General features: G+C 39.1%; 4 protein-coding genes, 2 long non-coding RNA genes and 1 pseudogene across 6 annotated transcripts; 2 read left to right on the top strand and 5 right to left on the bottom strand.

Annotated features, from left to right (window-relative positions):
* Positions 1–44,989: 44,989 nt before the first annotated feature.
* On the top strand, positions 44,990–49,916 carry LOC143855749 (protein FAR1-RELATED SEQUENCE 5-like). Its single transcript, XM_077365822.1, has 2 exons — positions 44,990–45,133; positions 48,675–49,916. The coding sequence occupies exons 1-2, from the start codon at positions 44,990–44,992 to the stop codon at positions 49,914–49,916; spliced, it is 1,386 nt and encodes a 461-aa protein (XP_077221937.1).
* A 2,823-nt stretch (positions 49,917–52,739) lies between these two features.
* On the bottom strand, positions 52,740–53,949 carry LOC143855669 (uncharacterized). Its single transcript, XR_013238032.1, has 2 exons — positions 53,449–53,949; positions 52,740–53,322 (listed from the first exon to the last, which is right to left on the bottom strand). It is a non-coding gene; the product is annotated as an uncharacterized LOC143855669 (long non-coding RNA).
* Positions 53,950–66,076: 12,127 nt separating this feature from the next.
* LOC143855748 (protein FAR1-RELATED SEQUENCE 5-like) lies at positions 66,077–67,194 on the top strand. The gene is made up of 2 exons (XM_077365821.1): positions 66,077–66,873; positions 67,011–67,194. The coding sequence occupies exons 1-2, from the start codon at positions 66,077–66,079 to the stop codon at positions 67,192–67,194; spliced, it is 981 nt and encodes a 326-aa protein (XP_077221936.1).
* Positions 67,195–70,636: 3,442 nt separating this feature from the next.
* LOC143856755 (uncharacterized) lies at positions 70,637–88,094 on the bottom strand. Its single transcript, XR_013238338.1, has 3 exons — positions 87,981–88,094; positions 71,071–71,222; positions 70,637–70,991 (listed from the first exon to the last, which is right to left on the bottom strand). It is a non-coding gene; the product is annotated as an uncharacterized LOC143856755 (long non-coding RNA).
* A 1,228-nt stretch (positions 88,095–89,322) lies between these two features.
* On the bottom strand, positions 89,323–90,447 carry LOC143856500 (uncharacterized; annotated as a pseudogene).
* LOC143856499 (RNA-directed DNA polymerase (reverse transcriptase)) lies at positions 89,323–93,107 on the bottom strand. Its single transcript, XM_077366739.1, has one exon. The coding sequence runs from the start codon at positions 93,026–93,028 to the stop codon at positions 90,731–90,733; it is 2,298 nt and encodes a 765-aa protein (XP_077222854.1). The 5' UTR covers positions 93,029–93,107; the 3' UTR covers positions 89,323–90,730.
* A 16,110-nt stretch (positions 93,108–109,217) lies between these two features.
* Positions 109,218–128,491, bottom strand: LOC143856121 (putative glucose-6-phosphate 1-epimerase). Its single transcript, XM_077366201.1, has 9 exons — positions 128,288–128,491; positions 126,584–126,658; positions 123,301–123,357; positions 123,024–123,184; positions 122,702–122,842; positions 116,127–116,229; positions 115,950–116,049; positions 114,810–115,052; positions 109,218–109,502 (listed from the first exon to the last, which is right to left on the bottom strand). The coding sequence occupies exons 1-8, from the start codon at positions 128,378–128,380 to the stop codon at positions 114,841–114,843; spliced, it is 942 nt and encodes a 313-aa protein (XP_077222316.1). The 5' UTR covers positions 128,381–128,491; the 3' UTR covers positions 109,218–109,502; positions 114,810–114,840.
* Positions 128,492–144,179: the final 15,688 nt, after the last annotated feature.

Raw genomic sequence — 144,179 nt, 5'->3', positions numbered from 1 at the left:
GAAGAAGATAGTAATGACGCTACTCCTCTTTAGAAATGGTGCCTGATAGGAAAGCATCAACGCCTTCTAGAAGAAATGCAGAGTGATAAGAGTCTCTTCAAGAAGATGAATGAAGCTTTTGATGCTTGGTTAGCGGAATGTGAACAGAAGAAGAAGTTGGTTGAGCAAATTTCAATGCCATGCAGTGGCAGCCAAGTGCATTCTAACTTTATCAGGGAAACCCCTGAGATTGTTTTTCGCGATCCCAAGGTTGTGAGAGGCAAAGGTCGCCCGAAAAAGGCATCACGGCATAAATCTCCTTTAGAGGAGTCTCAAACCCAGCGCAAGAGGAAGAAGTGTGGAATTTGTAGTCGTTTGGGCCATTACCAGACAACGTGTAAAAAGCAAAAGGAGGTTTGGATTACTGCTAACGTTTTCCATTTTTTCCCTTAAATATTTATTGTTCACGGGATTTAACATGTAATACCTTTGTTGGTTTCAGGGATTTAACAACGTGTAAAAAGACGTAGAGGAAGACGAAGAGGCACAGGAAGAAGAAGAAGAAGAGGATCTGAATATAGATTGAACAATAATATGGAGGTAATGATTTTTTTTCCTTCTCATGTAATGGCAGTTTTGACTAACTTATCAGTTGTGTGGGCTATATTTGGTATGCACATTTACAGTTATGCACATATTCTATCATTTTCATTGAATAATTTCTACTTCACATGAAATGGTTTATTTGTTTCAGTTGCAACGGCCAGATGATGATCCTTTATTCTTGTTCATCCAGGGCATTTGAAGTTCCAAACAGATTGTGTGCATTCTGCGAATTGTTTTGGGCTTACAATCTCTTGCACGACCTTCTGTAGTTGAAGACTATTTGAAGACTACTATTTTTTTGAAGACTATTTCAGTTCCTATTAGAAGACTACAATTTTTTTGAAGACAGTTTGAAGAACATTGAAATCAGACAATGACTTTATTTTGCCGAGACTTTCCTTTTATTCTTAAAGTGGAAAATGTTTATGGATTCAACTTTATATTATGGCAATGTTATTGAGTGTTATTGTAGACACCCACATTTTGCTTTACTTTAACCAACAATAACCTAATATATGTTTTAGGTCATTAATATCTTGATCTGACTTTACGGATCATCAATCGGGACAAAATAAGATAGGGTCACTTCATAGCCCGAACCCTGATTCCATTCCGAGACCCGATTTCCGTAAATCGTTAGATCAATGGCAGATCTTGACCTGGGTCTAACCATCCAAAACCACCTAACCTCTCCTCTCATCCTAACCATCCAAACCTCACCTAACCTCACCTAACCTCTCCTCTCATCCTAACCATCCAAACCTCACCTAACCTCACCTAACCTCACCTAACCACCTAACCTCACCTAACCTTACCTAACCTCACCTAACCTCACCTAACCTCCTATCCCATTCTCCTATAAATACCCTCTCATCCCACCATCCAAGAAAAAAAAGAAAAAAGAACCCCTCTCTTAGAAAATTCATCCCTCTCCCTCATCTCTTCAAGGGTTCGGCCATCCTTGCCGGATCGGGTGATTTTATACGTTGGGTGATATATATCAAAAGCAGTCATTATCAAGCAAGGAATCATCTTCAAGGGATTAACATCAAAGAAAAATCAAACACAAAGTGGGTTTCCAAAGAGGTAGGCATTTATTTCAATTCTATGTAGGGTCTGTTTTCATGCATATCTTTTACTTTAAAAGAAAAACCATGTTAGGAAGCATGTAGGGTCCGTTTTCCCCCTGGTTAGCCTCTGGTTAGACCCTGGTTGCACCCAGGTTCGCTGCTGGTTGCACCCAGGTTCGATGCTGGTTGCACCCTGGTTCCCTACTGATTCGCACCCTGGTTCCCTGCTGGTTGCACCCTGGTTCCCTACTGGTTCGCACCCTGGTTCGATATTGGTTCGCACCCTGGTTCCCTGCTGGTTCGCACTCTGGTTAGACCCTGGTTGCACCCAGGTTCGCTGCTGGTTGCACCCAGGTTCCCTCCTGGTTGCACCCTGGTTCCCCTGCTGGTTCGCACCCTGGTTCCCTGCTGGTTCGCACCCAGGTTCGCTGCTGGTTGCACCCAGGTTCCCTGCTGGTTGCACCCTGGTTCCCCTGCTGGTTCGCACCCTGGTTCCCTGCTGGTTCGCACCCTGGTGCACCCTGGTCCGCACCCTGGTTTGTACCCTGCTTCCTCCTAGTTAGACCATGGCTAGTCTCGGGTTTGCTCCTAACTTAGACCCGACTCACTTGACCCTAACCATTAACCCAATCCAACCAAGTAATATCCCAACACAATCCGAGTCGCATGTCTGAATCCATTTGGCCGAATCTCATAAGCCCGCCCACTTTGAATTCCGAAAATTCAAACCCTTGATGATTCCTATATGCTCAATTCTTTGATGCAAATTCCCAATTCCAAAATCCCATTGCTAGATCAATGTTTCTGAATCTCAAGTCCAATGCTCAAATGCAAACCCGATTCCAGATACAAATACCAATTCTGTCTTCCAAAATCCAAGCAACCTCGCCAGTGGAACTACGTGTGGCTTGATCCCCATCACGGGGTACGTAGGCAATTTGGCACTCCCAAGTTCAGTCGCACCTTTCTCTATCTTTCCCATTCCCTCACACTATTCATCATCTCGATTCATCTCGTGTCTCTCGGAACCATTGGATTATGGTTTCCGTCGTAAGAACCCTTAGAGCCCAATTTAGGAACAATGGTGTCGTGTCGTGTTGTGTCCTAAGTTTTAGGGAGTCCTAGAGTTAGGAGTCCAGCCTCATCACGGACGCTTGCTATGTATAGCAACCGTGCCATAGGTCAAGTTACACTAGTCATCCAGTTTTTCCCTAGGACAAGCCTAGTAAACTAGGATGTAGGCTAACCTGCATTAGTCTAAGGGACAACTTGCATTTAGATAGGATCATATAGCATCTTCGATGAAATCCTAAGATAATAAAATCCTCAACTTGAATTAAATAACTTCTCTTAAAACTGTTGAAACAGTCAATCCCGTCTAGATCGGTGTCCTAGTTGAGTTAGGCATATGTAGCTTAGCTTAAATGCACCGAACTATGTCGACTCTGATCCCAGTGAGGCTTGGGTACGTAGGCAGCTTGGATGTCTGACGGCATACCACCCGCGAGTCGGCACCATAACAAATTGTGGTGTTTTGGATATTAATTTTCTTGTAAATGCTTAATCAAATCATTTAGGGCTTTCCATGAAATTAGAATTCTATGAGAATTTTCACTTAGATTGAACCCAGACAAATTAATAAATCAAGATACACATTTAGGATTCCCATTGAAATTAGATTTTAGGATGCATGTCACTTAGTTCGCACATTAACATAGAGTTGAATGAGCCATTTAAAATAAATTTAAAAGAGTTAGCTTTTGGAATCGAAGACCGATTATCGGACAGGAATGGTGCATGTGGTGGATAACTCCCCATACCTTCCATTCTCGTAACCAGGTAGCGAGTCTAGATTTCTGGTTAATTATGGGTCCTAGATCCCACATCTAGGTGGCGACTCTGTCAGTCTCTTTCGTGTGGAATTCGGATTGCCTTAGTAATCCCAAGTTCACATAAAAGACGAATTACAATCAACAATTAAAAGCACACGCCAATCGCGTGGGTACGAGAGACCAAGAGAGAAGGCGCGGCGGCTCGCGCCCCGTCCCTCTCGCGGGATCGGGTACCACAGTTATGCTCTGTTTTTTAGTGTTGTGCTTGCAACTCCTTTGATTTCAATCTTTGGCATGCTGTAATTGTTCGCTTGTCCCTATGTACAAGTTGTTTACTTTGAAATTATAGGGAATTTATTTGAAATGTCATTGTTTGGACTTGTGTACAGGTTTTTGTATGAGAATGAGACAATCAAGTGATCGGAAGAGTAAATATATCTGTCGCTTTTCAAAAAAAAATTTGGCACAGGTCATTGTAGGTCATTGTTCTCAGGGAATCTTTGTGCTCGAATTGTGCATTCATCTTGTTGTGAATCTATGTGCACTTAATGAATGCACAATCCAGGCATTCATCTCTGTGCACTTGATTGCCACTTGTGCATTCATCTTATTGTGATGCTTTTGTTCAGGGCAAAGGTTACATCATATCAAATTTAATTTTTGCTTGGCTGAATATGAAAAGACATCTGAAAGTGCTAGCACATCTTAGAGCTAACACCTTGTGATCAGTTAGGAATGGGTGCCAAGTCCAGAATTTCACATTTTTTTTGTTTACTGTTAATGTGATTGGCATGTCGCCAGTAAATTTATACTAGTGAGTTTCTATCAACTGGAGAGCCATCACAGATTTACTACAAAGTTTGGGAGCAAGCTCAGAGCAGAAATTCCATAACTTACAGCTGAACAAATTACAAAATTACAAATTCTGAAGCTAAATCGAATTCTGAAGCTAAATCAACGTGTACTTATAGCATCCAAGCCACTCATAGTTATCCCTTTTAATGTTTACTAACTAATCCCAACCTTTAAACAAGCATTCAAAAAGAACAAGAAAAGACTAAAATCAAAGCAAGCTAACGTCTCTTTAAACATAATTCAAAAGAAATAAACATTCAGTGCCAGATACATGCAGAAGATGCTCCAAATATGCATTCAGTGCCAGATACACTTCTACTCTCACTTAGTACCACGAAGGAAAAAGAAAAAAAAGAAGAAAATCCCTATTACCACACAAACTTTAGACATGAAATTTTCATTCTTCAGCATCATAACATCATTCTTAAGTTCGTTATTGTGGTCTTTAAGCATGGAATTTTCATTCTTCAGCATCATAACATCATTCTTAAGTTTGTTGATGCGGTCTCTAAGCATGGAATTTTCATTCTTCATCATCGTTACATCATTCTCAAGTACGCTGATGCGGTCTTCCATCGTCCTCACTTCGCATCTGTTTTGAAAACTCGACTCCCAGCCTAAGTCGTTCCCGTCAAACTGAAGGTCAGCCCAGAGGAAATATTCGCACTTGTTGGCCTGCATGTTATAGACGTTGTTTAGAATTTCAACAACTTACCAAAAAACTTATCAAAACAATGAAAATCTCATGTGTAACTCAACTAGGTATCCAGCACATCCGAAGTATGGCCGGCCTTTGTTATTGTTTTTGTTGGTTTGTGTAATTCTTCAAACTGCTGGCAAATTACAAAGACAGTTTCTGGCTGTTTTGTTGTACGCCATGTGAGATACCACTAGTGTTGGTTGAGGATGCCATGCTTTATGCTTCTGTAATTAAACAAAAAAGATTTCAGAGAGTAAATGAAGAATAATTTAAGCATAAAGCAACAGAAAACCAAACAAAAGAAAAACACGAGGATTCACAGAGTAAATGACTTAACTCTGTTTTTTCCTCCCCTTTTACTCCCCTTCCTAGAATCACAGATAAATCCTAGATAGAACCCCAATTGATGTAATTTCAATTTTTTTTCTCCAGCTACTTCATTTTTCAGTGTTGTAAATGGCTTTTGATGAAGAGGTTGTACAAGAAGCATTGAGACATCACCTACCACACTTCAGATGGGTTTTCACCATCCCTTGAAATCTCTTCCACAATCCAAGCTAGCAAATTAAAGGAAGCCAAACACATACCAATAACAAAAAGAGAAGTATAATCCATTAATCCTAAGGTGTTTGACATAAATAAGTGTGTTTAAGAGGCCAGAACGCAGTCCTGAAAACCTTCTTTCCTCAATGGCTACGAAAAAACACTGTAAAAAAACAGAGATAAGTCAAATTTTTACTTGTTATGGTCTTACATAAAACAGAAACAATCAGGAAACCCTAGTTCCTTTACATAAAAAATCTGAAAATGGATCAAATGCCCATAAAAAATCAAAAGCCCATCCTATTACAATGAACTTCATCAGTCAACAGCCCATCAAGAAAGAAAAAACAAACCCCAAACCCTAGTTTCTTAACATAACAAATCATTACTTTGAAACCCTAGTTGCAGATTTTTCTCCATTCTAAAATAACTGAGATATTTCTTTGTTCGAAACTAGGGTCTCTGAATTGGAAACCCTAGTTTCAAACAAAAAAAAAACCCACATCTCTTGTTTTCTTAGGGAGAAAAAATTCATTGCCTTGTAAATCAAAAGCCCATAAAAAGTAAAAAAACAAACCCCATAACAAACAGTCAACAGCCCATGAAAAATAAAAAAAGAAACCCCAAACCCTAGTTTCTTAATATAACAAATCATTGCTTTGAAACCCTAGTTTTGGATTTTTCTCCATTGTAAAAGATGTGGGTTTTCTTGGTTCGAAACTAGGGTTTCGAAACAAAAACAGCAGCTACACAAGGAAAAAAAATAAAACCATCTAGCAAAAACCAAAACAGCAGCTACAAAACCCTAGTTTCTAAACAACATAGAAACCCATCTTGAAATCCATGGATTGAAAAATAAAACTAGGGTTTCGAACCAAAAAAAGCTACAGATCTTTCACTCTATATGAGAAAAGTTAAAAAAATGAAGAAATCTGATTCAATCTGAGAGAGATCTGCTTCGAGAGAAATCTGCTTCAAAAGGAAAAAAATGAAGAAATCTGAGAGAGATCTTGAAAGAGGAGAGAGTTAGAGAGAAAGTACCTGTTTTGATCTTCAAACACGAATGAGGAACGAGGGAGAGAAGCCAAAACCCAAGCCGAAACCCTAGATTTATTTTTTTAGCGCTGAAATGGGTTTTGGGGTTTTTTTTACCGCTGGAATGTACGAGGGTATTTTTAGCGCTGGAATGTTTTAAAATAACATACGTCTTGGATCATTCACTTACGATCCAACGGCTTATAATATGGGAGGACTATGAGAAAACGGTTTCTACACACGTGTAGATAAGTTATCTACACACTAGCTTAAAATACAGTGGAGGCTCACATTGTTTGGGTGATCCAAACCATTCATTTGATTGGCCCTCACATAGATAGGGTGTCGACATACATAGGATCATCCTAACCCTTCGAACCGTGGAGGGAAAAAATGGACAGATTTGTGAAGGTTTATACACGTCCATTTTACCTCCACAAATCGTAGGGTTGGGAAGATCCTATGGAGCTGATTTTTTATGGACACCCTATCTATGTGAGGGCCAATCAAATGAATGGTTTGGATCACCCAAACAATATGCCCTCCACTGTATTTTAAGCTAGTGTGTAGATAACTTGTCTACATGTGTGTAGAAACCGTTCTCTCTCTCTCTCTCTATATATATATACATATATATATATATATATATATATATATATATATATATAGAGAGAGAGAGAGAGAGAGAGCGTACTCGGTCGAGTAGATAAGCTTATCTACTCGGTCGGCTAAAAACAGTGGTGGGCCATATTTTTTGGGTGATCCAAACCATTCATTTGAAAGGTTTTTACCTAGATAGGGTGTCCACAAAAAATCAGCCCCATAGGATCATCCTAACCCATCCAACAGTGGAGGGAAAAATGGGCAGATTTGTGGACAAACTGTGTCTGTCCATTTTTCCCTTCACATTTGCATGGGTTAGGATGATCCTGTGGATCTGATTTTTTGTGGACACCCTATGTAGGTAAGGGCCTTTCAAATGAATGGTTTGGATCACCCAAACAATGTGGCCCCCCACTGTTTTTAGCTCGGCTGAGTAGATAAGCTTATGTACTCGACCGAGTACGATCACTTTTCCGATATATATATATATATATATATATATATATATATATATATATATATATATGAGAAATTATATGGTGGCGGACTGTCAAATCCATTGTAGGTGGTACGATGGAAGTACCATGACAGTCGGGGACCATATAAACTCTCTCTCTCTCTCTCCATATGTATATATATTATTATATACTATATAGCAGAAGAGAGAAGGAGAGCATTATTTGAATTTCTCCCAAAATTCTAATAGAATTACACATCACTTTTTTTTTACTTTTTTAACAAAGTGTGGACCCCGATCCGAGAGAGGCGGGGGGACGAGCCCCCAGAAAGTCTCTAGATCATCCACGTGAAGGAGAGCTCCACCAAGGAACCCTAGAAAGAGTGCCCCTCACAGCATGAGTGGCGATGTAAAGTGAGATGCCTCTCGATTTGGGGACTAACCCGGATTCAAGACGCACCTTAAACAAAGAAAGAGTCAACATCTAAAGAAGTAGGCCATGGATCCCAGGCTGTGCTCTGTCGCAACAGATAACCAGAGATACAAAAGGTCCGTGCCTGATGACGAATGGGGAAGGGGTTAGGCGCCCCCAATTCGCCCAAGTGCAAGCACCTGGTCTCTTATGCCATTTATTATCAACCTTGAAGAGCTTTGGGCGAAAATCATGTGAAATGGGAACGAATATCCCCGGGATAACGTTTAGCTAATCATGCATGTCTTGGAGAGGAATAATAAACACACACAAAAGAAATGAAAGGCATGCCACCTAAGAATAGCTAGGTTATGAGTGTCATGCCTAATTGGTGTCTAAGTTCTGATGGGCAAACACATGCATGCTAAAGCTAAAGGTATATGGTCTTTACATGAAAGTAAGAAAACACAACAAAACACGCAGCACGACTTGACTCCACACACAACATAACAGGACAAACCCTAAGACTATAATACGATACTTGACTCAGACCAAGATGGCCATCCATCCCGGCTGCTCTACGTATCCCGGCCTCGGGAAGAATCAAAGTCAGCGTAGTTCGACGGCCTATTTTAAATTACGATGCCTAACCCTCTAGGACCGCTATCCTAGACTCGACTAGTTTTTAAAGCTTCTTGCTATTACTTAAGTTTAAGTGAATTGTAATTTTTAGGACTCCCTATATGCCCTAGCTACTACAAGTTTTTTTAGCCTTAAACTAATGCAGGTGGGCCCTACACCCTAAGTGTGACTAGGCTGTGCGTCCTAAGAAAAACCCTGGGCTATCTAAGCTCGTTCTAGTTTAGCCATCGGATCGACTAAGTGTCTAGTCGACCACGACTCGAGGCTTCCTAACTCTAGGGACACTCATACGACCAGACACAACATATCAACACAATCATGACAGACTCTCTAAGACACCCCAAATGCCTAGGACAGACTTCTAACTCTATGGGAAGATCTTTTGAAAATGGTTTGCAAGGTTATTTTGAAGAATTTTTGTATTTTGGGAAGGTTTGAGAGGTTTTGAAGCTTATGGAAGTTTTTGAAGTTGTGACTGAACTCAGGATGCCAGTTGCAAGCCTGAGCTGCGTACATACCCCTCAGCTAGGGCTCAAGTCATTCGTAGTTCAGACTTTTTCTAAACTACGAAGCCTAGGAACATGCAAAGACTGACTCTGAAAGATGGAAGGACGAGATCCTAAACTCTATGAAGGTTGGACAGACTTCTGACTCTATAAAGAGTAGGACAGATTCTTAAACTCTATAGAGGTAGGACAAACTCCTAACTCTATGAGGGTAGGACATACTCCTAAACTCTAGGATGGTAGGATGGACTCCTAAACTCTATAGAGGGTAGGACAGACTCCTAAACTCCATAGGGGATAGGGCAGACTCCTAAACTCTATAAGGGCAGGACAGAATCCCACAACTTTATGAAGGTAGGAGAGAATCCCACGACTCTATGAAGGTAGGACAGAATCTCACGACTCTATGAAGGTAGGGCGGAATCCCACGACTCTATTAAGGTAGGACCGAATCCCACGACTCTAAGAGGGTAGGACCGACTCCTAACTCTCCCTAAAGAGGAATAGACCCCTGAACCTGTGAAGGCTCGGATACAGGGAGGGAACGGGTTGGCTCAGGAAGCATCCTGTCATAGCCCAACCCGAGGGGAAGCCCCTAAGATTAATGAATAAGCCCTAAACTGATAGGAATCCGGGAACTGTAATAAATCTCGACCTAAACCAAAGGACATTTTGGAAAGAGAGGAAATAGAGTTATAACAAAAATTATGAGCCTTATCCTATGCCACCCATGGCTCCAAATAGGCACAATATTAATAACAATCGACAGAAAGGGTGAACTCAGAATCGATAATCAAATATCAAAGTCCTTTGCAAATATGCATTTGCCTTTCTAACATAGACACACTGACTTACAAAAATCGATACAGACCAAGAACCAAAGCTTAATTGATTTGTTTATGCAAGAAATATGATTTTATGAACATGTAGACACCCAATTAGTCTCGCTTCTGGTTGTCTAAGGAACAACCCCAGAGAATGATGACTTTTTACCAATTGCCATGGGTCATCCAACCAACTAGAATAATAATGAACCAAACAATTTCAACTGATTAATCGCGCAGAAAACTCCTTAGACAATCAAGTGAATTACCATCTATTCAAAGAATATCATGCTCAATTAGTCAAACAGGGCAGTACTATCTTGCTAGCTGTAAAGAGAAATGGGAATTACAAAGAGAAAAAAAAACGAAGACGCATTCGATCATACACATATTAATCATGGTGAGACTAGTCTACCTGAACAAGCAAATGAATATTGGAGTTTTACATATAACAAACCATGAATGCATTAAAATCATTTCCTACAAAACACATCAAAGAATCCCTACTTACTAACGGGAAAAGGCAGACACACAGGGCCTACATTGCTAAGGAAATATTGATTTGACTGGGATCAATCTCATTGAATGCATTAACCATCTGTCACGAGTCATGAATTTATTTATTTATTTATTTCACTCAGAATTTATGAAACAAGGTACAGGAAAATGGTTTAGCACGACTCAGACATGGCCTAGAGGTGTAGGGTGGAGATTGAGTGATGGAAAAAGGAAGGGGAAAAAATGGCAAAGATCGGATTTTTCTAGAATATTCTCCCTCTTCTTTGGCATCTTCCATTTAAGCCATGGCTATGTTAAAAATGACAGGCACTTATGCGGCCAGGATCAAGTACTAAAGGTTTAGGAACAATTCAAGGTCCAAGATGATGCCATTTGTCCTTGGAATCTTTGTAGATTTTGGAAGCAAATTTCAAGGCAAGGGAAATGTCCAATTTGGTTGCCTTTGTAGAGAATGGCAACGATTTAGATGGTTGCGATTAACTGCAATCTCCATGTGATCGAAAAAACGGGCGAGATCGGGTCTCCAAATATCCTGAAATCTTTGCAATGATATGGAATAAGATTGGGTGGTTGAGATCAATTTCGATCAAAAGAATGGACGAGATGATGCCTCCAAATCTCCTAGAATCTTGTAAAAGATTTTTCAAATATTTTGAATGTAAATATCGAAAAACGCAGTTTTCAGGAGATTTTGAAGTCCGATTTCGATAATTCTTTCGCCATTAAAATCGTTGATTTTTTCTCTTTCATTTAAGCCCAATGTTGCCATAGAAATATTATTTTTAGAATTTTTGACCAATGCGAGCCGTCGGTTTTTAACAGGGAATCATTTTTCCAACCGTTGATCAAATTGACGATTCGATTGATCAAACCAACTTAATCAATTTTAGATGAATGATCCTAACCTTTGAAATATGAATTTTGACAACAATTAAAGTACTGAAAGCACTGTTGTTGATAATTTGGTTAAATTATTTCGACGGCTCTCGTTCACCCACATTAATCCGTGATTTTTCACTGGGTTTTTGCTCAATTAAGTGACACAATGTTTAATCTGAATTTGAGATTAACCTTGATCGATCATATTTTGACTAAATGATCACAAATTCTTAGTAAGGAAAGACACCGAGGTTAAGATCTGCCCTTGATCTAACGATTTACGGAAATCGGGTCTCGGAATGGAATCAGGTCTCGGGCTGTGAAGTGACCCTAGCTTATTTTGTCCCGATTGATGATCCGTAAAGTCAGATCGAGATATTAATGACCTAAAACATATAAATCCATGATAGCCTCTCACATGGATTTAACACACTAAATTCACCAATCAGGGTATTTTTCAATTTTTCGGATCTAATCATCTCACCAGGTACATCTCTTTATCATTTTGGTTTTTAGAAAATTTGAGGATGCATACTTTACCAATGAAATTCCACGGATCAATATATTAGGTTATTGTTGGTTAAAGTATAGCAAAATGAGGGTGTCTACAGTGGGCTCTTGGGAAAATGAGAAGACGGTTTGGGAATGGTTGAAAAATGGTTTTGAAGAAGGGGTTTGATAGTGGCTGTGGAAGGGGAGGTGGAAAATAACCAGAGTTTGGCCGGGTTCCGACCGGAATCTCGTCGGAGAAGACAAAGATGGGTTAGGGTTTGGTGATTCTCTCCTCTGCTCTCTTTTTCTCTCTGTTTATAGGTGAAGATGGGGGTAGCTGTGGTGGGAAGAAGAAGAAGGTGGACGGTGGTTTCTCCTCTCCCTCTCTCCCTGTTATTTTCTCGAATGAAAATGAGACCTCCCCTCTTTTCTCTCTCGTTGCAGCTAACGAGGGTGAGAAAAGAAATTAGGGCTTCCCTCCCCTCTCTTTGCTATATATAGGTAGGTTTTTGGGGGGAATGATATTGGCACACTAATATCTTATAAGCGCACCAAAACCCACCCTTGATGAGCGCACGAATTTGGCTCATTCCTTTTCCCAGGGACAACCCTCTTTTGGTTTATTTTCACTGTTTTTTTCTCTGCCCAAGACACCCCCAACTTAACTAATTCGACCCTCTTCTGCACTATTTTTCGAAATAACTCCCATTACCCGGGTAAATTCTGTTGGATTTCGACGAAACTTTCACGGGGCCTACTTACGGTCTCGAGCTATCCAAGATTTAACCCCGGAGCCTTAAGCTGCTAATTTATAGGTTATTATTATTTATTTTTTTTTTCTTTTCTCGAGGACTTATCCGGGTCTAGTTGCTCAGGGATTTTCCAATTTTTTTTTGTTTTATTTTTAGGGCTTGGTCAAAATGGGGTGTCTACAGATGCCCCTCTTTGACAGAGTGTGCTTGTCGCACAAATGCTAAAGCTGAATAGACAACACATTTTGACTGGCCCAAGGTTTCGAACAAAAGGGATGGAAGAGGATAACAAGATGGGGCGGCGAGATAGGTTCTCATTTGATTACTCAAGAAAGAAATGATAAGATGAGCTGACGAGACGGCTTCTCGTAAAGAGAACCGAGATGGTGAAACAGGCTCTCGAAGGGACGGCGAGACAAATTCTCGATGGGATGGCGAGACAGAATCTCAAGGGAATAATGAGAGAAACTTTCAAAAGGATAGTGAGACAGACTCACAATGGAATGGGGAGACAGAATCTTAATTGAATGGTGAGATATACTCTCAACTGAAAGGACGAGACAGACTCTCGATGGAATGATGAGACAGACTCTCGATGGAATGGGGAGACTGAATCTCAATGCATTGGTGAGACAGATTCTCACAAAAGGATAGTGAGACAGACTCTCAATTGAGGAACGAGACAGACTCTCGATGAGATAATAAGACAGGCTCTCAAAAGGATAGTGAGACAGACTCTCAAAAGATACTTTTTTGTAAGACAGTCTCTCACAGATTGCACAATGGAATGATTAGACAGTCTCTAATTAAGCCACTCAGGGTTTTAGAGGATTACAGAGTGGAATGATCAGACCATAAACGTGATCAAGCCATTCCAGGATCTGAGAAGCCGGCCTCTTGACAGGTCAACAAAGCGGAATGATTAGACAATTATCATGATCAAACCAATCTAGGATCTGAGAAAATGACTTCTTAACAGATCAACAAAACCGAATGACTAGACCATCATCATGATCGAGCCATTCCAGGATCTGAGGGCCTCTTGGCAGATCAACAAAGCAGAATGATTAGACAATTATCATGATCAAACGACTCTAGGATCTGAGAAGACGGCCTCTTGACAGATCAACAAAGCAGAATGATTAGACAATTATCGTGATCAAACCACTCTAGGATTTGAGAAGACGGCCTCTTAACAGATCAACAAAGCGGGATGATTAGACAATTATCATGATCAAACCACTTTAGGATCTGAGAAGACGGACTCTTGACAGATCAACAAAGAAAAATGATTAGACAATCATCATGATCATTCCTAATTTGAAAATTCGACTTGGAAAACGCGTTCAAGTTTCTCAAACCTTGAATTGCTAAGACTGCTATCTCAACTATCATCGCATGCTAGGTATCTTTTATGGCCTGACTTTCATCAGGACATAAAAGATGCCCCTAGTATAATTTCGCTTCCAATACAGGAGTCTTAAACTCGAACAGATTCAAGCTTTCTTTCACGAAATTTGGGTTACAAAGATTTTTGACGGTACAAGAGACTACTTCTCACTAAAATGTCTGATACTTTTATGCCAATAGTAGGGATTTCGGGCCTCAAAGGCCTTCAAATGCACAAGAGACTGATTCTGTCTGAAACACCTTCAATTTTCTGCCAGCTGTCAGAATTTCAGGTTACAATGGTTTTCAACTTCCCAACAGACTGATTCTTCTTGATACACCTTCAACCTTCTGCCTGTTGCAGGAATTTCAAATGGGCCTGAGAGCTTGCCGCGCTTCTAGACCACGTATAGGTCATTTCGTCTTCTAGAAATGCGACTTCATTTCTAGTACCTGTTACCCCAGCCTTTGAAGGGATACTGGACCCAACAGGTCATTCGGGACACACCTGACTTGACTGAGTACATGACTTTGACTTGACAAAGAATGACCTTGACTACTGCTTGACAAAGGACTCTTGGGAGTATACAACCGAGTTACGAAACTGACTTTCTAGAAGGACTGAATCTGCTTCTTAATTTGATAATTGTTTTAAGATGGCACAGCTTACTACTCTTAGAATTCAATGAATACCGTGTTTTAAGGTGATTCTGCCTCTTTTCGGTATTTAGTCATGGTTATTATATCCTTTGGATTACTCGGTTTTAACCCCTAGCTTAGAAATGATATCATAGGAAGCTTTGCTGGCACTATTCAGACCTTGGAAGTGATGTCAATACAGATATGAAATTCTCTCTGGCTTATGAAATTTAGTCCTTCGTGAGAAGTCACTGCCTTGACCAGATTGCCCTTTTGGGTTTTCAATCTGGCGGACCGTCTGCCTTAATTTTTGCCTGGACTGCCTGCGCTTGCAGATTTTCCATCCAGCAGGCTCTGCACCCTAATTTTTGCCTAAACCGCCATTTCGGGTTTTCAGCTTAGCGGGTGAATGACCCTAACTTTTGCCTAGACCGCCCTTTCAGGTTTTCAGTCTAGCGGGTCTAAGACTCCATTATTCTTTTTTCTTTTTTCTGTTTCTCCACAAACGTTCGCCTTATCACACCAGGAGGACTTCTAGGTGGGTTAGGATTTGAAAAAAATGGATTAGGGTGTTTGCATTGACTGGACCGAATCTGGACCCCCTTCCAGATAGCCTACGTACCTCCAAAGAGTGAGGATCAAGCCCGCGTAGTTCGTCCATTGGGGACTCTGGGTTGAGATTGTTTTGATTTTACTTCTTCTCTCCTCCATAGATTTGAAGGATTTGCTTTCTTTTCTTTTTCTTTTCTTTCTTTTCAACAGCTTTGAAAGATTTGACCGAACCCGACTTTGTCAGGTTGCCTACGTACCCTGTGGAAAGGGATCAGGTCATGGAGTAGGTCAGGTCTTGTATCTTTTATGACGCAAGTCATAAAAGATGCCCCTGGCGAGGGTGACAAAGAAATTTTGATTTTACTTATTTGCTCAAAGGATTTGCGAACGGTCTTTGACTTCTTTTTTCATTTGGATTTTTGGTTTTGAAGCTCAGATAGTTCAAGGACGGCCTCCCGGTGTCTTAGGCATAATACTTTTTAAGTTGATCAAGGTTTGTAGGTTCTGTTAGCTTTTCACCATTTTGATCAAGGAGTCTGACGGCTTTTCCAGGCAGGACTTCATCGACAATGTAAGGACCTGATCAGTTTGGTCTGAACTTCCCTCGGGGATCATAGACGGTGCCCTGTAGGATTTTAAAACTAGGTCTCCCTTCTGGAGATCTCTAATCCTCACCTTCTTGTTAAAGGCTTTCTCAATTCGACGCTGATACCCTTCGGCAGCATGACGGCTTTATAAGGTGATCCCCACAACTCAACATAAGGGTAAATGAATAGAAACTCAGTAATGTAGGACTTTCAGCAAGGATACTTGCACTCAAATAATGATGGCAAGATAAGCACACAATCGGTAAGCGGAATATGGTCACCACGGAGATATAATCACATGAAGGACTGACCATGAATGACGACGCTTGGTCATGGGTTGGATTTGCGACCAAAAGATATATCATGGCTACAGACATCAGACAAGCCATCGACCAGATTTAAGACACAACAAAAGAATGGATATACAATCAAAAGGGCAACAAGTAGACTGTGGCCATGAGAGTGACAAGTACAGGCCACCCGTCAGGTGAATCTAAAAGAATGTAAATATAATTGATTAAACCAGGAATCCCCCACTAGAAATGGGTCCTAATCTAATCAACCGACAGAATCATATACACACAAAAGATATGTACAATCCGAGGATGAGAAGATAGATTATGGTTTCAACAATGGCAAGGGAAATGCCACCAACCAAATCAAGAGAATGTAGGTAGGATGAATTAGACCAGGAATACCCACTGAAAATGGGTCATAATCTAGACAATCAGCTCAACCAATGGTGTAGGTACAAGAAGGTAATTACAAATCGACTCAGCAAATAAGTTATGTACAAAGGAATGACACAACTGTACACTCGAGAGACAAGAGGCAGACCATGGTCAGAATAACAATAGAGGAAAATTACTGACCAGATCCGAAGGCTGGGGAATGAAATAATGTGGCTAATGGATAGACTAGAAAACTTCATTGATAGACAAGCCCTGGTCTAACAGCTAGCAAGGAATGATTAGATTCATAAATTTTAAATGAAACGGATAACGAGGAATCGAGAAATGGATCATGGTCATAAAAGGTGGTGAACAAGAACCATCGGCCTGATCCAAGACTGAAATAGTGAACAAACTCTAATCGGTGATAATAGATCAGAAAATCTCTGTAGAAAGCAGGCCCCGATTTGACAGCCAGCAGAACGGATATAAATCCGAGGTACAGGAATAATCACGTGATAAAGATGACAATGTAGACTGCGATCTGGATGATGACCAAGCAAGAGCAAGAGTTATCGACCGGGTCTGAAAGAATGGTATGACTGAAATAGATAAAGAAACCTTATTCGAAAGGATAAGCCATAATCTAAGAATAATACACTATACACACATATATATACATATATATATACACCCTAACCAGGGGCACCAGCCCTAATCTAATCTAACGGAGTCGAGAAAGTCTCGACTTAAGACAGACTGATGAGTGTACTAAGACCGTATTGTAGCCATATAAAATAAGCTACCCTAGTCTACAAGTGGGACAAAGCTCCTAACTCTAGGCTTCACATGTGTAGGCAACACATGTTCGTCCTATATGAGTATATATATATAGTGTCTTAGCAAGGGTTCCCTAATTTTGGTTCTAAAGGGAGCAACTAATATATATATACATAATATAATGAAATAAAAGTAGGGCCCAGGCATATCTGCATGGTACTATGCTTATGACCATACCCTTGATATATAACGCCAGCACACCCAGCATTATAAAGAGTATGTTCATCGCTCATCGGCCGCTGTAGAACACCAGCACACCCAGTGTCTACGGCTGCAGCTCCGGCGCATAGCTCGGAAATAGATACAACGGTTCCCTCAAGGTCATAATTGCCCATCTGGTACGCGTCATATCTATTCCCTGGGGCCAATAATGAAAATAATGAAAGAAATAAAGAGTTAGTAAAAATGACATTTTTAAAGAGTTAGGCAATGTTTCAAGAACTCCCCAGCAGAGTCGCCAGCCTGTGGACCCCGATCCGAGGACGGCGAGGGAACGGGTCCCCAACACCCTCTGGAACTCCACAACGTGAAGGAGAGCTCTATCAGGGAACTCTCGAAACTGTTGCCACCCTCACAGCATAGCATGAGTGGCGATATAAAAAGAAAGAGATACATCCTGATCCGGAGCCAGGGCTCGAAACCAAGATATATCTAAAAATAACTCAGAGTCGCCATCCATGGATGCGCCATGGAACCAAAACAAATGCTCTGTTTGCAATGGATAACCAGAGATACAAAAGGTCCGTGCCTGATGACGAATGGAGAAGGTCTGAAGAGCGCCCCCAATTCGCCAGAGTGCGAACACTTGGTCTCTTATGCCATTTATTATTAACCTCGAAGAGTTTTGGGCAAAAATCATGCGAAATGGGAACAATCCTCAGGAGTCGTCTACCTAAGCATGCATTTCTTGAGGATAAAGATAATAAGCACCCATAAAATAAAATGAAAGATATGTTGCCTAAGCATAGCTAGGTTATGAGTGACATGCCTAAAGGGTGTCTAAGTTCTGATGTGCAAACACATGCAAGCTATAGCTAAAGGTATAGGATCAGTACAAGAAAGTAAGAAAACACATCAAAAGAAATACAATAATTACACAACAAATCCTAAGACTCTAAATGATTAGTCCGATTTCTCAGATGGTCTGGTATTCATCCAAAGAAGCCTACGTATCCCCGCCTCCACGAGAATCAAGGCAACGTAGTTCTTCGCACCTACTCTAAGCTATGATGCCTAAGACACCTAGACCTCTATCCTAGACTCGATCTAAAAGACCGGACTAGTTATTAAAGTTTCTTGTACGATTATTTAAATTCCAGTGGATTGTGGATTTTAGGACACCCTATATGCCCTAACTAAATGCAGGTTAGCCCTAAGCTAATGCAGGTTAGCCCTAAGCTAATGCAGGTGGTTCCTACAACCTATGTGTAACTAGGCTGTATTTCCTAAGGAAAACAATGGGATCATTAGCGCATTCTAGACCTAGTCATCAGTCGGCGATGTGAATCGCCAACTGACCGGACGGAGGCGCTCCTATAACTCTAGGACAAACCCCTAACTCTAAAACAAGCACACAACAAACAGACAACAAATCAAAGACAATACTAAAACTCTAAAACTCTCTATCTAAGACAAAGTCCTAACTCTAGAGGAAGAATTTTTTCGAAAACAATGTTTTGGAAGATTTTTGGTATTTTTAAAAGGGTTAAATGATTTATTTACAAAGGTTTGGCTGGACCTGGGATGAGAATCCCAAGCTGCACTACGTACCTCGTGTAAGAGGATCAAGCCAACGTAGTTCGAAACGAACTTTCCTAATATGCTATAAACTCAACACTTTAGATTTTTTTTTAAAGATTTTCGATGTTTTCAAATGTTTTTGATGTGTTTTTATATTTTTGGTGATTAAAAGTGTGTTAACACCCTTTCAGCTAAAGGGGATCCGATAGAAGAGCCTCCTTACCCACCATATCGCGGTAGAGTAATTTAGAGGGAAACGGGATCCCTAAAGCCTAAGGGGAAAAAAATCAAAAATAGGGGGGACTAAAATCCCAAAGAAAAGAACAATCTCGAAGAGACGAAAACAAAACTAACGAGCCCTAATCAATCTCCAAAAGAGACGATATCTAATCTGCGAGGGAAAATTCTAAACAAATGAGAGATGAAGAGCTTCCAACCCTAAGGGTAGACTTCTAAACAAAAGGGACAGACAAAAACCCTATAAGAAGAATTACTAAACAATCAGTCACTGAGGAACGTGCAAAGAATAGTCCCGGAAAGAAAGGAAACTCCTCAAACCCTGTGAACACCCTAAGATGGGAAAAATGATAGGAAGGGCAAGGGGTTGGCTCAAGAAATATTCCGTCATCGCCTTTTTACCCCCTCTGAAATGCCGAGACCGAAACTCTAAACCATCTGAATTCAAAGGTCAAGCTTCACCCCTGTGCTAGCAGGATTATACTTTGAGTCCAAAATTGCGGGAAGGTGGGAACTAAATATCACGATAGCATTATCCAGACAGGCATGCTAAGAACAACCAAATCAGGACAAACTGAAGCTCAAAGCCAAACCACGCCACAGCTCTTTGAATACAAAACCCAAGACCCAAAAATTCAAAGCGAGATCGGAGCTCCTACACATCATTCGGTCTAAAATCGAGATGAATAAAAAAGAATTACGAAAATAAACAAGGTTTTGGATCAAATATAAAAATGCACAATAATCTGTTTTGCATTTGCTAAGGAGAACAGAAGAAGCCATGCGAGCCTAGGTAAATTCCCACACTGATGTCCATCAAGGCTCCAACCAAATATCAATTCACCTCTTCTAATCACATTATACCCATTAATCCCGATTACTGTAGGCTTTTACAAGATTTTAAACAATAAAAACCAATAGAAAGGTACATTCATGGCAAACACGATGCTATTCATTAGGGTTGCAACTCGGGTCGGGCGGGTCAGGTTTTGGAGAACCCAACCCTACCCGAGAAATATCTCGGGTCAGGTCGGGTTGGGTTTTTTTTTCGGAAAACCCACGATTCCCAAACCCGGCCCTACCCATGATAAATCTCGGGTCGGTTCGGGTTTTTTCACGTTGACGCAAATTTTTAAGGAAAATTCTTGTTTGGCAAGGCAACTCAACTCATAGAAGCAGAAATTACACTCACATTACACTTGAATCAAACAATGATGTAATTACACTCACATCACACTTGAATCAAACAATGCTGTAATCAAACAATGTTGTAATTACAATCAAACAATGCTGAATCAAACACTTGAATCAACTCAACTCATAGAAGCAGAAATTACACTCACATACAGTAACAATGGGTGCGTGGGTTTTCACTTTTAACTTTGGGATAATTACATTTACACCCCCTCTAGTTTCTGACACATCCACTTCTACCCCTATAGTTTAAAACGTGACAAATACACCCCTGTAGTTTCAATTTGTTTAAGGTTTGCCCCCTCAGCTGAAGGTTCGTCCATAGATTGAAGGGTTAGGATGATCCGATGGAGCTGATTTTTTGGGCACACCATATCTATGTCAGGACCCATCAAATGAACGCTTTGGATCATCCAAATAATGTGGGCCCCTACCCGAATCCAAACACTACCAAAAAATCATTCAAATAATGTGGGCCCACATTGTTTGGATGATCCAAAGCGTTCATTTGATGGGTCCTGACATAGATAGGGTGTGCCCAAAAAATCAGCTCCATCGAATCATCCTAACCCTTCAATCTATGGACGAACCTTCAGCTGAGGGGGCCTACCTTAAACAAATTGAAACTACAAGGGTGTATTTGTCACGTTTTAAACTATAGGGGTGGAAGTGGATGTGTCAGAAACTAGAGGGGGTGTAAATGTAATTATCCCTTTAACTTTTAACTAACAATAGAAAAAAATGTACATACTATAACTTATGTAACTCGGGTCGGGTCGGGTCGGGCCCCTTCAAACCCGGCTCAACCCGGGATTCATGCGGGCTTTTTAATGCTGAACCCGGCTTGACCCGAAACCCATGAAACCTGAACCCGACCCAAGCTATTTTCGGGTCGGGTCGATGCGGGTCGGGTAAAACCCGGCTCGAGTTGCAGCCCTACTATTCATATCAATATATCAATGTCAAACTCGCCATTTTCAGATGACTATACTTGACCCACTTCACCTCTTATACCAATTCATGAACAAGCTCAACCAAGCTCAAGAAAATCCATTCTAATGACCACATGACAGAGAGAGACTAAGGGTAATTACAAGACATAAAGCCAAATCACATGAACCAAAATAGAAAAAAGCACAAAGGATCAGATAAGACATGTTAACTATGGATACCACCAGCCCAGTGAAAGAAATTAGACCCAAATAATGCAGATAACAGAGGACAAGTATGCTATTATCAAGCATCATTCGGTTCATCATCCTTGGAACCGAATGATGCTAATAACAATTCCTACAGGCACCTTTATTTTGGTGACTACACCACACTCATCTCATTTGTCATTATTGATGAAAGGAAAAATGAAAGACTAGCAACCATTTCCAGCTCTAAACATTACTCACTATGAAAGAAATAGATTGATTTCACGAAAATTTTAGATCTTTAAACTAAAAATGCTATAATCTAAGGATAGAACATTACCTGCTTGGAGCGAAATTGCTGAAATTTGGCGGAGATTGCCGGTAGCTGGAAATTTACAGCAACAGACCTGATTTGGATCTTGAAATGGCGAGAGGTAGACGATGGTGCCGGAGATGAGAATGGACGTTGGAGACGGGTTGGGTGGGGAATTTGATATGGGTTTCCTATTGGAGCTAAAGGATAATGGGTTTGGGTTGTGATGGTTGTAGAGGGATTTTGGGAGCGGTGGTGATGAGGTTGGGGACGGATTCCGGTCGGAGTTGGTGATGGTGAAGAGGGATGTGATCGGTTGAAGATGGGGTGAAAATGGAAGAAGGAGATGGTGATGGTGGCTCAACTCTTCCTTTTCTTTGCTTCTATTTTCCTCTCCTCTGTAGCTTTCCAACGAAAATGGGGATATGGTTTTGAGTGAAATTCATGTTGGGAATGGAGATGAGAGCTAAAACGATGAGGGATGAAATGGGTTTTTGATGTGGGTTTGGGTCGGTGGTTTAGGTTGGGGGTGGCTGAGGGTGGTGGTCGATGGGATAGAGGTGATGGGGATTTAGGAAAAGAGGGTTGCTGAGATGTGGTGGTGTAGGTTTTTCGAAATGGGTTTCAAAGATCGAAAATAAATTTAGAGAGGGGTTTTTGGAAATGGGTTTGTAGTGAAGGTGGTGGTGGTGATGAAAGAGGTGGTGGCTGCGACGGGAATGGGTTTTGGAGGTGGGTTTGATGGGGGTTGCAAGCCCGGTTGGAGGTGGTGGTGGGATTCGGCCGGAGCTCCGGCAGGAGTGAGGTAGGAGGTGGGGAAAAAGAAGAAGAAGAAGAAGAAAAAGAACAACATGGAGGTGGAAGAAGGGTGGCGATGGTGACAGACCGGATTTAATGGAGTTGGCCGGCGAAAATGGGTTGGGATTTAAAGATGAGGTGGTTTTCGATGAAGATGAGGGGAGTGCTTGGTGAGATGAAGGCTTGGGTTTGGGAGATGTGGGTTTCAATAGGGGTTGGGGAAGATGGTGGAGATTAAGGTGGTGGATGGTGGAGGAGATCGGTGATGACCGGCCGGAGATGGCGGTTTCCTCTCTCTTTCTCTCTCTGCAAGACTCTCTCTCTGCAATTTCTCAAGCGAGAAGAGAAATCCACCTCTAGTATTTCGAAAATGGGGGGTTTTGGTGGCTGGCCGGAGGATTTGAGGGGCGGAGATCCAGCGGATCTGCCGGAGAAGAAGGCAAACCCTTCTCTCCCTCTCTTGCGGCTGCCGCAATCTGCTCCCCCCTCTCTAAACCCTAGTCGATGGTTTTTTTTTATATGGAAAATAGAATCTTTGCCCCCTTTTCTTCCAAGACAGCCCCCCTTAGTGTAATTATGAGCATTCTCCTGCACAATAAAGGGGGTGGTCCAAGTAGAAAATGGGGCAAAGATTCTCCTCTTTCTACATTATCCTAACCCTCTAATTTGATCTAATGGCCCTTACTCAATGCTTGTAGAGTAAGCAATGGAAATTTCCAAGAATGCCCTCTTGTACATGGGAAATCACATATTTCACCCCCCCTCCCTCTGAACTTGCGCTACGACACTGTCGAGGCTTGCTCACTAGGCGAATCAGCTCAGATCTTGACGAAATTTCACAAGGACCTTTGTGGGACCCTAAGCTAGCCTAAGGTACGATTTGGGATCCTAAAACACTGATTTGAAAAAGTTAAGCACAAAACATGGAGGTGCAGGGTACGGTCAAAATGGGGTGTCTACATCCCTGTACCTCTCTGTCATCTTGCTAATGATGGCCTTGATGTTCTTGTTTACATCTTCGACGGCTCCATTCGTCTGAGGCCTGTATGGTGAGGACTTGTGATGCTTGATCTTGAATTCCTCACATAGGTGTACCACTTCTTTCTTAAAATGCGATTCATTGTCTGAGATCAGCTCATGCGGTACCCCATAACTGCAGATGATGTTCGTCCGAATGAATTTAGCAACTGAGGCTGAAGTCAACGATGCGAAGGATGCGGCTTCGATCCACTTAGTGAAGTAATCAATGGCCACGAAGATGTACTCATGCCCACTTGAGGATCTTAGAAACACCTTTCCAATAATATCAATTCCCCAGACTGAAAAGGGCCACGGCGAAGTCAGAGAATGCAATTCAGAAGGAGGCACATGAATGAGATTGGCATAAACCTGACATTTATGACACTTCTTCACGAATGCAAAGCAGTCGGCTTCCATGGTTGGCCAATAGTATCCGAGTCTCAGGATCTTCCTCGACAGCATCTTCCCGTTCATGTGCCGCCCACAGACTCCTTCATGTGTCTGCTCTATGAGATTAGCTGCTCGATCTTCATCTGCACAAAAAGCTGGATTCCATCAAATGACCTCCTGAAGAGCTCATTGCCACAGATAACGAAGTTAGCCGCCAACTTCTGGATAGACCTCCGTTCTTTTCCCGATGCCTCAGGGGGGTGCCCTTGGCCTGAAATGAGAAACTTTATGTCAGTGTACCAGGGCTTTCCATCCAGGGCTTTCCATCTGGACATCTGGCTGCTATCTCTATGGCGTTTACATGTGCTGGAGTCCATTGTAACCGCACTGCTAGAGGCTGAACTTCCATTGATGCAGAGATATCTAACATTGAGGCTAGTGTATCCAAAGCGTCTGCGAAATGATTTCTCGTCCTCGACAGATGAGTAAACGTAACATTCTTGAATCTCCTAACCAAAGAATCCAGATACATGTTATACGGGATCAATCTATCTGCTTTAGTTTTCCATTGACCATTACTCTGACAAATGATCAAGATTGAATCCCCGAAAACATCTATCTCTTGAATATGCAAAGCCAATGCTGCTTCGAGACCAGCAATGCACGCCTCATATTCGGCCTCATTGTTGGTACACTTGAACTGCAATTTGATGGATACGAGGATGTACTCTTTCTTCAGAGATATCAACACTGCCCCAACCCCTTGACCTCGGTTATTCACAGCACCATCGAAATACATCAACCATCTGGTGTTTTGGACCTCATCTTCTACAGCCATGATCTCTTCGTCAGGAAAATCTACCGTCAGAACTGCATTCTCATCTATAGGCGCATTAACCAACTGCTCAGCTATCACATGCCCTTTAACTGATTTCTGGGTCACATAGGCAATATCGAATTCAGACAATAGTAGCAACCATCTGGATGTTCTACTAGTGAGGGCGGGCTTCTCGAACAAGTGCTTCAACGGATCCATCCTTGAGAGTAAGAGAACTTTACTCGATAACAGGTAGTGCCTGAGCCTCTGAGTTGCCCAAACCAATGCCAGACAAGTCTTTTCTAAGATAGAATACTTTATCTCGTACTCTAGCATCTTCTTGCTGATGTAGTAGATATGCTTTTCTTTCTTCGACTCAGGGTCTTGTTGGGCTAACATGCAACCCATAGCTGTGTCAGTGACAGATAGGTATAGCAACAGTGGCTGGTCCGGAATAACTGGTGACAAGACAGGAGGCAAAGCTAGACACTGCTTTACTTTCTCAAATGCTTCCTGACACTCATCATTCCACTTCTTCGGAGAATTTTTCTTTAGCAGCTTGAAGATGGGTTCACATGTCGTCATCAACTGATTTATGAACCTTCTTAGGTACTGAACCTTTCACAGGAAACCACGGATATGCTTTTCGGTCCTCGGGGGCTCCATCTCTTGGATTGCTTTGATCTTTTGAGGATCTACCTCGATCCCTCTTTCGCCAACCATGAACCCCAACAACTTTCCTGAAGTGACCCCAAATACACACTTGCTCGGGTTCAAGCGAAGCTTATACTTCCGGATCCTTTCAAAAAACTTCCTCAGGACTACGACATGCTCTGGTCGAGTCTTAGATTTTACAATCATGTCATCGACGTAAACTTCGACCTCTTTGTGAATCATGTCATGCAACAAGGTGGTAGCCGCCCTCTGATAGGTTGCCCCAGCATTCTTCAACCCAAATGACATCACTCTGTAGCAATACGTTCCCCAGGGAGTGGTGAACGCAGTTTTTATCATGTCCTCAGGGGCCATCTTGATCTGATTATATCCGGAAAATCCATCCATAAAGGATAATAAAGCATGACCAGCTGTATTATCCACCAAGAGATCAATGTTCAGCAAAGGAAAGTCATCCTTGGGACTCTCCTTGTTCAAATCTCTGAAATCTACGCACATTCTGACTTTTCCGTCCTTCTTGGGCACCGGTACTATGCTAGCCAGCCGTTCTGAATATTCAACCAATTGAATGAAACCAACATCTAATAGCTTTTTTGACTTCATCATGGACTTTTATCTCCCATTCTGGTTTTAATTTTCGAAGTTTTTGCTTTTTGGGCTTAGCACCTGTGATTAGGGGAAGACGATGCTGGACGATGTCTTCGCTTAATCCCGGCATGTCATCATAGGACCAAGCAAAAACTTCTTTGTATTCCTTAAGCAAAGTGATTAATTCTTCACGCTCCTCCGGGGATAACGTTTTGCCAATCCGTATTTCCCGGATTAAGGTTTCATCACCTATGTTAACGGTTTCAATTTCTTCTTCAAGTGGTTTAGCTCAGCACTGCTCCTCCTGAGTAATCATGTATTTGATCTCAGGGGGAGTTTCGTCGGCATCCTCATAAGAGGGGGAGTCTTGGTCAGTGTAATTAGTTTTATCAATTTGAGAAGCAGAAATAGAGATAGGAAGATATTGAAACGAATCCTTTATTTCATTCATAGAATCAAGAATTACATCGTTGATCAATTGGCCCACAGCAGGCTCTACAGTATGCTTAAAAGAAATGTTTGTATCGTCAACTGAAATGTTGACACCTGACTCAACTGGACTATTTATAGACTTTTTGGTAAATTCTATAACGGACTCATCTTCATAGACAACATCTATACCGGAGGACTCGTCTTCACCAGGAATGTATAAGCTTCCTAAGGTACCTGCATCCAAAGAATTGTTAGAAATAACAGACTTTATATTTGACTCAGAAACAGACACATACTTAGAAACTTTAGACTCTTTTGGAGGAACATGACCATACTGAAGAACTATTTGAGGAATGACCTGAGAGGTTCAGTTATCAAGGGGTACCTCAGCTGGGGTAATTCGGCCCTTAGGGTTCAGGATGCGCGTATCTTCTCCGATCATGGCAATGACCGGTGCCTCAACCTCGAAGAGGGAGACCAGAAGCTGCGGCTCTAAGTTCTCAGCCTAGTCAGATTCCTGCTTTTCAACTGCAGCAATCTGCCCATAGAAGTACTCATCTGGTAATTCCTCAGTGAAGAAAATTTCAAGAACTAGTAGCTCTTTCCCAGACTCATCAAACCACGGCTCGGGGAAACCATAGAACGGGCAATCAGCTCCTTCCCTCTTGTACTTACCATTCATCATCAAACTGAACGGTCCCATAGGTAGCTCTAGGCCTTGACGACGCAGCTCTACCCACTTCAGCATGTACTGTTTCCTTTCCCTGATCACTTTTCTGGTAGGTTCATATCCTAGCCCAAACAGATTATTCGCAACCTTCAGCTCTCGCCACTCAGTTAAACCTTGCAGATTTCTCCCCAGACCAGTTCCAGGAATATACCCGTATCGGCGCATTATTCGTGCTACCTGCGCATTTGCGCTGGACAGAAACAAAATTTCCTCATTCATAGCTTCTTCCATAGTAATGGTCGAAACTCAAGTGAAAACCTAGTCAGACTGACATCTCTGGTGCTTGAACCGATCTGCTCCTGGGATATCTGTCCAACCTCTGGTTCTGGATCCCCTCTAACTGTGATAATTCTGTTATTCTTGATGAACTTGAGTTTCTAATGGACAGTGGAAGGAACAACTCCGACCCTATGAAGCCAAGGTCGGCCGAGGAGGAGAAAGAAGGAGGTTTTGATATCTAGAACTTGAAATTCTATGTCAAACATTTCACCTCCTATCTCAATTTCGGTGACCAAAGTTCCAATGACATCCCTTCTGGTTCCATGGTAAGCTAGTATCCCCTGCTCTGATGGAATAAAGTCATCTGGCCCAAACCCCAAGGCAGTAGCGGTGCTCAAAGGACACACGTTCAGCGCTGACCATTTGTCAACCAAAACCTCTGGAATCTTCTTCTTGTTGCACAACACGGTAATTCGGAGAGATTTTGTATGATTCTTACCTCTGGAGTCAAATCTTCATCGGAAAAAGATACGGTCATAGCTGATCTAGCCATAAATACAAGTCCAACCAGCTCATCAGGGGTTATATCAACAGACACCTGCGTTGCATTCAATTTACGCAGTATAACCTGACGGTGCTTAGGAGATGACATTAGCAGACCCCAGATGAAAACATTAGCCTGAGCCTTCCTAAGCTGCTTTAACAGAATATCTTCATCTTCATCGGACTCAACCTCTGATTCTGGTTTTCAACAGCTCTGGCAATTTCGGCAGGATTGTCTGCTCTCAGCTCGGGAGGCTTAAAGACACGTCCACCACGGGTGACATGGCGAACCTCATCACAGGGATCGTTCAAAAGCAGCAAGTCTTCCACTTTAAGCTTAAGGACATATGGTACTTAGTTTTTCTCTTCTTCCTCCTCGTATCTGAGGACATAAGGACATTCGGAGGATTCCCCAACTTCTTTCTTAGAGGACAAGACATAAGGCTTCTCGCATTCAACTTTCTCATCATCGGAATCCCATCTCAAGATGTACGGCTCTTCAAAAATAACGGCACATATACGGGAATGATCCAGGACAACTTCTTCAGTAAGAATAGCATAGACATTTGGAGGAGGCATAGCATGCGTTGGTAATGGATTTCTGGTGACATTAGGAAGAGCTTCCACCGCGATTTCTTTTGCCTCAATCTTATTCTGGATCTTATGCTTTAGTGCCAAACATCTGTTAGTCAAATGCCCAACACTCTGGTGATATTCGCAGTACTGATCTTTTCTCCAATATTTCGGGAGAGGATTTGGAACTTCCCAGGGTTCTAGCAGAGTGATCTTCTTGTCCCTCAACAGCTTTCTGAGAGCTACAGATAGGGAATATGGTAAAGGAGTGAACTGTCTGGGCTCGTTCCTCTCCGGACGACCTCCTTCGGAACCTTCTTTCTTAACTGGACGAGCAGTATTCACATTGTTAACTTCCTTCGGAGGTGCCATAGGCCTTTTTCCCTCTCTGACATCTGAGGAGGAGGTCCTAGTTCTCAGGCCGCCCTTAGCCAATATATCTTCGATTCTCGTCCCGGTCTTGATCAGGTGATCAAAGTCATTGAAATACTGGATTGACATATGAGGAAATAAAAAGGGGAAAGATTCTTGACAGCAATTTTGATAAGATCTTCATCAGGCAACTTGTTGGTCATTTGCTCTGCCTTTCTCCTCCATCGCCGAATGAAGGAAGTAAATGTCTCATTAGGTCCTTGCTTCACCGATTTTTGGTCCCTTTTTGTCACGTCAATCCCCTCTTCCATGGAGAATTGTTGGACAAATTTGTTAGCTACACTTTCAAGGGTCCTGATTTCTTCTGGTTTCATATGCAGAAACCACTTCTTGGCTGTCCCAGTCAAAGTTCTAGGGAACACTAGAGCAATTTGCTCTAGGGATAAACTGTGCTGTTGCAACAGAGGAAGGACTGACTTGAGATGGCTACGAGGGCACCCCATTCCGTCGTATTTGTCAAAGTCTGGCATTTTGAACTTGGGTGGAAGTACAACCCTTGGAGCATCATAAATTCAGACATATCCAACTTTTTGGGACCTTGGCACTTCATGGTTTCCATATCCCGGGTCAGCTTCTCAATTTGGTCAGCTAATCCTTTTGCTTTATCAAGATTTCCCAAGTTAGGAAGACAGTTCTCTTCTGCGTATTGGTCCTCATCAAAGTCTTCGAAGTCAGGCAATACAGCTGGCCTGGGAGAAACAAGAGGGACGGAAGGTATAACTGGAGGCTGCTGATGGGCAGGCTCTTTAGAGGTAGAATGACAGTCATTTTCAAGAGGGCTATATCATCCTTCATGGCACTCAGCTGAAGAAGAATAGCCTTCTTCATCTCATTCATATCAGGACTATTTTTTCCGGTCTCTTCCATTGATTCAAATGTAAGTTGAATTGGTGAAAGTATTTCTGGAAGACCAAGGAGAAGCGGTGCAGGAGAAGTAAAGGATTCTGGGGAAGAAGAATGTCTACTCAGCCTGGAATCTGAAGACTGACGGGACCAAACCGGTTTTGAATTGACTTTCTTGGGAGCGATGGTGTTCAATTAAGACTCCTGAATGGAAGTTAATAAGTTAGATTGCACATTTGATAATTGAGATGTGATACTTCACTCAAATTCAAGACAAGAGAAATAGAAAAGAACACATTTTCATTGATCACTAATCAAACAGCAGTTACGATTGATAAAACATGTCACTTTTAATTACAAGTAAATGAAACCAAGTGAGCATAATGAAACTTGAAATTAAAATGACAATTGTATGAAAATGGTCTTCAATGCTCCATGATCCGAGCTCTCTTTCCTGCAGGCTCTTCTGGTAACTCCTTCCTTTGGACTTTAGATGATAGAGCAAATCTTTTATCGGTAACCTTGTTTCTCCAACCAGCTACAATAGACTTTATGAGACCGGGAGTAAGCTTTTCGTAAGGAGGAGGGGTTACAAATTCGGGAGGACATGGATTTCCCGTGATCTGGTAAAGCAAAAGAGTGGGTGCATAAAAGGTTGACTTTTTCAAACCCATAAGATACACAAATGGATGCGGGTAGGTACTAGTGATAACTTGTAAGCATGAATGACTCACCCAGTGAAATTGATCCTTCTCCATGTGCTGCAACCAATTATGCCACTCATCAATGGATTGGGGTTTATTGGCCATTGGTTGCCATGAAATGTGATCCTTGAGGGTGTACTGAAGGGAGATCCGTGGCCGAAGGATGGTAAGTTTTTCACAAAGCCACAAATAGAGCAGTTTGACACACCCATGGAAATTATCCTTAACCTCTCGCCGAGCAATAAGATCTAGCCCAGAGAAGGTTTCTGCTAGCATGATAGGGATAAATTTGATCAACCATATGGGAAGGATACGACTGGTGACACTGAATTTTGTTCATCAATGATCAAGGATGATCAATATATCAGAAAGGTAGACCACGGCCACAAAATGACAGAAGTAGGTCATAGACTGGATCTCAAATCTGATGATGGACATTGACAACTGTATGATCAAGAGGATCGATAATGATAGATCATGGTCACAGAGATAGCGGACAAACCATCAACCATATCTAAGACAGAGCAGGGGAATAAGCAAAATCTAGCCTAATGAGTAATACATTTACACAGCCTGAATCTATGACACATAAAAAAGAATGGGTACACAGTCGAAGGGTAATATACATATATGGCAAGGATCTATGTACCCAACATGAATGAACTCACGATCAAAGGGCAATGAACAGACCGTAGCCATGAGAGTGACGAGTATAGACCACTAATCAGGTGACTCTAAAAGAATGCACATATGATTGATTAAACCAGGAATCCCTCATTAGAAATGGGGGTTCTAATCTAACCAACAGACAAAACAGAATATACACACGAGATTCGTACAATCTGAAGACAAAATGACAGATATAGTCCCAACAACGGTAAAAGAAATACTATCGACTGCATCGAAGGAATGTAAATAGAATGAATCAGACCTGTAATACCTACTGCAAAAGGGGTCCTGATCTGAACGACCGACTCGACAAATAGGATATGTACAAGAAGATGGCAAAGCTGTACATCGACTCAGCAAGTAAGACATGTACAATAGAACAACAGAACTGTACACTCAAGAAGACACCCATGATCAGGATAATGAGCAAGGGAAATTACTAACCGGGTTGAAGACTGGAGAATTAAACTATGTAGCTGATAGTTAGACCAGAAAATTCCACTGACAGACAGGCCCCTGGTCTAATAGGCTAGCACAAAGAGCAATCAGGATCACAGAGTTTGAACGAAGTGGACAATAAGAAATCAAGGACTGGACCATGGCCATGAAAGGTGACTGTAGACACCCCATTTTGACCGTACCCTAAACCTTCCAAGTTTGAGCAAAACCCTATCAAACCAATGCTTTAGGATCCCAAACTTCACCCTAAGCTAACTTAGGGTCCCAGCTAGGTCCCTGCAAAATTTTGTCAAAATCCGAGCCCATTTACCTAGCGAACGAGTCAAGCAATGTCGTGGTGCAAATTCGCAGAAGGGGGGTGCATTTATCCTGAATGGGGCCGAATATGGGCCGAAAAAGACAAAAATGGCGGGCGCGCTATGTCAACTTTCCACGCGCCCATCAGATAGGAGTGCCAATATCCGCGACCTATATTTGATATAAATATCAAATTTGTTCTCATTTAAAAAAAAAAAGAAGAAAAGGAAGAAAAATTCGCAGAGAGAGAACGAGAGAGATTTTCCCCCAAATCCAAAACCCATTTTTCTTTTCTGATCGTGATTTTCCTCCTCCGATCATTTTCCGATCGTCTTCTCTGAGCGAATTTTGCCAGAACTTCGGCCAAACTCCGACGAACTTCCGGTCAGCCTTAGTACTCTTTCATCTCCTCTGATCATTCCGATTGCCATTTTTCGGCAAACTCTAGCTCCGGCCAACCTCAGTCAAAGCTCAAGCTCTTTTTCTCTTTCTTAGAAATCAGATCTACAAGGAGCAGCAGAGAGAGAGTATAGATCTGAGATTTCGAAGCCTTATTCGTTTTTTTCTTCTTCTCCGGTGATGTTTTTCCGGTCGATCATCTGCGAGACTCCGATCAAAACTCCGATCTTCTTCTCCGTCCAGCCATCCTCACCTCGCACATCTTTTATCTCCTTTCCAGTGGATCTTTTCTTCTCCGGCTAACTAATGGATTCCGGCAAGCTTACCTGTGCTCCGGCTGATAGCCGGCTAGCATAATCTTCCTGATTGCTTTGCTAATTTTCTTTGTCCTCTCATAAGAAGACCTAAGTATTTCCGTTTTCCTAGTTTCAAAATCTCATTTATGCACTTGATTTTGCATAGTTGTCTCTTTTGTGTCTGATTTCCTCTTTAAATAATCATCCAATTTTTGAGCTTTAAACTCAAGCCATAACCTTAAGTCAAGTTGTTTTAGTTCAGATCCGTTTGTCTTTGATCAATGAGAAGATCAGATCTGAGAATTCGTGAGTTAAACCTAGCAGATCTCGTCTAAATCATTTGTTTTCACAAATTAATTTGATTCAAGTTTCGTAGCAAGATTATGTTTGTGGAATTTAGATCGAATAGGGGAATTCATTTTAAACAGTAGTAAATCAAAAGAGCTGGAGAGGAGGGAAAAAGACTCAAGAATTCTTCAAAATAATCTTGAGGAAATAGGTATGTTTATTTGATTCATTTATTTTATAATTTTAGTCTGTATTTATGAGATTTTCTGAGAATAGTAGATAGTATTTGAACTTCTAATTCTCATCAGGTGTTGTTAATGCATTCTATGAATTTGCTCTGAATTTTTGTGGTTTTTTACACTTGTGTTTGAACGATTGGGCATGTGTCTTGTGGATGTTGCTCAAATTTCGCAGTATTGTCTTTACTCTTAAAAAATAATGTTAGTTTATGTGCATTTGCTTTGTGTTGGATCTCCGGTCTTATTTAGTGTAGAAAAGTTGCTGATTGTACAGATGTATATACTCTATAGTTTTGATTTTTGCTTGATTTAAAGTGTATAGTTACTGCTAATACAGAAGTAAACAGCTACTCTCAGAAATGACCTCCTTATTACATTCGATTTTGGATTTAGTATTCCCATAAAGTCAGGGCAATATATATGTAATGAACACCATCAGTTGCAGCCATGATTTTTAGTTTGTGATTCACCTCAACTGTATTGAGGTCAGAATCCACCTTTATGTCCTGCTAATTTGTATTGCTAAATATCTCATTTACCTCAAAAATTTCCTCATTTAGAGAACCCTCCATTGTGTTTCTATCATCAGCTATCACTTTTATGGTGATATTGGACCTTATTTTCATAAGAGAATACTACCCATTGCTCTCTTACCAGTGCACTATGATTGAATTAATTTTGATAAACATAGGTGAAATCAGACCTGTATCATCTTGAGGTCTAAGTCTATATGAATTTATTAAGCCCCTTTTTGGAATCAGTCACTTGTGTATTGAAAATTTTATTTTGCATTACCTTCTATCATTTTTCCTTTAAGTAGGCCTTGGTAAATGATTTATATTTAAATACTTGGGTTTTATTTTAATAAAGTCCATAACTTATATATGCCCTGTTGCTTTGATCCTATAAATTGTCTCATTTTTTTAATTTGGTTCATAAATTAGCTTTTACTTTGTTATATCTTGATAATAATACTACTCTACTTTCTGTATTAAACCAGTCTCACTGCTTTCATTTGTGCACCCAAAAATGAAAGAGGTCATCCTCCATTATTATGTTCTGCACTTATCAAGTACCAAAATCTGATTGTCATCTCAAATTTCATAACTTTCATAAGTCTAAAAGCACCTTTTAATCCTATGTTTAGTTTAAGGAAAGTCATGGAATGAAGTAACTCAATGGTATGAATATTTGCATTTAGCTATTGATGTCAATACCACCATGTTTAATAGTTATTTGGATTTGGTAACTTTCTCATCTCCATTAACCTATTTTCATTCTCTCAAATTTGCATGGCACTCCATTTGATCTGCACATTGTACTTTAAATTCAGCATTATGCTCTTCTTAATCTTACAATTTATGTATTTAATTTCTCAGGTGTATACTTTTGTTAGCCTGAATAACTGACCCTTTGTTTTGACATCTTTCATTTCCAATATTTCATTTCTCCATAGTCCACTTTGAATATATATATATATATATATATATATATATATATATATATATATATAGAAAAAAGGGCGGGCCTCGGCCATAATCTTGGAAAAGAAAAAAAGAAAGAAAGAAGGAATGTTCTTGGCCATCTTAGACAAATAAAGGTTAGGTGCAGTTGCTATAATAGAGCTTCAAGACTGCCTTTCATCGTTTATTGGATTCAATTCTGTGTTTGTCATCACCATTCGTGGATTCCTCCGGGTTTTGTATCGAGTTTTGGGATTATGTCGATTTTGATTCTTCATTGCAAGGGCGATGAAGGCGCTAGCCCAAGCCCATCATTAGGGGACTTGCTTAGTCCAAGTAGCACTCCCTTCTTTTACTTAAAAGACTTGTCCAGTCTTTATGGTGTGTATCCCCTAGACATTAGAAACCCATTCATTGCAAGGGCAATGAAAGAGTTCTCTAGAGCCCTCTCAGGGAGACAGGCTATGTCTTAGGCAGAGAAAGTTGTATCTTTTAGAGACAAGCTTTGTCTCATTAGTGAGTCCATCCTTAGGTGTCATGCCATGTCTCGTCAGCACCTCTCTTGGAGCCCACCTCTGTGTCTAGGAGACTTGCATAGTCTCACTAAAACCGTTCTTTATCTCATTTTCTTTTAGGAGACAGGCTTTGTCTCATTAGCACCTCCTTCTTAGAATCCTATTTTCAGAGTCAGTCCTTAGCATAGGAATCTCTCCTTAGTTAGAGAGTCAGTCCTTCAGAGTCAGTCCTTCAGTTTCCAGAGTCAGTTTTATCATCATAGGGGTTAGATTTCTTTCCAACCTCTTATCAAATCATGTGTTTTTATCCACTCTTGTAAGGTATAGGATGCTGTCCAACCCTTGCAGAGCTGTGATTCTGTCTTTTTCCCCCACAAAACATAGGATGCTGTCCAACCTTTGCGGGATATTCAGGAGTCTGTCCTCCTCTTATGATGATAGGATTCTGTCCTCTTGTATCAAAAACATCAAAAACATCTGAAAAACCAAAAAATCTCAAAAATCTTGAGTCATTAGGAGTAGCTAGGAAGATCTGTTTCGAACTACGTTGGCTTGATCCCTTTCAACAGGGTACGTAGTGCAGCTTGGGATCCATATCCCAAGTCCAGCCAAACCTTTAAAAATAAACATTTCAAATCTTCCAAAAATATAAAAATTCTTCAAAACCTTTTCAAAAAGATCTTCCTCTAGAGTTAGGAGTCTGTCCTAGATATTTAGGGTGTTTTAGAGCTAGGAGTTTGTCCTGATTTGTTGATATGGTGTGTCCTGTCGTGTGAGTGTCCCTAGAGTTAGGAGGCCTCAAGTCGATCGGTTAGACATTCAGTCGAACTGATGGCTAGACTAGGAAGCATATGGTCAGCCCATGGTTTTGCTTAGGTTGCACAGCCTAGTTACACATAAGATGTAGGGCCCACCTGCATTAGCTTAAGGCTAATCAACTTGCAATAGTTAGGGCATACATAGAGTCCTAAAAATTATAATTCACATGAACTTAAGCAATTGTACAAAAAGCTTTAAAAATCAGTCAAGTCTAGTGGATGGAGTCTAGGATAGCGGTTCTAGATGGTTAGGGATCATAGTTAGAATAGGTCATCGAACTATGTTGACTCCGATTCTTCTCGAGGCCGGGATACGTAGAGCAGCTGGGAGGGACGGCCATCTTGGTCCAAGTCAAGTCGCATTAGAGTTTTAGGACTCATCTTGTCCAGTCATGTATAGAATTAAATTGTGTTGTGTGTTTTGCTGTGTTTTCTTACTTTCATGTACAGATCCTATACTTTTAGCTGTAGCATGCATGTGTTTTCACACCAGAACTTAGACACCAATTATGTATGACATTCATAACCTAGCTACTTTTAGGTGACACTTATTTTATTTCTTTTTAAGCGTGTTCATTAATCGTCTCCGAGACATGCATGATTAAGTGGACGTCTTCTCGGAGATATTCGTTCACATTTCATATGACTTTCGCCCAAAACTCTTCAAAATTATTAAATAAATGGCATAAGAGACCAGGTGTTAGCACTTGGGCAGATGAGGTGCTCTTCGGACCTTCCAAATTCGTAACCAGGCACGAACCTTCTTTTTATATCTCTGGTTATCCATTGCAACAGAGCATAGTATGAGATCCTTGGCCCACTTCCTTGGATGGCGACTCTTCTTTGTTTAAGGTACGCCTCGAATCTGGGCTAGTCCCCGAATCGAGAGGTATCTCACCTTATATCGCCACTCATGCTGTGAGAGGCACATTCTTTCGAGAGTTCCTTGGTAGAGCTCTCCATTCATGTGGATGATCCTGAGACTCGCGTGTGGGGGCTCGTCCCCCGCCCCTCTCTCGGATCGAGGGTCCACAGTGACGAACAAAAACCATTGGCCAAACCCTCAACTGAAAGAGTGAACAAGCTCTAACTGATGATAATAGATCAGGAAATCTCACAGACATAAACCCAAGACACTGGAATAATCATATGATAAAAGGTCGCAGGGTAGATCATGATCCAGGTGACGACCAAGTAAGAGTAATGGTCATCGATCTGGTCTGAAGGAATGGCATGACTGAAATAGATACAGAAACCTAATCTAAGAGACAAGTCCTAATCTGAGAATAGAAATAATACATGCACGTACATATATACATACATACCCTAACCAGGGGCACCAGCCCTAACCTGATCTAGCGGAGCCAAGAAAGTCTCGACTCAGGAGTGTCTGTGAGTGTACTAGACAGCGCGCGGGTAACCACGGTGTGACCTACCCTTCTACACTACATGGGTAGACTGACTTCTATCTTAGGCTCAGATATGCCTGTCGCACATGTTCCTCCTATATGAGTACATATATATAGTATCCTAGCAAAGGTTCCCTAATTTTGGTTCTAAATAGGGCAACTAATATATATATATATATATATATATACACAATATCTTGAAATGAAAGTAGGGCCCAGGCATATCTGCAGGGTACAATGCTTATGACCATACCCTTGATGTATAACGCCAGCACACCCAGCATTATACAGAGTATGTTCATTGCTCATCGGCTGCTGTAGAACACCAGCACACCCAGTGTCTACGGCTGCAGCTCCGGCGCATAGCTTGGAAATAGATACAACGGTTCCCTCAAGGTCATAATTTCCCATCTGGTACGCGTCATATCTATTCCCTAGGGCCAATAATGAAAATAATGAAAGAAATAAAGAATATGACAATGTATGATGTGCAGTGTGTGAATCCCTGGTTTTATTTACGCACCTACTTGGTGCCCCTGGATTCCTAACGATGAAGTTCCCATTTAACTTGATTTTGGTCCAAATTTCTTCAAAATTACTAAATATTGCATTTTTATAGAGTTAGGCAATGTTTCAAGATTTCCTCAGCAGACTTGCCAGCCTGTGGACCCCGATCCGAGAGAGGCGGAGGGATGAGCCCCCAGAAAGTCTCTAGATCATCCACGTGAAGGAGAACTCCACCAAGGAACCCTCGAAAGAGTGCCCCTCACAGCATGAGTGGCGATGTAAAGTGAGACGCCTCTCGATTCAGGGACTAGCCCGGATCCGAGACGCACCTTAAACAAAGAAAGAGTCGTCATCCAAGGAAGTAGGCCCTGGATCCCATGATGTGCTCTGTCGCAACAGATAACCAGAGATACAAAAGGTCCGTGCCTGATGATGAATGGGGAAGGGGTTAGGCGCCCCCAATTCGCCCAAGTGCAAGTACCTGGTCTCTTATGCCATTTATTATCAACCTTGAAGATCTTTGGGCGAAAATCATATGAAATGGGAACGAATATCCCCGAGATAACGTCTAGCTAATCATGCATGTCTCGGAGAAGAATAATAAACACACAAAAGAAATGAAAGGCATGCCACCTAAGAATAGCTAGGTTATGAGTGTCATGCCTAATTGGTGTCTAAGTTCTGATGGGCAAACACATGCATGCTAAAGCTAAAGGTATAGGGTCTGTACATGAAAGTAAGAAAACACAACAAAACACGCAGCACGACTTGACTCCACAACAACATAACAGGACAAACCCTAAGACTCTAATACGATACTGTGGTACCCGATCCCGCGAGAGGGGTGGGGCGCGAGCCGCCGCGCTCTCTCTCTTGGTCTCTCGTATCCACGCGATTGGCGTGTGCATTTTAATATTGATTTAAATTCATCTTTCCTGTGAACTTGGGATCACTAAGGCAATCTGAATTCCACACGAAAGAGACTGACAGAGTCGCCACCTAGATATGGGATCTAGGACCCATAATTAACCAGAAATCTAGACTCGCTACCTGGTTACGAGAATGGAAGGTATGGGGAGTTATCCACCACATGCACCATTCCTGCCCGATAATCGGTCTTCGATTCCAAAAGCTAACTCTTTTAAATTTATTTTAAATGGCTCATTCAACTCTATGTTAAAGTGCGAACTAAGTGACATGCATCCTAACATCTAATTTCAATGTGAATCCTAAATGTGTATCTTGATTTATTAATTTGTCTGGATTCAATCGAAGTGAAAGTTCTCATAAAATTCTAATTTCATGGAAAGTCCTAAGTGATTTGATTAAGCATTTACAAGAAAATTAATATACAAAACACCACAATTTGTTGTGGTGCCGACTCGCGGGTGGTATGCCGTCAGACATCCAAGCTGCCTACGTACCCAAGCCTCACTGGGATCAGAGTCGACGTAGTTCGGTGCACCTAAGCTAAGCTACATATGCCTAACTCAACTAGGACACCGATCTAGACGGGATTGACTGTTTCAACAGTTTTAAGAGAAGTTATTTAATTCAAGTTGAGGATTTTATTATCTTAGGATTTCATCGAAGATGCTATATGATCCTATCTAAATGCAAGTTGTCCCTTAGACTAATGCAGGTTAGCCTACATCCTAGTTTACTAGGCTTGTCCTAGGGAAAAACTGGATGACTAGTGTAACTTGACCTATGGCACGGTTGCTATACATAGCAAGCGTCCGTGATGAGGCTGGACTCCTAACTCTAGGACTCCCTAAAACTTAGGACACAACACGACACGACACCATTGTTCCTAAATTGGGCTCTAAGGGTTCTTACGACGGAAACCATAATCCAATGGTTCCGAGAGACACGAGATGAATCGAGATGATGAATAGTGTGAGGGAATGGGAAAGATAGAGAAAGGTGCGACTGAACTTGGGAGTGCCAAATTGCCTACGTACCCCGTGATGGGGATCAAGCCACACGTAGTTCCACTGGGGAGGTTACTTGGATTTTGGAAAACAGAATTGGTATTTGGATCAGGAATCGGGTTTGTATTTGAGCATTGGACTTGAGATTCAGAAACATTGATTTAGCAATGGGATTTTGGAATTGGGAATTTGCATCAAAGAATTGAGCATATAGGAATCATCAAGGGTTTGAATTTTGGGAATTCAAAATGGGCGGGCTTATGAGATTCGGCCAAATGGATTCAGACATGCGACTCAGATTGTGTTGGGATATGACTTGGTTAGGCAAAAGGGAGGAAGTTCTATTAGGTGTAAACGGGCATTAGTAGAATAGGGGAATGACTCGGTTGTGACATGGAAGGCCGCCACTTGGTCGAATGCGACTCGGTTGCATTGGGATGGGTTGATTAAGGAATTGGATTGAGTCAACTAAGGGGAGAGTCCAATCGGTTAAAGAGGTTGAGCATACTCGACTAGAGAGTTGGGTCAACTCGACTAGGGAGGTTGGCTAGAGTTGACTCAGTTGAGCTGGGTTGGGATCCCACTTGGTTGGATTGTATTGGGGCGATTTGACTTAAGCTGCAGGTGGCCTGGCTGGGTTAGATTTAATGTAACCAGATTTATGGATAAATGGTGTGCCTCAGTGAGTGGACAAAGGTATGGCTTGGGTTGATGTGACTCGGTTATAGGGTTTAAGGCTTATGGGTATGGGGTTTAGTGAGTTGGGTCTAAGTTAGGAGCAAACCCGAGACTAGCCATGGTCTAACCAGGAGGAAGCAGGGTACAAACCAGGGTGCGGACCAGGGTGCACCAGGGTGCGAACCAGCAGGGAACCAGGGTGCGAACCAGCAGGGGAACCAGGGTGCAACCAGCAGGGAACCTGGGTGCAACCAGCAGCGAACCTGGGTGCAACCAGGGTCTAACCAGAGTGCGAACCAGCAGGGAACCATGGTGCGAACCAGTATCGAACCTGGGTGCAACCAGCAACGAACCTGGGTGCAACCAGGGTCTAACCAGAGGCTAACCGGGGGGAACCAGGGTGTGAACCAGGGTACGAACCAGAGTACAACCAGGGGCTGGCCAGGGTGCGAACCAGGGTGCGAATTAGTAGGGAACCAGAGTGCGAACCAGCAGGGAACCAGGGTGCGAACCAGCAGGGAACCAGGGTGCAACCAGTATCGAACCTGGGTGCAACCAGCAGCGAACCTGGGTGCAACCAGGAGCTAACCAGAGGCTAACCAGGGGGAACCAGGGTGTGAACCATTAGGGAAAAATAAAAATGAAGATCAGATGGGTTAAGAGAAGAGGGAAACATGTATAACTTCAAAGTCTACCATCAAGAAGAATATGAGTAAAGATTGATCCTAGATGCTTCCTAACATGGTTTTTCTTTTAAAGTAAAAGATATGCATGAAAACAGACCCTACATAAAATTGAAATAAATGCCTACCTCTTTGAAAACCCACTTTGTGTTTGATTTTTCTTTGATGTTAATTCCTTGAAGATGATTCCTTGCTTGATAATGACCGCTTTTGATATATATCACCCAACGTATAAAATCACCCGATCCGGCAAGGATGGCCGAACCCTTGAAGAGATGAGGGAGAGGGATGAATTTTCTAAGAGAGGGGTTCTTTTTTTTTCTTCTCTTCTTCCTTTTCCTTGGATGGTGGGATGAGAGGGTATTTATAGGAGAATGGGATAGGAGGTTAGGTGAGGTTAGGTGAGGTTAGGTAAGGTTAGGTGAGGTTAGGTGGTTAGGTGAGGTTAGGTGAGGTTAGGTGAGGTTTGGATGGTTAGGATGAGAGGAGAGGTTAGGTGAGGTTAGGTGAGGTTTGGATGGTTAGGATGAGAGGAGAGGTTAGGTGATTTTGGATGGTTAGACCCAGGTCAAGATCTGCCATTGATCTAACGATTTACGGAAATCGGGTCTCGGAATGGAATCAGGGTCCGGGCTATGAAGTGACCCTAGCTTATTTTGTCCCGATTGATGATCCGTAAAGTCAGATCAAGATATTAATGACCTAAAACATATAAATCAATGATGGAGGGGGTTCTCACATGGATTTAACACACTAAATTCACCAATCAGGGTATTTTTCAATTTTTCGGATCTAATCATCTCACCAGGTACATCTCTTTATCATTTTGTTTTTTTCAAAAAATTTGAGGATGCATACTTTACCAATGAAATTCTACGGATCAATATATTAGGTTATTGTTGGTTAAAGTAAGGCAAAATGTGGGTGTCTACAGATACTTGACTCGGACCAAGATGGCCATCCATCCCGGCTGCTCTACGTATCCTGGCCTCGGGAAGAATCAGAGTCAACGTAGTTCGACGGCCTATGCTAAACTACAATGCCTAACCCTCTAGGACCGCTATCCTAGACTCGATCAACTAGACTCGACTAGTTTTTAAAGCTTCTTGCTATTACTTAAGTTCAAGTGAATTGTAATTTTTACGACTCCCTATATGCCCTAGCTACTATAAGTTGTTTTAACCTTAAACTAATGCAGGTGGTCCCTACACCCTAAGTGTGACTAGGTTGTGGTTCTTAAGGAAAATCCTGGGCTATCTAAGCGCGTTCTAGTCTAGCCATCAAATCGACTAAGTGTCTAGCCGACCACGACTCGAGGCCTCCTAACACTAGGGACACTCACACGACTAGACACAGCATATCAACACAATCATGACAGACTCTCTAAGACACCCCAAATGCCTAGGACAGACTCCTAACTCTATGGGAAGATATTTTGAAAATGGTTTGCAAGGTTATTTTGAAGAATTTTTGTATTTTGGGAAGGTTTGAGAGGTTTTCAAGCTTATAGAAGTTTTTGAAGTTGTGACTGAACTCAGGATGCCAACTGCAAGCCTGAGCTGCCTACGTACCCCTCAGCTAGGGCTCAAGCCATCCGTAGTTCAGACTTTTTCTAAACTACGAAGCCTAGGAACATGCAAAGACTAACTCTGAAAGATGGAAGGACGAGATCCTAAACTCTATGAAGGTTTGACAGATTCCTAACTCTATAAAGAGTAGGACAAATTCCTAAACTCTATAGAGGTAGGACAAACTCCTAACTCTATGAGGGTAGGACAGACTTCAAAACTCTAGGATGGTAGGATGGACTCCTAAACTCTATAGAGGGTAGGACAGACTCCTAAACTCTATAGGGGATAGGGCAGACTCCTAAACTCTATAAGGGCAGGACAGAATCGCACAACTCTACGAAGGTAGGAGAGAATCCCACGACTCTATGAAGGTAGGACAGAATCCCACGACTCTATGAAGGTAGGACGGAATCCCACGACTCTATTAAGGTAGGACCGAATCCCACGACTCTAAGAGGGTAGGACCAACTCCTAACTCTCCCTAAAGAGGAATAGACCCCTGAACCTGTGAAGGCTCTGATACATGGAGGGAAGAGGTTGGCTCAGGAAGCATCCCGTCATAGCCCAACACGAGGGGAAGCCCCTAAGATTAATGAATAAGCCCTAAACTGATAGGAATCTGGGAACTGTAATAAATCTCGACCTAAACCAAAGGACATTTTGGAAAGAGAGGAAATGGAGTTATAGCAAAAATTCTGAGCTTATCCTATGCCACCCATGGCTCCAAATAGGCACAATATGAATAACAATCAACAGAAAGGGTGAACTCAGAATCAATAATCAAATATCATAGTCCTTTGCAAATATGCATTTGCCTTTCTAACATAGACACACAGACTTACAAAAATCGATACAGACCAAGAACCAAAGCTTAATTGATTTGTTTATGCAAGAAATATGATTTTATGAACATGTAGACACCCAATTAGTCTCGCTTCTGGTTGTCTAAGGAACAACCCCAGAGAATGATGACTTTTTACCAATTGCCATGGGTCATCCAACCAACTAGAATAATAATGAACCAAACAATTTCAACTGATTAATCGCGCAGAAAACTCCTTAGACAATCAAGTGAATTACCATCTATTCAAAGAATATCATGCTCAATTAGTCAAACAGGGCAGTACTATCTTGCTAGCTGTAAAGAGAAATGGGAATTACAAAGAGAAAAAAAAACGAAGATGCATTCGGTCATACACATATTAATCATGGTGAGACTAGTCTAACTGAACAAGCAAATGAATATTGGAGTTTTACACATAACAAACCATGATTGCATTAACATCATTTCCTACAAAACACATCAAAGAATCCCTACTTACTAACGGGAAAAGGGCAGACACACAGGGCCTACATTGCTAAGGAAATATTGATTTGACTGGGATCAATCTCATTGAACGCATTAACCATCTGTCACGAGTCATGAATTTATTTATTTATTTATTTCACTCAGAATTTATAAAACAAGGTACGGGAAAAAGGTTTAGCACGACTCAGACATGGCTAAAGAGTTCAAGAATTAAAGCGTAAGCCTTGTACTAACTCATCAAAGCTTAGGTGAAACTCATTAGTAAAACAAACAAAACATCATCACTACACAACAAGGCATATAAAGATCATTCCAAAAATCAGGTATAATAAGGAGAATTAGAAGAAATTACCTTCTTCCTTGGATATTGAGCATGAACCAAGTGATGTGGGATGATGATCGAAGCCGCGGGATTGCCGGAATTTCAGAGATTATCAGAGCTCATGACGACAAAATTTGCACACCTCTTCTACTTCATTCCTTCCTACTAGCAACCATAATTCCAAAAGTGAACAAAACCAACCCCCAACAATAAGATCAAACCAATTCTTCTTCTTTTTCTTTATAACCTTAAAACCCAAAAAAAAAATCCCTTTCTTCTCTATGGTTCAAACTCTACATCCACTCAACTAATTTTGCAGCCCTCTTTTAATGGGTTTTGGAAATAAAAAAAAGTTAAAAGAAATGGAAGGTGGAGATGGTTGCGGATTGCAGAGGAGAAAAGGAACGAAGTGGGTTTTGGAATGGGGTGAGAGATTTGGGTTTAATGGGGGTTATGTTGCAAATTTGAGATGGGTTTATCAGATTGGGGATTCGGCTAAGGAGATGGTGAGGATGGTCGGCAAAATGGTGGAAGGTTTAGGGCTGCCATGAATGAAGAAGAAGAAAATGGTGGTCGGAGTAATGATGCCGGATTCCGGCGAGGTTGCCGGAGAAGGAGACCGGAGCACCCTCTCTCTCTCTCTCTCTCTCTCTCTCTCTCTCTCTCTCTGTTTTCTCTTGCTAATGAGAAAACCCCCTCTTTTTTTTTCTTGGGGATGAGGGAGAAGATGGTGGAATGGAAGAAGGCCGGCCGGATTCTGGTGATAACCGCAAGAGAAGATGAATGGTTTGGGTTTCGAAATGGGTTTTTGAGATGGGTTTGGGTAGAAAAAGATGATGGTGGATGTGGGCTCTTGGAAAAATGAGAAGAGGGTTTGGGGATGGCTGAAAATGGTTTTGAAGAAGGGGTTTGATAGTGGCTGTGGAAGGGGAGTGGAAAATAATCGGAGCTTGGCCGGGTTCCGACCGGAATCTCGTCGGAAAAGACAAAGATGGGTTAGGGTTTGGTGATTCTCTCCTCTGCTCTCTTTTTCTCTCTGTTTATAGGTGAAGATGGGGCTAGCTGTGGTGGGAAGAAGAAGAAGGTGGACGGTGGTTTCTCCTCTCCCTCTCTCCCTGTTATTTTCTCGAATGAAAATGAGACCTCCCCTCTTTTCTCTCTCGTTGCAGCTAACGAGGGTGAGAAAAGAAATTAGGGCTTCTCTCCCCTCTCTTTGCTATATATAGGTAGGTTTTTGGGGGGAATGATATTGGCACACCAATATCCTATAAGCACACCAAAACTCACCCTCGATGAGCGCATGAATTTGGCTCCTTCCTTTTCCCAGGGAGCCCTCTTTTTGTTTATTTTCACTATTTTTTTCTCTGCCCAGGACACCTCCGACTTAACTAATCCGACCCTCTTATGCACTATTTTTCGAAATAACTCCCATTACCAGGGTAAATTCTGTCGGATTTTGACGAAACTTTCGCAGGGCCTACTTACGGTCTCGAGCTATCCAAGATTTAACCCCGGAGCCTTAAGGTGCTAATTTATAGGTTATTATTATTTATTTATTTTTTTCTTTTCTCGAGGACTTATCCAGGTCCAGCTGCTCAGGGATTTTCCATTTTTTTTTAGGGCTTGGTCAAAATAGGGTGTCTACACAAAGGCACCCATTAAAGCCACATAATTTCAATCTTACCCCTCCTTTATGTTTTTGTAATAAAAAAAGTGGACAAAGTTAACATAGTGACGTTTTTTCTTTACAAAATTACTGATTGGGTACGTATGTTACATAATACTACGGATTTTTATGAACATATTACATAATACTACGGATTCAGGACGCCTTTCAAAATATTGACGAATTTCGGGCACCTTATGAGGAACAACATATTATGGAAACCTCTATAGATTGGAGGGTTAGGATCAGCCTATGGAAATGATTTTACGGGCACAACCTAATTCTGTTGTGTTCCATCACATGGACGGTTTGGATCAACCTATGATGTGGTTCATACAGTTCTTTGTTGGCTCGTGCATCGCACAGGGTTTTTTACTAGTATATACTATATAACAGAAGAGAAAAGGAGAGAATTATTTGAATTTCTCCCAGAATTCTATGAGAATTACATATCACTTTTTTTTACTTTTTTAACAAAGGTACCCATTAAAGCCACATAATTTCAATCCCACCCCCCTCCTTTATGCTTTTGTAATAAAAAAAGTGGACAAAGTCAACATAGTGACGTTTTTTCTTTGCAAAATTACGGATTTGGTACATATGTTACATAATACTACGGATTTTTATGAACATATTACATAATACTACGGATTCAGGACGCCTTTCAAAATATTGACGAATTCCGGGCACGTTAAGAGGAACAACATATTATGAAAACTTCTATAGATTGGTGGGCTAGGATCAGCCTATGGAAATGATTTTACGGGCACAACCTATTTCTATTGTGTTACATCAGATGGACGCTTTGGATCAACCTATGATGTGGTCTGTACAGTTCTTTGTCGGCCCGTGTATCGCACGGGGTTTTTTACTAGTGTGTGTGTGTGTGGGTATATATATATATATATATATAAGTTTCTACACACAAGTGTAGATAAGTTATCTACATACTAGCTTAAAATACAGTGGAGGCCCACATTGTTTGGGTGATCCAAACCATTCATTTGCTTGGCCCTCACATAGATAGGGTGTCCACAAAAAATCAGCGCCATAGGATCATCCTAACCCTTCGAACATTGGGGGCAAAAAATGGACAAATTTGTGAACGTTTATACACGTCCATTTTACCTCTAGAAATCGTAGATATGGGATGATCCTATGGAGCTGATTATTTGTGGACACCCTATCTATGTGAGGGCCAATCAAATGAATGGTTTGGATCACCCAAACAATATGCCCTCCACTGTATTTTAAGCTAGTGTGTAGATAACTTATCTACACACAAGTAGAAACCATTTTCTCATATATATATATATATATATAGAGAGAGGTAAAAGATTAGACGGTTGAGCGTACGTAGGTGAGGTGCGGTAGAGTTTTAAAATGTGTTTTGATTGGATGAGATTTGGGGCCCACGCAATAGTCGCACGTTTGAAGAAAACAAAAAAACCCACCTTCGTCGACAGAAGCTGTCTAGAAAGAAAAACAAAAACCCAAAACCCTACTCCTTCGTGCGATTTTGCCGCCTCCTTCTCCGGGCGCCAACTCCTTCTACGAAGGGCGCCACGTTCGTACACCTCACAGGTATGTTTTTCCTTTTTTTTTTGGATTATAGCTATTCTAGGGTTTACCTTTTCTTCCACAGATTGTTAGGGTTTCTTTTTTGTTTTCCTAGGGTGTCGTTTGATGCCATCGAGGGTTTCTTTTTTTGCTTATTTGTGGATGTATTTCCATCTTTTTTTGAGTTTTTATGAAAACCTGATTTTATGAAGAAAATTTTCATAAAATCAGATTAGAAATTTGTACCTCCATCTTTTCTTTCTGTGGAATGAAAATTTTCATAAAATCGGTGTGATGTTATAGTTTTATTTAGGATGAAATCAGTGTAATGGGTTTTTCCCTCTATGAGTGGTTTCTGTGTGCCACTTTCCATGAGGATCGTATAAAAAAAAACTTCCTGATCTACCATCATACTAATCCAATGGTCAGATCTTCATGCATCTGATATAATATATTCTACCACTGTGGAATGAAGAAATCTGTATTTTGTTTTGTTGAAAGTGGTTCATTTCAACATCCGTATTTAGGATGAAATCAGTGTGATGTTATTTTGTTGATTTGGCACTAGGATGAAATCGTTTCAAAATCTGTTGTTGTGAGGTTTATTTTGTTGATTTTGTTTCTTTTCAAAGTCTGTATTTCGAGTTTGTGACATCCTATTTATCATTTTTTCAAACTGTTATGGGTTTTTCAATAATTTTTCAAAGATTCTTGTATGGATATATGGATTTAGGGTTCTTCCATTTGATTCTTTAAATATGGATTTATGGTTTTTCATGTTGTTCTTGAATGATATATTTCTCAAATTTCCATGTTTTTAGGTACCTAAAATGGATCCAATTTCTTCGCAACCAAGTGAGGTATCTATTGAGCGAGGTGATGGTAGACCCTGTTTGGTTGACGATGCTTTGTCGCAAGCATGCGGCCTAGCTATTGAAGAAGTTGATGCTCATGGTTTACTTATGGTTGATGATGGTGTAAATCTGGATGAAGATCATCTTGAATGGGCAGAGACAGATGTGAATGACATAGATGAGGTTGGCAGTGGTACATTTAGTACACCCAAAAAGGTTGATGGTGAGAAGGGTGTTGTGAATACGCCTTTTGTGGGACAGGCGTTTGATAGATGGGAATCTACCTATCATTTTTACAATGCTTATGGACTGGCCACTGGCTTTGGGATGCGGAAGTCCAGTACATCCTCTTCGATGAAGACAAATGAGATCATATCGAGGGCGTTTGTATGTGACAGAGAGGGGCTGAAAAGGGAAAGGGATAAGGGCAAGATAGATAATGGCAAGGAAATGAGGGAGCGTCGCATTGTGCGACTAAATTGTAAAGCTAGGACGATCATCAAACATAGAGATGAGAAGTGGATAGTGAAATTTTTTGAAGACATCCATTCTCATGAGCTGACCTCCCTACTGAAAACCAAAATGCTTCGTTCCCATAACCGATTTCATAAGAGTAAAGGTACTAAGGCTTTGATAGATTGTCTCAATGAGACACAAATGCCTAAATCTAAGATCGCAAAGGCCATTAATTCGACCCACGATGGAGTAATAGGTGGGCTCTCAACAAATCAAGTTATTGCCCATTTGAGAGCAAAAAGGAAAAACAATTTGGGGCAAGAAGCAGTCTTAGTGGCCAACCATCTGCAAAAGAAACGATCGGAAGACCCAAACTTCTTTTTCTCGATGGAGTTAGAGATGGATGGGACCTTTCGATCCATGTTCTGGGTTGACGCTAGGGCGAGGGATGCGTACATGACATTCAACGATGTCATTATTTTTTATGGTACCTATAAAACAAATAGACTCTCTCTGCCATTTGCATCGTTTACAGGATTGAACCACCACAAACAGTCAACCCTTTTCGGATCTACACTGCTAGCCGACAAGACGGATGAGACATTTTGTTGGGTATTTGAGCAGTGGTTGACGTACATGCATGGTAGAGCTCCGGGTGTAATAATTACTGTTATGGACTTGGCTATGAAAAATGCAATTAAAAGAGTTTTTCCAGATACACACCATAAGTTTTGCGAGTGGCACATATGTTAGCATCTAGTTGAGAAAGTTGTAGAAATGCGGGATACCGATAGTTATTTTTACCGTGATTATAATCGGTGTTTTCATTCGAAAAAAATAAAGGAGTGTGAGGACAAATGGCAAGATTTGGTGGTCAAATATGAAATTTGTGGGAATGAATGGTTGTCTAGGATGTGGCAGCAACGAGAGCATTGGATGTGGGCATATTGGAGAACCACTTTCACTGCAGGCATGAAATCAAGTCAGCGCAGCGAAAGCATGAATTCCTTCTTCGACGGATATGTGAACAACAACACCGGGTTACATAAGTTCTTGAAAGCTTATGACAGGGCACTTGTTCAACGCCGTAAAACCGAAGCCGAAGAAGATTTCAAGTCCAAATATTTGATTCCTAAGATGCAAACGAATAGCCCATTGGAAGAAGAGGCCCGTAAATTCTATACGCTTATTATCTTTAACAAATTTCAGGATGAGTTGAAGGGTAGTAACAACTGTTGGTATGATCAGTTGAGAAGTGAAGGTATAGTGGAAGAGTATTCTGTAGGTCTTAGAAGTGATCAGAAGAGTAGATGGTGCAGGGTACAATATGACGATTCTGACGGAGTGACCGCGAGATGTGAGTGTGCTATGTTTGAGATGGAAGGGATATTATGTCAACATATCCTTCGTATTTTTTACCTTAAGCAATTGAGAATGGTCCCTAAGCGTTACATGTTAAGGAGGTGGTTTATTGAGGCTAGATATCGAGAGGGGGGTGTATTACCTACAAGCACACAAGAGAGTAATGGCATGAATCCCTTTAAGAGGTGGTGCCTAATCTCAACATGGCAACGACTTCTAGATGGACCAGGTAAGAGGGATGATGTAATGAAAAGGATGGAAGATTTTTGCAGTGCACTTTGGGCTGAAGAAGAAGTAAGGAAGAAAGATGAGTTGGTGGAAAGTGAGTTACCAGTCATTGGTAGCCAAGTCCAGTCTAACATTTGTGTCAGTCAAATGCCTGAAATGACTATTCGAGACCCCCCAGTTGCGAAGACGAAGGACCGACCGAAAAATGCTACGCGTTTGAAATCTAACATAGAGACCTCTGGAACCCAACCAAAGAAGAGAACGTGCAAATCCTATGGGGAACAAGGACATTATCGTTGACTTGTAAAAAGAACTCCAAGGTCTGTACATGTTGCTTTTTTAAGTTATAAGTTTCTTAAACTAGTCATTAATAATAATTTGTTCTTGTGTTTGGTAATAGAAACATAAATGAAAGCGGTCAGGGAAAGAAGATGGAGAGGAGGAAGAGAAGGAGGAGGTGGAGGAGTAGACGCCGAGTAGGTTATTATGTATTTCTTTTATTTCAAGTTCTTATGTGTTTTTTTCCCTCACATTATTCATGATAACTTTGCATAAAAGCTAAAACACTGTTTGATGACATTATTCTTGGTTTCTTTTCAGGATTGGAGTAAATAAATATTCAGGTATTTTCAGTGATGTTGGGCTGCCAGAAGTGTTCATAGATTTTTGTGACAAAATACTTTCATCTCTACTCCAAACATGTGTATTGAAACAGGTTCACTATGTATGTGCTTCTATGTTATTCTAGAAAAGGGGTGCAGAAATCATCTCCCTTAATTCATTTAAACAGGTGTATTGAAAACAGGTTCACGATGTATTGAAACAGGTTCAGTATGTACTGAAAACAGGTTCACAATGTATTGAAACAGGTACACTATGTTTGTTCAAATTAGCAAGCTCCCATTTGTTCATATCAGCAAGGCCCTGTTTGAGAGCAATAATTTTTCATATAAGCAAGGTTCACTGTGATTGTATTCAAACAGGTTCACTGTCAATACATGTCACTGTGATTGTATTCAAACATGTTCCCTGTCAATTAGGTGTTGAGAATCCTAAATGGTGTGGCCTTAGTGCATTTTAAATTTTGCACTATCATCAGATCTAAAGCGTGCTTAGGAAATTTAAGCCTTGAAAGTTTTTCATCTAATAAAGGGTTAGTCTGAGAGGACTGTGTGTTGAAAAGTGACTCTCGTATGTAACAAAAGGCGCTGTCTCGCATTCAAGACTTGAAGACTCAAATTTGTCAGCAAATGTTGTATGAGCTTAGGAAAAAATAAAGTAGTTTTATGGGATGTATCAAATTGTGCAACTCATATACCCTTCCAGATTCAGTAAAGACTAATATGCAAGGCTTTTCATTTGGTCTCAAGTTTCACCATATCCTCAAAAGCTCTCGACATTTCCTCACCAAGTAAGCCCCATTTTCCTTTTTAAGTATCATAATTGAGGCTGAGGTAAATTAAAGGGAAATATGTTTTGGAGATGACTTGCAATAAAGCCGAAAGAGAAGAAGGCAACATTCTAGTGTGAAAAAAACACAGACTATGAGGTCCCTTTCCAAAAAAAAAAAATTCCAAATGATTACAAAAAGGTCATTGGTTTTAAAACTTTAAATCCCAATTCAGAAAGCTACATCAAGGAAGTTCGGACAAAAGCAGCCTTCAATGCCCATGAACTTTTTTTTTGTGGAGAAAATGCCCACGAACTATATGTGGCACATAAAAGAGTTGTCATAGCATGTGGATTCTATTCACCCTCTTTTTCTTACTTGGCATATGCCTCTCTAAAAGAGTAGTCATAAATACAGTAGAGGAGGCTGTCCAAATAAAAAAAGAGGCAAATATGTACTTCTCTCTCTGCATTCTTGAATAATTGGCCCCCACTTTATTTGTCCCAGCAATTTCATCTGTTCTCTTCGGAATTTCCTATTTGCAGACCAAATCACAAGCATCTAGATTCAACAAAGAACAGCATAAACAAATCACAAGCATCAAGAGATGAGGACATGACCATATGATATAAAAGAGCTTATAAAACCATCTACCTAATAGGGTTCAATATGTCTACAACACTCAAAATATACAAGTCTCTTCAAATTTCTTTAATTTCCACCAACCACATCACTTACTGAACAAGAAAACTAAGAACAAAACACCTATGACTCCTAAAACTTTAAGCATGCTAATCTCATTCTTTAGCATGGTGTTTTCCTTCTCCAATGATATGATGCGATCTTGAAACATCCTATTATCCTTCTCCAACTCCCTGATGCGGACTTCAAACATCATATTCTCCTTCTCCAATGCTATGATGCGGTCTTTAAACATCCTATTCTCCTTCTCCAACGCTAGAAATTCGACAAGTTATAAAGAATAGGACTACACAACAATTATTTATTGTTTACTTACTTTCAGTCCCGCACAACTGTAGTAAGGGCGTCCTTGGTTACCGTTTTTGTTACTTTGGGTAATTCTACAAACTACGGGCACCTGACAGGAACAGTTCTGGAAGTTTGATCCAACGCTACCAGATGAGTTAGTTGAGGAAGCCATTACTTACTTTCTCTGAGCTGCAAAAGAAAAAACACACAATACATTCATAAGCAATATAAAACCTAACAGCAGGTTTAGGTAATAAACCTACACAAAATCAGTAGCAGAAAACCCCAAATTAGTGAACAAAAAGGGAGTAAAACCTTGATTATGATGGTCTCTTGTGAAAAGAAAATCCTAAATCCCAGTCTTTAATCCACGCAAAATCAGTACCAACAAGCCTAAATCAATGAACAAAAAGAGTAAGAAAAGCTAGATTTTTAGGGTCTCTTGAGTAAATAAAACCCTCTTGTTACTGATTTAGTTTTTTTTTTAATTTCTTCATTCCACAACAAATCAATGGGCATTAAACCCTAACCAATCAGTGGGCATTAAAACCAAATATCACAAAAACCGTAGAGGGCATTAAACCCAAATCAATAAGGTTTTTTTTTCTTCATTCCACATAAACCGTAGAGGGAAAAACCCAAAACATTGATTTCATCTTAAATACATAATGAAGAACAAGGATTTTTTAACTCCAAACACTGATTTCATCCTAAATATAGACTTTGAAAAGAAATAAAATAAACAAAATAAACATGAAAACAACACAGAAGAGAAACCCTAGAAACAAAAGAAACAAAAGCAACCAAAAAAAGACAAAGATACATCCACAAATAAGCGAAAAAATAAACCCTATATGGCATCAAATGAAACCCTAGAAAAAAAATAAACCCTTTGCAATCTGTGGAAGAAAAACAAAAACCCTAGAATAGGTATAATCCAAAAAAAAAGCGAAAAAAGAAACCCTACTCCTTAGCTAGAAATACATCCACAAATAAGCGAAAAAAGAAACCCTCGATGGCATCAAACGACACCCTAGGAAAAAAAAAAGAAACCCTAATAATCAGTGGAAGAAAAGGTAAACCCTAGAATAGCTATAATCCAAAAAAAAAAGGAAAAACATACCTGTGAGGTGTACGAACGTGGTGCCCTTCGTAGAAGGAGGTGGCGCCCGGAGAAGGAGGCGGCGGCGGCCCGGAGAAGGAGGCGGCAAAATCGCACGAAGGAGTAGGTTTTTGGGTTTTTGTTTTTCTTTCTAGACAGCTTCTGTCGACGAAGGTGGGTATTTTTGTTTTCTTCAAACATGCGACTATTGCGTGGGCCTCAAATCTCATCCAATCAAAACACATTTTAAAACTCTACCGCACCTCACCTACGTATGTTCGACCGTCTAATCTTTTACCTCACATATATATATATATATATATATATATATATATATATATATATATATATATATATACACACTAGTGGGACACTCCGTGCATCGCACGGGGAGTGGGAAAACATTATATTTAGCTTCTCATGATAGACAATAGAGAAACTACATGTTACGGAAACCTTATAGATCGGAGGGTTGCGATCATCTCATCGAAATGATTTTGGGGGCACAACCTATTTGCATCGCGGCCCATCAAATGGACGGCTTGGATCATCCTATGGCGTTGACCGTAAACTTAATTTGAAAAATCTGGGTGGGGCCTACAATTTGGCCTTAATGTTTATGCACGACCCACACCATAGGATGATCGAAACCATTCGTTTGATGGGCCACAATGTAAATAGGTCGTGCCCCAAAAATCATTTCCATTGGATGATTACAACTCTCCAATCTATAGAGGTTTTCGTAATATGCAGCTTTTCTTTAGATCGGAGGGCTATGATTATCAAATGGAGGGTTTGGATCATGGGGTGGTACGTACAATTCATTTTGAAAATTACAGGTGGGCCCTACCTAGTTCAAAGATTTGAAGAAATTAATATTTGGGCCCACCAACTGTGGGGGATAGACCATTTCAAAGATTTGAAGAGATTAATTTTTGGGCCCATCAAAAAGATTTTGGAAAATATGGGAGGGTTTGACCGACCCGTAAGGGTCCGGGTGACACGGATCAGGTCAAAATGATCGGGGAAAATTTACGAGTCACGAATCTTGGACCCGTACTCAGCCCAAGAACTGTACAGACCACATCACAGGTTGATCCAAACCGTCCATATGATGGAACACAACATTAACAGGTTGTGCCCCAGAAATCATTTCCATACGCTGATCCTAGCCGTCCAATCTATAGAGGTTTCCATAATATGTTGTTCCTCTTACATCGGGCAGTTAAGATCACCCTATAGATTTTTTATTACAAAAGCATAAAGAAGGGGGGTAAGATTGAAATTATGTGGCTTTCATGGTGCCTTTGTTAAAAACCATAAAGGAGGGGGTAGGATTGAAATTATGTGGCTTTAACATGTGCCTTTGTTAGAAAGCATAAAGGAGGGGGTAGGATTGTAAATATGTGGGTTGAATGGGTGCTTTGGTTAAAAAAAGTAAAAAAAAGTGATGTGTAATTCCCACAGATTTTTGGGAGAAATTGAAATAATTCCCTTAGTTTTCATTCCTCTATATATATATACTAGTGGGACACACTGCGCGATGCACGGGGAATGGGAAAACATTCTATTTTGATTCTCATGATAGACAATAGAGAAACTGAATATTATGGAAAAACCTTATAGATCGGAGGGTTGCGATCATCCCATCGAAATGATTTTGGGGGCACAACCTATTTGCGTCGCGGCCCATCAAATGGACGGCTTGGATCATCCTATGGCGTTGACCGCAAACTTCATTTGAAAAATCTAGGTGGGGCCTACAATTTGGCCTTAATGTTAATGCACGACCCACACTATAAGATGATCGAAACCATTAATTTGATGGGCCAGAATGTAAATAGGTCGTGCCCCAAAAATCATTTCCATTGGATGATCACAACTCTCCAATCTATAGAGGTTTCTGTAATATGTAGTTTTTCTTTAGATCGGAGGGCTATGATTATCAAATGGAGGGTTTCGATCATGGGGCGGTGCGTACAATGCACTTTGAAAAATACAGGTGGGGCCTACCTCGTTCAAAGATTTGAAGAAATTATTTTTTGGGCCCACCAACTGTGGGGCATAGACCAGTGCAAAGATTTGAAGAAATTAATTTCTGGGCCCATCAAAAGGATCTTGAAAAATATGGGAGGGTTTGACCCAACCCGTAAGGGTCCGAATGACACGAGCCAGGTCAAAATGACTCGGGAAAATTTGCAGGTCACGAATCTTGGACCCGTACTTGGCCCAAGAACAGTACGGACCACATCACAGGTTGATCCAAACCGTCCATGTGATGGAACTCAACATCACCACAAAAAATGTGGGACCCATGTGTTTGGCCCTCAAGCTCATATAAGCTATATGAGCTTCAAGCTCACAATCATTTTCCTCTCTCTCTCTCTCTCTCTCTCTATAAATATATATATATATATATATATATATATATATACTGGTGGGACACCCCGTGCGATGCACGGGGAGTGGGAAAACATTATATTTAGCTTCTCATGATAGACAATAGAGAAACTGCATACTACGGAAACCTTATAGATGGGAGGGTTTCGATCATCCCATCGAAATGATTTTGGGGGCACAACTGTTTGCGTCACGGCCCATTAAATGGACGGTTTGGATCATCCTATGGCATTGACCGCAAACTTAATTTGAAAAATCTGGTGGGGCCTACAATTTGGCCTTAATGTTAATGCACGACCCACACCATAGGATGATCGAAACCATTCATTTGATGGGCCACAATGTAAATAGGTTGTGCCCCAAAAATCATTTCCATTGGATGATCACAACTCTCTAATCTATAGAGGTTTCCGTAACATGCAGTTTTTCTTTAGATCAGAGGGCTATGATTATCAAATGGAGGGTTTGGATCATGGGGCGGTGCGTACAATTCATTTTGAAAAATACAGGTGGGGCCTACCTTGTTCAAAAGATTTGAAGAAATTAATATTTGGGCCCACCAACTGTGGGGGATAGATCAGTTCAAAGATTTGAAGAAATTAATTTTTGGGCCCATCAAAAAGATTTTGAAAAATATGGGAGGGTTTGACCCGACCCGTAAGTGTCCGGGTGACACAGGCTAGGTCAAAATGACCCAGGAAAATTTACAGGTCACGAATCTTGGACCGGTACCCGGCCCAAGAACTGTACAGACCACATCATAGGTTGATCCAAACCGTCCATGTGATGGAACACAACATCAACAGGTTGTGCCCCAAAAATCATTTCCATACGCTGATCCTAGCTGTCCAATATATAGAGGTTTCCATAATATGTTGTTCCTCTTACATCAGATGGTTAAGATCACCCTATAGATTTTTTATTACAAAAGCATAAAGGAGGGGGGTAAGATTGAAATTATGTGGCTTTCATGGGTGCCTTTGTTAAAAAGCATAAAGGAAGGGGTAGGATTGAAATTATGTGGCTTTAATGGGTGCCTTTGTTAGAAAGCATAAAGGAGGGGGTAGGATTGAAAATATGTGGGTTGAATGGGTGACTTTGTTAAAAAAAAGTCAAAAAAAGTGATATGTAATTCTCACAGATTTTTCGGAGAAATTCAAATAATTCCCTTACTTTCCATTCGATGCACGGGGAGTGGGAAAACATTATATTTAGCTTCTCATGATAGACAATAGAGAAACTGCATATTACGGAAACCTTATAGATCGGAGGGTTGCGATCATCCCATCGAAATGATTTTGGGGGCACAACCTATTTGCGTCGCGGCCCATCAAATGGACGGCTTGGATCATCCTATGGCGTTGACCGCAAACTTAATTTGAAAAATCTGGGTGGGGCCTACAATTTGGCCTTAATGTTAATGCACGACCCACACCATAGGATGATCGAAACCATTCATTTGATGGGCCACAATGTAAATAGGTCGTGCCCCAAAAATCATTTCCATTGGATGATCACAACTCTCCAATCTATAGAGGTTTCCGTAATATGCAATTTTTCTTTAGATCGGAGGGCTATGATTATCAAATGGAGGGTTTGGATCATGGGGTGGTGCGTACAATTCATTTTGAAAAATACAGGTGGGGCCTACCTCGTTCAAAGATTTGAAGAAATTAATATTTGGGCCCACCAACTGTGGGGGATAGACCAGTTCAAAGATTTGAAGAGATTAATTTTTGGGCTCATCAAAAAGATTTTGAAAAATATGGGAGAGTTTGACCGACCCGTAAGGGTCCGGGTGACACGGGCCAGGTCAAAATGACCGGGGAAAATTTACGGGTCACGAATCTTGGACCCATACCCGGCCCAAGAACTGTGCGGACCACATCACAGGTTGATCCAAACTGTCCACATGATGGAACACAACATCAACAGGTTGTGCCCCAGAAATCATTTCCATACGCTGATCCTAGCCGTCCAATCTATAGAGGTTTCCATAATATGTTGTTCCTCTTACATCGGACGATTAAGATCACCCTACAGATTTTTTATTACAAAAGCATAAAGGAGGGGGGTAAGATTTAAATTATGTGGCTTTCATGGGTGCCTTTGTTAAAAAGCATAAAGGAGGGGGTAGGATTGAAATTAAGTGGCTTTAATGGGTGCCTTTGTTAGAAAGCATAAACGAGGGGTAGGATTGTAAATATGTGGGTTGAATGGGTGCTTTTGTTAAAAAAAGTCAAAAAAAGTGATGTGTAATTCCCGCATATTTTTGGGAGAAATTGAAATAATTTCCTTAGTTTCCATTCCTCTATATATATACTAGTAAAAAACCTCATGCGATGCACGGGCCGACAAAGAACTGTACGGACCACATCATAGGTCGATCCAAACCGTCCATGTGATGGAACACAACATAAATAGGTTGTGCCCCAAAAATCATTTCCATAGGCTGATCCTAGCCCTCCAATCTATAGAGGTTTCCATAATTCCTCTTAAATCGGATGGTTAAGATCACCCTATAGATTTTTTTATTAAAAAACCATAAATGAGGGGAGTAAGATTGAAATTATGTTGTTTTAATGGGTGCCTTTGTTAAAAAGCATAAAGGAGGGGGTAGGATTGAAAGTATGTGAGTTGAATGGGTTTTAATGGGTGCATTTGTTAAAAAAAGTCAAAAAAAAGTGATGGGTAATTCTCATAGAATTTTCAAAAAATTCAAAAAATTATCTTCTTTTCTCTTCTGCTATATATATATATATATATATATATATATATATATATATATATATATATATATATATATATATATTGTGGTACCCTGTCCCGCGAGAGGGGTGGGGCGAGAGCCGCCGCGCTCTCTCTCTTGGTCTCCCGTACCCACGCGATTGGCGTGTGCATTTAATTATTGATTTGAATTCGTCTTTCATGTGAACTTGGGATCACTAAGGCAATCCGAATTCCACACGAAAGAGACTGACAGAGTCGCCACCTAGATGTGGGATCTAGGACCCGAAATTAACCAGAAATCTAGACTCGCTACCTGGTTACGAGAATGGAAGGTATGGGGAGTTATCCGCCACATGCACCATTCCTGCCCAATAATCGGTCTTCGATTCCAAAAGCTAACTCTTTTAAATTTATTTTAAATGGCTCATTCAACTCTATGTTAATGTGCGAACTAAGTGACATGCATCCTATGATCTAATTTCAATGTGAATCCTAAATGTGTATCTTGATTTATTAATTTGTCTGGATTCAATCTAAGTGAAAGTTCTCCTAGAATTCTAATTTCATGGAAAGCCCTAAATGATTTGATTAAGCATTTACAAGAAAATTAATATACAAAACACCACAATTTGTTGTGGTGCCGACTCGCGGATGGTATGCCATCAGACATCCAAGCTGCCTACGTACCCAAGCCTCACTGGGATCAGAGTCGACGTAGTTCGGTGCACCTAAGCTAAGCTACTTATGCCTAACTCAACTAGGACACCGATCTAGACTGGATTGACTGTTTCAACAGTTTTAAGAGAAGTTATTTAATTCAAGTTGAGGATTTTATTATCCTAGGATAAGATGTTATATGATTCTTATCTAAATGCAAGTTGTCCCTTAGACTAATGCAGGTTAGCCTACATCCTAGTTTACTAGGCTTGTCCTAGGGAAAGAGTGGATGACTAGTGTAACTAGACCTATGGTACGGTTGCTATACATAGCAAGCGTCCGTGATGAGGCTGGACTCCTGACTCTAGGACTCCCTAAACCTAAGACTCCTTAAAACATAGGACACGACATGACACCAGTGTTCTTAAATTGGGCTCTAATGGCTCTTATGACGGAAACCGTAATCCAACGGTTCCGAGAGACACGAGATGAATCGATTTCAGTTCTTGGAGTTAATGAATTTTAGATTTTGAGGATTTTCAGTTTTTGGACATTTAAGGAATACCAACGGTTCTAGGGTTCGCCAATTTCGGCCCAGAATGGCATCCAAGGGAGGGAATCGTGCTCTCTTTCCTTGTACAATTTAGTACTTAGGTTATTGCATCTTATTGCCTGGCAAATCTTAGGATTTCCGTGGACAGTAACCTCGGAGCCAACAACATGCTATAGCTTAAATATCTAAATTGTCAAAGATCGGTTGCAATTGGGATACGATTATGGATGCACTGGCCATTTTTCCAGGGAAATCTAAAGATCCTAAAATTTATGTTTCAATGGATTAAGGAGTGAACATGTGACAGATTTTAAGGTTCTTTGGAAATTTTCACAATGATTTTTTAATTAATTTCGAATTTTCAATGGATTTTATCAATTTTAAGCATATGAGTGATTTTACAAGTGAAACTGTTGCAAACAAATTCGAAATGAGTTGAAACTTCTACAGAAGCAATATATGATGAGATGTAGCTTACTGGAAGATTTTTACAGATTTTTACATTAAACTCATATTTAATTTGGATTTAACAATTAATTGACCAGATTGCAAAAATAACACAGAAACTACTAGAAATAGAAATCTAAATTCCATGAAATTTCTACAGTAGTAAGATATAAGTGAAAATAGCATGATGTGAGATTTTCATGAAATTAGAAAACTATTTACTATCAGTTTCGGATTTTTTAATTTTCAGACCAGATTATGAATTAACACTACAGCTCATATGAAATAAGATCCAAATCACTTGAAAATTTTACAGAAGTAAGAAACATAGAATTTAAGACTACTGTAAAAATTTGGAGAATTTTATCTGTGATTTGACGTCAGTAACAATTCTCCCAAAATCTGATAATTTTCAAAGAATGCATAAAATAATATACCAAACAAAATCCAAAATTCTCACAAATTCATGGTAGAATGTATCATTATCATATTATTTTCTCACGAAATTCCATTATTTTTGGAATCTGTTTAGTATATCTTTTAGCTTTCTTCGTTAAAAATCATGCAAAAATCCGAAAATATACCTAATAATTCTGAAAAATTCCGAGAACAGTGTACCTACTTGTGATGAGTTCCTCGCCGAATCCAAAAGCCGAAAAACTCGAAAATCCCGCCTATGTATGATCGCTTCCGCTTTTCTTCCTTTTGAACTTTTTTTTTTCTTTGCTCTCCTCACTTTGAATGGGGAGAGAGAGAGAGAGAGAGAGAGAGAGAGAGATAGAGAGAGAGAGAGAGAGCTTTTTTTTTCTTTTCTTCTTCTTCTCCTCATTGAACCATTTATAGCAAAGGAATGGGAGGGTGGTGGCCACCATTGTGGACTTATCCCATGGTAGGTGGCCACCATTGTGGACATATTCCATGATAGGTGGCTCCATGCATGTTTGAATTTTGACATGTGTGTGGCTCCATGCATATATTTTTTTAAAGTCCTTTTGAGTAGGTAAAAGATAACCCAAGTGGGTCCCATGTGTGACTAAGTTCCCAATTGTGACTAATCATATGCCTCACTCAAAGTATGATCCGAACCGTTCATTTGATGGGCGACAATGTGATTTAATTTGTGCTCCACTAATCAATCCTATGGGCTGATCTAAACCATCCAGTAGATTACCCACGCCCTATAGATCTTCTTCATTAGATGATCCAAACCATCCAATTTATTGATCTATAATAAAAGCAAATTGTATTCCTCAAACCTTCTTCGTAAGATGATCTCAACCGGTCCAAATGGTAGGTCGCAATGTAAATGGGTTGTGTCCCCTTAGATCATTCCTCTATGACGATCCAGACCATCCAATTGATGGGTCCCCTACCTAAGTAGGTTGTGTCCTCCTAAATCATTTTAATGGGCTGATCCGAGTAACTCAACTTGATGATCGCAACAGAATTCGGTTGTTAAGGTAACCTCCCTGAAATCATGATTGTTCCCTTGATGGGCATTTTTATGCACTGGATCGACATAGGCTCGAAACTCATTTTTTTATCAAAACAATGTGGGCCCCCTGGTTGATTCGAATTATGTCCAATGCGGGCCCACCAAACGGGTCCAAATTTTCCCTTGCTCGGATTCTTATGAATAATCTCTCTCAATACTTAACGGAAAAATGCGAAACATGGCGGAAATGATTGGATGGGGTTTCGCCCAAGCATAGCGAACTTGGGTCCGATCAAAATGGGGTGTCTACAGAAAGCATAAGGGACAGACACGGGAACGGAAAACACTAGAATCCGACAACGACACACTAATTTCTTTGTTGATTAAAGCGGGGAAAAATGGGGTGTCTACATATATATATATATATATATATATATATATATATATATATATATATATGAGGAAAAAGAGTATGTGCTCGTTTAAAACCATTCATGCGGTTGAAGAGAGAGATGCACTCTCATTGGCTCTTGAAAGTGGGCCCCTCGGTTGAGAGAAAAAGAGTATAAGTAGTCTTAAAAAAAACCAGCAGGCGTATAAACCCAAATCTTCGAGGTCTCTCCGACGATCCTCCGTACCCAGCCGGAAAACCCAAAACTCCCGTCCCCTCCGACGATCCTCCTACCCAGCAGCCGTATAAACCCAAATCTTCGAGGTCTCTCTCCGACGATCCTCCGTACCCAGCCGGAAAACCCAAAACTCCCGTCCCCTCCGACGAGCCTCCGACCCAGCAACCGTATAAACCCTAAATCTTCGAGGTCTCTCTCCGACGATCCTCTGTACCCAGCCGGAAAACCCTAAACTCCCGTCCCCTCCGACGATCCTCCGACCCAGCAGCCCTATAAACCCCAAAAAAAACCCAGCAGCCGTATACCCTCGTCTGACGATCATTGTTGTGGGAAGAAAAACGAGGGTTCCTCTGCAAGGTTAGTTCATTCCTCTCTTCTTTCTCTCTTTTTTGCAATAAAATTAATGAAAAATGAATGGAGCATACAGTTTCGATTTTCTCTTCCTCTCACTCTGTGAAATCAATTTTTTTGCTAGGGTTTCATCTTTTTTTTTTAACCTCTCTCTCTTTTTCTCTTTCTTTGCTCCAAAAATCTTGCAGTAATTTTTGATTTTCTCTCTCTTTTTATTTTTCTGCTAAAAAGCTAATCGATTTAGGGTTGTTTCTCATGAATCCCCCTTCCACTGTAAACCATAAATCCATGAAACCCCCTTTGGGTTCTATATTTTATTTTTTTCTTCTGTTGATGCTTAATTTCTAACGGTTTTAAGTAGCATCTCTCTGTTTTTTTTGTTGTACAGTGGGTTGCTAAAAGCTAATCGATTACGGCTTTTTTTCATGAAACCCCCTTCCACTTTAAACCCTAATCCAGTTTAAAATTCTAACACAGAAGCTTATTGCTGCAAAAATCATGAATGTTGCAGAAATTTTTGATTTTCTCTCTCTCTTTCTCCTTTTTTCCTGCAAAAATCATGAATGTTGCAGGAATTTTTTTATTTTCTCTCTATTTTAGGTTTTCTCATATGCTCATAGCTGATTGTCATACTCAATTCTCAGTTATTTTTATCTTCTTGAGGTTCTGCTAGGGTTTTTTTTATGATTTCACCCCATCTCCATCATGCTATTCCCTTAATTTGTTTTGTAGTTAGTAGTTACCTTCACCTTGTTAACCATGGAAAGAGTTTTCCATTTTCCATGCACAGTGCCAAATTCATTTCTATTAGTAATCTAATTTGTCGTTTTCTTATTAAAATTCATTTCTTGGTGAAATCTAACATAGTTTTGTAGAATTAGTCAATCGGCTATTTCTTGTTCTGTATTTTGCTCTCTCTATTTATGATAGTGGTAACTGCTGATATCATTTCCCCTTTATTTTCTGCTCTCTCTATTTAGTATTATTCAAGTGGGATGGCTCAAGTCTCGAACAATAGTTTGTTGAGATGGATCGATGGGTTGGAAAATGTCGAATTCATTAATCTTGGCATAGTAGGCATACAGAACTTACGCAATATTGCCTCTGTTCGTGTTGATTGGGGTTTGATTCGGGTTGCAATAAGTGTTTGGGATCGTAACGTCCATGTGTTTGGTTTTGGAATGCAAGAGCTTTGTCCGACTCATGAAGATATTTGCACGATGCTTTGCATTTTCCACGATGGTCCCATGTTCAAGCCTACTTTGAAGGACGGCTATAACAAGGCATTGAGTCATTTGATTGGTATGCCAAAGAAGTCTCTAAGTCACTACCGTGATTCGAGTAGTATCTTCATTCCTAAACTAGTGGAAACCTTTTCAGCTAATAGACATCTGGATCAGGAGTATCGTCGTTGCAGTCAAAATGCCTTAGCACTATGTGTATATTCGGTTTTTCTCTTTCCAGGTCGATCAAAGTCATCATACTTGATCCCTTTATATTTTATAGACTTGGTTGATCAAGTTCGTAAAGGTGCAAATCTAGCGCCTACTGTCTTGGCCGAACTTTTTGATAGCTTAGATACTGCTTGGTTGTTTCCACAATCTGACTTTCTGGGAAGTTCCGTCATTCTTTATGTAAGTATCAGATTATTTATAAAACAATGCTTGGATGATGTGCTTGATTATGGGTAATTATTCCTGACTTTTGTTTTATTTAGGTCTGGTTAGTGGACATACTACGAATTTTGGGTCCACTACCTGTGTCGAGACCGAGCCCCTGGATGATGAGTTTTAATACTAGGGAGGTGTTGGTTTCATTCGATGACCCCTTCAGTTGGGCTATATGGCTTCAGGGTCGCAAAAGTACAGATATTGAATGGACTCTTCCATGGTCGTCGATTCCCTCTGCAGTCCTTGCGACTTTTGGTCATAACTGCATTCGTATAATGGGTTTCAAGAGCACTTCCTTTTACCTCCCTCAGCAGATCCTACGACAGTACTATGGAGCCCAACATCACATAGCTATGATGGATGTTACGGTGGCCGACTCCTTTCGTCCTCAACCCCTGAACACGAGGAGAGTGAATGCGATTACTCAAGATTGGAATCGGCGATCCATTGTCACCCTTGTAGCGGAAAACACGTCCACCCAAGGAGAGGTTAGAGACTATTTCTGGGAATGGCTCGGGACTGGTGAGTCAAGTGATGCTTCTGGGAGCGGTGCGAGGGCGTAATTGATCATTGTTGTCTATTTGATGATGTATTTTGGTTGAAGGTTATTAGTTCTATGTAATGGTTAATTACAATGTTCTATTAATATGATTATGAATCAGTGTTTTTATGGATTGTTCAATTATTCTGCTTATGTAATGGGTTGTTAACTTACTGAGCGTATTCGTCGAATCCAAAATTCCCTCGGGAATTCCCACGTAAGACGGTCTGTTGGATAATCCAATAGATTCGACACTGCGCATGGGATACCCAACCCTGACCCTACACCTGAACGTACCCCTGCAACCCTACTTTCAGTGTACCCCTGTAACCCTACTTTAAGACACACAGTAGAAAATATCTGTAATATTTTACCATTTCTTATTATGCTGATGGGCCATGTATATGTTGCATTTTTAGGTATAAAAAATGGACTCATCTATTGACGACGTACATGCAAATGGTTTAATTGAGTGTGACAATGGGTTTAATCTCAACGATGATAATTTAGTATGGGATGGGAATATAATTGACATTAATGATGGGGTGAATCTCAATGATGATGATCTACAATGGGAGGCTACTGATGGGAAAGACGGACATGAGGGTTGTAGTCATACAGATACTACTCCCAACAAGGTTGTCGGTGAAGATAGTATTGTGAATATGCCGTTTGAGGACCAGGTTTTTCAAACTTGGGAAGCTGCATATGAGTTCTACAATGCTTATGCGTATGCTACTGGTTTTGGACTACGAAAATCTAGTGCTACCATATCAAATTTAACAAAGACGGTGATATCGAGAACGTTTGTATGTAATAAAGAGGGAGAGAAAAAGGATAAGGAGAAGAGAGATGATGTTAAGGACTTGAGGGAGCGTCGCCTTGCCATAATGAATTGTAAAGCAAGGATGATCATCAAATTGAGAGATAAAGAGTGGAAAGTTACAACTTTTGACGACATCCATTCTCATGACCTTACTTCACCACTTAAAACACAAATGCATCGTTCACATAGTCAGTTCCGTAAAAACAAAGGCTGTAAGAATTTGATTGAACAGCTCAGTGGAAGCAATTTCAAGCTTGCTCAGATAAAGAATGCCATTAACTCTACTTCCAATGCTCCCGTGGTCTCAACAAATCAAGTTATTGCCCATTTGAGATCAGTTAGGGAGAACAATATGGCTAAAGAAGCGGTGATAGTGGCGAACCATTTCCAAAAGAGAAAGTCTGAAGACCCGAACAGTTGGAGTTAGACGCGAATGGAACTTTGCGTTCGATGTTCTGGGCTGATTCCAGGGCGAGAGAAGCATACCTTACGTTTAGTGATGTGATCATATTTGATGTGACTTATAAAACGAACAGGTTTAAAATGCCGTTTGCACCGTTCACTGGGGTTAACCATCACAGGCAGTCGACTCTATTTGGATGTGCACTTCTTGCCGACGAGACAGATGAGACTTTCACCTGGTTATTTGAGCAGTGGCTCACGTGTATGTTTCGTAAAGCTCCAGGTGCTATAATAACTGATATGGACGGGGCTATGTGAAATGTAATTCGAAAAGTATTTCCACATACCAAGCATCGGTTTTGTTCGTGGCACATAAAGAAGCATCTCCTTGAGCATGTTGCGGACATGAGAGATGTCGACACTGATTTCTACAAGGATTACAATCACTGGTTTTACAAGAGGGAAATAGAGGATTCTGAGACAGAATGGAAATCTCTGGCTGATAAATATCACATTGATGAAAGTCATTGGTTAGGAAAAATGTGGGATCTCCGTGAGCATTGGGTTCCCGCCTATTGGAGAGACACATTCACAGCAGGAATGACATCTAGTCAACAGAGTGAAAGCATAAATTCCTTCTTTGATGGTTATGTTAACCAGAACACCTCCTTAGTTGAATTCTTGGGTCAATACGACAAGACACTGGTTGAGCGGCGTAAAGCTGAATTCGAAGAAGATTTTAAGTCTAAAAATACAATTGCCAAAATGAACACAACCAGCCCATTGGAATGAAAGGCTGGGGAATTCTATACAAAGAAGATGTTCACCATATTCCAAGATGAGATGATGGGTAATTTTGCCTTATGGAAAGACAAGTTGGGAAAGAACGGCAATGTTGTGGAATACAATGTAGGAATCAGGACAGATGACAAGAAGAAATACTTTAGGGTTCTGTTTGACAGTTCCAATGATGTAACTGCGACATGTCAATGTGCTAAGTTTGAAAGGGAAGGAATATTATGCAAACATATCCTTCACGTTATGGATAGATAGCAAGTACCTACTATCCCCAAACGCTATTTATTAAAAAGGTGGTCAATTGATGCAAGGTATCGAGCTGGGGGCACAACATCTGTAACCCAATGAGATACTAGTGGCGTGAATGGACTGAAGATGTGGTGTCTAATGTCAACATGGCAGCAACTGATTGAAAAAATTGGTAATGACGAGATTCTCTTCAAGAAGATGAATGATTTTTGTACAGAGCTTGTTGTAGAAGTTGAAAAGAAGGAGAAGGAGATTGTCTCTCCGCAGAGTGACTTGGTAACAGTTGGTAGCCAAGTGCAGTCAAACATTGGTCCTAGTCAAATACCTCAGTCAAACATTGGTCCCAGTCAAATACCTCTGTCAAACATTGATTCCAGTCAAATACTTGGGTTTACAATTCGCGACCCTGAAGTTGTAAGGACGAAGGGCAGGCCAAAGCGTGCAACGAGTCATGTATCTGGCATAGAGGCCACTCAAGCACAAAAACGGCAACGCCAGTGCTCAAAATGTGGGAGATATGGACATTACAGAACAAGCTGTCAAAAGAGGACTAAGGTTTGGAAACGTTATTATTGCTCTTGTCAATTTATTATGCTCCGTTTTTTTTCTTATTGATTTAAATCTCTACTATTGTGCTTGCTAATAGGTGGCTGCAAATGAGCAGCAAAATGTCGATACCCAAGATGGAAATGAGTAAGATGAAGAGAGTTAGACTCTTGCTGTTGTACTACTGTTGTTGTACGCTTCTTTATGGTATGAGATACCACCCCTTCCCCCTGTTACTGATATTAGTATAATGGTTGGATTTTTTTTTAAATGTTCGTCTTTGTCATAGCAATAATTGTTATAGGTCCACTACTTATTAGCTTGATTAGTCTTTAATTGGGCTTTCTGTTTCTCTTTTCTAGGTCTTGTTTATATCGCATTTGTTTCCTTTTTATCCATATAGCTATCATTTGGTTTGCATTCCTGCAGGTGAATGGCAAAACAAAAGTTCTACGTTGTTTTCAAGAGAAGGCAGGTTGGTGTATTTGAAAATTGGCAGGATTGCCATCTTCAGGTGAACAAGTTCAGTGGAGCTTGTTATCAATCATATGGGACTAGGCAGGAGGCAGATGTTGTCCTTCATGCCTATTTACATGGCAGTAGTGGGTGCGTACAAAATGGGAAAGAGGAGACCAGCGCTCGATATTCACTAGCGTCAACAACTTCTGCCGGGTCAACTTCCTCTTCTACTTAGATATGGTTCTTATGTTTGGTGTTCTTTTCATTTTACTGGACATGTGTATTGGCTGTAAATTTGCTTCGGATTGTGTTTTAGTGGACATAGCCCACATGGTGATCAATCATCAATGGCTTAGTACAGGTTTGTATTTTTGTTCTATTATTTTTCTTGTTGAAAATACAGGGATTGTATGAGAACACCATGTGCTTTTTACTGAATACAGATTTGAAAATGTACTACCCTCTTTCTACCATTTGTTTGAAAATGCACCAAGAATAAGGTTCCCTGCTTCAAAATACAAATACAGGACAATACAGGTTTCAGAATAAGCTAATGGACCATTTTGCATCATGGTGACAATCTCAGCCGCTTGCCACATGTTTAATTGAATTGTCCAATGATGATAATTAGGTAAATAATGTTAGAGGAATGCTTAGGTAGGGCACAACCTCATTGTATTAAGAGAAGGTGGGCCCCAACACGACATATTGGGTCTCACCTTCAATTGATCTGAACCATCCATTTAATAGGCCTTAAATTTGGATATCTTTTCGCCCGAAAATCACACCAATCATCTGATCCTAACACCCAGTAGATTTTGGAAGTGGAATTATGGATGTAAAATTTGTTTTCGCCCTTTTCTTTGGGCTATAGGAGATATAAAGCAAAGCTAACCAAATGGATAGTTTAGATCAATGAAAGATGTTTTATGCCCCATATCTTTTCCACTCCCTCTTTCGGCACTTTTTTATTAGCTGACCTCTACGATAGAATTGTGAGCCTATAATCAAGCATAGGTCTCTAATTTCCATTATAATGTCCACTAGTTTTCGGGGACCTAATGCTTTATTCGTTGCCCAAGCCAAAGCATTCATAGGGCCGCCTTCAGTAATTAAAGGACTAAAACTCGAACTTTCATTCCGATAATCCAATGCAAGATGATGGACTTCGATCAAATTTTTAGTATGTAAAACCCATATTCGAAAACATGTTTACAGTTTTGATAAAGAAATGTCATAATATAAGGCACTGAAAATAAGAAGGGTATGTTTTCTCTTTCACTTTAACCATGCTAATCTCTACCATGAGTGGAAGGGTCTGTTTTCTCTTATTGGCAACCCAACGAATATGGTCTGTTTTCCCTCCCCCACAACATCACTAACAAGAAAAGCAACCACAGCTAGTACTACAACATAACACATGACACCTTCAACTCTCATTTTAACAGCTTTCAATCACACCCACCTTACAAACAAAGCGACAGCAAGAACTACTACTGCTAAGAAGCTTAAGAGCAGTGAATTCTGAGTGGTGCTAAGTAGAAGTTGGCAGGGAGTATTTATAGAGGGGAAGGTAGGCTTTTACTACACTACCGCCTACCCAAATTGAGTAAATGAGAGCCCATTTTTCATTGGTTAAAAGATTTATGTTCAACTGTTTTCCAACTCAAAAACAAGTAAGAAGATTTTGAATTTTGGTTTCTTGGAAATTTGCCCAGGGTCAACCATGGCAAACAATATGACTAAATAAGACTCTAAACACCATGATGCAGAAAACAGTAATCAAGCACCCCATTTCGCAAAACACTAAGCAATTGATGATTGATCACCATGTGGGCTATGTCCACTAAAACACAATAGCAGTGCATGTTTCAATTCCCTAAACTAGTAATATGGTCTCTAATAAACATAATTAAAACCCAACAGTTAGATGTTCCGGATTGATCAAAAGTGGCATCCATCTATTCTTCATCATGGCATTATCAATCTCCAGTAATCTGATGCAGTCCTCCAACATCCTATTTTTGCCACCGACTTCACATCCTGCCTCCGTCCCATGTGACCTGCATAATGTTTAAACGTTATAATTTCAATAAGATAGAGATAAGGGGACTACAAAACAAATATTGAATTTTTACTCACTTTCTTTCCGGCGCAATTGTAGTAAGGGCGCCCTTGGTTACCGTTCGCGTTACTCCGAGTAATTTTCCTAACTGCTGGCTTTCCATTCATTTGGCCGTACACCACGTGAGATACCACTATAGTTACTAGATGAAACCATATGTTGGGTTGATCTTACATGCAAAAAATACAATCATTCATTAGCAATTAAGAAATAGAACATGGCTGATGAACTCAAGTTCTGGCAGATAAGTGTTCAGTAAAGCAAATTGTTAAGGGAGTGTGTACTACACCTAACGGATATCATAACTAATATTTTGCAATCACTCAACAAGACTACCTTGTCCAAACCTCAGTCCCAAATTGTGGCATTAAGTAGAACAACATTAACAAGAAATCATCCAAAACTAAAACTTGGAATCACCTCTTATGGGTCCATAACTGATTATCCAAAAGAAAGAAAAAATTAGCTGGAAATCCAACACTATGAGGAGCACATACACACATAAAAATCCAACTACGAATCAACTTATAAGGCGAAGGTAACTAGCTTGAAGAATCAGATTAGTGGCACTGTGCATGGAAAATGGAAAACTCTTTCCATGGTTAACAAGGTGAAGGTAACTACTAACTACAAAACAAATTAAGGGAATAGCATGATGGAGATGGGGTGAAATCATCAAAAAAACCCTAGCAGAACCTCAAGAAGATAAAAATAACTGAGAATTGAGTATGACAATCAGCTATGAGCATAAGAGAAAACCTAAAATAGAGAGAAAGTCAAAAATTCCTACAACATTCATGATTTTTGCAGGAAAAAAGGAGAAAAAGAGAGAGAAAATCGAAAATTTCTGCAACATTCATGATTTTTGCAGCAATAAGCTTCTGTGTTAGAATTTTAAACTGGATTTAGGGTTTAAAGTGGAAGGGGGTTTCATGAAAAAAAAAAGCCCTAAATCGATTAGCTTTTAGCAACCCACTGTACAACAAAAAAAAACAGAGAGATGCTACTTAAAACAGTTAGAAATTAAGCATCAACAAAAGAAAAAAATAAAATATAGAACCCAAAGGGGGTTTCATGGATTTATGGTTTACAGTGGAAGGGGGTTTCATGAGAAACAACCCTAAATCGATTAGCTTTTTAGCAGAAAAATAAAGTGAGAGAAAATCAAAATTTTCTGCAAGATTTTTGGAGCAAAGAAAGAGAAAAAGAGAGAGAAGTTAAAAAAAATAGATGAAACCCTAGCAAAAAAATTGATTTCACAGAGTGAGAGGAAGAGAAAATCGAAACTGTATGCTCCATTCATTTTTCATTAATTTTATTGCAAAAAAGAGAGAAAGAAGAGAGGAATGAACTAACCTTGCAGAGGAACCCTCGTTTTTCTTCTCACAACAATGATCGTCGGACGAGGGTATACGGTTGCTGGGTTTTTTTTGGGGTTTATAGGGCTGCTGGGTCGGAGGATCGTCGGAGGGGACGGGAGTTTAGGGTTTCCGGCTGGGTACAGAGGATTGTCGGAGAGAGACCTCGAAGATTTAGGGTTTATACGGCTGCTGGGTAGGAGGATCGTCGGAGGGGACGGGAGTTTTGGGTTTTCCGGCTGGGTATAGAGGATCGTCGGAGAGAGACCTCGAAGATTTGGGTTTATACGGCTGCTGGGTCGGAGGATCGTCGGAGGAGACGGGAGTTTTGGGTTTTCCAGCTGGGTACGGAGGATCGTCGGAGAGACCTCGAAGATTTGGGTTTATACGCCTGCTGGTTTTTTTTAAGACTACTTATACTCTTTTTCTCTCAACCGAGGGGCCCACTTTCAAGAGCCAATGAGAGTGCATCTCTCTCTTCAACCGCATGAATGGTTTTAAACGGTCGAGCGCATACTCTTTTTCCTCTATATATATATATATATATATATGGGAAAGGTGAGCGTACTCGGTCGAGTAGATAAGCTTATCTACTCGGTCGGGTTAAAAACAGTGGGGGCCCATATTTTTTAGGTGATCCAAACCGTTCATTTGAAAGGCCCTTACCTAGATAGGGTGTCCACAAAAAATCAGCCCCATAGGATCATCCTAACCCATCCAAATGTGGAGGGGAAAATGGGGAAAAAATGGACAAATACAGTTTGTCCACAAATCTGCCCATTTTTCCCTCCACTGTTGGATGGGTTAGGATGATCCTATGAGGCTGATTTCTTGTGGACACCCTATCTAGGTAAGGGCCTTTCAAATGAACGGTTTGGATCACCCAAAAAATGTGGGCCCCCACTGTTTTTAACCCGACCGAGTAGATAAGCTTATCTACTCGACCGAGTACGCTCACCTTTCCCTATATATATATATATATATATATATATGAGAATAGAGTTCCTAAGGTGTCACCTCATATAGCTTATATGAGGTGGCGCTTAAAAACATAAGGGGCCCACTTTGTTTGGGGTAATCCAAACCACTCATTTGAAAGGCCCTTAGATGGATATGGTGCCTACAAAAAATCAGGTCCATAGGATCATCCTAACCCTTCCATTTATGGAGGTAAAAAATGGGCATATTTATGGAGGTTTATACCCATCCATTTCAACCTCCACAAATGGAAGGGTTAGGATGATCCTATGAAGTTGATTTTTTGGGCACACCCTATCTATGTGAGTGCCTATCAAATGAATGCTTTGGATCATCCAAACAAAGTTGGCCCCTTTTGTTTTTAAGCGCCACCTCATATAAGCTATATGAGGTGACACCTTAGGAACTCTATTCTCTATATATATATATATATATATATATATATATATATATATATATATATATATATATAGAGAGAGAGAGAGAGAGAGAGAGAGTAAGGTTCCTGCGCTTAACCTCAGAAAGGTAAGGTTCCTGCGCTTAACCTCAGAAAGGGTTCCTGCGGTGGCAATGTTATTTGCAGATTATAACCAACCTCATTGGCTGAAAGATGGGGACCCACGTGAGAATAAAAAGCTCAAAACGAAAAAAAAGAAGACACCGTCGAACCCTTCTTCTTCTTCTCTACGTTTGGGTTTTCCTCCTCTGCGTGAGAGGGTTTCAAGCTCCCCTTTGTCTCGCCTCTCCTCTTCCGCCAAAGGGATTTTGGCGCCTCTCTCCGTCTAGCATCTCTTCTTCTTCCAAAGGGTTTCTCGCCTCTCACTCTCGCTCAAGTTCTCAGGTAAGTGGTTCGAACCTCTCTGTTTTTTTTCTTCTTATAATCTGTGAGAGGGTTTTGTTTTTTTCCCCTCTTTTTTCGTTTTTTCCCCTCTAGGGATGGGTTTTTTTCTTCCCTAGTGAAAAAAAAGAAGACACCGTCGAACCCTTCTTCTTCTCTACGTTTGGGTTTTTGGAGCTCTTCTCTGCTTCTCTCTGTCTGCCAAAACGAGGTTCTCTTCTCCACACGGCGGAAACCCAACGACGTTGCTGCCACTTCTTCAACCCAAAAAGGTCGGTCCCCTCTTTCTTTACTCATTTTTTTTTTTTTTTCCCTCTTGGGTTGGGATTTTTTCCTTTTCCTCCTCTACGGTTGGGTTTTTTTCGTTTTTTTCCCTGGTGTGTTTTGATTTGTTTTCCTTTTCCTCCTCTACGGTTTGTTTTGATTTGGTTGGGTTTTGGTAAATTCGAATTTGGCATTTTGCCGCCGTGTGGAGTGGGAGATTGTAGAGTTCGTTGTTTGTACGCAAATCTGCAAATTGTTTAAAACCCAAATAGAACCCTAATCAAATCATCTTCTTTGATTTTTCTTTTTTTGGGTTGTCAAAACCATATGGTTCAGATTATTAGGGTTCCATATGGTTTTTTTGAATTTTTTTCTTTTTTGGGTTGTGAAAACCATATGGTTCGAACCCTAATAATCTGGACGAAAACCAGATTTTTTTTCTTCCATGTTTTCCTTCATTAGGGTTCGAACAACATTGTTCCCATTTCATTTGATTATTTGGGTTGTGAAAACCAAATTGTTACTCTAGGTTTTTTTGGTTTTTCCCCTCTCTAGGTTTGTTTTGATTTGGTTTGCTTTTGGTAAATTGTTGATTGGCATTATTTGCTGAATTTTTCATGTGTTTGCTAAAACCACAGTTTTAATTGTCAAGAATTAGTACCAGAAAATCAGCAAGAACTCAACCGCTTCATCTTCAAATTCCAAGAGGCAGCCGAGCTTGATAAGCTCAGTCTTTGAAAACATGACTATGCTTTGGGAAGCAATACAGTGATGAAAATGACCAAACCCCCCATCCGATGGAAACAACAAAAGAAGCCCTATTTCAAGGTATTCCCCCTTCATTGATACAATTGGGTTCAAAGTACTTAAAATGTTGGCAAAAAGTGGATCTTTAGCTCAAATGGTAGAGCACTTGGGAGAGAGGGCATGACCCCAATTTTTCTCAAGAGGATGGTGGTTCGAATCCACCAAGATCCTTAACTTTGTCTCTGCGAGTGAACTGAGAATGCAGGATCTGCTAAGAATCTGGTTTTATATTTTCATGCACTATGTCGAACTTCCATAATTTTTGAAGTTGAATTTTTGTGGCAGCTATTTGCAAAATAATCAGTTAACCGGTGAAGTTAGTGTTCTTGGGGGTTTGCCTATAAATACTCTGTAAGGCGAAATGAGAAAAAGATGGAAAGGCTCTTTGAGATCTCTTTCAGTTAGTACATATAAAGGTAGTTATTGCTTAGTTAACTTCTTGTTTTCCTCTTCCTTCAAGATGAAGTCCCTTGATTTTCTGAGGTGGCAAGCTTTAATTTTGCCTGAGATGGAGATTTCTGTTCTCTAAAATATTGAATTGTGATGTGCATCATACACAATTGAGAAAGATTTTTGAGGCACGATATATCCAACAAATAAATGTTTTAGATCATCCAAATAGGTGGCCCCAATATACTTTTTTCTTCAAAGTGGAATCCTGCCAGTACACAAGCATATATTAAGTGCTCTAATCTTTCTATGTACTACAAATTCTGTATACACTAAACATAACCAGAGGTGTGGCAGCTAGTTCAGGAAACATGGCTCAATTCCTTTGTTCCTGAGGAACGACAGTACATTGCATTGAGTCCCATTCAAACTCTCCTTCAAAGTACACAAATGTAGTGTCCACATCTTCTGTAAGAAAAGCATGGTATTTCCACTGAATGACAATAATGAAACTATGATACATCAACAGCTCTTTTTTAGACAATTTCAGCTCCACCTGAATCCAACTTGGGGTAGCATAAATTTAAAAAAATCTATTACACTTGAAGTGACATGGCAGTGACATGGTCCTTTCTTTATCCCAAGTGTTGCAGATGGAAAATAAAGTGGCTGACTCTGTCACTAAGGAGGGTGTTGGCAAGAAAATCCTAGTTACATGGATATTGTCATTATGATGACCCTGGCCGTTGCTTCTGCTGCTGTGTCACAAAACTCAAGCAGCCACAAAAAATCTGCAATGAAATTTGCTAATTATGACTAACAAAAAGAACACAAAATCAGTTCTACTAGAGTGCTTACATGTGACTAAAACATGGACAGCAATATCTGATGATTCAACCTACAAAATGCACCCTTAATGTCACAATAATACTTCTCTCAGTTGATGCGCAGAACTGTTAAGCTTTTTCTTTGTTAACAGCCTATAATATTTTTGAAGTGGAGAAACTGTCATTTTGAAGCTATTTTGAAGCTGGCATTTGATAATATCACTCCACCCCTCTTTGAAGCCACTTAAGATATGGTAGGTATGTTTTCCAAAAAATTTCATGCTTTATAGGAAAAGCATGTTTAGTAATACTGAAGTTCAGTACATGGACGGCCCTTTGTTGAATTGCTCTATTGGGGCATGTCAGTATGATAACCAAATGGATGTGCTTGACTGAGTATACCGAAAAGAAGAAAAGAGGAACCTATGTACTTGCTACTATGGAAAACATAAAGTCATGTCCAAGGAAGGGGGAAAACGACTGACTACCCTGGCTTCATAAGCAAAATCTAGAAATAGATCATCTCCTGGTTAAACAGCAACAAAATAGCCTTTTACAAACCACAAAGAAAACACTATGTAGAAATCCAACGGGCCTAATCTGATCCAATCGATTGCAAAACAAACAAGAAAACAACAAGCACAAAGATAACACAAGTGTTTTACGTGTTTCAACAACGGTGAAACAAACGCAAGAGATTACAAAGAGATAAACGCTCAACACTCACAACCCCAAAAGATCAAACCTGAGAGCACTCAATGTCTCTTTCTCTCATCTCCCAACTTACCATTGAGCAAAAGCAAGTTGGGGAAGCACAAGACAGCAGTGACTTAGTATTATGCCTACCTTTCTCTCCATCCCTGCCACCAATGACGAGAAATTAAGAAAAAATTAAATAGTGCCAGTTCCTCAACCAAGATTCAGCATTGACAGTCAAGTCATAACAATATTTTGACAGCTTACCACACCATCCTGCAAAAATCTAAGCCATTGAATTTTCAACTCCTGCTGTATGGGCAAATTTGCTTTTACACAAGATATCTTCAAAAGATGTACAAATTGGAGAACATCCTTCTGAATGGCATCTTGCTTTACGCCAAACTGATTTTTTTCCTTTTAACCATTACACTAGTCGAATTGGCCTACAACAAGTTGGTAAGTTGAACTATGAGAAGTCCCTATTCGAGATTATTTAAGGGATATTTAGATGAGTTCTAGGAACCCTTTATGCTTCCAAAACCACAAAAAAAGTTGATCTGCAATCCAGTAATTGTTATTGGAAAAGCAAAACAAGAAAAGTCTTGTTCCAGTGACCCACAAAATCCCTAAGATCGTGTGAAACAAATATAGCAAAGAAACAGGATTAAAATGCATCATCACGGTGGTGTGATTATGTCCACAGCCAAACCAGCAATAAAATATAGCCACCATCCAGAAAGAAATTATATGGAGTTACCTCCCTTTCATTAATTTTATTCTCTCACTTTCACATAGAGGAGAAACAGAGACCCCCTACTTACACTAACTACAACCATCATTGATACAAAAAGCCCGAAATTCCTTCAATGACTGTATTCCTTTTTGGAGTTCCCTTGATACAATCGTGTCCACCGATCCAAAACACCTCTAGTTCACACCTTCCCAAAATTGTTCTCAACTAAGTTATGAATTCCATTCCATTCGCCATTTTGTTTTGGCCAGTGATTTCGTACCGAAATGTTTCTGTGAGATTTTGGCCGAAATTTTGTACATAGGCAAATAAGAAAATTTTGCATAAGCATGTTTTTCGTACATAAAACAGACTTCAATTAAAGATGAACAAATGTATCTGCCCTTTGCTTCTGGGCATTCAAAAAGGAATATCTGTGCAGAGGCCACATCGTCTATATGCACGAGTGTTGTCTTCTTGAGTACTTTGCAATACTCCTGATCACCTGGAATATTAAGGCAAGGTAAACCAATGAATGCCTGAATAAGAGTAGAAGATGAAGTAGTCCTGGAGATTCAAATCCAATAGGGGAATTTGGTAATAAAGAAACAAGGGTGATTACTCTAAAAACATATGTAATTTTATAACTGGAAATCTAGTTTCTTTCATGGGAAGGAACATACAAAAGAAAGGACTAAGGAAAATACACAGATCAGCACTACATGCCATGAAATCTTGAGATTTAAGCTTTGAAAAAGAGAGAACAAAGCATTGACATTCTACAAGGTTGCATATTCTCTATTATATGGCTTTACTGATCTTGTGAAACCACCAATTACTCGAAAAGGTTGGATTCTCTCTACTCTAAATTATACAAAACAAGTGAATAATCCACTAATCCGAGTCATTTTCATTGAAATAGCCTTCAGATAGCCTTCAAGGAGCCTTCAAAACCAACCCTCAAGCAACCTTGGAGCTTCATCATCCATTCCATGCCACTTGTACTACCTGCATTGAGGAAAAAACAAGGAAAAAATATTATTACTCTCTAATCAACAGGTTGTACATATCAATGGTTCTCAAATTGTAAAACATACATGGACTAAACAGAAATCTAATAATGGACTCAAATTTACATTGTTCAACCTAATAATCAGTTTTGGAGTAAACTATCTGTTATTTTTTTTAGTACAAACAACAACTAAACATAAATTTGAGCATAAATCAATGGTTCTCAAAATCCAAAACAAAGTAGCAATCAGAGAATCTATTTTGATTTTTTTTTAAAACAATGGCACAGATTTCACAATATCACATACCTAGCTAAACGAGCAATATCACGATGCAATATCTTCTTCTTCATCTTCCTCCCCCTCCACCCTTGTAGTCATCTCCTCCATTATATGCATCTATAGGCAGAAATAAACATTAACTCACATGGTTTTAAAATTTACAACAAAAAAAAAAGACAATCTTTACATTTGTAAATTAAAAAAAAAAGCCTCCAAACCTTCTGTTTCTTTCGTTTTTGTTCGTCCTGAACTTTCTTCTCACAAGTTGTCAAATAATGACCCATTTTCCCACAATAAGAGCACTTCCGTTTCTTTCGTTCTTCTTGAGAGGTCTCTATTGAAGATTTCATCCGTGAAGCAATCTTCGGGCGGCCCTTGGTCTTCACAACTGGTGGGTCTCGGATAGTTATCTCTGGTATTTGACTACAAACAAAGTTCGACTGCACTTGGCTGCCAATGATTTCTGACTCACTTGGCTTCTCTTTCTTCTTTTGCTCCACTTCCGCCAACAATGCATCGTACATTTCTTCCATTTTGTTGAAAAGAGTCTCATCATTATAAGATTCATCTTCCAAACTTCGTTGTTTTGCTTTTAAACACCACCTCCTCAACGGAGTTACGCCATTTTCCCTACCTTGTTCCCTTGTAGGAACTTTACCCAACACTTGATATCGTGCATCAACTGTCCATCTCTTAAGTATGTAACTCTCAGGAATAACAGTTAAACACTTCTTCTCGAAAATTTTAAGTATATGTCTGCATAATATACCTAAAGTCTGGAACATCACACAGTCACAAGTAGCATTTACACATTCGGCATCGCTATAGAGAACAATATGTCCTTTTTTGGTTTCAAAATCACCATCCATGCGTACTACAGTGTATGTTGTGACATTCCCATCCTTAGTAAGCTTCTTACACCAATAATCATAACTTTTCTTAAGCTCCGCCTGAAATAGCCCAAAAATAGCCCTTGTGTAGTATTTTCCAGCTTCCTTTTCCAATGGGCTTAATGTTATCATTGTAGCCTTTGAATTTTTCGACTTAAAATCTTCCTCTGTTTCCTTCCTACGACGGTCAGCAAGAGCTTTCTCGTACTGGTCTAGGAAATCATGGAGGGAAGTCTTTTGGTTTACAAAACCATCAAAGTAAGCATTCATGCTTTCACTGCGCTGACTAGAAGTCATGCCTGCAGTGAAAGTACCTCGCCAATATGCCGGCACCCAATGAATCCTAAGCTCCCACATCTTGGAAAGCCAATGCTTCTCATCAATCTTATGCTTCTGTACTAATTTAGCCCATTCAATCTCACATTCATCTATTTCATTTGAGTAAAACCAATGGTTGTAGTCTTTCATAAACTCACTCTCTGCCTCTCTCATTGCAGCAACATTTTCAACTAAGTGCCTCCCAATGTGCCACGCACAGTATCGGTGACGGGTATTTGGGAAGACAGTCTTAATCGCATTCCGTATTGCCCCATCCATATCAGTAATGATAGCTCCTGGAGCTTTCCCATACATGCATGTGAGCCACTGCTCAAATAACCATGTGAATGTCTCCTCGATCTCATCAGCTAGGAGTGCACATCCGAACAGGATAGACTGCTTGTGATGGTTGACTCCTGTAAATGGTGCGAAGGGCATCAAATATCGATTGGTCTTGTACGTCACATCGAAGACAATAACATCACTGAAGGTAATGTAAGAATCCCTCGCCCTCGCATCTGCCCAGAACATGGACCTCATCGTCCCATCTATGTCTAACTCCATAGAAAAAAAGAATTCTGGGTCTTCTGCACGTTTCTGCTGGAAATGGTTGGTCACATTGACAGCGTCTTGGCCCATATTGCTCTTCCTCTTTACTTTCAAATGGGATTGCACCTGGTTTGCTGAGAGAACACCTAGGTCTCTATCAGATACTGCATTAACACTCTTTACAATACCAGCAGGCATCATCCCTATGCCATGGAAAGAATCTATCAAATTCTTAACAGTCTCTGTCTTATGGAGTTGATTATGAGAACGATGCAGGGATCTTCTAAGAGGAGAGGTAAGTTCATGGCAATGTTTGTCTTCAAAGGTTGTTACTAACCACTTCTTATCTCTTAATTTTATAACCATCTTCGCTTCACAACCAACTCTGACAATGCGACGTTCCTTTACTTCCTTACCAGCACTTCGCTTGTCATTTGGATCTTTCTTTCCCTCCTTGTCACATACATATTTCCTAGAAATCACATCTTGTGTTACTCTTGACGTGGTTGTACTAGATTTTCGTACTCCAAAACCTTTAACCAAACCATACGTATTATAACAGTGATATGCATCCTTACTACTGTCAAATACCTGGCCAAGAAAAGGCTTATTCTCTACAGTCTCCTCGTCATTCCTATCACCGTCAACATCTACTACATTATCTTCACCCCCATCAACCAAAATTAACCTATTTGCATCTACGTTACTGATTGTTAAGCCGCAAGATTGCGACGCAGTTTCATCGACAAAAGCTGAGGACGTAGCACCAACATCTTCGCTATGAAACCCACAAGCATGTGATGAAGAATCAATCATTTTAGGTACCTTAACACAACAAAACACACAAGATTTCAATTAAAATAATGAACCTAAAGTTCTCTGCCCCCACTCAAAAAAAATCTGGAAAGAAAAAACAATTCCACGAGCAAGCCTAAACAAACACTTGCAAAACACCAAAACCTCAGATAAAACCCTGTTTAAGATTCCATCACTTTCTTTTTCATACTTCCAAAACAACAGGGCATGTCATCTACCATTAGGCAAATCGATAACTATGAGGGGTGAAAAAAGGAAAATTAATATTAACGGAAAAGTGACTGTGAGCGGCCCCTCATATAAGCTTATATGAGGTGACCGCTAAAAACATGGTGGGCCCACATTTTTTGGGTGATCTGAACCGGTCATTTGATGAAATGACCGGTTCATATATTTTTTATAGGGGTTACTGGCATGCATCTCTTGAACATAAAGATGGTGTTGAAGATAAATGAAAGGAAGTGGGATTTGTAGGAGAAAACTAATATAGGTCAGCAAAATATTAAAATCTTGTCTGATCCCTTTCATGTCATCTTAAGATTAGAAAAGATCAGCCTTAATTTTTTTTTAACCCAAAAAACAATGTTTGACTCGGCCAAGTGAACAATCCAATAACACAATTCAATTCCATTACTGAATCTGAGTTTTTAAGTACTGGGTTAGAGTGATTACAAATAAGTCTAGGATTTCTTCACGTGTGCCAATCGAATCGACATTTTTGAGGTCAACAAAATCACATGAACAAACAAAGAATAGATTTAAGAATGAAAACTCATACAGATCCAAATCCATACAAAGTCACAGTATATAAATAAGAATGACAATTCAAGGAAACCCAGAAAAATTCACAACGAAGACGAAAATAAAACAAAATGAAACATTGTAGAGGAAACCATGAAGCCTAAAAACATAGCCTAAAAGAGAACACACAGAGTAGATGGATTTGACATGCACTCCTAAAAGACACATGCTGTGCCTCACTTTTACCACATTTACTTGATTTGCTCCATTTGAATTGAAAGAGAACCATAAGCACAGCAAGATTCCATTGAGAACATCTTATTGCTAAACCTTACATTTTCGTAATCCATTTTTTGGGGTAATTTATGAAAAATTGCGTTTTAAGTCTAGGATTTCTTCACTTGAAAACCATGAAGCCCTAAAGCCTAAAACGAAAATCAGATTTGGTAAGAATCTGATGAAAAAACTTAAATCCCATCTTTAAAAACCCATTCTTTAAAAAAAGATGAAGACCCTAACCTAAACCCTAAACCCCTAACATCTTAAAAGCCAAATCATAAGATCATAAACCCTAAGATGAAGAAAGCCAAATCATAAGATCATAAACCCTAAGATGAAGAAACCAATAGCTGTAAAAAAAGGGTGAAAACCGTAACCTTACACAGATTAAAAGAAAAAAAAAACAGAGGGAAGAAAAATGGTTGCAGAGAAGCCATCAAGCGGTTGAAGAAAACCCGAGACGAATGGGGGAGCTCTAAACCCTCTCACTAGGGAAGAAAAAAACCCATCCCTAGAGGGAAAAAACGAAAAAAGAGGGGAAAAAAACAAAAGCTGTAAAAAAACAAAACCCTCTCACAGATTAAAAGAAGAAAAAAAACAGAGAGGTTCGAACCACTTACCTGAGAACTTGAGCGAGAGTGAGAGGCGAGAAACCCTTTGGAAGAAGAGGAGATGCTAGACGGAGAGAGGCGCCAAAATCCCTTTGGCGGAAGAGGAGAGGCGAGACAAAGGGGAGCTTGAAACCCTCTCACGCAGAGGAGGAAAACCCAAAAACCCAAACGTAGAGAAGAAGAAGAAGGGTTCGACGGTGTCTTCTTTTTTTTCGTTTTGAGTTTTTATTCTCACGTGGGTCCCCATCTTTCAGCCAATGAGGTTGGTTATAATCTGCAAATAACATTGCCACCGCAGGAACCCTTTCTGAGGTTAAGCGCAGGAACCTTATTCTCATATATATATATATATATATATATATATATATATATATATATAGAGGAAAAGTGAATTTCTTTCTTTTTCTGTGAGATTTACACATCAGCATTACTCTTTTACCATTAATAGGGGTGGCCAAAACCGAACCAGACCCGAAGAACCGAACTGTTTAAAAATACTTTGGGTCCGGTTCAGTTCCACAGATGAAGAACCGAACTTATTCGGTTCGGTTCCGGGTCTAATGTTCTTGGTTCAGTTCTGGAACTGAACTTTTGAATATGTATATAATATTTTTTATATTTCTATTATACATATACTTATTAATATAAATTACTCATAATATTAATAAGTAATAGTTAATATTATTCTTATAATAAGAAAGTAACTTATATTATAACTTTAATTAAAAGTTTTTATAAATTATAATTAGTAATTAGTAATTAGCCCATAGAACCGGAGAACAGGACCGGACTGAACCGATTATGTTCGATCCGGTTCGGTCCTACTATGTACTACGGTTCGGTTCGGTTCTTACGGTTCATGGAACCGGGAACCGAGAACCGAAAAAAAAAGTAACCAAGGACCGAGAACCGAACCGGTTAGCCACCCCTAACCATTAAGCCCTTTGCTGATATCTAACATCTATCTCTATGAGAAATTATTTGAGGGTAAAATCCTAATCTACATATGAAAAGTACCGACCCGGGTACCTGTCTATGACAATTACGAAAAAAAAACTACCAAGAAGAGGTAAAGACATATGACAATGACGAAAGAACTACTTTATATTACTCATGCAGGATACTTGCAAAATATTGGCGGATTCCAGGCACCTGAAGAGGAACAACAATTATGGAAACCTCTATCGATTTCATGAGTATGAAATGAAGATATCGTCACGTTCATTGACCAAATTCATAACATCTAATCTCAAGAGGTAATTAATCAACATGAAAGGGAACACATTTTCGGTGTTGGAGATCAAATCATGTTCTATCTCAATGACATAAAAAAACCAAGCAAAAGAAGATGGTTTGTGTCGAATTTTCCAAAGGATTAGCGTCAACTTCTCAAAGGTAGAGTTACCAAAAAGGGCATATTCTTCTCCTTCGACTTCTTCAAAATAGGTATTTGAACAAACATCTTGTATTTGCTTGGTATCATCTCCTTATCATTTGTAGATATCGACCACGATGTATACCGGGGATGAGTGGTAATTTCTAAAGGTGATGCATGTAAACTACTAGGAATCCACAAGCAAGTAGAGAACTAGTTAGAGAGTTAAACAATATCATAAATAATGCTAGAGAGAGAGAACAAAAACATATTTGACCAAAACATGATCCAAGTAGGGTAAAACCAACAACCCAAAAAGAAAATATTGAAACTATTCATTAACCACTTGAAAAGACAAAAAAAAACTTCATATATAAAAACCCAAAAAACCTTAAAACCTAACAAGTGGTATATAATCCTAACAATTGGTATATAATCAATTTAACCCTTAGATTAGCCTAAATAAAGTCTAATTTCTATTTTAGAGCATCCCAAAATAAAAAATAGAAAGTGTCTTAGATGTTGCTTTCTAAGAAAACCTAGAACACCAACTTATAAAACTTTAGAACTTCTAAAATTAGACTCAAAGCATACTAGATTCAATTAAAGACACTTTCCCCTATTACATTACTTATAGCGTACTAGATTCAATTAAAGACGCATTCCCTTATTACATGCTACTTATCTTAGGCCAAATATATCACCTTCTCAACTTGAAAATGTTCCAATAGAAAGAAGCCTAGTTTTGAATTTAGGAATTTAAGAAGTTGTGCATGAGCTTTTGGTTAACTCCGCCTGTGTTTTTCAAAGCCTGTCCCATGTACACAGGAGGAGGGTTGGCGTCAGGTTGGCAGCCGGCCGTAAACTTTGCCACTTAAAAAAGCCGACCCCAAATAGTTTGGGACAAAGGCTTAGAGTTGAGTTGAGTTGAGTTGAGTTGCATGAGCTTTTGGTTGAGTTAGAATGGGATTCCAAGGTTGCAAGTCCAGCAACTACAGTTTCCTTGTTATTTTTGCGAAAGGAGTTCTAAGTTTACAAGTTTTAGTTGTAGTAGGGGAAAAGGCCCAGTATTGCTGGGGGTTATAAATTATAATTAGATTAAAAGTTTCTTTTTATGCTTTATGGAACTGTTTATAAATACAGATGCAACAAGTTGTGTGGAATCCCAGCTGTTTGACCAACTCTAGAAGGCTTTTCAATTTTGATTTGCACCAGTATTATGGTTCACAAATTTGCTGAAATGGAGAGCATGCTCTTAAGATTTGCAAGAATAGAGGGGTACTTTATAAAGAAAGGTGTAAGAGATGTCTTGAGCTGTGTTACCTGGGCACATGGCACGGGTGGGAAGTGTCTGGGTGTCCAAAGTGTCTGACACAACAACCTCAGAAAATCCCTACACCTGGACACTTACTCCATGCAAAAAAAATCAAAAATATGAAAAAAAAAAAAATATATATATATATATATATATATATATATATATATAATTTAAAAATAAGAAAAGTTAAAACTGCATATGAATTATGGACTTGTGATTTACTGTTTATGATTTATGAATTATCAATCTCAGTTTCTAATTTGAGTAATTTCTAAAGTGAAAATGTAAACGAGTAGTAAGTAGTAACTTCTAACTTACAACTATTCTTAATCAACCAAATTACTCAAGTAGTCATTACTCAACAGTCAACACACAATGGTGGTAATCGGATGAACATTCATGGTTCAATAAGTTAGTATCATAATTAATAAATACATAACAACCATCAAGAAAAGATATTGCAATACTATTGCAGCCTACATACATAGATGTTCATTCAATCATTGTACAATGAACATTTGAGTTCTGATTAATATGAAAATACAATACCAATTGCTTCAAATGTAAAGTTTAAAAGCTAACATAAAAGAAATTGAGAGAATAATACTCCAAATCGCATGTTTTGGTAATGGCCACTGATCAACAATTCAAACATTCAATGAATGCTATTAGTGTTAGCATTTAGCACTAAACTTTGATTAGAAAGCAACAACCCTTCCAAGTATCAACCTATAAGAAATTAGTTATCACCAAATATCTAGTTTATTCTTATAATTATCAATTTCTATATGTAATAATTGTATGTTTTAAACACCTCATTAAAGGTGTTAGGCACTTGGACTCTTTGATTTTTAAGTGTTCATAGTGTAACACCTTTATGGAGTGCCAAGTGCCCAACAGTTTTGATGATGACTTCCCAAAACTCCATCCGTATGTGTCCAACAGTCTTGTGTTGTTTCTAGAGGTGTCTAAGTGTATAGAAAGTGGCAACACTTAAAGTCAGCCAAGTAATTGGAGTGTCCTGTTGTCTAGAAATGCCAATGTCCAAGTCTCTAGAAAGTCGCAAAGTCAGCCAAGTAATTGGAGTGTCCTGTTGTCTAGTGCCAATACTTCTCTTGAAAATTAAGGGTATCTTCATCATGTCACTAAAATGGTTTTTTGCCCTACGATTTGTCAGCTTTTTTTCCCCTTTTCTCCTAGACACGAGTGTGTCTATGGACTGTGTTGGTAATGAAGTGGGTTGCGATGCTTCTCAACAAAATAGTTGACATGCCAAGTTATTAAGTAGTTGACATGTCAAGATGAGTGCTTTCCTAAAAGAGTGTATTTTTTTGCTCAAACATAAATTGAGAGCAAAAAACATGGGGGCTGATGCTCTGAGTAAGTGAATGCTACTAAGTACCTTGTTAGTTGAACTAGTGGGGATTTGCAGGACAGCTATAGATCATATCCCTATTTTGTCTCTATTTTAGGAGGGCTTGAAGATGGAGAGTGGACAGCATTCAAATGTGACATTACATTGGTGTTGTTGACCAAAGTTAAAAAAAAAGTAGAGAACTTTGTCAAAGGACCTTTTAGATGTTAGCAAAAGAACAAAGAACATCATTTGAAGGTGATTGTGTATACTAAACATGGCGAGGTAAGAAAATTAAGAACCAAATTAGAGGACAAAACCTTACAATATTGCAGAATCCCTTCTCTTTTCTTTCTAATTCATTAGAACAAAACCGCCACCAAAAACCTTTTAGATGTTAGCAAAAGAACAAAGAACAACATCATTTGAAGGTGATTGTGTATACTAAACATGGCGAGGTAAGAAAATTAAGAACCAAATTAGAGGACAAAACCTTAAAATATTGCAGAATCCCTTCTCTTTTCTTTCTAATTCATTAGAACAAACCACCACCAAAGCACAACAATCCTAGAACACAACAACATCCAAACATGAAAAAGAAAAAAAGAATTATTAAAATCCAAGGAGAGAAAAACCTACAATGACAATGAGCTTACCTGCAAAATAGAAAATAACAATGAACTTGGAAGGGGAAAGAAAAATTATAAAAATAAATCAGAGAAAAGCCTAATGAAACAATGAGCTTACCAAACTCTCCACATGCTTACACTTCATTGTAAGGATCCACAGTCGTTTCAGGTGACAGATATCCATCAACAGTTTTAGGCAGGTAATTGTAAGGAGCGTGTTTTTTTGTTCTTTCAGTTAACGAAGGGCGTAAGAGTTGAGTGAAAAGACGAACTTAGGGATGATTAATAGATTTCATTTCAAATACAGTGTGCTTGTTTGGCTACTAATATACTTGTTCCATTTTGTTTTAAGGGTGACCCTCTCATGACAGTCATGGTGGCACTTTAAGGATCTAGTTGTCAGAGACATTGCAGGAGTGTAACACTTTGTGGTCCTACATGCAATTGATTTAATAAATACAGATTATACACCGATGAGCTCCCAATTATTTTATAATTTATATTATACCTTATTACAGATCCTCATATAGCTTAGATGTGCTGCCAATGGAAGTCTGGATTAACTTTTCGGAGACATTTTAACACCTTCATAGTATGCATTTCAAGTAATAAGTTCAAATAAAAGACAGTGGATGGGTTCCCAATTGATGAGGTATCTTCTCTGTGGTTGGCTGCCCATGAGGGATACATTGGTTTGGTTCTTAGGATCTATCGAGGAAGGTATGATCCTATCCAAAAAATAAAAACAGAAAAGGACGGATACCTACTCCAAAGCCTCTTTTTTCTAGCCCATATTAGGTGGAAAATAGAAACAAAATTGATTTTTGATGCCGAAAGAACAGTTATGGTTAATGAACTCTAGTAGTAACTTATCTAACTGCTCTAACTATCCCATTTTTCAGTTTTCTCAGCGCATGCTTAGTAATAATAGTAATCTTCCACAATAAAGAAAATCTTCGGATAATACAATATTACATTGGACAAGCAGATGGCAGACTAGCACACCATTTCCAAGAACTCCAAATATATTGAAAAACAGACAAGAAAAACATCACTGATGAGATTAACAGTGTATTTTAAGACCATAAACAAAAGGAAAATTTTCCACAAGAACAAATAAACAGAAATAAAATACTTTCAGAGGTTTTGACTTCTGAGTATCAATTGATTGGAAGATTTATACCAAAAAAAAAAAAAGAATCCATGAATGGGAAGGGACTTCTACTATTGAAACAACCCAAGCAATTCTCAGATTTGATATTACATACACCACAAGATGGCGATCCATACAGAACATGATTTTACCTTTAGCAAGCTACATAAAAAGATTCCTACAAAACTGTCTTAGATTTCCTTCTCATTTGCTTTAAATTACAGAAAAGCATGATATCTGTGGTGATGGTGGGAGAGATCCCTCACAAATGATAAACGTACAACAGTGCAACCAAACAGGGGAGATGTTTTGTAATTCTCTTTCAGTTGGATGCTGTTAAAATGTGTTCTTGATAGAGCATGGGCCCGCTGGTATAATCATATAGAGATCTTTTCCTTCAATCCCCAATTCATATTGCAAGGGATATAGCTTAAGCTGGGGAACATATTGCCCCATTGACAGTGTCCATCTACAATCAACCACTTTAAGCCATTAGGACCCACACCCATCCAGCCATAGCTTCGGAGAAACCAAAGTATGATTTCAGATGTTTTACTCTTCACATGAATGCAGACTGATTTTCTCGAGCAGCAACGGCCAATCTTCTCCAAACTGCTGTGGATTTAGCTCCATTGCCACCTTCAAATCTAGCAGAGATATTGGAGAACTTTTTCTGGGTTCTTGTATGACTTCCATGGTACCACTGTTACTATGTATTTTCATGTGATGACCTGGCCAGATGTCAATAATAGGCTTCCCTGGCAGCGGCGGCTTATAGAGCGAGCGCTTTCTTGGTTCATGGGTGGACCTTGCTCCCACTAGCTCAATACAAGACCTGATTAACCGCTTTAAATAAGCATCCAACCCATCAAGACCTTGCTCCCACTAGCTCAATACAAGACCTGATTATTCAACAAATTTGCAGAGTCTATCGACACCCCCATCAAGTCCTTCTGCTCCCGCTATTCTATCCATCTGTTTCCTTAAAGTCTCGGTATCAGACAATTCATTGCTGTAAATAGAACTAGTAAAACTACTGTTACTTCTCATAGGCAAAGCCGTGGGGCCCCACCAATGTTCACAGGGCAAAATGGAATCCCAAGAGGAGCCCTGAGAGGACTTCTAGTTCTAGAAGAGTTAGCATTGTCGCCCCTCTCCGTACTCTTCCCCATTTTCATCAACGACTACTTCTTCTGGAACCTTGCTATGTACAGAAACAAAATCCTGTGGCAAACTCTTTATTACAAGTTCTTTTGTTGGTGGAAGGGGAATATCCCGGTCAGTCTTGGGTTGCTCTGCATTACCTTGATTCTCAAGCATTGACCTCTGCAAATCACACGAATTCAAGTTCCATTTTCCATAATTCCCTTTCCAATGGCTTCATCAGTAGTAATCAACTGATGGGAATTGATATCCGCCTTTCCACTCGGTCCAAGAGGGCTCGACAACTATTTGCCCCACTCACTGCACATCCACACACAATGCACAGTCAATGTCCTGGAGAGAAATGATTCCCAAGTATAAATAACTTATGTGTTTTGAACAGAGTGGGAGGCACTTCCTATTCAGACTTTCATGAATAGCACCCATTCCCAATACCCATTTTTTGGGGTCCAGTGGGTTGACATTCAGACGATTTTGCAGTAAACGGACTCGATATAAAACTGTATCTGTTTTATCACAGAAATGAGCCACACACCGGCCTGAAGGCTCATTGCAAGCCAGTCTCACCAAAGCCATGGATAAGACCCCATCAACAGGTTTTGGATCAGAAAGGTTTTTATCACCCATCATTTTAATCTCTCTTTCTGTAGGAAAGCATATTTCGTGCTCCCCATTTGTGTCAATAACTTTGAGATCTTTAGTGTAATGTCTAATAGCTTCACGTTTGGTAGATTCATGTTTCTCTGCTAATGTCAAGATACATGAGAACCTCAAGTGGTAATTGACGATTGTTTTAACCATTTTGAAGTTTCGACAGCAGCAGAAAAATTCAAGCCATCTCCTCCCAACTCCGGCATACCATTTGATGATATCGGAATCTTCCAAAGGAATAAGCAACTTGATCGGCCTGGGGCGTCCCATTGAATTCGTAAATCCAGCCATTTTGACAGCTTTTCTTACTAGCTCCATTGGTGCAGTAACTTTCATGCACAACTCTGTCAAATCCTCCACCGTCCTCTCTGCATATCTTCGTTTTTCTTCTTCTATTTGCCTATCCTCTTCATCCAAAACCTTACTCGCTCTCTCCGGCTTCATATATTTCTCAACTTTCTCTTGGAATTGGTCATATGAATCCACAAGCTCTTGCGGCAACTGATCTCTGATTGCTCTCAGAGACAAAAAATCTCCAGATGAGAGCGCCCGATGCCAATTCCAACACTCCTCCGAAGACCCAAAAAACTCATGCACAACTTCCTCTGCCCAAGTTCTAAAAATATCCCTAACCTCAGTTTCTACTGACAACTCAAATTTGAACCCCTCACATCTCTTCAACTTCTTGAAAACATGGTTTAATATTTTCAATCCGAGTTTCTTTCGTATAGTCTCCCTTGCATTTCTCAACTCTAAAGCCTTCGCCTCCTTCCTTATAATGTACTTCTTCTGCGCCCTAATGGCTTTATCTGACATAGGTGGATGCAAAACCATTGGCGGAACAGCTTGAAGTTCCATTCCAAGAAAATCAATCTTCTCCGAAACAGCACTATGCACTGAAGTCAGTAATCTATCCACTTTTAACTCCAGATTCCTTTCCAAAAATTCGACAACCCGGTTTTTCAAATCCATCGTCAGCATTTTCGACCCAGAACTAATCACTAATATCTCATCCAAGTACCTAACAGCATATACCCTCACCGGTTTATAAAAAACCCTAGATGGCATATCTTCTGAATCAAATTTTGGACTCCTACTATCAATCTCCAATCGAAAATCCTGAATTTCTCTATCAAAACCATTAAAATAAATATTCGTAAGAATCGAATTCAGACTAGTTTCTTGAGGGAAACCCCTTTCAAAACTACAACCTCCGAATCCAATCCTCACCGCATCAAATTCAAACAATCTCTTAATAAGATCAATCAAAATCCTATCATCAATCTTTTCCTCTATAATCAATGCTAATTTACAAATGTGCTTAAAATCAAATGGTTTTGGACAAAAAACAACACGAAACCACCAGTTAGGGTTTATTACCGACATTTTCAGATACCGAATTGCGGTGTGCCTGCCCATGCCAACGCGACCGCCATAAGAAAATGTCACAAATCGCTTATCATAGATGATTTCTAATACCATTCGAACAGCTTCAATTACAACTTTCAATGTAAGATTTGGGATAATCAATGATTCTCCTTTCTTTCTAGAAGGAATCATTCTGACACAGTAAGATTCTACATTGAATTTGTTTTCTTTGAGTTCTAGAGCGATTTTTTCGATTGAAAACAGATCGGATATGGAATTGAAAGCGACATTATCGGATTTTTTGCTGGGGATTAGGTTTTGGCAGGCGGTGAGGAGGACATTAGGGTTAGAAATGACGTTTTGGAGGAGATTGTGGAATTTTCCAAGGGAGTATTGTTTAAGAATTAGGGTTTCGAGATCAGTTCGGTTAGGGGTTTTTGTAGGGTTTGAAGTGTGTGGAGGAAGATTGAGAAAAGCTGGTGGTGGTGTGTTTGAATGAAATCGCAGGGAGGTAGAAATGCAAACCCTAACCCTAACATCTGACGAAGAGATGATTCGCATCAGGTTTAAAAGCATCGGAATGTAAAAGTATTGTACTGCTCACTCCAAAGGTTGATCCCCGGTCGCTGTGTTTGGATGGGCTAGGGTGGTGGCTCGGAGACAAGAAATTGATTTGTGTAGGAATGTAGGATTACCTCTATAAGAATGATAGTGTGATAAGTAGTGATTGGTTGATTTGACCAGGACAGTAGTGGAAAAAGTACGGGTGTTATTACCAATATGTCTTGGTCCAATGCGACCTTAGTGTGTCTATAGAGCGAGGTCGCAGTGGGGCCATCTTGGGTTCTGCAGGATAAACCGTCGGATTCCTATGACAATCCCATTCACAACTTGCTTGACCTGTGACGATTCTTGGAGGATTAGGGTCTCGGATTTGTACATTGCCGACGAATGAATTATATTTGTATGTGATACAGGTGTATGCATTTTTGTGCATATAGGGTGTATATTATTATCTAATTAATTAATGAGATTAGTTAATTAGTAAAGGGATAAATATGATGAGAAAAGTGTTCCTGGTAGTTCCCTGCGCTGTAGTTGTGTTATAACTTATAAAGCCTCCTATTGGTTCGTTTAGCGGGTCCACCTTTGCGGGCCCACAAAAAGTGACGAATGAGAGGCGTTATAAACAACTACAGCGCAGGAACACTTTCCTCAAATATGATACTAATTTCCTATTGGTTGGTTAATTAGCTAATTTGAATTAAAGTGATAAGAGGGAAAGAGAGAGTATCTCAAAACTCTTTATTTGATAATTATGAAATTAATTGTGAAAAGGAAATAGTGGTGGAGCTGGAAAATGATACCTGGACATTTTTAGGCATTATATATACACACACTACCAAAATTCGTTTTTAACACCTGCGCAATCACAAAGCCAAAAAAACATCCAAGCCTTCTTTCCTTCTTCAAGTTTTCAAAAACCTTTCAACTTTCTCTCTCACTTCTTTGATCTCCATATAACTCTACTAGTATCTGTTGGAGAATTTGAGGGTACTGTTAGTGATACAAAACAGAAACTGTTGCTTCAAGACGTGATATCACTTTCCTTAAGACAAGATTCGCTCCCACCATTAGTGTGCAAAGGGGATCCGCGAATTGCCTCCAAGATACAATGAAGCTTAGTAGGGAAGCCCTACTAATGTTTGATGACACCTCGCACTAGCGGAATCAAACCCAAAATGCCCTTCCGAAATTTCAAGCCTTAGAGAAATTTCCATATACTGTTTCTGTAGAAGAACAGTATCTAGAACAGTAAACAAAAGAAAATAGTATGTAGAAATACTTGGGGGATGCTGAAAGAATGTAGATGAGAGTTTAAAGTTGTCAGAATTGCCAATTCGTTTCTATGTTATGAAATGACCGAATTCTGCACATTTTATAGACCACCTGGTGTCTTTTCTGTGTGAAAAACACCTCTACAGGGCATTTTTCCAGAAGTTTGAAATATGACCGTTAGATCGCACCTATTTGATATTGAACGGCCATGATCGATCTTAGAGGTGACTGTTGGTTTGAGTAAAACCTCTCTCCAACCCCGTCATCATTAGATCAACTATCTATGGTGCGGATCGCACCCCCTTGGCTCTTGACCTTTGGGGGAAGGGACACAACCCATTTGACCGCTAGAGTACTGAGCCCGATGGGCCGACCATTAGGCCCGAGTCAAAGCCCAACCCAACCGAACCATTTGGCACTGGGCTTGATGGGCCTACGTACCATTCGGCCCACCTTCATCTTGATCCAATGGTCCAGATCAAATCTGAAAAAATTAAAGGCTCAAATCGCTCCTCGCGACGTTGCGCACGTGCGAAGTGCATCTAAAAAAGCGCCAATAAAGCGCCCTATAGCCCATTGCCCACGCCGCGCGCGCACGCGTACGAACGGTGCGTTACATCATCTTGCAGGTCCAACCATGGGTTCAATCCAATGTGCAACCAAACAAGTAGTAGAGAAGGGTAAGGCTTTATAAGCCCTTCTCTTTCCTTTCTCTCATTCGGTACGGGACTATCTTTTCAACTACACTTCTACATCCTTTTGTAAAAAGCAAATCTTTCCAAGAAAACATTTTCTTTTTCCAAACGCTATTGAGAAAACATTTTCCAAAAACACTAAAACATGGCAAAGTATAAGATTTTGAAAATCCAAAATCACTAACAGTATTTGTATTTGTTAGGCGTCCTTGCCTAATCCCAGCTTGCCTATCAAAAAGTAAAAAAAAAAAAAAACACTCCTAGTTTAGAACTAGAACAAGAACAAGAGTTTTTCAATCATCTTGTCTGCGGCAATAGAAAGGAAGCCACTGATTCGACTTCCGAGCGGTGTTCTTTGAGAAAGAGTGCAGCGAGGAGTATATCAAGCGAGTTCGGACAACACTTTGGTATGATCTTTGTGCTTTGTATTTTATTTTCATCACAATTGGTACATCTAAGGCTCTAGAGATCTTGGGATAAGGCAAGGGGTCTTAAAAGTCTTTGTTTGTATAAGATTTAAGCTCTTCCGTTGCGCCTAAAATCCCTTGTTTGATCAGGCTTTGTTCGATCTCCAACTAACACTAACAATGTTAACTTTTTAGGAAAATGCCCACTTTTCTTCCCAAGGCCACACCCCCTAGTAGCATAAAAAGAGTAGTCATAAATACTGAAACATTCCTCCTGTAGCCATCAACACAAACAATGCATTTTCTAACCCTTTGAAGCAAAAACGTGAAAAATGGATGAGAAGATGAAAAGGGTAAGTGTATTATAGCAAAATAGCCGGAATCACAAGCTTTTTGGACCCATAATTTAATCAGGCTAGGCAACTTGATAGGCAATGTCGCCTTGTTAACACTTTGGGCGCAAATATCATCAAACGTCTAAACTTAGTAGAGAAGTTCGGCCCATTGACACCCCTGTTGCAATGTATAAGTCGAGCTAAGATTTCAGAAAATACAGTTTGTAGGCCTAAAAATAATTAACGTAAATGCACTAGACAGGTGGGGAAAACTCAAATAGGCATGAATCAATCAACCAACAAATTAAATTGAAGCACAGGAACTTGGTGTTCATGAGGTATGTGATCTAAGCAAAGTGAATAAAAACTATGATTAAGTAAATTCTTCCAATGTTCAAAATCGATGTCCCTTTTGTTGCACTGAATTTTGCACTAGTTCTAGTCTGCTCTCCAAGATGAGTAGCAAATTCTGCAGTGCCAACAAAGTTGCCGACTCCCTTGCGAAGAGGGTTGTTTCTAGATCTTTGTATGTGAGTAATCTCTTCCCCCTGATTGTGCTCTGTATTTTCTGCCTTCCGTTTTCAATAAAAATTTTGCTCATTCAAAAAATCCGACCTTTGTTATTCTTGATTGTACAAGAACCTCAGAAAATCCCAACACCTGGACACTCACCAAAAAAAAAGAAAAAGAAAAAAAATCAAACATAAAATATAATTTAAAAATAAGATATGGAACTGTGATCTACTGATTATGATTTATGAATTATCAATCCCAGTTTCTAATTTGAGTAATTTCTAAAATGAAAATGTAAACTAAGTAGTAAGTAGTAACTACTAACTAACAGCCATTCTTAATCAACTAAATTGCTAAAGTAGTCATTACTCAACAGTCAACACACAATGGTGGTAATAAATGAACATTCATGGTTCAATAAATTAGATAACATCATAATAAATAACATTTGATAACCATCAAGAAAAGAGACTGCACTACTGCAGCCTACTTACACAGACATTCATTCAATCACTTTACAATGAACATTTGAGTTCTGAATATTATGAAAATATAATACTACGAATTTCTTCAAATGCAAAGTATAAAAATCAACATAAAAGAAATTGTACGAATAATACTCCAAATCGCATGTTTTGATAAGGACCACTGAGCAATTATACAAACATTCAATGAATAATGCTATTGGTGTTAGCATTTAGCACTAAACTTTGATTAGAAAGCAACAACCCTTCCAAGTATCAACCTATAAGAAATTAGTAATCATCAAATATCCAGTTAATTATTATCAAATTCTATATGTAATAATTTTATGTTTTAAACAACTCATTAAAGGTATTAGGCACTTGTACTCTTTGATTACACTTTTATGGAGTGCCAAGTGCCCAAAAGTTTTGATGATGACTTCCCAACACTCCATCCGTATGTGTCCAAGAGTGTTGTGCCGTTTCTAGAGGTGTCCAAGTGTCCAGAAAGTCGCAACACTTGAGTCAGCCAAGTAAATGGAGTGTCCTGTTGTCTAAAGGACCAATACTTCTCTTGAAAATTAAGGGAATCTTCATCGTGTCATTAAAATGGTTTTTTGCTAGATGATTTGTCTGCTTCTTCTTTCTTTTTTTTTCCACAGGCACGAGTGTGTCTATGGACCGTGTTGGTAATAAGTGGGCTGAGATTCACACTTAGGAGTTGGAAAAATTCTTAATAAAGGATGTCCAATAGATTGCTAGCGGATGTCCAATAGATTGCTAGCCACTCACTACTTGGCTTTATTTGGGTTGTAGTGACTATCTCGGTCCCCTCTTCTTATTTTCAGTAATAAAAGTCGTCATCATTCAAAAGGACATAACTTTCTGTAGTTAAAAGCTAAATGAAGCATGGAAGCATTCAAACATATGATGTAGAGTTGTAGGCTAGCACACAAGCCTTGAAGTATTGGAGACATTAACTTATTCACCGAGTTCATTCTTTATTCCGACCATGAAGCACTAAGGTAAATGAAATCTCAACAAACGCTAAATAGTTGACATGCCAAGTTGAAAGCTTTCCTAAAAGAGTATATTTTATTTTTCTCAAACACAAATCAAGATCACAAAACATGGTGGCTGATGCTCTGACTAAGCGAATGCCACTAAGTACCTTGTCAGTTGAACTTGTGGGATTTGCAGCAGAGCTATAGATCATACCCCTATTTTGTCTCTATTTTAGGAGGGCTCGAAGGAGGAGAGTGGACAATATTCTAATCTGACATTACAAGATGGGTATATCTTTTGTGGCAGCCAATTATTTAGTCCTCAAGGATCTTTGATGGAACAACTCATTAAAGAATTGCATAACGGCAGTTAAAGTAGACATTTTGGTCGTGATAAGACCATTGCCTTGGCATAAGATAGGTATTATTGGCCAAAGTTAAAGAAATAAGTAGAGAACTTCTTCAACGCAACTTTTAGATGTTAGCAAAAGACCTTTTATATGTTCAATCAATAAGAAATTCGTAGGACTTGACTGTTTTCTTAATCTAGGATCTTTAGTCAGTTCTAATTGAATTTTTGATGTTCGTAGTTGCATTTTAATTGGGAGTCCTAGTTGTACATTTTTTTTTGAATGGCAGTCCTAGCAGTACATTTAAGAGCCCATAGACAGATCATCACAATAATGTACAGTGAATGGCTCACACTAAACAAGTAGCATTGGCTGTTAAGTAGGATAATCCAATCAAAGCTATTTTTGGACATCTACATCTACAAACTATCCATTTACAGGCCATCAATCAATCAAGTGGTTAATATTGTCTAATACAAGTGATTTTTGGGCTATGACGCTTGCCATAATGGTGCCCACTAGATGAATGGCATAAAATATACTCAACTTCATCCATGGGGTTAGAAATATAATTAGTGGCTTAACACCCCTAGTAAAAGAAGATAAGTTACAACCACATATGCCCTTTTAGATCCTCATGCTTATTAAAAAACAAATGCAAACCCTTACTAGTCCCCCCGTGTCATCTAACTGTCAAGATCTGATTCCCATGTTCATAGATAGTGAACAGAGGGATCCTAGTGATTAAAGAAAAAAGTGGAGAACTTCGTCAAAACACCTTTTAGATGTTCATTCAATATGACATTTGTAGGACTTGTTTGTTTTCTTAATCTAGCATCTTTAGTCACTTCTAATTGAATTTTTGGGGTTGGTAATTGAATTTTAATTGGGAGTCCTAGTTTTACATTTGTTTTTTAAATGGCAGTCCTAGCTGTACATTTAAGAGCCCATAGACGGACGGATCATCACAATAATGTACAGCGAATGGCTCACACTAAACAAGTAGCACTAGTTCATGAGTAGGATAATCCAATCAAAGCTATTTTTGGACATCCACATCTTCAAAGCATCCATTTACAGGTCATTGATCGATCAGGTGGTAAAGATTGTCTAATCTAAGTGACTTTGGGCTATGGCGCTTGTCATAAAGTTGCCCACTAGATGAATGGCATACTCAACTTCATGTGGTTAGCAATGTAATTAGCGGTTTAACATCCCTAGTAAAAGAAGATAAGATACAACCACATATGACCTTTAGATCCTCACACTTAATTAAAAATAAATAAAAGCCCTACTAGTTCCGCTGTGTTATCCAAAGGTTGATATTTGATTCCCATGTACATAGACAGTGAACAAGGGGGATCCTAGTGACCCGATTACTACAATCTAGAATGGATAGCCAAGGATGTGTGCCAAGCATAGCGATATGGATGAAAAATACAACCCCTACTAGTTATATGGCATGATCTGATGGCCTAGACCTGTTGCCCATGTAAATAGTCAATGTATAGAATGATCCTTGTGAGCAGGCCCATATGAATTAAAATGAACAGTTGCCATCATATATTGATTTCACTGATCCTGCCAATGAGGACTTGGCTAACACAATGTCCATGCAGTCAAAAGCATGGGCCCACACAGTGTACGGATAAAATATTAAAAGTAACAAAAATTCAAATCTAAAGACCACCTGAATTAGTGGCCCGCTTCAGTACACCATGTAGTATGGCTCACCAAAAACATTATACAGAGGTACATCATCTTCTAGCTCAAGCTACTACCAGAAAGGGTTTTCTACTAAAAATTTCAGGCCAGTGTGTCCACCAAACCTGACCGACAACCAGACCAGAGCAAGGTTTCAGGTTTCGGTTTTGGTATGCATTTCGGTTGTGAAGAAAATGAGAACACGTCATTTCATTTAGAAATTTTGGCGGAAATTCTTTAAAATCATGGAAACATATGCAAATGATGGAAATTTAAGATGAAACTTCATAAAGTGCTAGAATAAGCAAAAATACATAAAAACCATTACATAAGCAAAAAAGCCACTCATAATTGTTTAACAACATTGAACAACTAGTGACATGCATTGTCGCACATATCTAATAATTCACCACATACCAAATTTCATATGGAATTCATATAAATTTTTACCAGTATAATATACCACTAATACTAATTTTTTGAAAATATACCACTAATACTCTTACGGTTTTCATTTTGCATTGCTTTTCGATTTTGGTATGGGACTAAAACAACACCAATCGCTAGTGATCACACCAAAGAAAAAGAACGGAAATTTAGCCCATATGAAAAAGGACTGATTGCTCGCTTGTCAATCTCAGCCTGAAATGGGGGGTGGCATCACCCGGCCCAAGCAATGACCGGCGATCAATCTCCAACCAAAAACAGCTAGCCAAACGTCGACAACAGCGAAAATAAAGAAGAAAAGGTGTTTTGGCCCCCTTCAAAATTGATGACTCTAGTCTCAAGAGTTGAGATTTATTTGCTAATCTCAATACTAATTCAAGAAAATTAGATGATACTAATAGCAAATTTGCTGACAAACATTTGCAAAATCCATCAATTTAGAAATAGATCTACAAATGGAAGGGTTTGAATCTTTAAAAAATAGTTTGAAAACTCCCCTGCGTCATGGTGGATTCCCCCAAAGTCGACTCCATTTTGCCTTGGCCGCGTTCCGCGTTTGGCTTACGAAGTCAATAAAACTCCTTTGACTCTCCCGAGTTATGACCGCGTCAACCAAGTACTCTACCATGTCATGCTGAGTTGACTAGGATTTTCTTTGGCAGCGTTCTGACCCGCATCCGCGTTTTGAAACAATGCTCTAAAATGGAAGTGTAACCGTTCATAAGAGAATAATAATCTACCGACACTGGAGCATGAAAGGCCAAGCTCTAGGTCTCAAAGCACATACTCGTGAATCGAAAATAAACTCTTATGAAGAATCTAGCTTCCAAACTATAGATGGAATTGTAAACGAACGTATGGAGAAATCGGTGTTTATTTTTAAAGTACAAATGTCATCGATACAAGAGTTCAAATGTGTTGAGCTGAGCATCGATCTGTTGAAGTGGGACCACAATTCATCCAAGCACTATGACTCTAAGTATGGAACTGTGAATTGGGAACGAAAGCATATCCTAGGTGGATGCCTTCTAAGAATCTATATTTTCTCTTCGACAACAAATTACAGCCATTTAAGCCCATTTGATAATAAGAAACATGAGTTTTAAAAACGATCTTAAACCATTAAAACAAGAAACCAAAAGGAGATACTTATACAAAAAAATTTCACCACTTATTCAACTTTGTTTTCTCACATTAGGGAAGAATTTGATCTTCCTTGCAGAAGAAAATACCCTTAAAGAACAACTCAAGGAAAATGAACAACATATGGATGCTGAGATCATCTAACAGTGCAAGAGAAGGCGCAAGAAGCCCAACAACACTTGCAAATATCTGGAGACAAAGAATAAGAAACAAAAGAACCCCAGAAAAAATAAAAGGTGATCATTAGGAACCAAAAAAGTATTGAACTGAGAATAGCCCATACGCATAATGAAAAATTATTGAAGGGAAAATGGGTGTGTTTGTGTCAGAGAAAGAGAGGGAGTGATTTACAAATACAAGTGAAAATAAGTTATGAGTTGAACATTTTAACCTATCATTATCTTTCTCATATTTCTTCATCGTCCTTCATTGTTGTCTCTTCTTCCAAGTTACATGGATACTTCTGATTTCTGAATGGGCGAAGTACCTGTGTAGGAGACATGTTAGATTCCAATACTTAAGGATTCACTGCGACACTTTTAGATATCTTCTATCCATTTTTCCGAATACTACTACCATTATTTAGTAGTAAGTTTTTTATATGAAAATAAAACTTATATTCACTAAACCTATTAAAATTTTAATATATTACTTTTATAACCATATTACTATGTAGAAAATTAAAATTTGAGAATTGATTAAAATATTTTGACAAATCCACAAATCTTTCTTTTTAAGGTTTGCTGAATCCAGCACTCGATATCTGTGTCAGATTCCGACACTTGTACCTGTACTTACGCAGCATACCTCCTTGCCTTATTAGCCACTAAAGCAGGCAAAGCCAAGAAAGGAAATAAGTCCAAGTGAAGAACTTGTAGGAAAATACTCATTGATGCAACATGTACATGACCAGAGACGAAAAAAATCCTACAGCCACCTACTGCAATAACTGGAAAAAGAATATTGTGAACCCTAAAAGAACAAAGAAAAACATCGTTTGAAGGTGATTGTGTATACTAAACATGGCGAGGAAAGAAATTAAGAACCAAATTAGAGGACAAAACCTTACAATATTGCAGAATCCCTTCTCTTTTCTTTCTAATTCATTAGAACAAACCACCACCAAAGCACAATCGCTACTAACAGGGAAGAGGCCAACAATCCTAGAACACAACAACATCCAAACATGTAAAAGAAAAAAGTAATTATTAAAATCTAAGGAGAGAAAAACCTACAATGACAATGAGCTTACCTGCAAAATAGAAAATAACAATGAGCTTGGAAGAGGAAAGAGGAATTATTAAAATGAAGCAGAGAAAATCCTAATGTAACAGTGAGCTTACTGAACTGTCCACATGCCAATTCTTCATTGTAAGGATCCACAGCTGTTTCAGGTGACAAGTATTCATAAACGTGCTTCACCTATCTCCTCCATTGAAGCAGAACTGTGGAAGATTCAGGCTCCTCCTTGAGTGTGCCTATTCAGTTGGGCGGTTTGCAGAAGCCGGATCCAGTCGATTGATTTCTTACGCAAAAGAGGTTTGTGGACGATAGACCATTGTTTTTTGTGTGTTCAGAATGGAGAATCCATAGACCACATTTTTATGCATTGCGACGTAGCAAGAGTGGTTTGGGGTTGCATTTTATCCAGGTTTGGTATTTCTTGGGTTTTCCCATAAAAATTTTCTGAATTGGTGCTTAGTTTGGAGGGTACTCTATCGTAGCGAGAGTGGTTTGGGGTTGCATTTTATCCAGGTTTGGTATTTCTTGGGTTTTCCCATCAAAATTTTCTGAATTGGTGCTTAGTTTGGAGTGTACTCCATGGAAAAAGAAAGGAAAGTAATATGGAACCTTTGCTTACTTGCTACCACCTGGATCCTGTGGAAAGAGAGAAATTCAAGAATTTTTTAGGGGAAAGTTAAATCTCCCTTTTTTCTTTACATAAAAGTTATCGCCTCGCCTGTCATTGCTTGGGCTCGGACCCACCCCTTGTTTCAATTTGTCTCGGCGTTTGATCTTTGGGAGGGCTGGAAGGAGGTGTGCTACAGTAGGGAAAACCGTCCAAAAATTAACCAAATGTGGAAGGAATCTCCAGAAGGCTTGGTTAAATTAAACTTTGATGGCTCTAGCTTAGGCAACCCAGGCCCGGCATGTGTTGGAAGAATTTTGAGGGATTCTTGTCGTAGAGTCATTTAGGGTTTTTTTGGGACCTTTAGGTCACTCGGATGCAAGTGAAGCAAAAGTTAGAGCGGCCTATTAAGGAATAAAAACTCTAGATCAATCTTTATTGAACTCTACGATTGTTGAAGGAGACTCTTTGAATGCAATTCACTAGCTTAAAGGGGCGGTTGTACCTCCTTGGAGATTCGCGCGCCTTTTTGACGAGATTAAGGATCGGATAAACGTATCTTCCTTCTTCTTTAACCATGTTAGGATATCCGCTAATAGCGAAGCCGATAAACTAGCACGTGATGGGGTTGAAAGTTGGGTCTAGAGATGTTTCAACTTCTTGCCCCCTTGATTGCTTATTATTTTATCTTTGTATTCTCTTTTTAATTCCTCTTGTATTGCTTTCCTATTACGTACTTCTTTTGGATAGCCCATCTCGGTCTTCCCCTTTTTAATGATATTTTACCATTAAAAAAAAGTTTTAGGCAGGTAATTGTAAGGAGTGTGTGTTTCTTTTTTTAAGTTAACGAAGAGCATAAGAGTTGTGAGTGAAAAGAAAAGCTTAGGGTTGTTTAATTGATTTCATTCCAAGTCTTTCCTTACTACACTATGTGTGCTTCTTTGGATACTAATATACTTGTTCCATTTTGTTTTTCTGGTCACCCTCTCACATGAAAGTGCACGGTGGCACTTTAAGGATCTAGTCATCAGAGACATTGAAGAAATGTGGCACTTTATGGTCCTAAATGCAATTGATTTAATAAATGCAGATTATATAGCTATGAGCTCCTGATTATTTTATATTATACCTTATCACATATACTCAAATGTCTTAGATGTGCTGCCAATGGAAGTCTGGATTAACTTTCCGGAGACATTAACATCTTCATTGGTTGCATTTAAAATAATAAATTCAAAGAAAAGACTATGTATAGGGCTCCCAAGTGGTGAGGTGGCTTCTTTGTGGGCTTCTCGTGTGTGTGTGTCGTGCGGGGAGGGGGGGGGGGGGGGAGGCATTGGTTTGGTTCTTAGGATCTATCGAGGAAGGTTCTCATTAATAGCTAGACTGAGGCAGGTGATTTCACTTGAATGGAAGGATATAATTACAAAGTCATACATAGATTATATGACTGCATATAATTTACTTGGAATCAACAGTGCAATGGTTCATAACTATTGGTTTTGAAAGGAGGAAGCTTAAGGCTACCCAAACCAGAAATCTTTCACACATCTGAGTGGGTCCTACAACCCATCTTTCCCTACCATCAATGAAATAATTAAGACATAGCACCTTTTGAATAAAGCTGATCATGAGATAACTCTACGCACATTTTTGCTACAAAATGTCAATAACACTTTGGCTTCCTTAATGGTATTTTCCTATGATCCTATCAAAAAAGAGAAACAGAAAAAGACGGGATACCTCCTCCAAAGCCTCTTTTTTTGCTAGCCCGTATTAGGTGGAAAATAGAAACAAACTTGATTGTTGACGCCAAAACAACAGTTATCGTTAATGAACTCTAGTAGTAACTTATCTAACTGCTCTAAGTACCCCATTATCAGTGACTGTGCCAAAAAAAAAAAACTGTCGTAAATTCTAGGATGGCATCAATCAAAGATTACATTTTTCAGTTTCCACAGTGCATGCATAGTAATAATAGTAATTTTCAACAATCATTAAAATCTTCGGATAAGATATTACATTGGACAGGCAGATGGCAGAGGAGCACAACATTTCCAAGAACTCCAAATAAATTGAAAAACTGACAAGAAACACATCGCCGATGAGATTAACAGTGTATTTTAAGACAATAAAAACAGATGGAAAATTTTCCACGTGGGCAAATAAACAGAAATAAACTACTTTCAGAGGTTTGACTTCTTAGTATTATTTGATTGGAAGATTTATACAAAAAAAAAAAAAAAAATCCAAAACAATCCATTAAATGGGAAGGGACTGCTACTATTGAAACAACTCAAGCAATTCTCAGATTTGATATTACATACACCACAACATGGCGATTCATACAGAACTGATTTTACCTTTACCAAGCTACATAAAAAGATTCCTGCAAAACTGTCTTAGATTTCTTCCGCATTTGCTTTAAATTACAGAAAAGCTTGATATCTGTGGTGTTGGTGGGAGACATCCCTCACAAATGAGAAACATACAACATTGCAACCAAACAGGGGAGATGTTTTGAAATTTCCTTCCAGTTGGATGCTGTTAAAATGTGTTCTTGGTCGAGCATGGGCCCGGCTGCTTGATCATATAGAGATTTTTGCTTCAATCCCCAATTCATCTTGCAAGGGATAGAGCTTAAGCTGGGGCCCATTGACGGTGTCCATCTACAATCAACCACTTTGAGCCATTGGGACCCACACCCATCCAGCCACAGCTTCGAAGAAACCAAAGTATGATTTCAGATGTTTTATTCTTCGCATGAATGCAGACTAATTTTCTCGAGCAGCAACGGCCAGTCTTCTCCAAGCAGCTGTGGATTTAGCTCCATTGCCACCGTAAAATCTTGTAGAGATATTGGAGAACTTTTTCTGGGTTCTTGTATGACTTCCATGGTACCACTGTTACTATGTATTTGCATGTGATGACCTGGCCAGATGCCATTAATAGGCTTCCCTGGCAGCGGCAGCTTATAGACCGAGCGCTTTATTGGTTCATGGGTGGACCTTGCTCCCACTAGCTCAATACAAGACCTGATTAACCGCTTTAAATAAGCATCCAACCCATTATTCAACAAATTAGCAGAGTCTATCGACACCCCATCAAGCCCTTCTGCCCCCGCTATTCTCTCCATCCGTTTCCTTAAAGTCTCCCTATCAGACAATTCATTGCTGTAAATAGAACTGGTAAAACTACTGTTACTTCTCATAGGCAAAGCCCTGCGGGCCCCACCCATGCTCACAGGGCAAAATGGAATCCCAAGAGGAGCCCTGAGAGGACTTCTAGATCTAGAAGAGTTAGCATTGTTGTCCCTCTCCGTATCTTCCCCATTTTCAACAACAACTACGTCTACTGGAACCTTGCTATGTACAGAAACGAAATCCTGTGGCGAACTCTTTATTACACGTCCTTTTGTTGGTGGAAGGGGAATATCCCGGTCAGTCTTGGGTTGTTCTGCATTACCTTGATTCTGCAGCATTGGCCTATGCAAATCACACGAATTCAACTCCTCATTTTCCATAATTCCCTTTACAATGGCTTCATCAGTAGTAATCAGTTGATGGGAATTGAGATCCGTCTTTCCATTCGGTCCAAGAGGGCTCGGCCTATCCCTCAGCCTCCGAATTCCAGACCTACTCTTGCGAGGGGACATCGGCAAAATATCCCCATTCGACCAAACCAGTGACGGCCCACTTTGGTGATACCCATCTTCTTTCACAGGGGATCTCTTTCGAATCACTCTTACGGAGTTTAACACTTCCTTTTCGCGGATTAATGGTGGTGGGACCTTCCCTTGATAAGCATTCTTCAGAATCGAACGGATCAACTGATTGTGTAACGGGACATTTTCCCGCCCAAGTGTCATATAACATAGCTTATCAAACTCAGCCTTGCTCAGCTTCTGACCCAACAACCTATTCAAATAATAAAAATAGCGCTGCGCTCTCACCGGCCCAACCTTTTTCACTATTTCACCCTTCAATTCAGCAAGATTGATTCGCATATGCTGCTGCGGCGGTGGCATTTCTCACTTCATAAATTCCATACAATGCATTTCTCAGTTCATAGATCAATTCATCCTTCCCAATCTAAACCTCAAAACCCACCTAATTTTCTTAACAAATTACAGTTTCACCATTTCAAACCCTTCCAAATTCGCAATGCTTCGTTCCAACAATGCTGATCCTAATCTCATCTTCTTCACAACCAAAACCCTAAGAAAAACAGGATCTCACTAACCAAAACCTACTTAAATTCCTCCAAAACCCTACTCTAGGCTCGAAATTCAAATCCACCAAATCAAAACCCTAAATGAACTACTTCAATTACTTCAAAACCCTACTCTATGCTCCAAATTCCGATCCACCAAATCAAAACCCTAAATAAAAATCACGACTCCATCTCGCCATAAAAAAACCACAAATTAAACCATAAAACCCTAATTTTCCCATAATTTTGAGGTTGAAATTCACAAAACCTACTTAAAATAAACGGATCGCGTGGAGATAAGAGTTCAAAGAGAGTTCTCGAATTCTCGTTTTGCAGAATCTCAAATAGAGAGAGAAAAAAAAGGGGGGGAATAGAAATTGAAGGAATAGAAGCAGAAAAAACTAATCTTTTTAATCGAAATTGAAGAAGATAGATTTTTCTGACCTTTCCGAGCTTGTGGGAGTAAGAAAAAGAAAGAGATTTGAAGCAAAAATCTCTCTCTCTAAAACTTCGATTCTTCGTAACTTCTTTATTTCTCTTCTTCTTCTTCTTCTTCTCTCTCTCTCTCTCTCTCTCTCTCTCTCGATAAATTTTTGGTGTATTTTGTCCGAATTTCTCTCTCGCTCGACTGAATTTTTTGATTTGCACTAAAAAAACTCGCTCTGTTTTTTCTTTCTCTCTGCTTTCTCTCTCCTTTTCGCTCTCTGGCTTCATATTTTACTTTTTTATTTTTCTTGATATGGGCACTATCATGTTTTGTTAATTGCACGAAGTCACCTCGTCTTTTTTAACTTAATTAGCTTATGACTTTACGAGAGCTCTTTTGGAAATGTTGATAACCTTTGACAGATGGTTAAATAGTAAAAGACAAGGTGGATTAGTGAAATTATCAAAACAGGGTAGTGGCAATTGCCAAATATCAGGAGCCTTTCTTTATTCTCTCTGTTTTGGCTAAAAGAGTCTTTTGGGAGCTGTAATAACCTTAGACAGGATTTTAAATAGCAAAAGACAAGATGAGTTAGAGTACTTATCAAAACATCTATATCAATTATCTGATATGAATGAAGAAACAAATAGCGGAAAAAGGAGTTTGTGCGACTTACATCACAATTCAAACACAATCTCCTGGAAAGTCAAATCAAGTAAGGCACTAACCTCTCGTCAACGTCCGATCTTGATCCAATGGTGTAAAAAATATTCACTTCCTATGGGGGTTCACGCTTGTAATAATATGAAGGTTAGATGATCAGGGCCATTGATATGGTGGGCCACCCTGAGATGGAAATGTTGTTGCGGATCCTATGGCGGACAGATGATCTAATCAACCAATGCCCTGCTCATAGTTCCTAGAGCTCTTGTCCTAACTAATTAATTGCTTCTTGGTTCTTCAAAACGGATAGTTTCATTTTGGGAAATGTTATCACCACTACTGTATTTTGATGGCCCGCACTATAAAATTATTTCCATAACCTGTGGCTGTGGAAATGATTTTTGAGGCACAACCTAGTTAGGCTGTGGCCCATCTAATGGACGGTTTGGATCATCCTATGGTGCAGGCCATACCGTACTTCTAATAAAATGAGGAGTGCCCTCATCAAAATACAATTCCCGTTCATTCTATAAAATTGGACTGCACATTCCGATGGTGCATTTGGCACACACGTGTTGTGAATTGGGGCGTTGATTTGTTAATCTGCCGAGTGGAGTTACAACGGCCTGTAATATCCCCATGAAACAGATGGGGTAAGAGGTATTATTTTTCTAAAATTATTATCATTGTCATCTAACACATATCAAGAGAGGGATTTGAAAGCATCTCTCTATATTGGATTTACGCACTTAGCCTCCACATAAAATGTTTCAGAAAAGAGAAAATAAACCTTCACATACCTCATTGTTCTTGAGAAATTTAGTTCTAGATATACAAAAAAATAGGCCCCAGGGTGAGGGTCTATTTTTTTTTCCCCCTTTGATATGCCAAATATTCATTTATTTGATACAAGTTCTGGTTCTCTCTATTAGCCTGAGATTGAAAAGAAGTGGTGGCGAGAGTTCAGTGCCAAGCACCGATCCAAAATACAAGAGTGCCTGCAAAACCCAGTTCCAAGTTTCATTTATTAGTGTTTGAATCAGCAAGGAATAGTTAAACAGGCAATAATGATGGTAAGCATTTATAACAGTAACATATCAATATACTGAGGGCATAGTTCAATGTACACCAATATCCTTCTCTAACCTATGTAATCCGCCAAGGGCCAGTCGCTTTGGATTTTGAGAATATATATATATATGTAAATGTTTTAATAATTGCACAAAGTCAGGTTGTCTTTTCTTCTTTAATCATCCTAACCCCTCCAAAACTGGAGGCCAAAATGGGCAGATTTGTGGACAAACACTGTCTGTCCATTTTGGCCTCCACAAATGGATGGGTTAGGATGATCCTATGGAGCTGATTTTTGGTATGCACCCTATCTATGATGGGGCCTTGCAAATGAATGGTTTAGATGCCCACCAAAAATGTGGGACCCATGTGATTTGGCACTCTACCGTACCTAACTTTAGGTACGGTCGAGCGTACAATCATATACCTCTATATACATATATATATATATGTAAATGTTTTAATAATTGCACAAAGTCAGGTTGTCTTTTCTTCTTTAATTGGCTTCTAACAGCTTTTTGGGAACTGTAACAACCTTTGACAGTTGTTTAAATAATAAAAGACAATATGAGTTCATCATTCCAAAAAAGGAAGACAATATGAGTTAGTGCAATTACCAAGACATGGTAGTGCAAACATCAGTAGCCTTTATACATACATATATCTATCTATATCTATAAAGCTGAATGTTGTAAGCTCGGGTGGCGCCACATGTCAGACCCTCCTCTATCCCCTTTTTTTATAAAAGAGTGGCTGTTATATCTTGGCGTTAGTATTTCTCGACTAACATTCTCATTTAAGTTTCCAAAACAAGCATTAAACTTAAACAAATCAGCAACACCGAGAGTCGGTTCCGTCTTTTCCTATTCCCTTTTTTTAGTCTTTTCGATTTCCAAAATTCTTCCTCGAGTTTTTATTCTCTCTCGATCGAACGAGCCGATGGAAACACCAGACCAAACTTTAGCACAGGAATTTCTACTTCACAAAACTGTTGTACAAGCTCCTAATGCACAGGAATCATCTAGAAATCGTCTTCCTCTCGATCTCTCTTCAATCTCCACTCAACAAAACAAGATCAAACCAAAACCCTAGGAATAAATACATCCTTGGCCTAAAATATCACATTCTCTGCCCTGATTTTCACAGGGGATTTCTTTATATTATGTAATTATGTTCAATTTCATTCTTTTTTCTCTTCGTTTCGGTAGGAATTGATTTCTATGCTCTCCTCTTTTATTGTTCTTTTTTCTCTCTCTCCATCTATATACTATTTACGTATATTCTTTCTTTGATTTTTTTTTATTGACCGATTTGTTGGTTATGGTATTTCGATGTTTTAAATTCGCAGAGAGCAGTCGCTCGAGAAGTCTCGCCATGGCAAAAGACTCCTTCAAGTTGGAACATCCTCTCGGTTCGTTTTCTTTTTCCTTTTTTCTAATGAAACCCTAAGTTGGATAATACGGACTGAAAGGTTTTCTCATAAAACCTTTTATTTTGTTTCTTTTTCCTTTTTTCTAATGAAACCCTAAGTTGGATAATACGGACTGAAAGGTTTTCTCATAAAACCTTTTATTTTGTAATTCAATCTCTAAATCTTTAATCTCGAATATCTATATATTTATTCACCATAAACTCACTTTCATTTTTCTTTTTTTGTAATAGATTGTCACTCGCATGTTTCTCCAGCTGACCACAGAATCTACTACATAGGGCTTCTGTTCTTCTTTTTAAATAGTTTTCTCTTATTGAATCAATTTCTAATTTCCACCCTGTACTCAGAATTATCTATTATTTTACCCCCCCACATTGGCTCAAAGGCGCCTTCGCTGTACCTTCAAGATCAACAGATTCGACATCTCACCCGTTTTCTTATGGAGTAGGTATTTTTTTTATTAACATAGATATGTTGTTATACCAAGAATGACATTTCCTAAGGTAAGATTTTGAAGATCAGTTGTTATTGTTTTGTACGGTAAATTTGTTTTAAGAGTTGTTGCTGTTGGAAATGAGGATTTGGGTTATTTTGTCAGCTTCATATTTTCATAGTTTTTTACTTACTCTAGGTGAAATTTTTTTAGTTGAACAATTTTATAAGGTAATATGTCTGTTTTATAATTTCATGTCCAATTTCCCCGAATTGATTTGTTTTATTTTTTTCCCTGGGCTGATTTCAGTTCTTTTTATTACAGTGGATGGGTGTTTTGATAATTTTTCCATATTTATCTTTGTAGATCAAAGTGTTGATTTGCTATGTAATGGCATTTTTATCTCGAAGCTTTTGTCTTTGAACACGAGTTTTAATCTTCATAAAACTATATAGTGTGTTCTTTGCTTTGGCAATTGATTCTTGATTGTAATTTTAATATTCCACCCCATCCTCCATATGGTAGATCTTGGCCCTTATAGGAAATAACAAGTGAAGCATGTTTATTTTATGCGTGCATATTTGACCCTTTGCGGTCACTCTTAGCAGCAATGGAGATATAATTATAATTACTAAAAATGCTAGATAATGACTAAAGCGCGTCTCTTCCTCGCTCAAAGCTAAGTGTCATATTATTTTCCTACTTGGCACCATTGTAACCCCTAAAATGCGTCTCTTCCCCCTCTGTACCCAGAATATTAGCAAAGCCACTTATTCCTTTTTCAAACATTTCCTTGACTCTAACGTTTCTTATTCCATGCGTTGCATCCAATTTCATTACTGCTATAATTTTGCAATTATAACAGGAGATTTTAATACAGCTAGCTGTGGTGTGTCAGCCATTCTATATCCCATAGACTTACTAAAACTCTCTCCATATTCCTTCTTATTCTCACCAAATCCCACCGAATTAGGAACTGATAAATGGGATAAAATTAAATGCTTTTAATTCTAATGAGAGAAAGATGTGTAGAAAAACGCATGTTTTAATTTTTAACCCAGTGAACCATTACGTCTTCCCACACATTTACAATGTTTAGAATAACCCCAAAGTTGCACATTTAATCTTCCCAGCCTCTCCCAAAGCTCGAGCGGCAAGCTGGATCCTACGATGCATAGAGTATCTGATTCATCTAGATGCCCTTCCTATCTTCTCCATTCTCAACTGTATTGAAGCAAAGAAAGCATCCTGGGAACTTTTTCGTCTAAAATTTTAGTCATATATTCGCTTTCTTGCTTTTTATTTTTCTCTTATGATTTTTTTGCTATTCAAATCGTACTTCTCTTGCGGGAAACTCTACCCTGTTTTCTTGAATTGTAGAAAAGCCCTACCATTTTTTCTTCAATTTTTCTGCTAATCTTCCGCCCAACCATTTCTCTTGTATTTTTCTCCCAATCTTGGGGCTAATCTCTTTTCTCCCAATCTTGGGTCTAATTTTAAGGTATTTGGATAGAATATATGACGAATTAGGTTTTTAGTTGCACTAGATTTTTTTGTGTGTTTATTGATGAAATTAGGGTTTTAAAGGTATAATCTCTGTTGATTGGAAGAATTCACGGTATTCCTACTTTTGATTGAAGCAATTAGGGTCTTTTGTGTACAGTTTGAGACATTTAGTCGTTAGATTAAAGCAATTAATTCTTTAAATAATTTTCGGTACCGTGCCTTACATTTTTATTTGCTAGAAATATGTACATCAGATGGATGCAATATAGAATTACTATTCATTTACGGATATTTTATAGTATTTATATGTTACTTGAAGGAATTATGGCCTTTTGTGTTTGATAAATTTGGGAATCCTTTTCTATAAGGTATTCGGTTGATATCCCTCTAAATTAACCATGATCACATCATTTCTCTCTATATTGTGAAAAGAAATTTTTTTTCCTTGCAACCCACAAATAAGGCCTTAGGACAACAATTTTGGTGATTTGACCTAAAAGTTTTTCGAAGGGTTTTTTTTAACTTCATGATTATTCTGCCTCCGTGATTTCTTTTTGTCATATAAATATTTGAGGATAATGTTCTGTAGAAGTACGTGGTGTGTCAATTTGGCATGTAGTTCTATAGCAGTAACAACTCCAAGCAATGTTGTTGCGATGGTAGTCGGCAGCTTTTTATTGGATTTGATTGATGGTCTACTTTGTTTTCATATCTTGCTAATCCTTTCTTCTGTGATCTTATACCAACGTAATAATGGAACCTCCTTGGTTTGTGTAAAGAAATGTGATGTTTTTGGGTGAGTAGACATGGCTCTCAATCCACGCTTGATTAGAGAAAGAGAGCCAGAGATTATGAATTGAAGCTCAGTCATTAAAAACATCAATTCGGCCAACCTGGCTCATGATTCAGTCATAAAACCGTATTATGCATCACTAATTTACTGTATTCACTTCCAATAAATAACCTACAGTCATCTGAAATGGTCTTAGTACATCAAAAATTTTGTGAATTTGTGTGGATTATGTTCGGTTTTTTATTGGATCACCAAAGTATATGTTGTGATACCTGTTGTATTGGATCACCCCATTCATATTGGTAATGGGTTCAATAATCATGGTATGCATAAAAGAGATAAAGTAAACACCATTTACAGATACAAATATTTGGTGAGTCTGACTATTTACAAGCCATTTGCCTTTTTTCACCTCTTTTACACTTTATCTCACCCCATCTAATTATTTCTTTACACCCTGTTTGAATTCCAGGAATTTTCTGTAAGAGTTTAGAGAACTTTTCATAATTTTCAGCTTTTTCATTGTTTGATTGCATATGGAAAAAACTTGAACCATCATTGTTCGATTTTTTTTTCTTTTTTATTAAGTTCTTTTTTGTATTGTTTCACTGTTTAGGTTCTCTCCTTATTTTGTTTAGTGGTTTTGTAATTTAAATTTGTAGGCCCACAAAAAATAGGTGGAAATAGACCTAATTTTTGTATGTGTGTGTGTGTGTGAGGGGATTGATTGTGTAACAATTTCATCTGTCAAAGTTTTTTTTAAGGAAATGGAGATCAATGGTGCGAACGAAAGCAGAGGCTCGAAAGCAAAACAAGAAAGTTGGAGAGAGAGAGAGAGAGAGAGAGAGAGAGAGAGAGGAACCTATGATCCCTAATTGTTGAAATGGAGGTCAAATGGTGGGGGCATGTGAGACATTTTCACCTTTCCAATTTTCACAGAGACTCTGTTATATCGATATTATGGATACTGGTTGATAAATATTGGTGCATGAACAATAACTATGCATGAAAAAGACAGACAAAATTCTATGTATTGGCAAAAGATTTCAACCAAAGTTTCAGATAAGAACCTGTACAGGATGCACCAAATAGACTGATCTTTCATCCTTGGAGAACCCTTTGAGGATCCAATTGCCCGCTACAATAACTGGAAGGAACAGCAGAAAGCTCTTGTCTTCCTCTCCATTCCTCGCCAGGTTTTAAAGTGATGGGCTTCTCAACAGCTGCAGCCTCGACACACAACATATGCTTGTACTCGTCATCTCCAAAATCCGCCATGGCCCTTGCCTTCCTATCCCAAGGATTCCATACCACTGCAAAAAATCAGAAAGAAGTAGCAGGTGAGCATTAGGAGTGGGAAATGATATCAGCACAACTATGCTTTACTAATTCCACAAACGCAGCTTTTGTCTTTTCCTTTTAAATGGGTTTGTAAGAGCTTTTCGGGAACTGTAATAACCCTTGAACTAAGTCACAAATATCATTCTTGGGAATTTCTCGACAAGGGAAAATCTTGGGGTTAGTTAAATTTGTTTTATTTTTTTCGGGTTGATAATGGGAAAAAATGATAAAAATAAAAAGGAGATGATATTTTCACTCCCCCTGCATTACATGCACACCCCCCTTATAACCTGAGTTGACGTGAAAAGTGAGCAACTTTATGTCAAATGACTCAAATTACGTTATAAGGGGGGTGTGCAAGTAATGCAACGGGGGTGAAAATATCATCACCTCAATAAAATTATTTAAAAATATCTAAAATATATAAATTAAGAAAAAAAATAAAAAATACCATAAAATATCGTGATATTAGCGTGATACTATCGTGGTAAATGAAAATTTCGCTTTTTTTAAATTCTCGGCATTATTTCAGGATTTTGTCATCTTAGCAAAATGTCGCAATAAAATCGCTACATTTGAAAATATCAGATATATGAATTGTGACATAGCCCTTGAAAGCTTTTAAATCATAAAAGACAAGATGGGTCATTAAAATTATCAAAACATGGTTGTGCTGACGTCATTTCCCATTTTTTATATCAAACGCTTAAACTAGACTATCTGCTAGGATTAAATGTAATACCCAACTTTTCAATTTTTGAACAACAAAAGATACCCAGTTATTTTGAATTTTTGATTGAATGGTCGTGTTAGTCTCACTTTCCAAATAAAATGAGTTCTGAGAAGCAGCTAGGAATGGACAAACTTACCCGCATCCGGAAGTCCATCTTTCCTCAAAACAAACGTTCTCTTCTTCTCGTGATCCAGAATTGCAATTTTTGTTGGAGTGCTGAGATATATTTTGTCCACCTTTCATGGGAAAAATGGAGTGAATATAGAAAACAGTTAAAGACAAGTGATAACAGTCCCAAAAACTCAATACTCACTTCTGATTCAAATGTTATTGCATCTCCTTGCTCTGTGAAGCGCTCCCTATCTCGTAAATTGTCCAAATAATCCAGAGTTTCCAATCCTTCAACCCGCACTTCACTGAATACAAGAATCATGAGTTGATTTCTGAACAAAAACAGATTTACACTTACAAACTGCACAACATCTTATTGAACATGGAACTGAGAGCCTGATTAAAGGAGCAAAAACCTCCCTTTTGAGGGAAAGAAGAGCCTCATGCTCAACAACTTCTCCACAAGCAGGTCTAGAGACATAGGCGGAAGGTATTCATTTGAAAAATAGGTTAAAAAAGAAGAAAAAAAGGTGCTTCCCCATACCATTTGAGAGGAAACTCATACCAATAGCTTTACTTGGCTCAATTTCAAACCATACATCTCAAACTAACAATTAAATGCAAGAGACATCACTCAGCAAGGATAATTATAAAGTCATTTAGTATGACATCCACTGAATAGAATGGCCAAGATCAGCAAATAACAGAATAAGAGAATGCCTAAGATCACCAAAAAATAGAATAAGACAATGAAAACAACTTTAGCAACCATTAAGATTATCGAGAATTGGAAAGAAGATGCACAAGTGAATCCATTTCCTCCACTTGAGACCAAAATGCTTTTTTTTTGGAGTGCCCACACATGAAGAGACGACTCAAGCCTATTATAGGTTTCTCCAGATTGTGTAGGCCAATCAGGCTTCTTATACAAGAAGAGTGGCTATATGATGAAGCCAAGTAGTTCCGTCGAAAATCAACCACACTTTTCAAACGGTGATTCAATTGTGCTTTCATTGGATGAGTATGAGAATCTCGTGAAGACCGCATTTTTTGTCCTACTAGGTACCTGCATTTTTTGTTTCATAGAGATCACCCCTCTGGGTCACTGATCGAGAGCCTATGGCCATAAAGACAAGGGTGACTTCTGTATTTCTTCGTTTGATAATTTAAGTGAAGAGGGGTATTACCAGAAGAAACATCCTCAGGGGCTAGTTCTACAGTAAATAGACCTTTTAACAATAATATTGATAAGTTGAAAGAATGAATATATCAAGAGAGGTAAGAATATCTCGAATACCATGAGATGAGGCACTGATCAACATAGCAATGTCCACACAGTAAAAAACTTTATTGATGCAGAATTAGAGGGATTTCAAGATCCAAACAATTCGAGTGGGCAAAAATCCAATAAAAATTCAATCGATCTAGGGTTTGGATGTATTTTCAATTGTAAGATTGGATCTAGCCTTTAAATTGAAGTATAATATCAAGCACTAGATTGCAAAACAAATATCACTCAAATCCATCCATTGGATTAAAGATTGAATCAATTAATAAATCTGACGATTGAAATCTATCAAATATGACTGTAGGATTCAATATCAGATTTTATCACTGAAATCTTTAGCGCATTCTAAGTCACACAATATCCCAGTGTAAGTTTTGAAGCTTAAAATCATAAAAATAGAGAGGATTTGAAGTCTCTAACAAGAAGTGAAGTAGAGAAAAGTTGAATTATACTTTAGATAGTTCAAAGGAAGAAGGGATCAAAATTTCAGGGCCTCACACCTTATAGGTTGGATAAAGTCATCACACCAAGATCGTCGATGAGAAGTTCTCCATGTTTTCCAATGCAAGAAGTTTGGTATTCAGATAATAAGCACCATGACGTAGACCGAAGGCTTTACAATGTATGCATAGACTTCTCCCCTTGTGACTTCTAGACCTATCCTAGGAGTCTAGGACCTAAAACTCACATATGGGCCTTTTTTTATAGGTCTCATATGGGCCTTTCTTGACCCAAAACCCTTAACTCTAGAAACTTCCAGACATGTTAAACCCCACAAAATAAAAACCCCATCCCCAAACTCACAAAAATAAGGACTTCTCTAGTTAAACAAGTCATAGGAGTGATGAGGCATATACTTTATTTCGAAGTCACTTAAGTGACTTCAGTGAATTTTTCCCTTGTTCCTTCTGACGTATGTTTTGATTTGATCCCTATAAACTACTCCATGAATAGCAAGGAGTATGCTACGCTCATAAACCATCTACATGTGGGATGCCTAACCAATTTGTAAAAAGAAAATAAGGGACAGGGGTTTCAACAATAAGAGCAAATGTAAAGAAGAAACATATTTGACTAGCTTATCCACAAATGGTAGTCACTTTTGATCAATGTAAAAGCCAAGTTAGCAAAGGTCTTGAGTCCATCCCTCAGAATCTCCCTCAGGGTGGATGACTACTACCCCACATGCTATTGCATGAAAATAGCATAAGAAAGCACAACCAAATGGGTCTCATGAACCCTTAAGATTAGAGCTTAGTAAAAAATAAAAAATTTAGAGCTTAGTAAGATACCCGTACAAACATTTGATCTTACACATCAAGGATATGTGGTACAGCTGGTAGTCGCTAAAAATCTCGATAAAATTTAGAATCAAGAACAGCATAGGCAGTGAGGAGCCTTCAGCAAAATGAACCTTAGAAAGATTCTCAAATTGCACCCCTTCAATGTCCTCAAAAGGTGTTTCCATGGGATGCCAATATTCACAACATCACCTCCCTATCATTGTTCCAAGGAAGGCTAGAAAGAATGGATAAAGGTTATTTTTGGAGTAGAAATATAAAAGACTTTATTTTTTTCATTTCAAAAGAATAAAAATAAAACAATGATATGAGAAAACAGTGGCTTGTTAGTCAGCTTGCAAACCCATGACATAGAGGTGCCATTAGGGGAAAAAAAAGGAGATGATAGGTCTACTTGGACGATTGTTAAGTGTAATCCTCAACTTATGGAAACTACGTGAGCCAATAGGGAAGAGTTTTTTTTTTACCAATGTATTGAACTTAAAACGGTTCCATTGGAATGTCAATGAATGGGTAGTGAATATCAGGCATAACACAAGCTAGAAACATATGACAAGATAGAAAATGTGTGTGCTATTTGGATGAACAGTGTCAATGGAATTAAATGTGAACCTATGAGAGAGAAAGTTAATCGTAAATCATTTGCCAGACTACTAACAAAATTAGTTAACTTGAAGTACAAAAGAGGTTGCATGCCTTCCAATAGTTTGTCGAGGATGAATAGAAAAGGAATTATACGTCCATGGTGGTTCCACCTTACTTTAGTGAAATTTTGTATCAGAATTTCAATCTCTTCCTTTCCTTTTGCTGAATTCTTCGTGATATCAGGCATAACACAAGCTAGAAACATATGACAAGATAGAAAATGTGTGTGCTATTTGGATGAACAGTGTCAATGGAATTAAATGTGAACCTATGAGAGAGAAAGTTAATTGTAAATCATTTGCCAGACTCGTAACAAAATTAGTTGCATGCCTTCCAATAGTTTGTCGAGGATGAATAGAAAAGGAATTATACGTCCATCGTTGCACCTTACTTTAGTGAAAATTGGTATCAGAATTTCAATCTCTTCCTTTCCTTTTTGCTGAATTCTAGTGATATTAGAGCATTCTATTAGCCTTAAAGCATTCTCCATGAACCTAAAACTGCCTCAACAGCTTTCATAATCTTGACAAAGATTCAAAATGACTAATGAGTTAGATCACAAAAAAAGAAAAAGAAAAAAAGGAAATACCCAATTGGCCAACAGAACCCCATATAAAATTTTGTTTCAACCTATAAAATCAACCACAAGTTCAAGAGATTAGTAGACACATCACCCATCTCACTTGCTTCGTGAGAAAAGTATCAACAGCTTGTAAAGTTCACAATTACCAAAATACCCAACCAAATTGTTGTAATATCAATGGGGAAATGAACCTCAAAAGGAACATGTGGGTAGTAGAATCCTATAAGATTAACTAGATCCCAAGATCCAATCCATTAAGAAAATGAAAACGATCCCAATGCCCTGAAAGAAGGGAGGTGGAATTCAATTCGCCTAAAATCAATATCTAAGAATCTAAAAATGCCTCAGCAACTCTCATAATCTTACCAAAGCACCATTGAGTTAGATCGTTGTATTAAAAAAAAATTCGAAACACCCAATTGGCCAACAAAGCCCCATAAAAGATTTTGTTCCCAGCAAAAATGCCCACCTTAAGTTCAAGATATAAGTAGGGCCATCACCATCTCACTTGTGTCACTAGAGAATTGTCAAGCAAGCCCACAAGTACCATAATACCCAACTGGATTCGATGGTGCTATCGATGAGGTAATAAACCTCAAAAGGAACATGTGGGGTAGTAGAATCCAACAAGTTTATCAGGATCCGAAGGTCCAACCGATGAAGAAGGAATAAAAAAGATCCAATACCCTAGAAAATAATCTCTTAAGTAGTAGTAGTAAGGGATTCATTGTTTCCTTATGTTTAATGGAAGGTTGGTATTAGAATTCTTATATTGCTCCTTATTCCTCAATTGATTTGTGATCTTGGGCATTATTTTCACCTAAAAGTAATCTCCATGATTATTTAACATCTCAACAGATCCAACATCTGCCAAAGGTCTAACGAAGTCATGAGTAGGGGTGTAAATGGACATTCGAAAATTCAATTACCATCCGCATCCGAATCCGTTTAAAGCGAATATTATCCAAATCCGTTTCAAGCGGATATTATCCGAGTCCGTTTATAAGATATCCGGCTCTTAGCGGATACGAATCTGGTAAATGGCACATCTATAAACGGATCAGATGTGCCATTTATCTCCATCCCCATCTATAGCAGCCCATTCCATTTCAGCCCCAAACCCACATCTATAAACCCCAAACCTTCATCATATCCGGTGAGATTTGCTGGAATCCAGCCCTCTCTGACTCAAATCCGATCTCATTCACCCATTTATCCCCTCCATTATCACCAGCACCATCGTCTTCATTATCCTCTTCTCTAAAGACCACAGCCCCAATCACCTTCATCACCTAGATCTAGATCTAACTCACTTCTATCATCTTCAACCCTAGATCCATCACCACCGACCTCCAGTTTCTCTACCCATTGAACCTCAAAACCAGAGATCTAGGAGATTGGGAGTTGCAGAGCAAAAGAGGGAAAAAGCCAAAGAGAGTTAAGAGAGAGAAAGAGAGAGAGAGAGTTGAGCGAGATCTGAGAGGGTTTAGCTGAGAGAAGAAGAGAAATTGCAGAGAGAGAGAGAGAGAGGGAGTGAAATCAGAGGAGAGAGAGAGAGAGAGAGAGAGAAGTGGGCTTTGGTCATTTTTCTGTTTGGTCAATTTGTCCGCTGTCCACCTTCTCCGGCAAGTTCCGTCAAGCTCCGGCCACCTCTGCATTTTCTGATCGATTTGGCTCTCCCTTGCTGAATCCGAATTCGGATATGAATTTACCGGATAAACGGATGTGAATTCGGATATTCGGATTTACCGGATAAACGGATTCGGATAATATCCGAATTCGAACAATATCCGTCGGAATCGAATTCGGAAAAAAATATTAAATATCCGGAAAATTCGGATTCGGATTCGGATAGTGTTTGCTGGAATCGAATTCGGATTCGGATATAGCCATATCCGCTTCGAATTCGATCCGTTTATAGCCCTAGTCAAGAGTTAGATAGCTAGATTTGAGAAAACATCCACTCCGCCACCAAGTTCTCCATAAATATTTGATTTCACAATCAAAACCATTTTTTGTTTAGCATAAAATAAGCAGCTGAGGTGTTTAATCGTTACATGCTTCAAACAACGAGCCACTAGTTAAATGGTGAAACAGGAATCTTGTATCGGCATCGCTGCACATACTTTCATGGTAGGAAAATCATTCAAAATTAGAAGAGGCATGCATGCAATTAAATGCGTCTAGTTACATTTTTATTACAGACAGGCAACATACTCTCAATTAAAAAGCAAAAATAATGTTATCATATAGAGTTCTGTGTATATAGACAACCCCATGAACTTTCTAGAATTGCATTCACTTTGAACATCATCCGACCAAACAAAAGGCAGTCGTTAAAGAATTATGTTCCCATAGAAATTAAGTCCTCATTGATAGACAATTATAAAGCATCCAAAGTGTTGGCGTGTATAGTTGTGTTGTAAGGAACTTTGAATCACTAAAGAATATCAGTTCAAGGCACCGTCATCGTTAATCACTGTAATGGATAATGATATCAACACATGCTAGTGTCAGGGTTGTACCAAACAGCCCTCTTAATACTGCCACGTGTATTAAAGTCAGGGTAGGATATATTTTTTTTCCAAACAAGTGAGACATCGTTAAAAAAAAACCAGTCTAGACCACACAAGAGCAGGCAGAATACAAAAGAGCAAAAAAATCAAAGGTTAAGCATAGGGGAATATTTATCATTTTATAAAAATAGGGGTATTCTTTTCATAAAAAATGGTAATTAATGCATAATGAGACATGCAGTGCAATCATTCAAAATAAAGTGAGACATGCGGTGCAATTGTGAGGGCTCTTAGGAGCTTCCATGACATAGGCATGTCTTCCCGTATAATTGTGTAATTGGGGACAGAGCAAGAATCACATTAACCCTATTATTATCTTCAAAAAGTTTAGGCCATAAATGCCAGCAACCATAACTGAAGCCCATAGTTAATTGATAGGCATACCTGACATCAGAAACAGAGAAGTATGTATGGTATGCAAATGTAAATGTAAATGGCTTTCCATCGGTGTTCGTATTTCTGATGCGGGATGTCAACATCAGATCTCCTCCAGGTCCAAGAGTTACCCTTAGACGAAACTCATAGCTGCAGATGCCAGCAAAATACCATATTGACTCAGCCAAATAAGGAAAGAGCCTCTAATATGCATATTAGTAGCATCTACCTTCCATCAAGTTATGTAAGCAAACACAAATTTGACATCTGTCCAGAGATTACTGTGTTACGAACAAAAGAAGATATGATGTCCATTTGCTAATCTTTGTACCAGTGGGGCCAGATCTTCATATCTTCTTCAGTTGGCTTCAGGATTAAATCCACAAACGCCTTATTAGTAGTACTTGATGGAAAAGGTGGTGGATCAGGGTCAATCTTCCAGAACTTGTTTCTTGCAAACCCATGTTGTTCAAGAGATCCAAGGCCGCTGAACTGCATTTACAGAGCAATTTACAGTTAATATCTCTTGTGCAACACGGAAAGAATCGAAGCAAACAATAGAAGCGGAGATAAGAAAAATACAGGTACACATTCAGATCAACACATACCTGAGGAAAGCATATTGGAATCCCTCCGCGTATTGCCTTTGGAGGCTTAAAAATAGCCTATACAAAGCAAGAAAAAGGACAGATAGCAATGTCAGTAATCAAATGAAATGGGCCAAATGTAAAGCCTTTGGTTTCTTAAATGTGTGTGCGGAATAAAACAACAAGACATCAATTGCCATGATTTCGATTCAAAAGGATCTTCAAGCATTTGTACTTGGTCAGAAGCCTAGAATGACTCATCAGTTTAGAGAGGGTAATCCGGTCGCTGATCACCTTGCTAACTATGCTTGAAAGTGCAAAGAATAATAATTTGTTTCGGCAGTGGGATATATTTCCAACTTTGGATAGAGGGGCCGTACGATGTGATTTCTTGGGTAACTCTAGCATTTGAAGCAAGTCTTTCTTTCACTTTGTGTTTTGGATTTTTAGGTAAGGTGGTATGTGCCCCTCTTGTATTTTTTTACCATATTAATAAAACTTAAGGTGCCAGCATGGGTTCCTAGATAAATTCCGGGTTACTAAAAAAATCAAATGAAATGGGTCATGAAATATGGATACGAAGAAGAGCAAAGCATTGGCTTCATACAATCGTGAAAATAAGGCACGCAGGCCTCGCAGTGACAGCATATAATATGAATAAAGAGATACATATGATGGCACAGGCAGCTCATCCATTTGACCAAAAAGAAGAATAACATCATCAAAACCATCAGTTATTGTGGAGATGGAGCGCAAGAGGGAACTTTGGAGACTACGAATACCCGGGAAGGAGTATAAATAGCTAGTAGTACATATTTATAAATTATAATGCATAAGTACACTAAATAGGAATTTAAATCCTAAGATAATAAATAAGCATATGTATAATTTTCAAATTCAATTCATACACCGATGTATTTCAGATAACTATATGTCAGATACAAATGTTAAATGCTTTTAACTTTTTGTTGTTTTTGGACCGTGGATTTCAATGTGAACTGAATGCGTTATATGCAGGACTACATTTTCAGATATGCAAAAAATTAACTATTAGGAAATGATACCATTATAAACTCTTCTTTTAATAATGACACTTTGATGGGGACCGTCCTAGGGTCATTATTTATTTTTTGCAGTGTCATTTAAGTCTTTTAAGTCAAAGTTGAGGGGGCTAGTAGCATCTTTTCCTACTTAAACCAAAAGTTCTTTAAGTTATGAGTGATTTAAATGGGCCCCACATGTTTATTACAAAAATTATAAGTGATAAGGGCACTCAAGTCATTTGTGCTGTTATTACTATTACAGTTATACGGCATCATATGACAACATGTCACTTAAGTGACCAAGGTGGCCCAACTTGCAACAAAAGGAGGTCTTATTTGATTAGGAGACTTATTAGAAAGGTGGTTTAGTGACTTTGGTCCTTATAAAATTCCATGTTTATTTAGAAAAAGCATTCAATTAGGAGTCCTAGTATAAGCCAAGTTTTAAAATTTAACTGAAATAAACATGAAACAGCTGAAATAGTTACATGTTTATTTTTTGAAAAATAAAGGAAAAGAAACATTCACCATGCACAAATGCATAGGAAAAGAAATATTTACGTTTTCATCACCACTGAAACACATACAAAAAAAAAATGCATAGAGAAACCAAAACCGTAAGTATATTAGAGGTAAACTATACGAGTATATATTACATAATTATATTTATAGGAATCACATGTGAATGTGGTGTATGTATTATCTATAAATATTTATATGAATTGGATGTAAAATGTGGTATCTAGTCAAATATGTGTTACAACATATCTTAATAGGGTGAAGAGTCAAAGTACTAGGGTTTGAATTAGTAAATGTCATGAGGCATCTTTCTATTGGGTTTTTATTACCAAAAGGAAAGTAGGATCAGGGTTCTACTCGTACAGCCCTACTCCCTTCAAATTTCGTGGGAACTGCTTTGACAATATATTGCAAGGCCTATGGCCCTCTATGTGATCGATTATTATGAATAAAACTTGATGTTTTCATTGTCACTTGGGTGTTCTAGCTTGAAGTTTGATGCTTCAAACCTCCTTGTTGTATGCCTAGGAGGATCTTGGAGTGATTTCAGGTTAGTTATCCTTTATTCATCTTTTCGTTTTACCTTCTCCATTTCTTCATTTTTATTTTTTTTGAACAGTTTTTCTCCATTTCTTCATCTTCCTTTGTTTCTTTTCTCTACTCCCACTTTAACCTTTAATTCATTGGCAATCGATTTCCACCTTCGTTTTAATCCATCGACCACCTACGCTTTCATCCATAACCCATAACCCTTGATCCTAGATATCTTCCTACTTCCACATAGCATCTCTGACACTAAACCAGATCAGTACCCTCAGTACCCTGCGCTTCTTCCAGAAAACCTGTAACTGACAATACAGTTCACCAATACCATTTTTTGCAAACCTGTAACCCAGATCTGCACCTAGCCCATCCCCTTCAGCATACCAACCATCTTATAATTTCCTGCACAGCCTATACTTTACACCAATTCAAAGATCACACCCCGAATTTCAATTGACAGTCATTAAAAACTCAGAAACCACTTTTCTGAACCTGTTACAGATTTCAACAAATTTAGAATCCATTAACCTACCTGTTACAAAACTGTTACAACTCGCAGAAAAACATTAGCCATTAGATCATTACCAACCCTGTTACAGACCTAAAACCCTCAATAAACCCTTTCTTCCCCTAAACCTAATCAAGCCAGCTATGTCAGGACCCTGGGTAGAACTCACCCTTAAAAGCTAGCCGTTAATGCGAGGGTGCCCAAACCCTTATTGGGCCTAAAATCCGCATCAAATAGATTCCATGTGCTTAAAATCGGCTCATTGTGATTGTTGCCTACGAAAGTTCTCTCGCGAGAAGTAAAAGTAATGAAATTTCACAGCAAACACAACCTTGCATCAAGTTGAAGTATGAAAAGTTCATGAGCCATTCATGCTTTAAGGAAGTCTTCACTGACAGGCTGTAGGAGTAACGGAAAGAAAATGCAGATATACAAAGTTGTAAGGAAATGGAGTGGAGATATCCTATGTCATAAAAAAAAGTTGTAAGAAAATAAACCGTGTCTGATAGTATCTACAGGACACATCCTGAGAGTGGATGTTAAGGATAAAGACATGAATAGAAGGGTTCCAGAGAAGCTACACGAAAGAATCAGTGTTCCCAAATCTTCAGAACTCCCTATGTAATTCAATATTTGAGTTATTAGCACATTAGTCTTACATACAGAAAAATGGAAAAATTGTTTTCAGTACCTTACTACTCACGAAAAGCAATTCCTCCCCATGTTCATTCTTCCAAGATGTCACGTGACCCCCATACAGATACACCTGTAGACAAATGCAAAAGATATGAATATTAAATAAGTTCTTGTAAAGAAGTATGCTTTCTTACACCAAATTGAGGCCTTGTCAAACCAACGGTGAAACCAGAGATACTTTATATTTTCTTGTATATATTTTCTTTCTATTATTTGGTTGGTAACTTGGTAATGACAGGTAGATACTTTATTTTGTTAGTGTATTGATGGTTCGATAAGGATATTTCATTATTTTGTTGGAAATGAAACATACATACATACACATATAAATGTTTGTGTGTGTTACAATTTTTAGTAATTTTTTGGAATTTTCATAATTTTCTGCTATTTAACTTTATGCTCTTTCTCACGGTATATTTCAAGGTTATTCGGCATGCATTTCAAGGGTCAGCTTTGGGATGTACACTACAATCCAATGTATAAGCAAAAGTGTACATGATAAAATCCTGAATCTACAAACACACCTACTTTGGAGTCATATGTACAATTAATTAACTTTGAGGAAACGGATACAATATTTATCCAATCTTATGAGAGGATTTAAGAAAACAGGCTTCATAGAAACATTTCCTTTCTCAAACAGAAAACAGTGCAATCTAATATTCCCAGGGATATCAAATCAAGGTCCTATAAGGATTTCCATAAAATTCATAAGGTCTGTACTTAATGCATTAAACTCATTAGCTAATCCAGACACTATCAGGATTTCCAAAGCTTCCTTGAAACTCACTGACTAGTGATGAATTGTGATTATCCTATCCTCATTGAGTTTCAAGAATCTTCCCCTGTTTTGGTATGTGTCAAGGATCACAGTAAATCAATTGGAAAGGCCAGTTACTCCACATGAACCCGGACATGAATCTCATGACGAAAAGAAACAATCTATTTCTTGAAGTTTATCCACAGATCCACTTTCTACAAAATCACTTTGATGCAACTCAACTTTCTTTGCAATTATATACGCATGTAAACAAATTGCACATATGACTAAAATAAATTAAGAGGATATGAACCTAGGCCACAGTAATAACTTACAATAATTGAAACAACCTTCTGAAAATTTCCATTCATTCGAAGAAACTCTTGCATGAACGAATGGATTTTGTTCATCGGTGCATGATATAGAAAAAGATTCAAAAAACCAGATCCTTATCCCGATGCATAACAACTAGTAAGCACCTTAACCTAGATAGAAAAAGATTCAAAAAACAAGTTCCTTATCCTAAATCCAATGCAAATATCACAATCTACATGCAGATTCATCAAGAAACAACAAAATAATCACATCAAACTGGAGAAATGATAGCAAAAACATCAGATCTTAGAAAGCGAACGAAAATTGAACTAAACACCTTAACCTAGATAGAAAAAGATTACAAAAAACAAGCACCTTATCCCAAATCCGACTCAAAGATCACAATCTACATACAGATTCATCAAGAAACAACAAAAAAAATCGCATCTAACTGGAGAAATGATAGTAAAAACATCAGATCTTTAAAAAAGAAGGAAAGATTGAACAGATCTTGCTAAAATCCATCAAAAGAAATGAAATGAACGTGAATCTCTGTGCGAATTTCTCGATTAGAGAGGTTTTGATTCGAATCAAGAAAATAGAAAGAGGAAAAACGAAGAATACCTCAGCCGAGCTTCCTCGGACCTCTCTCAATATGACCTTGTCGAGGTGATTAATGCCCTTACAGATCTCCATAGCAATCCTTTCGCCTGACATCGCTCAAATCCCATAACCAGTAATCCCCAAACCCTAGTCTCTTTTTTTTTTCCAAACGAGAGAGAGAGAGAGAGAGAGAGAGTATTGAATTCTTTAGGAAATAGAAGTTGTGTTGATTTAGAATCTGCACGGTTTGAAGATATAAACAACGAGTTTTTTATAAATTTTTTTATTTTTATTAGTTAGGATTATATTATTTTCTACACAGAAGGATTTGAGAGCCAAAAACGTCCCTGGTTTTTGCCAATTTAACGAAAATACCCTTACAGAATGTCGGAATACTTTTTGAGTAACTTGTAACTTGGGTCGGGTTGAAACCCGATTTTGGCTCGGGTTGGGTTGGCATTTTCTCATATTGGGTTGGGTCAGGGATGAGGCCTTGGCAACCTGACCCAACCGGAACTCGACCTCCGTCCTTTAATTTTTTCATGATTTTCTTAGGATTATATTTTTTCCTTGTATTTTTCTGTTTGGCCCTAGACGAACATGAACTCAAGGCGGACCCAGCCCGACCCGATTTGGAGGTGGGTTGGGTTAGGGCTAACCATCCTCTACCTGAGGCTTGGATTGGGTCGGCTTAGGGTTGAGGGAATGCTATCTCAGGTTGGATAGGATTGGCCTCAACACGACCCCAACCCGACCCGAGTTGCACTCCTACTTTTGAGTGCTACGGCCACTTTTTCGATAGAAGAACGAAAACAGGTGGGTGTGATGATCATGGCCGTTCATCTAAAAGAACCTTATGAGAACGTATGGTCTGACATAGAGAGATGGCTTGCACAATCACAAGTCATCGTGCATGCTAGTACACTAGCTAAAAAAAATACAGTGGAGCCCACAATATTAGATAATCCAAGCCATTCATTTGTTCGGCCCCCGACTCAAATAGGACGCTCCATAAAAATTATTCCCATTGGATGATCATAACCCTTCGTTTGTAGATGGACGACACTCTATTGAGATGATTCTAAGGATTAAGTTGGGCCCAACAAATGAATGCTTTGGATCATCCAATAATATAGGCCCTACAGTAACTTTATTGGGCATGGTGGTAGCAAGTTGTGTAATGAAGAATGCCATTCTATAGCTATGTGAGGGCATAATTGGATATTTTTGTCGGCGGGTACTGCTTTGTTTCAACTTTCAACAAACAAAATGCTATTCTCATTATAAAATAGGAAAAAAAAAGTACAAGAAAGGATCCAATGCTTAAAAAATGGTTTGCCATGGGAAATGATATCTACACTCCCTTGGTTTGGTGTTTTCATAAAGGCGCCTCCCTCTTTATTTACATTTCTCTAGTTAGTTGTTAAGGACAGTTAAAGTTTATCTTAACATTATTAATCCATGGATAAGCACTCCTTGGATTTTTGTTATCTCCTTGGATAAGGTTACTCTAGGATTATCTTATTAGCTGCTTGGTACACAGATTAATAAAAAGAAGAGAGTTAACTTCACCATCACATTCTAGACCTCTACCTCGCCACTCTTCACCATATCCTATCTTTATTTTAGGCTTGATAAATCGACTCCCCTAATGGATAAATCGACTCCCCATGTGTCTAACTCTCTCCTCTTTCTCTCTCTAACCTAGAGGAGAGAGAAAGACACATGGGGAGTCGATTCATCAATTTGGGGAGTCGATTCATCAATTTGGGGAGTCGATTTATCACTCCCCTTTTGGGAATTGCATTAGCCTTTAACAACTGGTTAAAACCATTTTTAGGAAAATACCGTTTTAAACGTCTTTTTTTTTTAAATGCGTGGCGTTGGCGAACCTAATACTGTGTTTAAAACATTTACAGAACTCACTTTGTTTAACATTCTCTTAGAGGTTGCTGAGAGCTTTTTGGGAATTGTAATAGCCTTTGATAGCCGGTTTAAACCATGCTTAGGCCCAGTTTGGTTTGGATTTTGAGAATAGACTGTGAGTCCAAAACTGATTACTGGACTCAAAATTAAAAGCAAAATGCCATTTAAAACATGTTTTCGAAAGAAAAAATGTGTTTTGTAGATTCGACGTATAAATACTCAGTTTAAAACTTTTACAACAAATTTTTTTGGAGGAAAAACATTCAAAGCATGTTTTAAACGTACTAAAAGCATTTCTTTGGCCAACTTTTCAACTTTACCCCTCTATATTTTTGTAAATGAAAAACTGTTTAGACATATTAAACATATTTTTTCGTGTTACCATTTATTTGACCGTTTTTACTGTAACTTTTGAACAAATGACCTATTAAACCTGATTTTTCATCAAAACATGGCACATGGATATCAACGGCCTTATTTTATTCCCTATGTTATTCAACAAGATTGATTGTAGCAACAAAGCATCCTTGATGCATAGATCGGAAAATAAACACTAGGGGGCCGTTTGGATACGCGGATTCTAAAATCTAGGATTTCTTCAAAATTTTAGCTAAGAGACAATAGAAGAAGCGGACCACCTGTCGTTTTTTATTTGTTTTTTACCGCTTGCCCTTCTTTCCGTCAGCAAGAGAGTAGCAGATCCTCCCATATTTCCAGGTTTTAAAAATCTCAGGATGCAGGAGAGATTTATAAAACCTGAATTTCTCACTTAAAATCCAAGAAACGCTATCAGGACAACATACAACAGCTTGATCATGAACCCTCTTTTACACTATTTTCAAACTAAAAACCTCGATTCTAAAATCTGCGTATCCAAACGGCCCCTATAAGAATCTTAAAAACTAGAAAAACATTCCTAGACAGTCCAAAAGAACCCAATTACAATCAATTTTCAACCAACCAAGAATAGGAGAATTGCTGGTGGATGGTCAATGAGGAAATATGGGGCATATGTGTCGTAGATTAATGAGGATTTGAAGACAAAGAAATGGAAACTAGCACATGGTGGGCGCGAAAACAGATTCAATTAGAATCCATATGCAATGTGGGGAATAACGGGTGATGCCGAGCCCCGGTGAACCCGAAGGGTGATGGTGGGCTCCAATGGATTCAATTACAATGTCGAGCCCAATGAGTGTGGAGATTTAATTATTTACGACTTTGCAACATAAGGTTTTTTTTTATTTTTTTTTATTTTACAGTTTGTCTATAGTGCCAAGCCCCACCAATGCAGGATAGCTTTGTTATACCACAATAAAATTTTGCTAGGGGAATGCTAAACTCAGGGGCGCCCCTATGAAAATCAGAGGAAAGGGCTCCTCCATTGGATGCATGTCACCAAAGTGCATTTAAAGTATGTAAAAATCAATGAGTATTAAATGCAATTTAGTGACATGCATCCAATGGGGTGTCTTTTCCTCTGAATTTTGCAAGGGTGCCCTTGAGTTTGGCATTCTTCAATTTTCTATTACTTGTTACGCGTGTACCTAATAGCCCCTTACACATGTTCTGTTTTTATCTCTATCTAGAGAAATTATATGGTGCCCGACCATCAAGTCCCTTGTGGGCAGTACTATAAAAGTACCACCTTGATGTTTGATCCAACAGCAGCATCTTAAAAAGTGATCTGCTGTTGGATCAAACATCAAGGGCGGTGCCGCCCACAAGGGACTTGAAGGTCGGGCACTATATAAAATATCCTGTATCAAACCACCTGAAATAGCTATTCTTATCAACATTAGTAAGAGGGGTTTGCTAGTCAATTATCTGAAAAGCCATTTCCCGGGTCACTTTTGTAGGAGAGAACAGTCACATAAGCTCACTTTTTAGTAGATTTTGTCAAATTCATTTAATTCATCCGAGGTGGTTGTTCCCTCTACAAAAGGGAGTCATGAAATGACTTTCCACGACATTGCCTAGCAAACCCTTGGGCGTGGTTGCACAAAAGCCTGGATAGCTTAGGGGTTTTGCTCGGCATTTGGGTGTCATGTCAGCAAAATTGAGCAAAACCCCTTGTTTGGTTGCAAATATAGCACTGACATCCCAGGAGACAAGCAACCAAGGATATCTCCTGGTTAATCATTGTATGTATGTTGAAGTGTCACCCTTGCCCCCTCCCTAGGAAATCCATTCCAAAATCCACAAAAGGTGGAATTTTGCATGAATTTCTTGGGGATGACTCTCTCTCTCTCTCTCTCTCTCTCTCTCTCTCATATATATATATATATATATATATATATATATATATGAGAGAGAGATAAAACGGTTTCTACACACAAGTGTAGATAAGTTATCTATACACTAGCTTAAAATACAGTGGGGGCCCACATTGTTTGGGTGATCCAAAACATTCATTTGATAGGACCTCACATAGATAGGGTGTGCCCAAGAAATCAGCTTCATAGGATCATCCTAACCCTTCGAACCGTGGAGGCAAAAAATGGAGAGATTTGTGAAGGTTTAAACACGTCCATTTTACCTCCACAAATCGTAGGGTTGAGATAATCCTATGGAGCTGATTTTTTTGTAGACACCCTATCTATGTGAGGGCCAATCAAATGAATTGTTTTGATCACCCAAACAATATACCCTCCACTCTATTTTAAGCTAGTGTGTAGATAACTTATCTACACTAGTGTGTAGAAACCGTTCTCTCTCATATATATAATGACACCACATACAACTACTCTACTAGGTTGACAACCAAACACTACTTATCTACTATTCTACGAGGTAAGTTCCAGGTACATCCAAAATCCAATGCTTGTCTCCTCCCTGTTCACCACTATTCTACGCGATAAATACTTGCAAATTGTTAAGGTATAAAAGATTAAATTACTCCATCTCAAATAGCTTAAGCTTTTGGAGTAATTGATTGTTCCACATGGTATCAGAACCGGACCCAAGTCTGAGTTAAAAACTCCTTGATCTTAAAATTCCGCATGCAATGGCCAACCCAAAAAAGAGGGGCCGCATGTACCACGGGCCAACCCTAAAAGGAGTGGCCACACATGTACCGCGTGTAGGCCAACCCTAAAAAGAGGGTCAACATGTGAAGGGGGTGTGTTAAAGTATAAAAGATTAATAACACCTTATCCAACTTACTAAGCATTTACCAAATGTGCAGTTGAACTGTCAATTGTGTAACAGTATTTTTATGATGTTCAATTAATCAATTGCATGTTATAGCCGTTTCCATTATGAGAATGATTCTTACTGTAATTGTGAATCAATCCCATCAATCATGGTAGCCATGTTTGGCTGAACGTAATACCTGAGAATTCAACATTGAAATTCTTGTCTTCACATTTGAAGTCGTTCATTATTATGGTAGTAGGGGAAATATTGACATGTTAAGCATATACCAAATGTGCAATCGAACGGTCAATTGTGTAACAGTCATTCTCATAACGTTCAATTGCATCTTATAGCCCTTTCCATTATGATATTGATTCTTACTGTAATTGTGTATCAATCCCATCAATCATGGATCCATTATTATTGTGTATACCATGGATTCAACATTGAAATTCTTCTCTTCACATTTGAAGTCTTCCATGTGAAATGACCAATTACTCCGAAAGCTTAAGCTGTTGGAGATGTTGTTATTTAATCTTAGAGTGCTGCTATGGAGACCCCGAGATTAAAACCGAGAGCGGAACCTAACAAATCCCTACATGCCACATGGCATGGGAGGAGTAGTTTTACTATTTTCATGGAAAAAAAAGCCAAAAATCAAGAATCAAGGGAAAGATTGCTAATATGTTCAAGAGGCTATTTGTTCAATTCTACTCTAGGTCCCCAACTCGGTTTCGATATCATTATTCTTTAATCTTTTATACTTTGACACTCCCCAACACATGTGGCCCATGTGACCCCTCTTTTTGGGTTAGCCATTACATTTGGATTTTTAACATTAAGGAGTTTTGAACCCTCTCTTTTTTAGGGTTGTTCTACATGTGACCCCTCTTTTTGGTTAGCCATTACATGTGGATTTTTAATATCAAGGAGTTTTGAACCCAGGACCTTTGCTCTGATATCATGTGAAACAACTAAAAAGAGGGGCCGGCCACACATGAGGAAGAGTGTTAAAAGTATAAAAGATTAAATAACGCCATCTCTAATAGATTAAGTTTTTGAAGCAATTGGTTGTTTCACACAAACAAAAAGTACATATTCATGTATATAACATGGTTACATCCAAATATAGCCAAAATACCCCTATATTACCCAAAAGACCACTCGAATCCGTCCAGTTCCCTGCCCCGCTGAAGACAAATTGATGAGACCCTGAGATGACTAGCTAAACAGCAAAAAAGGTTAGACCAATCAAGAAGATAAGAGCACAATATCCACAAACCCCTGCTAAATCTTGACTACACATAATGACCTCAGGTAAGTATTAACTATTAAGATCAACGACCAAAGTTTCGAACAAATGGCCCTCGATCAAGAGATCAAAAGACACGATAAGCTCACCCCAAGCATCGAATCTAGATCGAAATGTAAAGAAGAGTTAATTAGACGAAAGAACAGCTATCATTAATGACTTTGACACGGTCGATTGAAGCCTGCTCGAATCAGCCAGGACAAGCCATGGGGATAAGTTTTCCTTTGCATATGCCTCAAGATTATGGTCCTTGGTCGACAAAATGGCCTTTGGATCATCTCAGCCAAGGGCCACAATCTACCAACTGTTCAATTTAGTTCCTACATTGTAGCTCCCAAAGTTCAAAATCCTATAGTCCATCCTTAACCAAAGACACCCTTTAGATAATGGACCGGTGTAGTGGGCCTACATGGGCTAGAGTCTACTAACCAGTCATTAACCCTATTGTATCTCTATATATAGGGGCTGGAAGCGACAAACTTGGTATTCCAAATTAGATACCTTGGGTGTAATGCTTCAAGCAACCTCTTGCATGACCTAATAACCTCTAACAAGGAAGACCCCCATGAAGAAAATGAAGCAGCGTGATGATCCTACCGAGTGAGGGTCAAGATTGCACTAATGTCACGTGGATGGGTGTAGATTAGTCTTCTTGTAATATTATTATATGAAATTTAGTGAGATTTCTAGGAATGGTAAAATAATAGCAGGCCTGCACTTACCACAGCCCATTTCATATGCAAGTCCACCCCTCTATTTCACCTTGATAAATGGACATTCAAAAATGTCCCATTTGGATTACATGAAAAATATTTCTGACAGAAAATTTTTAGTGAGAAACTTTTTTCTTTCCACGACTTAGGGGGAAATGATATGATTGTGGTTAATTTATAGGGATTGTTGTTAATTTAGAGGGATATTATCATAAATTGAAGGTCCTTCTAAGTAAAGATTGATTAGCGTTTGTTCAAGTTATCTAAGTAAAAAAAAAGGTAAGAAATGTTAGGAATATTGTCATTTCCAAACTTCTCAAGAAAATTCCAACAATCCAAACAGGGCCAAAAGCCCATCCACAATCCTGTTTGCAAGTCCAATCACAAGTCCATTTACAAACACAAATCTAGATAATCTTATCTTTTTAGAGTTGACTCGACAGCTCCCTTATCTTAATGTCTTTAAAAAGGCATTTCAGCATTCTAATCCCTTCAATTCACAATGAGAAAAGGAAGAGGAGCCAAGTCCCTTATGGTGCATTCCGTTGAATCTGATGAGAACTATCTACTAGCTAAAGAGAAGAAGCTAAATTTATTTTGGCAGTTTCTTTCTTTGAGGATTGTTGGGTCTTCCATGAAACAGTAGAAGTAACTAGAGAGACTAGTTTTCACAAGCTACAGGCAGTTGTCTTAATTTTCCTGTGATGTGGAGGCCACTTCTATGGCCTTTATGTGTAATTTCTATAACCACTCAAATCCTTTCCTGTGATTTTATGGGAAATGATGTATGCACTCCTCTCTTTTTATAATGGGTCTCCTGGCTTAATCAAATAGTTTTATGGCTTTTTTTTATAGATTTTTAGCTGATTAAAAATGTGTAGCAACAGTAGCATCATGATCTCCACAGAATGAGAGACGAGGGTGGGAATGCTTCAATAAGAATAGTCTCTCTATTTTAACAAGGAAAATGGGTGGCTTGCTGTATATCACTCTCTTTCATTTATTGGTGAGGGATGAAAGTTTCCTCTTCCACTTTGATATTAATATAACCTTGTAGCTTTGTTTGGGCTAGTTTTCAAAGTAGCGCAATCCATTCCTCGAGAAAATCCGTTACTTGGGTCTGCATCCTGCTTGAGAGATTGTCAAGGTTTTCTCCCATCTTCAACTTTAGAAAGTGTTTACTCAGTTAGTATTAATGGAGAAGCAAAAGGAGAAATACTTTCGAGTTTCCAAAATGAAGTCCTCCCCTACAGGGGAGACAATAGATTTGGTGTTCTCCAGAGAAAGCTTAAGTTAATCTTAAGGTTTATCTTTCATTGATGATGAAACATGAATATAGCCAAGGAAAGCTCACATCCTACTATCCTAGGTAACCGTTACAAAAAAAAGGGAGGGAAGATATCATTTCCTGATTTGTTTGATATAACATCCCTTGATTTTTAATAGATAATCCCTTCTTTGTGTTAGAAATAAGTACAAACCAACTTTGTACTGACATGCATCACGGGGACACCGGGGCCTTCTATTTGTAAAAGATGCCAATGCTCTCATGGTGAATGACTTCTCCATGGTACTCTTGTTGAAAGTTAATGTCTTTTCTAGAGGTTTATTTCTAGAGGAAATTTGACATAGTGGGGACAAATAAATGACATAATATCACAGGGGTCAAGTGTTTGTTGAAAATCACAGAAGGGGGTCAAAACCCGGTTTACGAAAATTCGAATGACGAGAATGCCCCTCTGGCAGAAACAGAGTGATTTGACTTAGAAAAATAAAAAAATATTTAAGTTTTCCCTCTTTTCTCTTCCCTCTTCTCTCCTCTCGTCTCTGTTTTATTTTGTTTCGTCCTCTCCTCCGGCGATCTCTACGGCAATCTCTCCGGCGATCTCTCCGGCGATCTCTACGGCAATCTCTCCGGCGATCTCTCCGGCGATCTCGACGAAGGTGAAGCACGTATCAAACCTCGCATTTGAAGGAAACCCTACCTGGTACGTCGTTTCGTTCCCTTCCTTTATTCAATCTCTTATTTTTTTAATTTTTAAAAGGAAAATCAGGTTGAGAGAGATGCAAAAGTGGGAGGAGGGAATCCTTTTTCAACCGTTTTTCTATGGCATTCGAGTTCATATAGATGTCAGTTACTGCATTTCTTCCTACAGAGTAAAAGTAGTTGTAAATGCTTGTAAATGCTGTTTGTTGCTGCTAGGGTTTTCTGTTTTAATTTGTGAAATGGAGAAACGTTCTGCTGTTTTTTTATTCTAGGATTTTCTTTTATACATTAATTTGTGAAATGGAGAGATGGGATTTCATTTCATATATGCGTATCCACCTACAGAGTAAAATAGAGTTGCATGCTATGATATTTGTTGATGCTAGGGTTTTATTTTTTTACGTTAATTTGTAGAATGGAGAAATGCGATTTCATTTCATATACATATCACTTACCGCATTTCCACCTACAGAGTAAAATAAATGCAAATGCTCGTCTGCTATTTGTTTATGCTAGGCTTTTATTTTTACAATTTCTGGAGTGGAGAAATGGGATTTCAAAAACACCTTCTTCAAAAACCCCTATATTGCCCTTGAAAACCCTCTTTAGGTACTAGTAACCCCACCTCGGTAGCTGAAAACCCATGAGAAGCCCCCCTTAGGTACTAGTAACCCCATTTATGTAGCTGAAAACCCCTGAGTTTGAATTTGAGGACCATCTTCTGGATTCGATGGACCCTCCATGGATTTTTCTTCTACCCCATTTGAGGGCCCATAATCCCTTCTGTAATACCATGCACAGGTCCCCTATATTGCCCATGAGAAGCCCCCCTTAGGTACTAGTAACCCCATTTTTGTAGCTGAAAACCCATGACTTTGAACTTAAGGACCATCTTCTGGATTTATGCTAGGGTTTTATTTTTTTACGTTAATTTGTGGAATGGAGAAATGCGATTTCATTTCATGTACATATCACTTACCGCATTTCCACCTACAGAGTAAAATAAATGCAAATGCTCGACTGCTATTTGTTTATGCTAGGCTTTTATTTTTACAATTTCTAGAGTGGAGAAATGGGATTTCAAAAACACCTTCTTCAAAAACCCCTATATTGCCCTTGAAAACCCTCTTTAGGTACTAGTAACCCCACCTCGGTAGCTGAAAACCCATGAGAAGCCCCCCTTAGGTACTAGTAACCCCATTTATGTAGCTGAAAACCCCTGAGTTTGAATTTGAGGACCATCTTCTGGATTCGATGGACCCTCTATGGATTCTTCTTCTCTCCATTTGAGGGCCAATAATCCCTTCTGTAATACCATGCACAGGTCCCCTATATTGCCCATGAGAAGCCCCCTTAGGTACTAGTAACCCCATTTTTGTAGCTGAAAACCCATGACTTTGAACTTCAAGACCATCTTCTGGATTTATGCTAGGGTTTTATTTTGTACGTTAATTTGTGGAATGGAGAAATACGATTTCATTTCATGTACATATCACTTACCGCATTTCCACATACAGAGTAAAATAAATGCAAATGCTCGTCTGCTATTTGTTTATGCTAGGCTTTTATTTTTACAATTTCTGGAGTGGAGAAATGGGATTTCAAACACACCTTCTTCAAAAACCCCTATATTGCCCTTCAAAACCCTCTTTAGGTACTAGTAACCCCACCTCGGTAGCTGAAAACCCATGAGAAGCCCCCCTTAAGTACTAGTAACCCCATTTATGTAGCTGAAAATCCCTGAGTTTGAATTTGAGGACCATCTTCTGGATTCGATGGACCCTCCATGGACTCTTCTTCTATCTCATTTGAGGGCCCATAATCCCTTCTGTAATACCATGCACAGGTCCCCTATATTGCCCATGAGAAGCCCCCCTTAGGTACTAGTAACCCCATTTTTGTAGCTGAAAACCCATGACTTTGAACTTCAAGACCATCTTCTGAATTTATGCTAGGGTTTTATTTTTTACGTTAATTTGTGGAATGGAGAAATGCGATTTCATTTCATGTACATATCACTTACCGCATTTCCACCTACAGAGTAAAATAAATGCAAATGCTCGTCTGCTATTTGTTTATGCTAGGCTTTTATTTTTACAATTTCTGGAGTGGAGAAATGGGATTTCAAACACACCTTCTTCAAAAACCCCTATATTGCCCTTCAAAACCCTCTTTAGGTACTAGTAACCCCACCTCGGTAGCTGAAAACCCATGAGAAGCCCCCCTTAGGTACTAGTAACCCCATTTATGTAGCTGAAAACCCCTGAGTTTGAATTTGAGGACCATCTTCTGGATTCGATGGACCCTCCATGGATTTTTCTTCTACCCCATTTGAGGGCCCATAATCCCTTCTGTAGTACCATGCACAGGTCCCCTATATTGCCCATGAGAAGCCCCCCTTAGTACTAGTAACCCCATTTTTGTAGCTGAAAACCCATGACTTTGAACTTAAGGACCATCTTCTGGATTTATGTTAGGGTTTTATTTTTTTACGTTAATTTGTGGAATGGAGAAATGCGATTTCATTTCATGTACATATCACTTATCGTATTTCCACCTACAGAGTAAAATAAATGCAAATGCTCGACTGCTATTTGTTTATGCTAGGCTTTTATTTTTACAATTTCTGGAGTGGAGAAATGGGATTTCAAAAACACCTTCTTCAAAAACCCCTATATTGCCCTTCAAAACCCTCTTTAGGTACTAGTAACCCCACCTCGGTAGCTGAAAACCCTTTTCTATAAACTTGGGGACCATGGTGGGCAGTTGATGACCCCTCTATGGGAACTTCTTCGACCCCATTTAAGGACCCATAACACCTTCTTCAATACCATGTGGAGCTCCCCTATATTGCCCTTCAAAACCCTCTTTAGGTACTAGTAACCCCACCTGGGTAGCTGAAAACCCTTTTCTGTGAACTTGTGGACCATGGTGGGCAGTTGATGGCTCTCTATGGGGACTTCTTCTACCCCATTTAAGGACCCATAACACATTCTTCAATCCCATGTACAGCTCCCCTATATTGCCCTACAGAGACGCCCTTTACCTACCAGTAACCCAATATAGGTAGCTGGGAACCCTTGAGTGTGAATTTCAAGACCACAGTTTCTAGTTGATATGCCTTCTTTAATACCGTGTGGAGACCCATGTTCATTGTTGAAGCAGTCATGGTTCACTTGTTTTATCTTCTATTTCATTTATTAAATTATTGGTCCAATGGTGGTCATTGAATTCCAATAGCTAGTGCTTATCTGCTTTCTTTCTCAAAAGGTCTGATGCTATGAGTTTTTTTTTTTTAAGTCATGTGAGCTAATACTCGCCTGATGCCCATGTGGATCAGAATTTTAACAGACCTCCTAATCTGTTTTGAGGGTTTGTCGTTGTTGTTATGGTTTGAGAAAATTCATATAGAACACTGATCTTTGCACTTATTGGTCAGCTCTTTTGTTTCTTGTTTGCTTTGCTTGATATCTAAGAAGGCAGATCTTAGAGGTTACAGACACGATACATATTTTCAGCTTAGTATGAGAATTGTAATAATTGTTGGTTTGCTTGCTAGCTTTTCTTCATAATAGTACTGATTGGGAATATGAGTTTATGCTATGGGTTGGATTTTATTAATTTTCTTGGTAATTTCTTTTACAGATGATGAGGATCAGAATTTTAATGATGGTCAATATAACTGAGTTTTTGGGTTATGAATTGATCTCGTTGATTTTGATTTGGTTGTTCATTGCCATACAGTTTTTATCCGGTCAGGAGCCATTGCAAAGCCTTGAAAGATGTTGATGCGAAAGAGTGATAGACGGAAAGTAACAAAGCCTGCAAGAAGGTCAGAAAGGAGTTTAAAAGGGGAGGAGACGAAAATGGGAGCTGTGAAGAAGAGACAAACACATGTAAGTGTGTATGTTGTTAATTGTATCAATCATAGTAAGTTAATTCATTTACCACATATATTTTGGCGATGTAATTTGTTTTGCAGGCTCCATACGTCCCAACTCGATGTTCTCCAGCTTCTTTCAAATCGGCAATGGACATGATAAAGTTCAAGCCAGTCCATTTTGATGCCATAGAAAAGACACCTTTTCGACATCTGTTTGGCATGGAGGACATTATCATGCACAAGCCTCTCGTAAGAGCTATCCACGATAAGTGGACTTTTGGCAGTAAAACGTTCATGTTAGGGAGTATAAATGTCCCCTTCCTTCCAAGAGATGTTGCAATGGCATTAGGACTGCCACTTACTGGAGAGAGAATGGAGGTGGTGAGGGTTCTGTCATTCGACAGGACTAAACCCCAACCTAAAGTGCCTGGCTGGCCATTTCCAAAGGCCAACGTGAAGGCATCGGTTATCGAGAATGAGATTAAAGCAATAGTTAGAGGAAGAGATCAAGCTTCGATAGAGAAGACCCTCAAATATGTTCTCCTGCATCTTTTTGCCTCTGTCCTTTTCACAAAAAGCGCACATCGAGCTGACGAGCTGTTCTGGCCCTACATCGACGACATAGGAAAGATTGGCAAGTATAATTGGGCGATGGCAGTGTATGACTGGCTCGTAGATTACCTAGACAGAGTCAGCAATGGTGGCAGGTACCTTGGTGGCTGCTCGTTGGTGATTTAGGTAATTTGGACTCATGACGTTTAATATTCTAACTGCGCTGTTTATAGTATGATTAACATGGTGTTTCATATGTATGCAGGTATGGTTATACGAGCATGCCACATTTTGGATTCCCACCAATCCAACTCCTCGTCCACGTGTGCTTAAATGGGACTGGAAAGCAAACAAATCAAAGACATATCGATTAGTGGAGCAGAAACAGATAAAAAAATCGGAGGTGAGATATTAAAAATTTGTTAACGTATATATCAATACTACTATCTTGTTAACTGACTATGTTTTCCAAATATTCAGGTGCTGGTGACATTGAAAGTATCTCTGTTAGAAAAGTCACAGTACCTAAAGGATAAGGTAATGCAGTCGAGCAGGACTATGTTGCGTACGTTATTTTATTTTACTTGTTGATATTTAAAATTTGATCATTGACTGTCGTGTTTAAACATTAGGATGTTGAGGAGACAACGGAAGCCGATAAGGAACAGTTGGAGTCCGAGGGGATAGTTTTGGGAGTAGAAAGTGAATTGAAGGAAGGAAGTAGTGAAGATGACTGCAAGCATATAAAAATTTTGGCGAGAGAGAGATGTAGTCGATAGACAGTGGCAGATGATTAGAGCAGCATGGGAAGAAATAAGAAAAAGAGAGGAAGATGTTGGAAAAAGAGAGGAAGATGTGGGAAAGTTAGAGGAGGAATTGAAAAAAGGAATGGAGCGTATGCAGAGAATAAATGAAGGGACAGGGGGAAGAATGGAGGGGGTTGAGGAGGAGAGGAAGGGCGAAAATGCATCTCAAGGTGCACGATTATCTTCGCAGCTGTGTGAGGATTGGACGGATTTAGCTGACCTTGGATGTGACATGGATGCAGCCGCCACCCTAATAGATGTATCGTCTCAGTACCCCAAGTCACATGAAGAAAGATTCGGCACTACACACGGGGTGATCGTTAAACCTTTGCAACGATTATTCGAAATGGAGGTGAGGAAGGAAGTGGCACCATCTACTGAAGTTGAGCTGAAAGTGGTGCTGGATTCCGAATTAGGGAGCATTGTAAGGGGTGTGAAGATGGATGGAAGGAGTAGGAAACCTGGGAGAGCAAGAAAAAGCCCCTACTTATCAGGGAAGACCCGAAAGAGAAGGCAGAAGGAAGGGAAGGAAGAGGGGGAGGACCCCAACATACCTAAACCACCCCCCAAGAAGAAACGGGATGACGGGATGTTGCCTAAGGGATGGAGAACAGCTCTGATAGAGAGACTCCTAAAGCATGAGAAAAGGCAAGTAGATGTGAATCATATTAGACCATGATTTAAGGTGATCATAAATGAAAATTATTAACTAACAATTTAATACAATTCTGCAGTGATATTCTCATGGAAAAGGATGATGTACACGTAATAGCCGAAGACCTACAACATCTTTGGAATGTCAGACAATACCTGACTGGCACTGTAAGTGTCATTTTTTATCAATAAGATCTACATTACCTCACATCTCACATTTACTTTTCTTCCTTGAAGATCGTGGATATTTATGGGAAGCACGTACAGTCCTGCAACGAGGATGGGTTAGCAGATCCTAGGGGCGGAATTGTCTTCGTTCCTTTGGTGGTACATGTAAGTGTAATTTCTATCATCCCACATTTCAGTTTACATAAGATTATATCTGTAGTATCCCATTGAATTCCTTTTTTTTTAGGGAACTCTTACTGCAGTGGGGAGCGAACTGACTGAGGAGCTGAGGGTAGAAAAGTGGAAGACGGCGAAGGACGCTCTCCATGGTAGACTTATAGAGCACCAGGTAGAAGCAGTACAAATGGTATTATTACCATTATGTCAAGACAGCTACTGGGTTCTTCTCATTGTCGATATGGTCACCAAAATGTTCCACGAATGCAATTCCTGTAAATGATTGGAGTTCCAGGAACGAGCAGGATTGACCGTAAGTGGGTTAGCATCTTCAATGTTTTCCTACTTATAAATCTATACGTATAACACTTATGTTTCCTAAACCTGTCAATGTTAACCACTTGCAGGTAGCTTTGTTGAAGGAGTACTTCAAGGAAAGGGGTTGTGATATAGACCATTTTCAATATGCTCAGATGGACAATTTCCCACAACAGGCCAATGGGTCAGTATATTTAAATGTTTATTTTTTTAGGGTATGAATTTTATTCGCTCAATACAACCGTTATTATGCAGGTTTGACTGTGGTTTGTTCGTGCT

This window comes from Tasmannia lanceolata, unplaced genomic scaffold, assembly GCF_043159265.1.
Source record: "Tasmannia lanceolata isolate RefF3 unplaced genomic scaffold, GAP_Taslan_0.1 ptg000023l, whole genome shotgun sequence".
NCBI classification, from domain to species: Eukaryota; Viridiplantae; Streptophyta; class Magnoliopsida; order Canellales; family Winteraceae; genus Tasmannia; species Tasmannia lanceolata.
This window is presented reverse-complemented; position numbering and strand designations above follow the sequence as displayed.

Bases quoted from the DNA above. Each gene is read 5' to 3' on its own strand.
- LOC143855748 (XM_077365821.1), top strand. From the start codon at position 66,077: ATGGACTCATCTATTGACGACGTACATGCAAATGGTTTAATTGAGTGT. The intron at 66,874-67,010 runs GTCTGAAGACCC...TAAAACGAACAG, and splicing joins AACCATTTCCAAAAGAGAAA to GTTTAAAATGCCGTTTGCAC.
- LOC143856499 (XM_077366739.1), bottom strand. From the start codon at position 93,028: ATGCTTTTAAACCTGATGCGAATCATCTCTTCGTCAGATGTTAGGGTT.
- LOC143855749 (XM_077365822.1), top strand. From the start codon at position 44,990: ATGGAAGGTGGAGATGGTTGCGGATTGCAGAGGAGAAAAGGAACGAAG. The intron at 45,134-48,674 runs GTGAGGATGGTC...CCATGTTTTTAG, and splicing joins GGGATTCGGCTAAGGAGATG to GTACCTAAAATGGATCCAAT.
- LOC143856121 (XM_077366201.1), bottom strand. From the start codon at position 128,380: ATGTCAGGCGAAAGGATTGCTATGGAGATCTGTAAGGGCATTAATCAC. The intron at 122,843-123,023 runs GTACAAAGATTA...TGGCATCTGCAG, and splicing joins ATGAAGATCTGGCCCCACTG to CTATGAGTTTCGTCTAAGGG. The intron at 116,050-116,126 runs GTGAGTATTGAG...TTCCCATGAAAG, and splicing joins CAATAACATTTGAATCAGAA to GTGGACAAAATATATCTCAG.